The sequence below is a fragment of the Nyctereutes procyonoides genome, unplaced genomic scaffold (genome assembly GCF_905146905.1).
Source record: "Nyctereutes procyonoides isolate TBG_1078 unplaced genomic scaffold, NYPRO_anot_genome, whole genome shotgun sequence".
Lineage (NCBI taxonomy): Eukaryota > Metazoa > Chordata > Mammalia > Carnivora > Canidae > Nyctereutes > Nyctereutes procyonoides.
Window position 1 is genome coordinate 66,825,281 of NW_026575046.1, and position 109,515 is coordinate 66,934,795.

At 50.1% G+C, this 109,515-nt stretch overlaps 1 protein-coding gene across 2 annotated transcripts; it reads left to right on the top strand.

Annotated features, from left to right (window-relative positions):
* Positions 1–25,620: 25,620 nt before the first annotated feature.
* Positions 25,621–107,871, top strand: LRRC20 (leucine rich repeat containing 20). Of its 2 annotated transcripts, XM_055325421.1 has the most exons (5): positions 25,621–25,696; positions 31,084–31,228; positions 62,409–62,558; positions 82,405–82,572; positions 107,623–107,871. In XM_055325421.1, exons 2-5 carry the CDS (start codon positions 31,147–31,149, stop codon positions 107,775–107,777), a joined length of 555 nt encoding a protein of 184 aa, XP_055181396.1. In that variant the 5' UTR covers positions 25,621–25,696; positions 31,084–31,146; the 3' UTR covers positions 107,778–107,871. The 2 variants fall into 2 exon arrangements, with proteins under 2 accessions (XP_055181396.1, XP_055181397.1); XM_055325422.1 differs by lacking the exon at positions 31,084–31,228 and having other exon boundaries at positions 25,645–25,696.
* The last annotated feature ends 1,644 nt before the right edge of the window (positions 107,872–109,515 follow it).

Genomic DNA, 109,515 nt, shown 5'->3' on the forward strand with positions numbered 1-109,515 from the left:
GCGTCCAAGAATTCAGAAAGAAGAACCCCTCCTGCCCTGCACCATAGAGGTCCCCAGAGTTGGAGGAGCCTGAGCTCAACCATGAAAGTTTCCATGGCTTTGCATATGTCCTTTGCATATGGTGCCTGGCTGGCTCAGTAGGTGGTGGAGCTTGCAACTCTTGATCTTGGAGCTGTAAATTCAAGCCCCAGGTTCGGTGTAGAGATTACATAAATAAATAAATCTTTTTAAAGATTTTATTTATTTTAGAGAGAGCAAACATGAGTGGGGAGAGGACAGAGGAGGAAGGAGAGAGAGAGAATATCAAGCAGATTCCACACTGAGCTTGGAGCCCAACACAGGGCTCAATTCCAGAACCCAGATATCATTACCTGAACTGAAACAAAGAGTCAACCACTCAATGGACTGAACCACTCAGATGCTCCTAAATAAATTAAAAGAGAAAGGGGGGGGGCACCTGGGTGCCTCAGTAGTTGAGCATCTGCCTTTGGCTCAGGTTGTGATCCTGAGGTCCTGGGATTGAGTTCCACATCAGGCTCCCAGTAGGGTCCCTGCTTCTCCCTGCCTATGTCTCTGTCTCTCTCTGTGTGTCTCTCATGAATAAATGAATAATATATTTTTTAAAAAATTCAAAAAATTGGGACAACCCTGGTGGCTCAGAGGTTTGGTGCTGCCTTCGGCCCAGGGTGTGATCCTGGAGACCCGGGATCGAGTCCCACATCGGGCTCCCTGCATGGGGCCTGCTTCTCCCTCTGCCTGTGTCTCTGCCTCTCTCTCTCTCTCTCTCTCTCTCTCTCTCTCTCTTTCTGTGTGTGTGTCTCTCATGAATAAATAAATAAAATCTTTTAAAAATTTAAAACTTCAAATTTCAAAAAATTAAAATTAAAAAAGAAAGAAAGAGGCACTTTCTAGAGGAAAGAAAAGGTGAGATACTAGTTTACAACTGTGTAAAACTTACAAAGTATATGATTACAACATGCTCCTCTCCTTGATCTCTCTTTGATTATGGATTTTGGGGTGTTCTGGGAGATCTTTCTGCCCAGAGACTGGGTTGGAATATGGAATGAAATAAACTAAATAAGGTTGACAATTTTGAAATCACAAAGACAGGGAAGTATCATCTGTTTTTTAAATTCATTTTGACAGTCAACCTGAAGTACAGAAAGGAGCTCTCCTGTTAACAGCTATGTGACCATAAGCAAGATACTTACACTCTCTGAGCCTCATCCATATTATGGACATAACACCGTTACCTCACTGAGTAGTCCTGTGAGTGAAGCATATAAACTGTTTAACACAGTTAACAAATAATTTTTTAAAAGATTTTTATTTATTTATTCATGAAAGACAGAGAGAGAGAGAGGCAGAGACACAGGCAGAAGGAGAAGCAGGGTCCACGCAGGGAGCCTGACACAGGACTCGATCCTGGGACTCCAGGATCACACCCTGGGCAAAAGGCAGACGCTAAACCGCTGAGCCACCCAGGGATTCCCCACAGTTAACAAATAATTATCTTCTAGGAAGGTCATATTGAAATTAATGGAGGTCTAGAATTTTTGTTTTTTAAAAAATTAAAAAATCTTGATCTTGGATCTGTAAATTCAAGCCCCAGGTTGGGTGTAGAGATTACATAAATAAATAAATATTTTTATTTTTTAAAAAAGATTTTATTTATTTTAGAGAGAGCAAACATGAGTGGGGAGAGGACAGAGGAGGAGGGAGAGAGAGAGAATATCAAGCAGTGTGTCTGAGGAGCTCTGGTGTGTCTTCTTTCCCCAAACAGAAGGTATCATAGTCACCTGTTCTGGTTTCTAGCCTAGAATTAAATGTGTGTGTGTATGTGCACGCATGCACATGGTTGTGTATGTGCATGTATGGATGGATTTCATCACCTCTACACTACCCTAAAAAAAAAAAATACCCAAAAACTTAGTCAAATAATTTTTTCACACTCTTTCTAAAAACGTGTTCTTTACTTGTGTGACAGCTTTATTGGGATATAATAGTTTACCATACATTTTAGCCTTTTAAAATATACAACTCAGTGGTTTTTTAGTCATTCACAAACTCGTTCAACTGTCATCACCACCATCTGCTTTCAGAACATTTTTTTCACCCTGAAAAGATACCCAATATGCACTAGCAGTGGCTCACATTTACCTCCAACCTCCTCAGCCCTAGGCAACCAATAATCTACTTTCTGGTTATATAGCTTTCCTTATTTTGCAACTGGTCTCTTCCATTTCGCACATTTTCAAAGTTCAACTATGAGTAGCATGTGTCAATACTTTGTTCCTTTTTTTTTAAAGATATATTTTTTAAGATTTTATTTATTTATTCATGAGAACACAGAGAGAGAGAGAGGGCAAAGACACAGGCAGAGGGAGAAGCAGGCTCCATGCAGGGAGAGCCAGAAGTAGGACTCAATCCTGGGTCTCCAGGATCACGCCCTGGGTTGAAGGCAGCGCTAAACCACTGAGCCACCCGGGCTGCCCTACTTTGTTCCTTTTAATGGCTATTACAAATTGCACTGCTATGAACATTTGTGTACAAGTGTTGTGTGAGTACGTTTTCAATTCTCTTGGGTGTACACTTAGGGATAGAATTGTAAATGTAGATTTAACCATTTGGGGAACTCCCAGGCTGTTTTTCAGAGTGGCTGTGCCGTTTCACATTGCCACCAATGGTGTATACAAGTTCTTTGCCAATGCTTGTTATTATCTGTCTTCTTCATTATAGCCACCCTTGTGGATGTAAAGAGGTATCTCATTGTGGTTTTGATTTGCATTCCCTGATGACTAATGGTATTGAGCATCTTTTCATGCACCCATCAGCATTCCAGAGTGTATCTTGTTGGAGAAATGTTTATTCAAATAATTTGCCCATTTTATTTTTTTTAAGATTTTGTTTATTTATTCATGAGAGACACAGACAGAGAGAGAGAGGGCAGAGACACAGGCAGAGGGAGAAGCAGGCTCCGCGCAGGGAGCCCGATGTGTGACTCGATCCCAGGACTCCAGGTCACGCCCTGGGCCAAAGGCAGGCACTAAACCACTGAGCCACCCAGGGGTCCCCCCTAATTTGCCCATTTTAAAACTGGGTTGTTTTTTATTGAGTTTTAAGTGTTTTTTGTTAATATTCCAAAAACTGGAACCTCATCAGATATAAGACCTGCAAATAATTTCTCTCATTCTATGGATTATCTTCACTTTTTTGATGGTAATCTTTGAAACACAAGTTTTTTATTTCAGTAATGTCCTATTTTTTTTCCTTTAGTTGCTTGTGCATTTGGTATCATATCTAAGAAACCATTACTTAATCTAAGATTACAGAAATTCATGCCTGTGTTTCTAAGTTTATAATTTTAGCTCTTACTTTTAGATCTTTGTTCCATTTTAAGTTAATTTTTGTATATGGAGTGAGGTAGGGATTCACCTTCATTCTTTTGCATGTGGCTAACCAGTCCACCTGGCACTATTTGTTGAAAAGGCTGTTTTCGGGGATCCCTGGGTGGCGCAGCGGTTTGGCGCCTGCCTTTGGCCCAGGGCGCAATCCTGGAGACCCGGGATCGAGTCCCACATCGGGCTCCCGGTGCATGGAGCCTGCTTCTCCCTCTGCCTGTGTCTCTGCCTCTCTCTCTCTGTGACTATCATAAATAAATAAAAATTAAAAAGAAAAAGAAAAAAGAAAAAAAAGAAAAGGCTGTTTTCCCACCCCATTGAATAGTCTTGGCAAAAATTTGCTGCTTAAAGTGACAGTCTCTGGGGAAAGCTACTCCTAGATGAGGAATTTAAGGAAGTGGGACCATTGTAGGTCAGCAGAGTATTTTTAGAAGCAACTGAGCAATAACCATGACAGCAACTAATGTCCAATGTCTCGCTCTTTTAAATAATTTATGCATACCACCGTTTCATATATTCCTGACAACAACCCTGTACAGTAGCCTCCATTATTATAGCCATTTTACAGATGGGGAACTGAGGCTCAAGGAAGGTGAATGACTTGCATAACAAATCACTCCAAACTCCTGGCTTGAAACAATACATAATTACTATCTCTTAATCTTTGAAGGTCAGAAATGTGAAAGCCAGTTTTACTCACGAGGTTGCAGTGAGGATGTTTGCCAGGTCTGTCCTCATCTGAAGGCTTGACTGGGGTCAGAGGATTTGCTTCCAAGCTCACTCACATGGCAGGGGACAGGAGGCCCCAATTCTTCACCATGTGGACCTCTCCAGAGCCACCTGAATGTCCTTGTGACATGGCTGCTGGCTTCTGCCTGAGTGATTGCACTGTGAGAGGGAACAAGGAATGAGCTACAGTGACTCTTACGAACTGGCCATAGAAATCACCTATCATGTTGTTACATCTGCCACATTCTGTTTATTAGAATCGAGTCACTAAGTAAGACCAATATTTTCTAGGGACGGAATTAGGCTCCACCTTTTTTTTTTAAGATTTTATTTATTTATTCATGAGAGACACAGAGAGAAAGAGAGGCAGAGACACAGGCAGAGGGAGAAGCAGGCTTCATACAGGGAGCCCGATGTGGGACTCGATCCCTGGTCTCCAGGATCATGCCCTGGGCTAAAGGCGGCGCTAAACCACTGAGCCAGGGCAGCCCCAGTGGCGCAGTGGTTTAGCACCGCCTGCAGCCCAGGGTGTGATCTGGAGACCCTGGATCGAGTCCTATGTCAGGCTCTCTGCATGGAGCCTGCTTCTCCCTCTGCCTGTGTTTCTGCTTCTCTCTCTGCATCTCTATGAATAAATAAATAAGATCTTAAAAAAAAATAAACCACTAAGCCACCTGGGCTGCCCAGGCTCCACCTTTTGAAGGGAGATCAAAATTTATGGACATATTTTAAAACCACCACACTTACCCAAGGTCACAAAGATTGCAAGTGTTTTAACAGGAGAAGCACAGTGTGCAAGCACTGATAAATCTCTGCTTGCACCACACTTGTTAATGTCCATTTGGCTAAAGCAAATCACATCGCCAAGCCCAGAAGTAATGGTGAAGGGGACAGGAGCCCACTTACTGGGAGTTAGAGCTCACTGGGGGCTGCCAATGTAACAGTCTAACACAATACACTACCTTTCATCTCCTTGAAATATTGGAGTCTTTTTGGAGTTGTCTTTTCCAACTTGCATTGTCTCTATTTCCTTGAATTTGCTTTCTCTGTTTTTAAGCTCCCTTTTTCAGGTTAAAAGCATTCCTCACATGCCTGATGATCTTCAGCTGTCCATTCATGAGGGGCTGAAATACTTAAAGGAAGCTCTGAGGTGGAGGGGAGGCTAATCTCAGGATGAGATTCTCTGTGTGGTCATCTGATCCAGACCATCTATTTCACTAGGGGTCACCCAAATGTCAGTATCTATAAATATTTTATCTTCTGCTGATCATTGTTCCCCCAAAAAGCAGCCTACATTCTCCTGCCTGGGGAGTACAAGTCTGGGTCCAGGTTCTGAAAGCCAAGCTGAGGCCAGGCAGAGAGCAGGGACTCTCTATTCAGAATGCAGACTTTCACTTTCTTTCAGTATAGCACCTTCCTAAGGCTACACCTGGAGTGTGTCTCTGAAGCCCAAGGGGTCCCCAACCTGCTGTATCTCTTGCTCAACCTGTCTCAAAGATAAACCTCCCATCACCTGCTGGTGTCACGGAGGGAAAGGTGGCTGGCTGGGTAGGATAGTGGAAGAGATTTGTGGGTTCCAGCTGTTCCTTTTAAAGACGTTAAGCCAGTCTTTCTCTCTCCAACCACACCTTGCACCCCTGATCGCAGAGGTACCTGACCTCTGATCTGTGAGCCTCCCTGGAGTGCTGATAAAAACTGGCCTTTCTCTTGTTAGCTGCTCCGCCCCCACTGTTCCCACTCTATGGAGTCAGTCACCATGCGTCTCTCTGCTTTCCAGCTTCCAGAATGTTGTTGCTATCACTGGTTCTGTGCCATATCCTTTCCTGACTTCTTAGTCCTTATGGGTTTATGCTTAAAAAAAAAAAGTCGGCTCTCACTTTGGGGGGGGTGTCTAATGTGAAAACACATAAAGAGCTAAATATATGTTTACCTGGTTTTATTTAAAGTACATAACACATGGTTTGTTTATGTATTTATTTGACAGGGAGTGAAAGAGCACAGGCAGAGGGGAGGGACAGAGGGAGAGGGAGAAGCAGGCTCCCCGATGAGCAGGGACCCCAATGCAGGGCTCGATCCCAGAACGCTGGAATCATGACCTGAACCCAAGGCAGACTCTTAACCAGCTGAGCCACTCAGGTGCCCCAACACATTTTTATTTTATTTTTTCTTATTTATTCATGAGAGACAGAGAGAGGCAGAGAGACACAGGCAGAGGGAGAAGCAGACTCCATGCAGGGAGTCCGACATGGGACTCGATCCTGGGTCTCCAGGATCACACTCTGGGCCAAAGGCGGCGCTAAACCGCTGAGCCAGCCAGGCTGCCCACCCCAACACATTTTTAAATAGCCTTTCAGTTAGGAGGCAGTTCTAATAACAGAAAAGGTTTATTCAGAGAAGTAGGTGCGTAAAACAAAGAATGACCCTCAGAACCCTGCAGAACTGACCTAGGAGAGCTGCTACCCTGACCAGAGTCAGGAAGCTGGGAGTAAACAGCTACTGGCCCAGCCACCCGCCCCACCTTTGCCACAATCAAGGATCAGAGAGCTGCTGTCCGATGGGACTTCAGAGCCACGCAGAGCCTGCTGGATCCATCCAGATAGTGGTGCCTGAAACAACACCGCACCCCACCCCCCACCCCCACCTAACTCACTTCTGAATTCAAGTGTTACGTGAAGGCGTCTGCTGATATAATCTTGACCTCTGAAACACATCTGGGGGTCTTGCTTTCAGGGAATGTGAAAATGACATTTTTTAGTTTTCCAGCTTCTGTAGTGTGAGAAGGCACAGCAGAAGAAAGTTAGAAAAGGCGTTGAGTGCACCAATCTACCTATCCACCACAAACAGTAAGGAAATGTATATAAACATTTTGTCACTGAACACTAGCATTCATTCTCACTGTTCTCACCTCACTTAATTTCCTTTCTCCTAGTCTGTAATTAAGGGTTAAACTCCACAAGCATCCCCTCCTGCCTTTGGTCAGGAGTTAGCAAACTCTTTCTATAAGAGATCAGAGGGTAAATATTTTACCATTTGCAGACTAGATGGTTTCTGTCACAAGTATTCAACTTCATTATTGTAGCAAGAGGGAAGCCATAGACAATGTGTGAACAAATGAGTATGGGTCCAGTAAGACATTCGTTTGTTCTTTCTTTTCTTTTTCTTTCTTTTCTTTCTTTCTTTCTTTCTTCCATTTTTTCTTTTAAAAAGATTTTATCTATGTATCTGACAGAGAGAGAACAAGCAGGGGAAGCGACAGAGGGAGAGGGAGAAGCAGGCTCCTCGCCAAGCAGGAAGCCTGATGTGAGGCTCCATTGCAGGACCCTGGGATCATGACCTAAACCAAAGACAACAGCTGAACCAACTGAGCCCCCCAGAAGCCCCCAGTAAGACTTTCTTAACAAAAGCAGGCAGCCAGATGGATTTGTCCCACAGGCTATAGTTTGCAGACTCCCATATTGGTCATACTGTCCTTTAACAAATCCTTAATGAACACCTACTATGTGTCAGGTACTTTCTGGAGGAGGGGATATAGCAGTACACAAGACAGAGGCGCCCCAGATCCCATGGAGTGAATGAACATCCCACCTGGACTGATGGTCTCCTCCCCCACTTCCTTGCCTACCTAGCCCACACTCCTACTTAATACTCCGTTTAGGTTGACCTTCCTTGACTTTCATTTCCCCAGCCAGGGTTGGTTCCCTCCCTCTGAGCTCCCGCAGTGCCCTGTGTACACTGAGGTCACTTGTACCCACCTTGTGCAGGAGCGTTGTTTGCTTTTGCATCTGGTCCCCTGCAGGACTGCTAACTCTACAAGGACAAGGACTTCCTTGCCTCGCATCCCATGGGGCCTGGCTCAGAACCAGCCTGTGGTCTGTACGTGCCGAACTGACTTTATAAAGCTTTTGTGGAAGCTGAGATATAAACAGGAGACACAGTTGCAGGCAGATTGGTCTGGTGTAGGCCCTCCCTTTTCAGATGAGAATTTTTGTTTCTCAGTTGGGTTATGGTGTAATTGGCATGCACTCCTCTCGAGTGTGCTTGCCTATGAGTTTTGACAGATGTCTCCATTCTTGCAAATACCACCATAGTCAAGATAAAGGACATTTCATCACACCAGAAGTCCCCCGAACCTTTTTGTAATCAAACCCCCCCACATCAAAGCCCAAACCCCAGGCAAGAATCATTGATTTGCTTTTTAGCACTACTGATTCACTTTATCTGTTCTAAAACTTTATATAAATGGAATCATATCATATGTATTGTTTAATATGTCATGCAGCATACCATTTTGCTTGTATGAGTAGTCCATTCCTTTTTATGACTGAGTAGTAGTCCATTTATGAATATACCACAGTCTGTCAGATGAAAATTTAAAGATATCTCTGCCTCCTCTCCCAGAGCCTACCATGAGGAACAAGGAGGGCCTCCTGTGGCCTCAAATATACTATTTGGGTATTATCTCATAATAAGTTTATCTAGGTAGTTGGCGATTTGGGAAGCTGCCAGGGCAATTGTGACCCCACAGACACACACCCCTAGGTCCATACCTGATGTCCCGCCATTGAACATGCAAAGTATGGATTGAATATGCAAAACACACCACATTTGGGCAGCCCTTCCTTGAAAAATTGAACATTTATTGATATAATTGGAGTTGCAAAAAATGGAAGTGGCCTGGGGGTGCCCGACCCAGGGATTCCCTTCCTATAATCTCTTTTTTAAGATTTTTGTTTATTTATTTGAGAGAAAGTGTGTACACACACATATGGGGAGAGGGGCAGGGGAAGAGAGAGAAGCGGGCTCCCTGCTGAGCAAGGATGTGGGGCTTGATCCCAGAACTCTGGGATCATGACCTGAGCCGAAGGTAGCCACTTAACTGAGCACACAGGTGCCCCGCTATCGCCTATATTTCAGGGATTGGCCACCTAGGCCTTCTAAAACTCATTCCTTCTTCCTGCATTTATCAGGTGCCTGTGTGCCCTCTGTCTCTGTCTTCCGCAGGGGCAACAAGAGGCTGGCCCCACCCTCTGTAATGAGGCCATCCATGCAAAATCTATATCATCATAAGGATAATCACCCCTTACCTTTGGATAACACTTTTCCACTTTACAAAGCACTTTCGGACCATTATCTCACATAAGCTGAGCCACAGCCCTATGATGGAGGCTGCTTATTATTCTCCACTTGATCTTAGCCAAAAGGCTGAGAAGTGATTATTATTATTCTCATCTACATCTCACAGATAAAGAAACTGAGGTTCAAAGAGGTTATGACTTCACTGAAACCATGCAGCCAGGACCCAAGGAGCTAGGACCAGTGTTCCTGCTTCTGGCTGGCCATCTTGTACATTTTCTCCTTCATCTTAGGTGAAGGCGCCCCTTGGGTACCGATTCTTTATCATCACATTTCTGAATACATTGGGCAATGAACAGCATCTACTTCCGGAGCACCTGAAATACAAGAGACAGATTGTGTTCAGAAGGTGATAACAATCATAGATAACTTTTATAGGCATCCAGACTGAGTCAGGTGTTGTATGAGGCTTCTAGAGATCTTATCTGTATATTCCCAGCTGCTATACAAGGTAGGTATTATTATGCCTGTTTTACAGGTGAGGGAGCAGCCTTAGAGAAACTAGCTTGCCCAAGGTCACCTGCTATATCTCTAGAAATTCTCTAGCCTCTTGCTGTGGTTGGGAACAGCCTATACTGTGTATAGGCTTTGACATTCCTTGATTCAAATGCTGGCTTTCCCACCTGCTTGATGTATGACCATGAGCTTTGAAGCTATTCTGTCCTCTGAAAAATGGGAAGGCGAACCCCTCATACGCAGAGTGCTCTTCTAAGGATGACATGTCAGGCCCAGCCAAGGTTTGGCCAACAAGAATGGTGATTAGGCACCAATCCAGATCCAAGAAGGTGCCAGGGGCCATGAGGCTGGGAGAAGAGGAGCAGGTGGCGTAGCAGCATGTGTGACTGTTGAGTATGCCAGAGGGGCCATGCTTCAGCCTCAGCATTTCCTCTTTTGGAGGTTTTGTTGGATGATGCCAACAGAAGTCTGTAGTTGACTTCAGAAAATGAGGTTTGGTTTGTTCAAGGTTACTTTGGCATAATAAGGTCCTCCATTGAAGCCAGTTTATCATCTGCCTGTTTACTACAATTCAACATCTGTCTTTCTCCTTGTCTATCCCAGTATATTAAGGAGAAGATTCTTCATGATACAATCTTCCCTGTATTACCCCTGGCCTGCAGGGAGAAAGTGGGCAGTACACTTGATGCCACACCACATCCAGTGGGATGTTCTGGTTTTGATAGCTTGACCTCCAACCAGAGAGAGCACTTTTGAAATGGAAATGTCCTGTCATCCAAACAGTGAATGGTGTGCATGCCCTGTGCTAGCCACAGCCCAAAGGCAAAGCACACAGTCTACAGAGCCTCAGAGCCAAGAGCCAAGAGTGGGGGCCTGCCACACTGAAGCAAGAGGTACTCTGCCCCAGGGAGCTTCTACTCTCTCTTGGGTGGAGCCCAGGGTTTTCTTTTTCTTTTTCTTTTTTTTTAATTTATTTTTTTGTAAGTTTTTTTATTTATTTATGATAGTCACAGAGAGAGAGAGAGAGGCAGGGACATAGGCAGAGGGAGAAGCAGGCTCCATGCACTGGGAGCCCGACGTGGGACTCGACCCCGAGTCTCCAGGATCACGCCCTGGGCCAAAGGCAGACGCCAAAACGCTGCGCCACCCAGGGATCCCAAGCCCAGGGTTTTCAATGAGAATCTTTTTTTTTTTTCTCTCTCTCTCTCAGTGAGAATCCTTTTATGATGACTAGGTAGGTGCTGTGAGATTCAGGGTGAAAAACTCTGACTCCTGGGATCTCATTCTCCATGCAGACTCTAAACAAGATACCTGGCTTCTGTCTCTCCATCAACAAATTCATTCAGAAATATCTGTTCAGATGCTAGTATAGCCCCAACTCTGGGTTCAGGAGTGAACAAGAACAGACCTCATGGAGCTTCTAGCTATGGGCCTTACCTGCCTTGGTGACAATTCCTTGTATCCAGGTCTTCTGGCTGGATTTGGGTGGGGTTATTCATCCATCCACTCTGAATTCAGCTCAGAAGCCCTGGGATAGTACTGACCGGAAGTGCAAATTGGATTATGTCGCCAATCTCTCTTCCATGGCTTCCCACAGAATCTTGAGTAAGGCCCTGCATGGTCTGGCCTCAGCTTCTGTGTTTCTCCCTCTCATTATCTGTGCTCCTGTTCTTCACATGGACCACACTGTCTCCCATCACAAGGCCTTTGCATGTACCATTCCCTTTGCCTGGTTGTTCTCTGTGGTGAAGAGATTTTAAGGTGACTGCCATGACACTCCTCTCCTGGCATTCACACCCTTGACGTAAGGGGAACTGTGACTTGTTTCTAACCAACAGATTATGGCAAGGGTGATGGAATGTCACTGCTGTGATTGTGTTTGTAGGACTCCATCTTGCTAGCACACTTACTTTAGAGTCCTCCCCTACCCCAGCTGGTCTTGCTCTTGCTCTCACTGGCTTTAAAGGAACAAGCTGCCATGAATCCTGTTGCCACAAAAAAAAAAAAAAAAAAAATCCACTTCCAAGCCTGAATGAGCTTGGAAGTGGATCCTTCCCCAGTCAAGCCTCCATGTGAAAAATGCAGCCTTGTATCATACCTCGATCTCAGCTTTGCAGCGGATCCAGCTACAAGATACAAGATGGTTCTCCACAGTGTTCACTTGCAGATTTGCTCACTCATGCCATTATTCTTGACCCATAGAAACTGAGATAATCGATGTCTTGTTTTAAGTCACTAAGTTTTTGTTCAAAAAAAGAAAGCTGTATAAATGTGTTACTATTTTCTATATGCAGCATAGAAAACCAATATATTCTCTCATAGTCACCTAGTTGACTTCTACTCATTCCTTATCCCTATCCCCACTCAGATGCATTTTCTCAGGGCAGCCTTTGCTTCCCTATCTAACAGGGCTCAGTCTCCTGTTAGAGGCTCTCAGGTCACCATGTGCCTCACATGCATATGACTTGTCCAGGCATAGTTGTATGATTAATTACTATCTGGCCCTTCTCTAGACTGTGAGGTCCATAAAAGCAGCCTGCTTTACCCCAGGGACTAGTGCAGTGCCTGGCACATGAGTGTGTTCAGTACTATTTGGTGAATAAATAAATAACTTAGCGGGTGGACTCAGGATGAGTGTAGTGAGAGACAGAGTTGTTCAGCGACTAGACTTGGGAGAAAGTGGTCTCTATAGTCCTAAGAACTCACTTTTATCATGACATAACTGAACAACTGAGGCTGAGAGTGTATTGGGGGCACCCTTGGTGGGAATAATGTGTCTATACAGCAGTCACACTGAGCCAGACTCAGGGCTTGGAATGAGTGGGTTTCTCTTGGAAGCTCCAGACTCCTTCCTCCTTTCAGGAGAAGATCTTGTATTTTGATCACCAGGCAACTCTCTTAGCAATGTCCTCCCTTTGAGTTTCTACTTTGAGGACAGAAAATGCAGGGGGAGAAAGGAAGGGTGAGTAAGGTAAAGGGAGCTCCAGCTTGGCAGTTCCAAGAAGGCCCACAAAATTCCAAATAGCTTGTCCCCATAATAGGTAGGTGAGTACATGGTGCTAGGACCTGGATTGTATCTGCTCTCCTCCGATCCATGTGTTGAAGTTCTAATCCATGTGTTGAAGTTCTAACCAAATACAATACAGAGATTGTATTTGGAGATGGGGTGACTGTATTTGGAGATGGAACCTATAAAGAGGTAATTAAGGTTAAAAAAAAGTCATAAGAATAAGGCTTTAATCCATAAGGCTGGTGCCTTTATAAGAGGAGGAAGAGAGGGATGCCTGGGTGGCTTAGCGGTTGAGCATCTGCCTTTGGCTCAGGGCGTGATCCTGGAGTCCTGGGACTGAGTCCCACATCGGGCTTCCTGCATGGAGCCTGCTTCTCCCTCTGCCTGTGTCTCTGCCTCTCTCTGTGTGTCTCTCATGAATAAATTAATAAAATATTTCTTTTAAAAAAGAGAAGGAAGAGATACCAGAGCTCTCTCTGCCACATGAAGATGCAGTAAGAAGGTAGTTGTTTACTGCCAGGAAAAGAGATCTCACCAGAAACCAAATTAACTGGCACCTTCCTCTTGAACTTCCGAGCCTCCAGGACTGTTTAAGTCACCCAACCTATGGTATTTTTGTTATGGAAGCCTGAGATGATTAAGACATGGAGTTATCTAGAAGGCATTTTATGCTATAAAAATAAGGTTTAGGAACCTCAGAGTTTAGGCTTATATTTTCCTGTCTCTTCAACTGGACTTTTCCTGTCTCTTCTGATTTTATTTTATTTTATTATTTAGTTATTAATTTATTTATCTATTTAGGCATCAGAGTTTAAGCATGCCCAAGTCTCTACAGCTTTAAACATCCCTCTCTGGATCCCAACATCCTTCCTAGCTATGGCCATGTTTTCCTCCCTACTTTCCAGCCATGCTTCTGGCATCTACACTTGCTGATGTATCATGCTCTCGCTTCCATTTACTCATTCTTCAATCCCTTCAGCTGGGCCTCCACCCTGCAGTAGCTCAGAAGCTACTTTGATGTCACATCCAGCAGACACTTTTTTGGTCCTCATCTGACTGTTCACTTTTTCTCAGCCCTTTCTCATCCTTTGAGTTTCTGGACACTGCTCTCTTCTGCATCCTTTGTCTCTTCCTGGGATCTCCTTGCTGGTCTTCATATGCCCCCTGCTAACCCTAGTGCCCCTCATGGAAATGTTGACATTCTCTGAGTTTTGCCTTTGGTCCCCTTCCCTTATCACCCCACATCTCTGTCCACTAAGCTTTCCCACTCCTTTTGCTCCAGCATCTGCTCAGGGCTCCCAAACCCATATCTTCAGCCCAGGTTCCTTGTTGCTGCCTGGATGTCCCTCAAGCACATCTAACTATACATCCTGTGAGTCAGCACACAATGCTGCCCCCTTTCCCCCCTGCATGCCCTTTCCTAGAACGTGGCACCATCAGAGGCTAAAGGTCAACCTCCAGGGGCACCTGGATGGCTCAGTGGTTGAGTGTCTGCCTTTGGCTCAGGTCATGATCCTGGGATCCTGGGATTGAGTCCTGCATCGGGCTTCCCACAGGGAGCCTGCTTCTCCCTCTGCCTATGTCTCTGCCTCTCTCTTTGTATCTCTCATGAATAAATAAATAATAAAGGTCAGCCTCTGTTCCTCTTTTCCTCACTTCTTAGCTCTAGCCAGTTACAGTGACCTGCCTTCTTGGCTTCCTAAATATTTATATGCACCCATCTCCTATGCCTCTTATCCCATATAGAGAGCCTAAAAGACACTGATTTGGCTGTTGCCTCTGTATGGGAATGATTTTAACAGGCAAAGGAAAAGCTACAATGGGTGTACCAAGGAAATAGTCTTTTGCTCTTCTAGAGCTGCTGGAGAAAAGTGGATTGATGTCTGGAGGTGCAGGGTTTAGTGGATTTTTTTAAATAACTCTGAGTCAGTGGAGGGGCTCAAGGCAAGGTCTACAGTGGAGGGGCTGTAATGTGGTCTCCTGCTTTGGATGTGATGTGGGGCTGGTGACCACAACTAGCTCACAGAGGCATTCTGTGTGGCTCATACATAGTTCAAAATTGTTTGATGAGTTTCCAACATTAAAATCCTGGAGATTTTGGGCAGCCTGGGTGGCTCAGCAGTTTAGTACTGTCTTCAGCCTAGGGCCTGATCCTGGAGACCTGAGATCGAGTCCCACATTGGGTTCCCTGCATGGAGCCTGCTTCTTCCTCTGCCTGTGTCTCTGCCTCTCTCTGTCTCTCATGAATAAATAAATAAAACATTAAAAAAATAAATACAAGCCTGGAGATTTCAACATAAGAAAATGGATTTCTAGCTTTTCTGGAAAAATCAGATTTAGCGGTTCTGAGCCCAGCACGCACAGGATCAAGACTGGAAGCTGACTTCCAGCTGCTGCACCAGTGGATGGTTCTCCACAGTGTTCACTTACAGATTTGCTCACTCATGCTACTGCCCGGACCCTGGAAGCATCTGAGTTTGCTAAACCTGAACTAGATATTCTCCAGTTTGCATCCAACCTGTGATTTTGCACTATCATATTTCAGCAATGGAGGAAGTTCCCTTAGGATTTCTTCCAAGCCCTGCCATGTTGCTAATCCTAGAAAATCCCCTTTCCCTCGTCTTTACAGTAACAAGTGTTACTGGACCTGTCTGCTTTTTGCCTCTACCCCCCACTTCCCTTTCCTGTCCACCCTACTTGTCCCCTGTTCCAAAAACTCTTCTGGTTCGGGTCTTCAGTCCTCTGTGGCCTTCTCAGCTCCAATATTGCATCTCTTCAAAGCCCAGCCTCCGGGATCCCTGGGTGGCGCAGCGGTTTGGCGCCTGCCTTTGGCCCAGGGCGCGATCCTGGAGACCCGGGATCGAATCCCGCGTCGGGCTCCCGGTGCATGGAGCCTGCTTCTCCCTCTGCCTGTGTCTCTGCCTTTCTCTCTCTCTCCCTGTGTGACTATCATAAATAAATAAAAATTAAAAAAAAATCTTTAAAAAAAAAACAAAGCCCAGCCTCCTCAGGCACTTTGGTGGAGGATGTATGCCTGTGCCTCGCCATTGTTCTGGAAGTTACATGGCTCTCGGAATGAGACATTGGAAGATAAATGAGTGAGGAAGTCCTTACATGAAGTTCTGAATGTCCACTAACAGGTGCAGGGGAATGAACAACCATTTGGGGAGATGCTGGACTGGTTAGGAGTGCTTTCGGCTGCAGATAAGAGAAACATCTCCTCAAATCCTGAATAAAAGCCATGTGACAAGATGTCCGGAGTCCTGAGGTTACTGGAGTTGGTTCAGGGCCTCTGTCACAGTCAGAGATGGCAGCTGAGGCTACAACGATCATAGTCACATTCAAGGCAGGAAGAAAGTGGTCTCGTTTTATCAGGAAAGTAAACACGTGTCCAAATACCCCCAGCTGAGTTCTGTTTTTATTTCACTTCTGTCATGGTGTCCTTCCAAAACAGATGGGTTGGAGTCCTGAGCACCAGTAGCTCAGAATGTGACCTTATTTGGAGACTGTATCTCTAAAGAGGCGGTCAAAGTAAAAAGAGGTCGTTAGGGTGGGTTCTAACCCCATATGACAGTGTCCGAGTAAAACAGGGAAATTTGGACAGATCCAGACTGGCAGGGAGGGAAGGCGATGTAAAGGAACAGTGGAAGAAGGTGGCCATCTACAGGCAAGGAGAGAGGGCTGGAGCAGAGCCTCCCCTCACAGCCCCCAGAAGGAACCAGTCCTGGGAACTGCAGAACTGTGTGACAATAAATGCCCATTGTTCAAGTGACCCAGTCTGTGGTACCTTGTTATGGCAGCCCTAGGACACAAACGAGCAGACCATGACACATAGCTTCCTCTGGTTTCAAGGGAGGCAAGGAAAGCAGGTACTTCATTGTCATATGGCTGCCCCAAACAAAATTGGATTCTGTTGATGAGAAAAGGGAAGGGAGTGGATATTGGAATGGCCACCAATAGCATCTGCCAATATCCTGCAGAGTCAGGAACCGGAAAAACCGATCTACGAGAAAGGGTGAAGAGAATGGACGCATTAATAATTCCCTGACCCGCTGATAAATAAACAGTTTGTTAACAAGCACTCCCTAAGCATGTAGAGTCTTCAGCCCCATGCCAGGTAGAGGCTCCTTCCGCTGTCAGTCTCTGCCCTTCCCTCAAGAAGCTCATAAGTAGACTGCAGACATAAGATCTGTATTAATGAATCATATTTTCCTGGGCCCCAGGAGTCTGAGCATGAGAAACAAGGTTTATTTCTTTGGCTTAGTCCCCACGTACTGAACTGTAGGAAACTCTACCCCAAATCCTTCCCTCAGGCAGATATGCTAATTATTCCCTAGGATCCATTTCCATCTTCTTCTTTTTCATAATAAAATTCACAAGTTTTAACTGAGCACATGATCACTCAGCCATAGATTATAGTCCCAGCCTCCTCCAAGTTAGGTATGGTCACCTGACCAAGTTGGGGCTGTGGCTTTTGAAGGAGAGGGATGCAGGCAATATTTGGGTCATCCCCTTAAAGGCAAAGTGGCTTGCTCTGGATGTTTCCTTTTCTCCAATTCAGAAATTATATAACTTCAGGAGTGGCCTGGGCCCCAGAGGTGGAAGAAGCATATTGAAGATGACATGGGAACTGGCCAGCTTGGTTTTTAGATGATGTTTTCAGAACAGAGCTGTCAACCTTCCCTAGGTCACCTGTTTCAGGAGAGAGGGAACAAAATTATTTTATTTAAGTTGAAGTATTTTTGGGTCTTTTTTACAGTGGGTTCACTGTGTGCTAGTTGATATACTCCCTGAGAATAGAGTAGAGGTGTCCCATGTGTACTTGCATACATAGTGATCTCCAACGCTGTCAGGGGAGGAATACTCTCCACTGTGACATTTCTTCCAAATGCTTTGTTTCCAAGTCCCATAGCGGGCCTGTCTCTGGCTTCCAGTTTTTCAGGAGGAGCCAGGAGCTAGGGGCAGGCCTAGGGCAAGACAAGAACTAAAGAGGCACTCTTGGGCTATGCGGGTATGGGATTGGCAGCAGACAGTGGCTCCTTAAATTTTGCACCCTGAGAGCCTCTGGTACCACCCCCTAGTCTAGGACTGCCAGTAGCCATAGCTTCACTGTGGCTGCCCTCTTTGTCTATGAGGGTTATTCTCCTATCACATGCTTTCAACCAGGGCTGGGGACTGGTGACACTGCCACCTGAGCTCCAGCCCTGGTCTATCTCTGAAGCTCCTGACTCTACATCCAAGACCTTGTTGGATGGCTCCCAGTAGATGTGCCCTTAACTATCTTCTCAACCCTAAATTCTCCTGTTCTTTAGTCACCCCTAGACCCCTATGTCCTTTGTTCCATGCAGGGCACAGGCAACTCCCCTGCACTGATCCCTCTTCCACACAGTTTTCTCCTTCATCTCCACATCATTCCAAGTGCTGTCCTGTCTATTCTGGAAGTATCTCTTGCATCTGTTCCTTTTCTGTTCTCTCTCTTTTTTTAAAGATTTTATTTATTCATGAGACACACACACACACACACAGAGAGAGAGAGAGAGAGAGAGAGAGGCAGAGACACAGGCAGAGGGAGAAGCAGGCAGAGGGAGAAGCAGGCTCCATGCAGGGAGCCTGACATGGGACTTGATCCGAGGTCTCCAGGATCACGCCCTGGGCTGAAGGCGGCGCTAAACCGCTGAGCCACCCGGGCTGCCCCCTTTTCTGTTCTCTTTACAACTACCTTAAATCCTTGTCTTCCTCATGTCGCCCACCAACAGGGCTTTGCATGGGACCTTCCAGTATTTGGCCACGATACACGTAGGCTGTGGAATTGGGCTACCTGAGGTTGAATTCTAACTCTACCACTTAGAAGCTACGTGACCTTTGACAAACTCTAACTTCTGTGTGCCTTCATTTCCTAATCTTTAAAATGGGGCTGCTGGCAGTTGAGTGTGTGTAAAGATGGACTAGCAGTTGAGTGTGTGTAAAGATGGACTAGATAATATAAAGCATGTGGTAGAAAAAGTGACATTTTAGGCATGATCCATTATTGTTTCTGTTATTGATATATTTCCAACCATCCTGTGCTCTGTTCCTTCCTTCCAGAGTGTTTCTCTCATCAGGTCACTTCCTTGCCCAGTATGTTTACTCCTCCCTGTGTCTACTCCCTCAGTGGCCCTTCCATGTTATATCTGGGGTTGGCCACGTTTTGCCAACAGAATGTTTGTATCACTAGCTGGGGCTGGAAAAGTGCTTTCACTATGGGCTTGCCTTTTAGACTGGGCCAGTCCCCCGGGAGGTAAGAGACCATTTGGAGCAGAGGTCCCAGTCTGTTCCCCACTGAGGCCCCTCTGCCAACAGCCTGCTGACTGCCAGATGCAGGAGTGAGGTTGTTCTAGACCATCCGGCCCCAGCTGGGTGCCAGCTGACTGCAGAGCTCAGCCCAGCCAGTTCAGACCAGAACTGCCCAGCTGACCTACAGAATTGTGAGAAATAACACACATTTGTTGCTGTAAGCTGCTAAATTTCAGGGTGGTTTGTTGCAAAGCAAAAGCTAACTGAAATACCCAAGAAGTCAAGTACTACCTTGTCATCCCAGCAGTAAAGGCTCTCACGATGGCTCAATGTACCTTTGCGTACCATTCCCACGGCTCCTCATCCCCTAGGCCGCAGCCAGAGGTGAGCACTTGGCTGTTCCCAGGAATGCTTTATGCTTTCTGGCTGCTAAACCCGTGCTCAATTTGGGCCTCACTCTGGGAGTGCTCTTTCCTTCCCTACTCCTTTCCCTCTCTCATGTCCTTCTTGGTCTTCTGTGCCTATTTCAATTCAACTGATCCTTGAAGACTTCTTCAAGTGGTTGGTGGGCCAATCAGGAGCAGCCCATCCTTGAAACCTTTCACTTGATATTGCTGAACTCCTAGTTCTCTGTTGTGGTGGGACAGTTTTTCCCAGAGTGGGACCTATATTCTTGGAGGTCCAAGAGCACTGTTTTCAGAGTGTGATTCCCTTTTTAATTTCTTCCAAGTGTTTTAAATTAACCAAGGCACTGCCATGTCTTTACTATCTGGGTAGCACTTGCTAGCTTTTTTTTTAAAAAAAGATCCTTTTTTTAAAAAAAGATCTTATTTATTTGAGAGAGAGAGAGAGAGAGCACGAGCAGGGGAGGGGCAGAGGGAGAGGGAAAAGCAGACTCCCCACTGAGCAGGGAGCCCGGCTGAGGGCTCAATCCCAGGACCCTGGGACCATAACCTGAGTCAAAGGTAGACACCTAATCTACTGAGCCACCCAGGAGCCCCTAGTCTCCTTTTATTACAAAGAGAACAGCTTCAGGGATCCCTGGGTGGCTCAGCGGTTTAGCGCCTGCCTTTGGCCCAGGGCGAGATCCTGGAGTCCCGGAATTGAGTCCCACGTCGGGCTCCCGGCATGGAGCCTGCTTCTCTCTCTTCCTATGTCTCTGCCTCTCTCTCTCTCTCTCTCTCTCTCTCTCTATGTCTATCATAAATTAAAAATAAATAAATAAATCTTTAAAAAAAAACAAAACAGAGAACAGCTTCAGGAGCAGGCCTTTAGCAGGCAACAATAATGTTTCATTTTATTCACTTAATTATATTCAAATGTTATTCCAGTTCTATTGGGATATAATTGACATACAGTATTTATTTTTCAGGTTACTTTCTATCTATACCAAATGATACTACTTCCCATTTGTAGTTAGGATATGAAATTTTATTTTTCTTCTTCTTTTTTTTAAGAAAGGAGGGTGTACAGGGGCAGAGTGAATCCCAAGCAGACTCCACACCCAGCATGGAGCCCTATGTGGGGCTCCATCTCACCACCCTGAGATCATGATCTGAGCCGAAATCAAGAGTTGGACGCTTAACTGACTGAGCTGCCCAGGTGCCCCTAAAGTTTTTTTTAAAGTAAATATTTTTAAATTAAACCATGAATCAATTTAAAGGAAAACAAAGTAAATGATAGTATCATGTGCTGGTAAACTGTCCAAAAAAAAGTCCTGATTTAGAGCGTGGGCTTATTTCTATGGTATCAACCTTCTAACCGTGCTATTTCCAATGGTCAAGGTGGCGCCACTGAATGCAGAGCTGGGAAGAAGTGTGTAGAATGAGCTCTCGGAGTCTGCACAGACAGCTCAAGCTCATCACCAGGTGGGCTCAGGTACAGCAGATGTCAGCAATGACTGAAGCTTGAGAAACACGTATTAAAGTCACTTTTTGTGTGAATCTTCTTTGTCATAGCAGAGTGCTTTTGTGTCTTGAAGGTATTACCTGCTTCCTGTTCCTCTTTGCAAACCTTGCAGTACTGGAGAGATCCCTACGGTGGGTACCTGTGACCAGGCTGAAAATCTGGAAGAGGGACTGAGTGAATTGCTCTTCTGCATAGGATGACAGTGACTTGGAGTGACTTTGAGTTCCTGCCTGTTGCTAACTCAGCTCCAGACAGAGTCACAGCTCCAGGCGGAAGACTCAGGAGGACACAGGTTGATGCATAGGATCCGGCTCATGCTTGTCAATAGGACTTCATATTTTGTTTCTACCCGAATGTACTTTTCCATGAAGGGGTGTACGATAAGGACAAATACGAGGAGACTAGAATAGAAAAGGAGAGATTTGGGCAGCCCTGGTGGTGCAGCGGTTTAGCTCTGCCTTTGGCTCAGGGCGTGATCCTGGAGACCCGGGATCGAGTCCTGCGTCGGGCTCCCTGCATGGAGCCTGCTTCTCCCTCTGCCTGTGTCTCTGCCTCTCTTTCTCCCTCTGAATAAATAAATAAATCTTAAAAAAAAAAAAAAGAAAAGGAGAGATTTAAGGCCTTGTATTAGTTTTCTAGGGCTGCTCTAACCAAGTGCCACAAATGTCTCACAGTCCTGGGAGCTGGAAGTCTGAAATCAAGGTGCTGGCAGGACTGGTTCCTTCTGAGGCTGAGGGAGGATCTGTTCTAGGCCTCAGTCCTTGGCTTGTAGATGACCCTCTTCTCTGTGTGTCTCTTCACACTTCCCTTTACTCATATTTATCTGTGTCTAAATTTCCCCTTTTTACAAGGACACTAGTCATATTGGCCTAGAATCCACCTTAATGATGTCTTTTTAATTTGATTACCTCTGTAAAGACCCTATCTTGAAATAAGATCACAGTGTGGGATCCTAGGGGTTGGGACTCTAACATACCTTTATTGGGGGATCTAAGTCAACACACAGCAGGCCTTGAGACTGATTCCAGTAATTTTTTTTTCATTCATTTGAAATAGACAGACAGACAGAAGGAGCATCAGCAGGGGAAGGGACAGAGGGAGAGAGAGAAGCAGACTCACTGCTGAGCAGGAAGCCCGATGCAGGGCTGACCCCAGGACCCTGGGTTCATGACCTGAGCCAAAGGCAGATACTTAACCATCTGAGCCACCCAGGCGCCTCTGATTCTAGTCATTTTTTATGGGAAGTAGACCCCATTCGGGCTCTTAGTGGAGTTGAACTGCTGGCTTTGACCACAGGATACTGTCCCTTCCACAAGTACCCTGAGAATTTATCCTGCTTGGCAAGGGGCAGACCCTCAGGAAGTAGCCAGATAACAAGTTGCCATGGCACAAAGGTTTTCCTATTCTGCAGGCAGCTGCAAGGCTTTCAGGAAATCAACAGGGGCTGTGTTCAAGCTCTGGCAAATAAGCTTCTCTCTGTTTATAGGTGAAGGTGTATGACTTCCATCTCATGTGACCAGGCCTCCGAAGATGCTCTGTTTAGGAGCAGGAGCCTGTGTGGAGCCCACAGAGCTTCTTCACCGAGAAGCTTCAGTGGGGTTTTCTCTTGCACAGCCCTGTCCTCCTGATCCTCTTGTTTGTTATTCCGAAACTGAAGGTGGCAATGGATATCTTGTGAGTGAGAGAATTTTGCTTGTTGACTATGTTGAATGAGATCAGGAAATATCACGACTGAAAATCTTAGCACCATGTTAAATATTGACTGAGCGTCCACTATGTGCCGGGTGTTTTGGGAATACTTATTGAGCACTGCAGTCGGTTGCAAAACTAGCCTTGATTCTCACTACTCATCCCTGTATTCATGTTCCTTGTGACATGACTTTGCTGCTCCTACCATCAGAAGATGGAGTCTATTTCCCCACCCTTGGACCTGGGTTGGACTTGTGACTTGGTTTAGTCATGACTATGGAAGTGATGTAGTGCCAGTTTTGAGCCCAGACCTTTAGAGACTTTGTGTGATTCCAGTCTTGCTCTTGGAACCGCACAGCTCCATGTGAACCAGCCCGGGCTAGCCTGCTGGTGGAAGAGAGACATGTAACCCTGTTACCTCAGTTGGCAGCTATCCATCTCCCCAGAAGCAGTGGCTTCTGGCTGCCTAGCTACTGATGCCAGGTGTATGAGGGAGTCCAGGTGAGACCAGAGGAACTGCCCAGCTGAGCCCAACCTAAAATACTGACCCATAAAATCATAAGCTGAATAAATATCTATTATTTTAAGACACTTCTGGGGTGCCTGGGTGGCTCAGTTGGTTAAGCGTCTGTTGATTTTGGCTCAGGTCATGATCTCAGGGTCATGAGATCAAGCCCCACATTGGGCTCTGGGCTGGGTATGGAGCCAACTTAAAATATTCTCTCTCCCTCTACTCCTCCCTCGGGCCCTAAAATAAATAAATTAAATAATTAATAAATTAATTATTTAATTTATGCACTTTGGGGTGTTTCATGATGCAGGAAAAGAAGGTGCTTACTATGTGCCAAGCTGTGGTTGATCTGAAAAGAGGCAGAGTCTTGGGAGAAAAGACACGTGCAGAGATGGCATAGTAATGGGCACGGTGCAATAAGTGTTCTGGAGAAGCAAAAGCACTAGCAACAGAAGATGTGGCATCTGAGCTGGGCAGGAGTCCTGTCTATGTGGAGGTGGGGAATCCAGGATGAAATTCCTGGGAGAGAGGACTGGGTATGATAAGGCGTGAATGTGAGATGCCTCAGGGTGGGGCCGTCAGTCAGTGGTCTTTACTACATGTACAGAAGCATTGGACTGGTGATCTCTAGTCTGTGTATGGCCCGGCGGGGAAGAGAAGTCATCCATCTGTGGAAATTGGACAGAGATATAAGGCTATTTCTTTTTCCTTTTTTTTTTTTTTTAAGTAAGCTCTACTTCCAACATGGGGCTGGAACTCACAGCCCAGTGATTAAGAGTCACATGCTGTACTGACCAAGCCAACCAGCACTCAGTAAGGGTGGGTTTAAGTGACACAAAGTGGCAGGGTCCACTTTGTCCAGAGAAGGATCTTGGCTTGGGCAGAACGGGGTTTGATCCGTCTGTTATTTATATCTGGTACCTGGTATATATGTGGCAGGGATAGAGCGATGATGAGGTTAGGGAAAGGCTTCCATTGATAGGCTTCCTGGGAAGGAGTCAAAAAGCATGGATGCTCAGACATCCGCCTGAGTGGTAACCCCTTGAGGGCAGGGTCTGTGTCTAATTGATCTTGGAATACCCCAAGACACGGGACGTTGCATCAACTAGGCATGCAGGTTTAAAGACTTTCTTGGAGGCGGTTTTCATCCCCTTCCCTGTATTCCTACTTACCATCATATTAGTTCCCTAGGGCTGTGATAACAAATTGTCACACACTGTGTCACTTAAAAGAAATATATTTTCTCATAGTTCTGGAGGCTGGAAGTCCAAAACCAAGGTGTTTGCGGAGTTGTTTCCTTTCTTGTCTCTTCCTAGCTTTGGGTCCTTGCCTACACAGTCCTTGGGATTCCTTGTGGCTTATAGGCACATCACTACCATCTCTGCCTCTGTCTTCTGAGTCCCTTCTCCTTGTGTGTCTGTGTCTCTTCTCATCAGAACACCACGTACATCCTACTCCAGCATGAACTTACCTCTTTTTTTTTAAAGATTTTTTAAAATGTATTTATTCACAAGACACACAGAGAGAGAGGCAGAGGAAGAAACAAGCTCCCCTTGGGGAGCCCAATGCGGGACTCGATCCCAGGACCTGGGATCACACCCTGAGCGGAAGGCAGATGCTCTGCCTGAGCAGACCCAGGTGTCCCTGGTATGAGCTTCTCTCTGCAATGACCGTATTTCCAAATAAGGTCACATTCTTAGGTACTGGGGGTTAAGAGTTCGAGATACCTGTTTTAGGGGAGACCATTCAACCCATAACATCCCTCAGGACCCAGGGGAACGTGTGTTCCTTATCCGACTGCCCGAATACCCAGAGACAGAATTAGGACTCCTGCATATTTAAGACACGCTTCTGTTTATTAGAGCATTAGACATGTTCATCATCACGGGCTGAGCCCGGGGCCTGGCCTCTTTTGAGCTCTCCAAAGTGCCTTGGACAGGGTAGATGGTGAGCTCTTCACAAATGAAGCAAGCCCTGCGAAGCGGACGTGCTCTCAGCACTGTGCGAAACATTCCCTGTAGCAGTCCTCGCAATGACCCCTGTAAAGTATTTATGCGTTGTCACTCCTCTTTTATAGTGGAGAATGTTGGGACTTAGGGAGGCGAGAGAACTCTAAACCTGAACGGGCGCCCGAAGGCATCCCATGAAGTTCCCCATCCCCCACCTTCACATTTCCCAAAGTGCCCCTGATCTGGCTAGTTCGGCTCTCTTCCCTTGAGAACCTGGAGCCCCACTCAGTCCTACTGCCCCCGGGATCTGTGCGGCGCGTCCGGGTCTACACGTCCGCCCTCCCGAGCCGCGTCCCTCCCGCAGCCGCACACAAAGCGGATCCACCCTGCGCACGAGAGCGCGCGGTCCGCTTCTCCGCGCGGGCAGCTCCCGGGCGCGGCGGGAGGCCCGGGGCGCTGATTGGCTGCGCGCGGCCCCGGCCCGGTGCCGGCGCGGCGATTGGCCGAGCGGCCCCGCGCGCCCCGCCCCGCCCCGCCCCGCCCCGCCCCGCCCGGGCGCGCTGCTGTTGCACGGGGCGCCGCCGGCGGCGGAGGGAGCGTGAGTGCGCTGCGCAGGGCGCTAGGAGGCTTTGTCGCTGTAAGTGGAGCCGAAAGCGGCTGCATCGGGGTCCACGCTGCGCGCCCCGCAAAGTAGCCGCAGGCTGAGGCCGAGCGCTGGAGGGCCGGGGGCGCGGGGATGGCAGCGCCCCCGGCCCTGCAGCGGCCCCCCCTCCCCAGGTCACCGGGTGGAAAGGGCAGCGGTGCGTCAGCCGCGGCTTCCGCAGCGCCCCGGGCCCGGGGCCGCGCCGGCTCCTGCTCCTGCTCCTGCTCCTGCTCGCGCCCACTGCCGCTGGACCCGGCCGGCCCGCGGGGTGGGCGCGGCGGCGGCGGCGGCGGCAGGGAGTGGGGAGCCCGGGGACGCGGGCCGGGCCTCCGCCTCCGCCCCCGCCCCCGCGGGAGGTGCCGCCGAAGCAGCGCCGTCCGGGCTCGCTCCCGCCCCGGGAGCACGTGCCCCGGCCCTCCGCGCTGCCCGCGTTCGCCCCTCTCCCCGCTTTATTGCCCCCAGTCCCCGCCTGCCGCGCGAGCGGAGGCCCGGCGGCGAGGAGCCATTGGCTGCGGGCTCGGGGGTGGGGTAGACGCGGGAGGCGGGCCCCTTGCGCGCGGCGCGGAGACCCCGGGCCGGCCCGCCCCGCCCCGCCCCGCCCCGCCCCGCCGCGCCTTCCCGGGAGGCGCTGCCCGGCGCCTGGAGCGGAGGCAGCGGGGCGCGCGGCGCTGCGAACCCCAAGGCCCAAAACCCAGGCGCCAGCCCGTCCGCTCGCGCCCCAGCGGCTGCTCTCCCTGGGGTGAAAAAGTGGGTCAGCTCTGCCCAGGTCTCGAGGGCTTTCGGGGCTACTTGGATACCATCCAGCTTCCGCCGCCCCCCTTCCCCACCTGCTCCCCCCACCTGGCCTGGCCTGGCCTGAAGGACCCGCAGGAGCCAGCGGTCGGGGAGCCTGCACACATGGCTCGGGAGGCTCGAGTTGCCGTTCGGAGCGGCTGCCAGGCTCTAAAGTTCCCAAGTGACCACAACAGTAACTAAATATAGGAGCAGCTGGTGCGGACGGGGTGTCGCAGCGGCTCCTCTGCACAGATCTCGAGGCTCCAGATAAGGTGGAGTTCTCACGAGTGAGGACAGGAGCTCCAGCAGGGGGCTGCAGTCAGGGTTTAGGCAGAAATCACCCCAACTCCAGCCTCGTTTCGGATGAAACTAGGTTATAGATCCAGAAGGGCCTATCGCCAGCTCCCACAAAGGAAGGCAGCTTTTCTGGCATTCAGTTGATGATATCCTAATTCAGTGTCTGTACCTGTCACCTAATGCATTTTGTGGGAAGTGCTTAACATTTGCAAAGACCCTGCTCAAAAGTTCTATATCATTTACTTGTCGAAACAACTCAACAAGGTAGGTGGTATTTCCATTTTACAGATGGCGCTGCTCACAAACACCTGGATAACTTTCCAAACTGGCCTTAGGCTGCTGCCCTCCGAAAACTTTCCCTAGCTGCCTGCAGAGAAACAGAGGACAGAGTTAGGGGAGTGCCTACAGCCCCCCCCCCCAGTAACCTGGGGACAGATTGGCTACCTGTCTGCCTCTTTCTCTCATCTCTTTGGGTCCCTCTGCTCAGATATGTCATCTCTCTCCCTTTATACAGAGGGAATACACACTCCTTCCAGTTGGCATCACAGCCCTACTAGCATCTAGCTCATTCTTTGTCTTGTCACTAAGTTTCTCCTGGTGGGGGGAACCTCATTCTGGCTCATGCCCCATCTCTATAACTCTGCTCCCCTGGGTGGCCCTTCTAGAAGGTGCCCAGGAGATGTTTGTTGGATTTAAACATCTCCTGAGGCTATGATGTCCACTCTGAGGAAAGGGGAGTTGGGGATGTATAGAGAGGGATGTGTTGCTGGGCAGCAGCAGTGTGAATATAGCTTTGGATCCTGTGCTGAAGGATCTCTAGGATTTGGAGCACTTGCTTTGAAATTAGCTAAGGCTTCCCTGCAGTCCCTTGGGGGACATTCTCTGACTTTCTTCTGCTATGGACTCTGCCTGTGGGTTTGGCCAGATGCCTCAAGGAGCCCAATACTTGCGTCTGTGGTGTTACCCTGGGGCCCTGTAGTTGGCTTCTGGTTCCAGGAGGGCTTTTTCAGGGACCCAATCCAGACTCCTGTCATCCTGTTTGTTCTTCCCTCAGTCTGGCGCCCCCTTACCCCATCTTGGGCCTTCTACCCCATGCGGCCCTGCCATGCTCCTCTCTCACAGCCCTGACTGTGCCAGAGTGACCAGCCTTTGTTGTCTGACCTCAGAGAGGGACAGCCAGCTGGACTGTAGGAAGGAATTCTCCCTTGGGAGGGAAGGAGTTAGGGTTAGGTGAAGTGAGGTGGTGTCCTGGCCAATTAGTGAGGGTGGTGATTTTAGGCAGAAGGTAGTTCTTGGAGGTCTAGGGCCCATCTGTGAGGTACCCAGAGCATCTTCTGGGATTTAAGTCCTTCTAGTCTGGCTGTCAGATTGTTCCTGTTCCTGCTCTGACGTCCATTCTCTGACCCACACCGTAGTGTCTTTGTTTGCCACCAGGGGTGAGATTTTTAATTTGATTAGTTATCATCAGTGGGCTCTATCCCTAAGATCCTCCTGCCCTGCTCCCCCCACCCCCCAACCTGGTGACAGCTAGTAGAATTGTAAGCATAGTGCCTGGCTGAAAGTCATCAGCCCAGACAGTCCCACTTAGGGTTATTAAAACAGACCCTGGGCAGCTTGGAGATCTATCTGTTTCCCTTGTGCAGGGAGGACAGGATTGCCTCAGTGATTTTTCCTAAAAAGCTGTCCGTCGGAATCACAAGTCAGAGCTTTTTCCTGTGTTTCTGTCCTCTTCATTCTTATATGCCCTATACCTAGTAGCTGCTCAGTACATGTTTGTGGTTATTGATAAGTAATGGAGATAGGGCAAGGAAGGAGCATGGTGTAGTAGGAAGAAGAGTAGGCTGGGAGTTAGGAGACCCAGGGTTTTGTGTCCCATCTAAGCTCATTTATCTCCCCTCTTAGGGTTCAGTTTTCCCATTCACAGGGATAAGCCACCAAGATCCCAGCAACATTGCTGTGCCCTAGACTTTGGGGATGGTCCTAAGGGCAGCATGGTGAAGGTGTTGGGTTTAGTTTGCCATAATCATCACTATTCCCTACTTTCTTACCCTGGCCTACCTTATACAAGTTGTCTACTTAACACCATTAGGCATTTGACTGTATGACTCTTCTCATTTAAACGGTATCTTAGATTTATTATGAGAGTCCACATTGACTTGTATTTAGATTTGAAACCCAAATGATGGCTGTTGATCATCATCACCATTGTGGTATCCTAACTAGGCATTTATATTCAGCTTATGGTGTAAAGTGCTGGGAAAAAACACAGTATAGATCCGCTCCCTGTGCCAAGCTGCCCACAGGCCAATTAGGGAGACACATATATTTATTTTAAAAAGCTCATAAACAACCCAAGTGGCTTGTACTAAGTCTGTAAGTGGTGCTGAAACTCAGAGGGAGGAGAAAACACTGAGAGATGAGGCAATCAGGGAAGACTTTCTGGAGATGGCAAAGGAAATCCTAGTCATTCCTTAAAGATGAGTACATGTTCCACTGAGTTATTTGTTTGAAGTCACATGGGTATGAAACTGGGTTCAGGGGCCAGTGTCCTGTCTGCATGTGTACTGTTTTATCCTCCTTTTTTTTCTTTTTTAAAATATTTTATTTATTTATTCATGAGAAAAAATGAGAGGCAGAGGAAGAAGCAGGCTCCCTGTGGGGAGCCTGATGCAGGACTCGATTCCAGGACCCCAGGATCACGCCCTGAGCCGAAGGCAGATGCTCAACTGCTGAGCCACCCGGGTGCCCCCTGTTTTATCCTCGACTAGAATCTGTTGAGACCTACATGTCCTGGGCCCTGGCCTGGAAAGATATAAATATTTTTGTTCAACCCTCATGTGAATTCAGTGAGATGGATATTACTAGACCTCCACTCAGATGAAGAGACTACAGCTCAGAGTAGTTAAAAAGCTTTCCCAGGCTCCTGAACTAGCAAATGGCAGAGTTGGGCACTAGGCTTGTCTTCAAAAACCCAGTCTGTTTCCACCGCACTGAGTGTCTCAAGTCTTCAGTGTCAGCCTCCGTGGGGAGATCCACCCACATATTCACCGCTAACAGGCTCAGCACATGGGTGGGCTTGACTAGCCGGGCAGCCTTGTCTGCCCCACCTGTGTCGTTGAGCACGTTTGGACTTCTATGTGGTATCTATTAGCAGCACCGAGTACTACCCTCACCCCCTTCTTTCTGTCCTCCCGTTCTTTGGCCTCTGACCCTCAGAATGAGCGCATTAGAACTCCCTGAGCCATTTTTGAAGCTGGGATTGGGATCCAGAGGCAAAAAAGAGTCCTGACCTTGGCCCCAAGTTCATTTTGTCCCTGGGGTGCTGTGACCTTGTGGGCGACTGTCGTAAAGAGGTGATGGCTGGATATGGAGCTGGGCTGTTAACATTGTTGCCAGTGACTCACTTTGACCTTGGCCAGGTCATCTAGTCCCTCTCTGTGCCTCAGTTTCCTTCTCTGTAATAAACAGGGAGTTGGAGACATTTCTAGAGTCCCTCATGTCTTTAACACCAAATAACTTTTATTGTGTTCCTCACCTGTCTTGAAGCCTTTTCTCCCCCAGGGATCCAATTTCCCTTCTCTCCTTTCCTTGCCCTGCCCCCACCCCCTTCTCCCTCTGGGTCTGGCAGATAAACTCTGCACCAGGCTGATCGTCAGGTCTGCGGCCTAAAACTGTAATCAACCTGTAGCCTTCCCTCCATGTTGACAGGTAGGAAGGGAATTCTTAGAGACCCCCCACCCCTATCCCACCCCTTGCCTGTGAGCTCTGACCTGGCAGGCTGGCTGGATTTGCCTCTCTGCCCCCACTTCCCAGCACACAGAAGGTGCCTGGCAGAGGTGGGTGAGATGAACCGGGGCTGGAGGACTTGTCCGTGTGTGTATGGACAGGACAGCCGCCCAGAGGCTGTAGGATGGAGGGACACGTATGATGGAGGGACTCCCCACTGCGGTTGGCTGTTCTCTGCCTCTTCCCCACTGCTCCACCTGTTAAGTGAGTCACAGGCGGCACACACCTGAGTCCTCACACACACCTGGCTGCTGTTTGAAGCGCTTGCCCTGAGTCTGGTGAGGTCACGAGTGGATCACCCAGGAAAGTGGTTAGGCTGGGCTGCCCCAACCCTCTGATGGGCAGATTGGCTGCTCCAAAGGCCAAGCTGAATGTGGCCTGGTCTCCGGGCCTCTTGGGAGAAAGTGAGTGGCTTGGGGCTCTCCCTGCAGGCTTCCTGCAGCCTGGGTCCCTGGGGAGGACAGATTCAGGGGCATTTCTCTGGCTGGCGGGTGGGCGCTTCAATGGCCCTGTGTCTTCCCCAGGCACAGGCCCCCTTGTGAGCAGCAGACCGGCCTGGTGGCTGGCAGCAGGACCCCCTCGCCTGCATGCTGAAGAAGATGGGTGAGGCCGTGGCCAGAGTTGCAAGGAAGGTCAACGAGACCGTGGAGAGCGGCTCTGATACCCTGGGTGAGTGAGGGCAGGGCGCCCCTTAGGCAGCATGTGATATCAGTGTCGATGTGGATTGAAAGAGAAGAGTAGAGTGTCGGTGTGTCCCCTCCACACCAGGAGAAGTGTATTATGGAGTTTTATCGCACTTGTGCTTGGTTTTCGCCTAAGAAAATAGGAGAAACCAAAATAGCCCGCGTAACACCTATTTCTTATTATGGGTCACAATCAGGTTTGAAAAACATTGAGCGAGGGCTTCCATCTGCTGGGAGCCTGTCTGCACTGCCACTGACTCTGAGTGTGTGTGCCCTCGGTCCAGGTGACAAAAGCTGGCACTGCCGAGTAGCCCCAGGTACCAGGCCCTGTGCAGGTGCCTCGTGAGTGTTGCCATATTGAATCTTCAGCGCGGCCTTGTGATGGAGGAGACCCACCAAGCATGACTAACCTTGATCTTCAGATGAGGCGATGGAGGGTCAGAGGCAAAGTGGGCTTTTTCCAGGTCACCCAGCCTGGAGGCCCCTTTTCACTACATTGCTTTCCTTGAATTGCATCCCGTATGTTTTTTGCTTTGACTTGGTCGTAGCATTTTAGCCCATACAGCTATGCCAAGCCTTCAAGCATCTGAGCAAACCATCCTATTTAATTGAATTCAACAGATACTTACCATTCGTATGTGCAAGGATTGCGTGTGTACGTGTGTCTCACCTGCTGGAATGTGTGTACCCCCTTGGAACCATTAGCATGTTGTGGGAACCCAGAGCGAGGGGAGCACCATCTCACCTTGGGGATGATTGCTTAGATAGGGTGGGATTTGAATGGGGCCTTTGGCACACAGAGAGGAATTCCACAGGAGGGTAGGGATGTGTGTGTGTGCCTGTGTGCATTTGTGTCTGTCTCTCCAAGGAGCATTTCCATGGAGGTTATTGCCTGACCAAAGATCCAGAGACTGGGAAGATAGAGTATTTCTGTGAACAGCCATTGGTCAGGGGTGTCTGGGGCTGCTGGGCAGGGGTGGTGGCCCAGAAAGTGGAGGGGCACTCAGCCTTCAAGATGAGCTTGGTCACCACCTCTTTCAGGAAGCCCTCAGCTCTACACCATTCACCCCTCGCTCCTTTATTCCTCTATGTAACATTCACTCGGTGTCCCTAGAGGGCAGGGACTTTTGCCCCCCACCCCCACCCCAAGAGCTGTGTTAGGTACTTTGTAAGCACATAGCATTTGGTTATTTGTGGGCTAAAGCGAGAGAAGCATCTTCCTCTGCCAGCAGACAAACTTGAAGGTTGTCTTTGGTTTTGGAGGGAAGTTTCTGGGGGATGCCTTCAGCTGGTGAGCGAATGGCCATGGACCCTCAGGAAAAGAACTCTGGAATCTTGTGCTGGTTACTGATGTTTTCATGCTTAGTCCAGTGTTCAGAGCTCTCTACCACTCATACGGCCTGGATTCGAATCCCCACTCTGCACCAACTAGGCCACTATCTTAGCAGGTAGCTTAACTTCTAACTGAACCTGGGTTCTCTGTGTCTGTAATGGGGATGGTAACTGTGCCTATCTCATCAAGGTGGTTCAGAGAACGGGGATGTCTGTAAGGCACTGGTCTTCCCAGTTCAGTGAATGGCAGCTGTTACTGTCTCACCTCCAGGGGCTGGGGGTGGCACCGAAGTCCTGCTCTGCCACAAACATACCTCCTCCAGGGTCAGCAAGCCACCTGGCTGGATCTCTTCATGTTGTTTTCAAATGGGGAGCTCAGTGCAAATCAACAAGTCCCTGCAGGATATAACATACCCCTGCCTTAAAATGTTGCAGGGAGGAAGACACATGTGCAGCGCGGCCTCGTCCACATGTCTCATGGGGGCAAGGATGGTGGAGCAACATTTTGACCTCCTGGGGCTGGTGTTGCTAGATAAAGAACTCTAGGAGGCAGTAGCCAGGAGGCTGGGGCCCCAGGAAGCTGCGTAGTTGCCACTGTGACATGGAGAAGGGGATGGGGGAATGGGGGATGGCGCGCAGCAGGTAGGGAACCTGGAAAGCTGCATGGAGTCTAGACTTAAATGTCTGTGGACCGGAGATTACAGTTCTCTCCAGGCCAGGTGGGGAATTTCTGGAACTGAAGCAGGGCTGCCCTGCTCCCGGGGTGCAGTGTGTAAGGGGTCTAAGGTGGGGTGTGCTGTGACCAGTTCCTTTGTTGTGCCCAGGGCTGTGCCCACTGAAGAACCCAAAGGCAGGCCTCTGTCATCCTGCCTGGCCACTGCTGTACTAGGATTGGAACCCTGGCTGTCCGGCGCCAGGGCCCAGGCAGGCCCTTTCCACACCACACACGCTGTCCTGGGGTGGGGGCACGGATGGTTGCCAAGCCTCAGGGTTGTGAGCACTGCAAAGCTTTAGCCAGCTTTGGAGAGGAATTCATCCTTTTAGTCCTGGATGTCTTGATTAGAGCTCGAAACTTTCACAGGGAGGTCTTTAAAGTTAGAGCACATTGATGGGGGCCTACCTACCTCTTCAGTGCCCAGTGAAGAAGCAAAATGCCAGACTATGCCACTATGGGCACCTGTAGTCCTGACCCTTTGGCAAGTGGAGTTTACTGAGCTTATGCAATCTGAGGGGTCTGGGGGTCTGAGCTGTCTGTATTGAGCATCTGGTGTGTGCAAGGTGCTGGGGGGCTCCCTTGGGCTATGTGCAATAGAGTTCTGGATGTGAGACCAGCCTACCACTGGGATACAGAGCAGTGAGTGACACAAGGTTTCCATGCTGAGCCATGTGGGATACACTGCAGGTGGTCGGAGTTCAGAGGTAGGAAATGTTACGGGTATTAAAGGCATTCTGGAGGATGTGGGAATTGAAATGGTCTTGAAAGATGGGCGAAGTAACCCACTATGATTCTCATGTAAAACAGCAAGCAATCTGAAGCAGCCTAAAAAAACCAGGACCAGAAAATCGCTTAAATAGGTTTTGTTAGAGCTGTACAATGCAATTTATGTAGCTATTAAAAGTGGCACATAAAATTTCATTACATGCTTGAATGAAGACTGGCAGCTTGTTCTGTATAACATGAATTGGAAAAAAAGCAAAGATCCCAAACTGTATAGGCAGCACGATGCCAGTTAAACGTGTGTCTATAGGGGAACTAATTGAAACAAAACAAGATACAAATGGATGTTAGAAAATACCATTGTGCACTTTCTGAATGTCCTGTGATAAACATATTACTCTTTTAAGTAGAGAAGTCTAGGGACGCCTGGGTGGCTCAGTGTTTGGGTGCCTGCCTTTGGCTCGGGTCATGATCCCAGAGTCCTGGGATCAAGTCCCGCATCGGGCTCCACGTGGGGAACCTGCTTCTCCCTCTGCCTGTGTCTCTGCCTCTCTCTGTGTGTCTCTCTCATGAATAAATAAAATCTTAAAAAAAATAATAAAATAAGTAGAGAAGTCTAGATTTTGGAGAAAGGACCACCTGCCGCTATAGGTGGTGGAAATAACCCTTGCCAACAGCAGAGGAGAGTTTTGGGGCTACCTCCATCTCAGCCCTGGGGTGTGGGCCAGGCTTCTCTGGCTTCTCCCCATCTGCTGGCTTCCCCTCCCTGCCTACCTGGGTGCAGGCCCAGGGTGCAGCTCTAGGATGGCTGCTCAGAAGACGCAGGTGTCTTGCTGCAGGGCGGAAGATCCAGACTGGGCTGGGAGAGCTCAGTTACAGGCTCTCACCTTACTTAGGTAAGCATCACGCGCACTCCCCCAGGTGCTTGCGGGTGCCCACTGGAGCCAGGCTTGCTCCTCCTGCAACCTGAGCTGTGACTCCCAGCGCTGGTCTTCCCACACCAGGCCTCTTCATCCCCCCTGGCCCCTGGTCTGCCCCTCAGCCTGAGCTGAAGCCACTTTCCCCAGCCCCTCACCCCTCCTCAGCCTTTTTGAATGAGCTTGCACAGAGTTGGGAACTCTGCACCATCCTCAGGCTTTCCTCACCCTCCTCTCCTTGTGTCCCCAAATATGTTCTTTATCTTTGTAAAGATCTCAGACCCATCTGGGCTTCCTGGGTCCTCAGATCCCTGGGGCCCTCTGTCTGACCTTACCGTTCCCCCTGGCCAGTGGATCGGCAGGCCAGGCCGTCCTGCACCCCACTCCTCTCCAGGGGAGAGACTCCCAGGCATTTGCGGATGACTTGTAAAAACTGATCATGATTGCTGAGGAGCAGGACTTGGAAAGGTCTGGGAGAGTGTGGCTGGCTGGGACAGAGTCTGGCAAAGCTGGTGGGAAGGAGCGCCCAGTAAGAGCTACAGAGGAAGGAGCCAGCATTTCCCAGGGCCTGCTGTGTGCTGAGCACAGATGTTTGAGTCCTCTTTTCATTCTTTCTGTGGTCTTTTGTACTTCCTGCCAGAGGATTCCTGTCTGTGTTCATTTGAAGTAAATTCTGAATCAATAATAGCTCTAGGCACGTTGCCTTCCCCCCTTCCCTTGGGTTTCTTTTGCCTCGAATTTCTCTTGGGGCTTCCATCCTGTGCATTCCTCGCTCTGGTGTATTTCCTTTATCATCATCTCTCCAGTACATTCTAGATCCATCTGCCATTTCACTGTTTGCTTCTCCATTTGTGTTCAGTCTGCTCCTGAACCCATCGTTGAGTTTTAAGGCTACATACTTTAGTTAGTTTTCAAAAGTTCTGGGGGATCAGAACTCAGCCGATGAAGTGATTGACGCTTGATCTCAGCTCAGGTCTTGAACTCAGAGTTGTGAATTCAAGCCCCATGTTGGGATCCATGCTAGGTGTGGAGCCTTCTTTAAAAAAAGTTCTGTTTTAGTTCTTTTAAGAAATCTGACTTTATATACTCTGATTTCTCTTTAGATCTGATAAATCTCTTACCTTTTACTAAAAAAAATCCTATTTTAGGGAATAATATCTTGTTCCTTTCCTATGTGTTTAAATCTGCTTGTAATTTCTTTAATCTTTTTTTTTTTAATCTTTTGTACTACCTCTATCACAGGGCGTTCTCAGCAGCCCATGTCTGCTGGTTCCTCTTGACTCTAGCTCACAGTGGGTTGTTCTGGGTGAATTTGATGTCATTTTAGGCCCTATGCCTGGTAGAGCCTTGTCTGTGTGACCCTGGGTCAAGGGGCTATCCTCCAGAGGGGCTGTGGTTGCTTCCAGCAGATACCTGCCTGCAACCAGGTTAGACACCTGTTTTGTTAGAAACACTCTTTCTGGGACGCCTGGGTGGCTCAGCGGTTGAGCGCCTGCTTTTGGCCCAGAGCATGATCCCAGAGTCCTGGGATCGAGTCCCATATCGCGCTCCTTGCAGGGAGCCTGCTTCTCCCTCTGCCTATGTCTGCCTGTGTGTGTGTGTGTGTGTGTGTGTGTGTGTGTGTGTGTGTCATAAATAAATAAATAAAATCTTAAAAAAAAAAACCCACAAAAAACAACTAAGCCCTGGGGGATTCTGGGCCTTAGGGGAAAGGACTCTTCAAACCCTACCCCTGCCGTGAGGGTGGTGGTTTTAGAACCTGTGATTTCAGAACCTGACAGGGAACTTGTTTTCTTTTTTAATTCAGCGCCCAGGCAAAGACCAAGCAGCATTCTAATTATGAAAAAGCACGTCTTATCCCTAGTCCGCTCTTCCTCTGAAGGTAGTCCTTCAGAACTCCAGCTCCACGGGGTCTCAGCTTCAGCATCCCTCGGTCAGGCCCAGCACTGCATTCCTTACCCTTCTAGACCATTCAGCCCGGGCCCCTGGTAACCCGGATTCACAGCAGACATGGTGGGCCGAGCGTCTGTAGCTGCCTGTCGCTGTATCTTGGCGCTCCTCTCTACTTTGGACGCCTGCAGCTCGCTCTCATTAAATGCCAGGCGGTGTTGTCAGCACTTGGCTGGTGTTGCCTGATTGAATCCTTGCAGTGACTGTGTGACAGGGGTGATCTTAATCCCCCCATTTCACAGATGAAAAAACCAAGGCACAGAGCTTTCTTAATCCAGGGTTTCTAAGTGTTTGGTGGCACGAGGGCGTTCAGCTTGTCTCCTCTGCCGTGTTGCTTTTGAAGTAGGAGTCTCCCTGTTTTCTAGAAGCTGGAGCTAAGGCTGAGGATGTGACACAGGTATTGAGAGGTGGAGCCAGTTCCGTCCCAGCACCGGGTGGCCTTTCCCACTGAGGGCCAGGGGAGGAGATGAAAACTTGGAGCCCCTGCTCCCCCTCATGCTTGCCTCTCTGCTCGCACCATGTCAGAACCACAGTCGGCCCTACCCTGTTCCTTGACAAGGAGGAGAATGATCAGAGGCTGATACCTGCCTGGTCAAGATGTCTCAGGTGGTGGTGAGAACAGCCGCCGTGAGCTGCTTCTGATTACAGACAGATTCATGGAGCCCATTCTAGAACTTTAAAGGTGAAATCCCAGCATGGGCATGGTGATCTGCATTTGAACATGAACTTGTATGATTCTTCGCTGTCTTGAATAAACTACTGGCTTATGATTAACAGTCTGGAACTTCCTTCTCCTGGTGGGTTCTGGGGGGCTGGGTAGGGAGGGGTGTTGTCTGGGCAGGTCTCTGTGTGTTTATATGCGACTGTGTGAGAGAGAGAGAGACAGAGAGAGACAGAATGAATGTGAACGTGGGTGTGATCCATCCTCAGGGAACTGAGCAGCTGGGCCAGGAGCTGTGAGATAGTCAGGTGGGCAGACCAGAGCTAGTGAGAGAAGAGATGCATCTCCCCTTTGCAACTTACCCTCTCTCCCAGGCTCATCCCCACTTTGCTGGGGTGACTGCTTGTCTCCTCCAACTCTCACCAGCAGATGGTGCCCTGTCACCACGTGACAGGCAGCTGAGACCAGGTCTTGACCACACTGTTGCTAGGCAGGCATGAATGCCCATGTCCCACGTCCTCACCTCCGGTATTCACATTCCTAGCTGACTCCCATGGCAATCTCACTTTGTAGCCCCTTTCTTGAGCAAGGGTTTTCAGGAAGCTCAGTATTCAAGAAGCACGTGATGTATCTATATATACTCACTAAATCAGAGTACTATCTTCCCTTGGGCCAGACACAGTCCCTTTTCAAGAAATAACTACATTGAGCCCCTCCTTTGTGTACCTCACTTAGAGGAAGTGCCCCAGGAGTGCCCAGTCTGGAGGGGGAGGCAGACACACACAGACACGGACTCTCTCAGGCACATGTCAGGGAGGGGAGCAGCCAGGGGCTGTGGTGGAAGCAGTTTTTCTTGGTCCCAAGCAGGGGCCTGCATGTAGTTCCTGGCCCTGAGCCCAGGAGGCTGGTGCTGGTGGCAATGACGGGTATGCCGTTGCTCGGATGTATCCTGACCTGGGAAGTCCTGAGGGTCAGCCAGGCTCAGGTCAGCTCTGAATGTGCGGAAGAGGGAGTGGGTCCTCATAGGGCAGCCCTCAGCCTGCCCAGGGCCACCTGTTCACCATGAGGGCTGGAAGCCTCTGATATGCTGTCCTTAGCTTCCTGCCTTTCAATTGGGAAGGCAGGCTGCTATAGCTATAAACATTTGATTTAAAAAAAAAAAAAAAGAGGCAGCCTGGGTGGCTCAGCGGTTTGGCACCACCGATCCTGGAGACCCGGGATCAAGTCCTGCGTCAGGCTCCCTGCATAGAGCCCGCTTCTCCCTCTGCCTGTGTCTCTGCTTTTCTCTCTCTCTCTGTGTGTGTCTCTCATGAATAAATAAACAAACAAACAAAGTGATGCCAAGGTGGCTCAGCAGTTGAGAGTCTGCCTTCAGCTCAGGGTGTGATCCCCAGATGGGGATCGCATCGGGCTCCCTGTGAGGAGCCTGCTTCTCCTTCTGCCTATGTCTCTGCCTCTCTCTGTGTGTGTCTCTCATGAATAAATCAATAAAATCTTTTAAAAAGAAAAACAAAAACTTGGTAGGTATTACATGCACCCAAGAGTACAAAGCATGGGACTCAGAGGATAAATAGTAGGAAGCCAGGCTTCCTCCTGCCCTGTCCTCTGTGCCCTGGCCCCTTGTCCCTGGCATAGTGTCCTGTGGAAGCAGAGGGTTAGTTATAAGGCCCTGTTGGGGCTAGACTGGCAAGCTCTGGAATTGCTAGGGGTGAAGATAGCTGGTGTCCTGAAGTTTTTCCAGGACTCTTTCTAGCAGTGGTGGGAGAGGACGCAAAAGCCTAACAGATATGATACGCAAAAGCCTAGATAAAGCCTAGGTCTCTCTACTGGGATTCCCTGAATCCCCTTCTGCAGCTTTGAGAGCTCCATTGACCACGAGTCCCACCTGCCCCTACTGGAGCCCCGATGTGGCCTTTAGACTTCTGGGTGAGAGATGGCGGGAGGTGGGGGTGGGAGTCAGTGCTGGGTGACTTCCAGCACGGCCAACCTGTATCTTGGGTTCCTGGTCACTGCAATGCTGCCCCACGTAGCAGTGTTCAGAAGGCATCTGCCAAGTGGATGGACAGGTACCCTCAGACCACTTAAGGCATTAGCTGTCCCCCCTCGTTCTTCTGTCTGCAGGAAGGAAATTGCTCAGCTGTGAGAACTGGCCCAACCCTGAGTGGTCTCCAGGGAGGTCCTGTGGGAGGCAGAGAGCCCTGCACAGGGAGGAGGCCATTAGCTGGGTGTCAAATACTTGCAGGACGGAAAATGAACCACATGGATGAGTCTGCCTTTACTGTCTTGGGTTCTACATACCCCGGGCATTGTTTGAGTGCCCGTGCTGAGCGGGTGGCACGGAAAAGGGGGCACTGCAGCTGAGCCCCTGAGGATAGAGCAGGTTTGAGGGTGTGGGTGAGGCATGAGGGGGAAGGCTGTTCTAGGAGAGGGTGTCTCTGCGGGCAAAGGCATGGCTGTATGCAGGCAGGCTCCTGTGAGGGGTGACCCAGAGGGGAGGGAAGGCTCTGAGGCCCTCAAGTGTCACCTGCAGTAGTGCCTATAGCAAAGTCCTGTTGTCAGTGCAAAATGAACAAACCTCTTAAAATCTCTCTTTAAAAAAAAAAATTCTTTATTCATGAGAGACACACACACACACACACACACACACAGAGAGAGAGAGAGAGAGAAGTAGGCTCCATGCAGGGAGCCTGACGTGGGACTTGATGCCGGGACTCCAGGATCACGCCCTGGGCTGAAGGCTGAGCCACCTGGGCTGCCCCTCTTAAAATCTCTAAAAGCAAGGAAGAGAGTTTTATTAGAGCCCAGGTTAGGACAGCTGCCCAGGAAGCACGGCCTTTGCAGGGAAGAAAGTGCTCCGGAGAATGAGTGGTTTTTATTATAGGGTTATATACTTTTTACATCTTGCAAAATCTCAAAAGATTGGAGGTTTACATATAGGCGGGAGTCACAAGTTTTGAAGGAACGCAGGGAGGAGGAGTACTGATCGCTATCTCCAGGACGGGATGGTTTTTCTTGAAGCTGCTCACTCACAAAGCAAATGTACAGTGTACGCGTGGCAGGCTGTCAGCCCAGCTTTTGAACAAAGTCAGAACACAGTCATGTTGACTTAGAAATAAAAAATGGATTCCTTTGTATATCAGGCCTTTAGAGTTTTTCTCTCATCACTTTGTACGCAGGTTTTAGGTTCTAAAGACAGGTTCTAAAGACAGAAAATCACCTAGAGTCAGGGGCATCTGAGTGGCTCTGTTGGTTAGGTACCTGCCTTCAGCTCAGGTCATGATCTCAGGGTCCTGGGATCAAGCCCTGCATCAGGCTCTCTGCTCCCTGCTTATTCTCTCTCTCTCTCTCTTTCTCTTTCTGTCTCTTTCTCTCAAATAAATAAATAAAAATCTTAAAAAAAAAAAAACCTTGAGTCAAAATGACCCATGAATTATAATGAGCTCACACTTAATTTACAACCCGCTATGTGCTAAACTGTCCCAACTGTTTTTTTTTTTCAAGATTGATTTATTTATCCATGAGAGACAGAGAGAGGCAGAGACATAGAGGGAGAAGCAGGCTCCATGCAGAGAGCCCAATGTGGGACTCGATCCCAGATCCCAGGATCATGCCCTGAGCCAAAGGCAGACGCCCAACCGCTGAGCCACCCAGGTGTCTCCCAGCTGTTTTATATATGTCTCATTCTATCCTCACTGCAACGCTGTGATCTGTTCATCATTTTGCCTTGTGAGGGAGCTGCTGTTAACTCAACTTTCAGAGGAGGGAACCGGCTCAGAAAGGCTAAGCCGCTTGCTTCTCCAAGGGAGGGGATTCGAATCCATCACTCTAGCTGCAGAGTCCGTGTTCTTACTGCTGGGTTAGCCAACAGCATGGGATAGTCCGCTTTGATGGCTGGCAATCAGGGGAAGTCACTGACTGTGGACAGCAGATCCATGTAGGGAAAGACATCCCATCAGATGCTAGTCACGCTCAGCATCTGAGGCCAGTGAGTTCATTGGGACCTGAGTGCCTCTGCCGTGCTTAATCTAGCAGTTTCTTTCCTTTCTTTTTTTAAAAGATTTTATTTATTTATTCATGAGAGACAGAGAGAGAGAGAGAGGCAGAGACACAGGCAGAGGGAGAAACAGACTCCCTGTGGGGAGTCTGATGTGGGACTCGATACCAGTACCCCAGATCACACCCTGAGCCAAAGGCAGACGCTCAACCACTGAGCCCCCCAGTCGCCCCAATCTGGCAGTTTCTAAGCAGGGAGTGTCATGATCCAGGTGATGTTTAGGAGGATCCCTGCTAGGCAGAGGATGGATATGAGCACAGCGGGAGGGGAAACCAGGGAAGAGGCATCTTCTGTGGACCAGGCCTGTGCTGGTGTGGCTTTGTCCTGAGTAGGGCCCGGGGTCCAGGGGAGACAGGCGAGGAAGGCTGTGTGTGGGGGTGGGCAGCTGATTGCTTGCGGGAGCATGCAGTCTGAAGCCTAGTGATGCCATAACAGAAAGAGGGAAATCTGGGCCGTTTGGGGTAGATAAATGGATTCTGATGAGTTGGGGTCCCTAGGGGACATGTCCCTGAAGAAGTGCATGGCATGGACACTGGAAATATTAGCACAGCCAGAGAGAAGTGGAGAATTTCTATGGAAGTGCTGCTGCCTGGAAGCAGTGCTGTCTCAGCCCCCACCCTCATTGTGGGGGGCACTGCCCACCCCCAGAGCACATCCTTCACCTCTCCAGCACAGACCCCTGACCACCTGGCTGCCCTCGTGTCACAGGTGCTCAAAGCAGCATTGTTTTGTTTTGTTTTGTTTTTTGAAGGTGAAGAGAAATACTGAAATCACTTGGATAATTATGCAACCTCAAAAGATACGTGTTGGCAGAAGCCTGAAAATGTTCTGTCTCGGAGAGAGAACCACAAAGAGCCTGTTGTGGCATCCAGGGCTGGCGTTGCTCAAGTAGGAAAGTGTTAGCCTTGGGAAGGTGATTTAGTGAGACTGGGGAGTTTATGAAAATCAGATATTTCCAGAAACACTTCCGTGCCTCTGGCTGCCGAGACGATGGGCGCCGGGGGCACAGTACACAATGGAGGGGGCCTGGCTGTGGGGCTCCAGCAAACCCCATGCCGAGAAGGTGGTGACTGAGTGAAATGAGTGGTCTCTGCCTTCCGCTGCAGGCTAGGAAATGTGGTTCATCCGGAGAGACAAGTGCAGCAGAAGGTCATTATCTTTGAAGATGAGGCTGGATTCAATAGACTTGTCATTGACGCCGGCCTCGTCTTGGTGGACTGTTTTGCTAAGGCGCCTATTTTTCTCATGCACCAATTTATCCCCAGGATTTCTTAGTCTGTCAAGTTCATTTCAGCAGACCTTTACTCGCTGTGTGCTGTGTCAGGCTCTGGAAGGCTCTGCGGAGGATGGGAAGGTGTGGGAAGGAGGAGAGCGCTGACTACTGAGCCCTGCCCAGGGTCCCTTTACACTGTGTGCGTGCTGGCGCTTGTGTTTCTGCCTGGGTTACCCTTTGTCTAGATCTTTGCATGCCCTGCTCCTTCCTACTCTTGTCTCAGCTAAGTGCCACTTCTTCCAAGAAGCACTCCCTGACCACCCTAGTAAGGGTTGCCCCTGCGTCCGTCTTAGTCATCTGGTCTACCATCACATGGTCTTGAGAGTAGTACCGCCGCTTGACATTCCCTCAGGTATTCATCTGTACTTAACTACTCTTCTCCCTACACTATGGTGTAAGCTCCTTGAGGTCAGGGGCTCTGTCTTGCTCACCATCATCTGCCCGGCCAGTGCTAGCATGGAGCAAGGGCTCAGGAGACTTTGTCAAGTGAATGACTGCATCTGATCTTCTCAACAGCCCTGGATGGGTGGTGTCTTCACATCACTCATAGAAGGGGAAACTGAGGCTCTGTGAGCATCCATGGTTTGCCAGGATTTTCACAGCCAGCAAATCTTGTGTTGGACTTTGCACTTGAGTCTGTCCGGCTCCCAAGCCCCCTGTAACCTGCCACTCGCCTCAGTGGGACTGATCCCCAGGGGAACTCTCTGCCCAGCCAGGGAGGGTGAGACAAAGACACGCATACAGGGTGAGCACCCTGACAGAGGGGGCAGATGCATTAAGGGACCTGGAGGGCAGAAGACATGAGCAAAGCCTTCTTGGAAAGGCAGCCTTCAGGGGATCCTGGGTGGCTCAGTGGTTTGGCGCCTGCCTTTGGCCCAGGGCGCGATCCTGGAGTCCCGGGATCGAGTCCCACATCAGGCTCCCGGCATGGAGCCTGCTTCTCCCTCCTCCTGTGTCTCTGCCTCTCTCTCTCTCTCTGTGTCTATCATAAATAAATACATCTTAAAAAAAAAAAAAAGGAAAGGCAGCCTTCAGAGGCGTCCTAATATGGTGCTGATGAGGGATGTTTTTGAGGCTAAGGGAATAGTGCCAGCAAAAATGCAGAGGTGGGAAAGTAAAGGGAGTTTGCAGGGAGCACTGAGCAGTCTGGCTTGGCCAGGGTGGGGAGGGGCACCCAGACTCCTCACCAGGGTGGGGAGGGGCACCCAGACTCCTCGTTGGAAATGCAGGGCTGCAGAGGATGGGCTCCGCTCATGTGATGTGAGGCATCCTGGAGGTTCTCCAAGGAGCCAAGGGTATTGGGGGGCAGAGGGTGAGAATGGAAGGGTGGGGGCAGGGTGCAGAACCAGGGAAAAGGATTCCTTAGTAAAGGACCAGCCACAGTCATTGTCAAGGTGGATTCCAGGATTATAAAACTGGTTTCAGGTAACAAGCCCACATTAGTTGGGGGAGCACCTGGGTGGCTTAGTCTGTTAAATGCCTGCCTTTGGCTCAGGTCATGATCCTGGGGTCCTGGAATCGAGCCCCACGTCAGGCTCCTTGCTCTGCAGAGAGCCTGCTCCTCCCTCTCCCTCTGCCTGCCGCTCACACTACTTGTGCTTCCTCTCTGTCAAATAAATAAATGAAATCTTGAAAAAAAAAAAGATCCCACTAGTTGGAATCTTCACATCTTGGCCACAGAAGGCTTGATTCTTGCTGCGAACTCAAACCTTTGACAAATATTAGCTCATTGTTTTCCTCATTCCCAAAAGGGCCTATGTGCCCCCATTTACAAAGGAAGAATCCCAAGACAAAGCTTCTCAGTGGTGCAGAGTATAGTTAAGTTCAGAAGTGTTTGGCTGAGTGTCAGGCCTGAGCGGTCTTCAGCAGGATGTACATGTCTCCTGTCAAGTTCACCACTCATGCATCCCAGACACAAGTCTGTAGATCTTTAGCAGCTGGGAGAGGATGATCCAGGACAAGTAGTAAGGCAGGTGTCCTGGAGTTGGTCACCCTTCCTGGGGGGAGTTGGGACTGTCCAGCCAGAGGATTTGTGGGGGCTGAGGGGTGTTCTGGACTGTGGGAATGGCATGGACCAAGTCCAGGTGGTGAGTGAGCTCAACAACTGGCAGATGGACGAGACAGGGTGTGCAGGCTGATGGCCCAGCACTGGTGTTTGACTAAGTCAGATGCTGAGAGCAGATGCTCTCTACAGGCGTTTGCTGCTGTTCCCTGGTCCCTTCATCCAGCTGTGACCTCAGGAAGCCCAATTACTGCTCAGAGAATGAATTCCTTACAGGCCTGGATTCCTCACTGTTTCAAACCCTGATCGATTCTTGGAGGAGAAAAGGTGAAAATTTAGTCAGGGATTAAGCTTGCAGCTCTGTGGTGCCCAGGGCCCTGCCTTTGTTGTAAGCGTGCCCTCCCCGCTGTCAGCTGCAGTCGCTCACCGTCTGCCCTGCTCAGAGGTGGGCTCCAGGTGAGCTGAGTTGTCTGCAATCTCATCACCCCCAGAGATGTCCACATGTGCATACACGTGGGCTCCTGCTCTGTGGCCAGCTCCTCAGCCACGGCAGGCATAGGTGAGACTCAAGGCTTCTCCTGGGCCCAACAAGTCAGGCCAAGGAGATTTATTCTGGAACATGCATTGGCCCCTACTGTGGATGAGGCATTGCGCTGGGCACTACAGATGTTGGGGATGATGAGGGGTGTATAGACACTATTCTTGCCAGCAAGAAACAAGTGTTTGCCTCCCTTTGACCACGCGTAGGTGACGTTCACAAGTTTTTGCCACATCACAGGGTCAGCTGTACTTATTCATTAATGGAATAACATGGTCGACCCTAAAGTCGGGCTACCCTGATTTGAAGCCTGGCTCTGCCGCTTGTTGCCTGGGTGACTATGGACAAGTTACTTGATCTCTCTGATCAAGTTAAGTTCTGATCTGAGTTAGGTTTCCATTTTCTCATGTCTAAAAGGTCCTCACTTTCTGGAGTTGGAAGGATGAAAATTGTGTTATATTTAGAAGGGCGGCCAGCATATACTCAGTGCTATAAAAGTATTGCAATTATTGTTACTTAACATTTTTCTTGAAATGAAATGCACTTAAGTAAAATTTAAAACGACTTTATATCATTACTGTAAATGGAAAGTCAATAACCGGTAGCCATAAAAGTAAATATATAAAAAAAAGTAAATATGAAAACAAAGCACCATTGGGGGGCGCCTGGTGGCTCAGCCAGTTAAGGGTCTGCCTTTGGCTCAGGTTCTGATTCCGGGGTCCTGGGATTGGGCCCCACGTCGGGCTCCCTGCTCAGTGGGGAGTCTGCTTTTCCCTTTCCTCCCTTCTCATGCTCTCTTCTCGTTCTCTCCGTCTCTCTCGCTGATCTCTAATAAAATAAATAAATCTTTAAAAAAAGAAAGAAAACAAAGCACCATCAGGAAATCTTAGATATATATGTTGGGCTTAAATCTCCTCCTCCCTTAGAAAGAGGGTAGAGCAAAGATGAGAGAGGTGATGGCCAGGTCCGGACGGGACCAGGTCCGGACAGGAGTTTGAAATAGGCGTTTTTCACCATGTGGCACGTTGCCACTTGTATAGTGATTACCATCCATGTCCTGCTTCTCAAAGTGTGGTCAACATTAGCATCACCAGGAAGCTCATTAGAAGGGCAGATTCCCAGGTCCCATCCCAGACCTGCTGAATCAGAACCTGCATCCTAACAATATCTTGGGGTGACTCATGGGTACATTATGTTTTGGGAAGTCTGGTCCATGGTCACCAGTGTGTGTGTTCCACACTTGAAGAGAGATGGGCCAAGTTCATTTTTTGTATTTGACACATGAGGAGCCTAAGGTTCAAGAGTGACCTGCCCATGAGTTAAGGGCAACAGCATTTCAGAATCCAGGTCTCCAGACTCACTGTGCAGGGCAGCATCCTCAGAGGAAGTCAGGCTCCACCCCGTCTTTACTTACTGTGTGACCTCGAACAAATTTTTAACCTCTCTGAGCCTTAGTTTTCTTATCTGCAAAAGGAGACTGATAATATAATGCCCTTCCTCAGAGGATGTCCTCAGGATTATCTAGGGAAGATGCTCCATCGATGTGCTTATCTTTGTAGAAGACCTCAGGGCCTGTCTTGCCTTCTCCGGGTCTGGCTCAGCCTGTGGCCTCTTCCTGGACCAGCATTGGTTGTCTCTGAGGTGTTGGTGGCCACACTGTCGTCATCTTTATGGCTGCTACGTCTATTCCCTTTTGTCCCAATGTGTTAGCAATGAGTCATCTATCAAATTAAAATAATTTAATATCTCAAATGGGAACTATGTGTCATTTGGTTGAATTCTGCGTGGGATTTATTTACTTTTGATTTTAATTAAATAGGTTTTTGTTGAATAGCTCGCTTGCTAGGAGGACATCAAGATTGTTTTGGCAAGTCCCAGACCCCACAATACCATGCACACTTGTCTCCTTGCTGTGAGGCTCTTAAAGTGGGTGAGTGCCAGGGGTCGTCTTCCTCCTTCAGCCAGCCACGGAGCTGGAGCTCATCCTTGTAATGAATTCTCACCTAGAAACAATGTCTACATCCCCGAAGCAGCACCTCCTCTTCCCGTGCCACCTCTTGCACGGAGCTCCTCGAGGACAGTTTATTTCATGCTCAGAACAATTAATTGGATCATCTTATTCCCATTTTCTTTTAAATTAAGGACTAATTCATATCTGTAAAATTCTCTATTTTAAAGTGCAGTGTTCTGTGGTTTTTCACCATATCCACAGGGTTGTGTAGCCATTACCACAATCCATTTAAGAACATTTTTGGGCACCTTGGTGGCCCAGGCAATTAAGCATCTGCCTTTGGCTCAGGTCATGATCCCAGGGTTCTGGGATCGAGCCTAGTGTCAGGCTCCCTGCTCAGCAGGGAGTCTGCTTCTCTCTCTCCCTCTGCCTGCACCCCCCCCCCGCCCCCGCTACGCTCATGCTCACTTCTGCACTCTATCTCAAATAAGTAAGTCTTAAAAAAAAAAAAAAAAACACATTTCATCATCCCCAAAAGAAACCCTGTACCGTTTAAGCAGTCATTCCCTATTTTTCCCATCTCCCCCAGCCCCTGGCAGTCTCCTTTCTGTCTCTACAGATTTGCATATTCTAGACATCTTATATCATGGAATTATATACTATGTGGTCTTTGTGACTGGCTTCTTTCAGGTTCATCCATGTTGTATCAGTACTTCTTGTCTTTTCACGACCCCATAGTGTTCCATTGTACGGAGATAGCACATTTTGTTTCTCCCTCCACTGATAGGCATTTGAGCTATTTCTACTTCCTGGCTATTGTGAATAGGCTATGAACATGCACCTGTAGGTTTTTACATGAATTCTTGTTCTCATTTAACAAAGGGGAAACCAACCAAGGCTGGGATCAAGTAACTTGCTTCAGATCACATAGCAGGAAGGCCCTGGCACAAGGAAAGGCTCAGTTTGGATCCTGAGGAAGAATGAGCTCGCAGGCCCCACTGCAGCCACCTCTTCCTTTTTAGGCCTCTGGCTCTCATGTGGTTAGAGCATGTTCTGACCCTTGGGTGTGATGACCACTGGCTGGGGGACCAGAGTTCAGCTTTGTTCTCTGAGGCAGACACCCTGCAGTCGTGTCATTTCCCAGAGAAGCTGGGACTCTTGCAGTAGTCAGTGAGGAAGCACGTCTGGATTCATGTGTGTGTGGGATCTATCACAGGATTTCGGCTCGGTTCTGCGGCTAGCTCCTCTGAGCTTGATCCTGATGGGTTTGTAGCCCATCCCTTTGTCCCCATCAAGATGATCTCCACTGGCCCAGCATTCTTAGCACTTGAGGGAAGACATTTTCATGGGTAGGTAGCTGGATGGTAAGGATGTCACTCTCTTGAAATCGAGGTTATTAGTAAGAAACAATGAGTGCTTGTTATAAAAATATTAGACAATACAGAGATCCATAAAGTAGGAGGTGAAAGAAACAACTCTCCCAGACCCACAGCCACATTCAAGTTAAATGGTCTCCCCACATTCCCAGAAGGCACCCTACCCATTTCCCCCTTCTCCTCAAATGCCTTTCTCCTCTTCCCTAACTACTGGCCGGGCCCCAGTATAAATGCCATCATGGTGGAACTTTCTGGACTTCTGCGGTCCTTGGTGAGTTCCTCCTCCTGTGACCTTTTCTCTCCAGGTGGCATGACACCTGGACCGACTAGGGAACTTTGCTCTAGAGATGGGAATTTGAACACCAGCAAAATCCCTGAAAAGACCTGGAAGCAGTCGTCTGTGGGGAAGGATATTTGTGAAGAGGAAGTAGTGCCAGGCCGCTTTTTTGTCTTCAGTCTTCTAGAGCTAGTTAGCTCAGTAAACACTGTGCACAAGTAACTCTGCTAAAATCCTGGCAAATTGTGCACAGTGGTGCATTGGTGCTAGTTCTTGATGACTGGTGTGTTTTGCTTGCTCTGGGTGTCTGCACCTCCCAGCTTTGGAGACCAGGTGGCATTTCAGAGATGGGCAGCCAAGTCAGAGAGGCCCGGCTATCTATGGGGTTGCCTCTTGTTCCAGGGTGCCATACCTGGAGGTGCTGGGAATTTGATCTCCTGGAAGGGGTGCAGGCACCAGCCTAAGTTTTCATTTTCACGTTCCAGAAAAATCTCTTTTCTCTCCATCAGCCTCCTGAATGGGAGCCCCATGCCTCACAGGACTTCTGTTCCAAAGCCTTCACACAATCCCACAGGATAGGGGAGCTGGGTTTGGGTCACAGCTCTTCTATTTACACTCTGTGCCTAGGTTCCACGGTGGTAAAATGGGGACGAACATAATAATACCTATTTCATGGATTGTCAAATTAGACAAAGTGTGTCAGGTGCATGGATACATATGGTACAGAGGAAGGAACATGTAAGGGTAAGAAGCTATTAATACTTTTTGTTTTTAGGACTGTCTTCTGACCATGGTAAGAAGAGTGAGCATAGCGTAGTGTAGACTGTGTCACAGAAAGATCATGGGCTGTGGAGTTGGGTTACTCTGGGTTCTAATCCCAGCTCTATACTCATGAGCAGGGTAGCCAACTTCAAGAAGCTTCTGATCTCCCCATGATAGTCCACATTCTAGCATGTTCTGAGGCAGACAGCTTAGAAGCATTTGACTGCAACTTGTAACCTCTCCTCTTTAATGGGAGCATTGGCCAAAGAGCCTTTGTCTAGAAAATCATGGATTCACAGAATGTCCAGCCTGGTTGAGACACCCCAAATCCCCATGGTTCCAGCCCTCATTTTACAGAAGAGGAGAGTCCAGGTCCTGAGACCCCATGGCTGTTAGAACAGGGGCCAGGATGAGAACGGGGATCTCCAGAGCCTCGCCCACTGCTGCTTCCACATCGAGGGTCTCCTGTGCCCCTTCCAGAGCCGGAAACACAAACCAGGCCAGTGAGAAGAATGAAAGACAGTGGCTCTGTTTTGAAATAGCCTGGTCTGAGGGGAAAAAGAGGTGGGCAAGGCAAACCTAAGCCCCCTGCACAGGCCCGGACCAGCCAGCCCTTAGTAAATGTGCGTTACTGTCATTACTGCCACCATTATTGTCCTCAAGGCCAAGTAGCCACAGCTGATGGGAGGCCCTGTGCCAGTGACTTTCGAACACGGCTGCACACCAGAGGTAGAGGGCTTGTTAAAACACAGATGGGTGGGACCTGCTCCCAGAGCTTCTGATTCTACAGGTCTGGGTGGGGCCTGACAATGTGCATTTTTAGCAAGTTCTGGGGTGTTACTGATGCCATGGTTCCCACTTTGAGAACCACTGTGTGAGCCTGGCCCATACTACTGAGCATGGTCCTGGGACCTGCCTGGGAGAAATGTAGAATCTCAGGCCCCACCCCAGAAGCCTTGCCTAGCAGGATCCCCAGTCGTCTGTGTGCATGGTGTAGTTTGAGAAGCAATAGTACAGTGCAGAGTTCCCCACTGTGGCTTCAGAGTAGAATCACCCAGAGAGCTTTGGAACCCCCTGATTCCCAAGCTCCAGCTCCCACTAATTAAGTCAGAGTCTCTAGGAGTAAGACTCGACCATCAAGAGTCTGTAAAGCTCCCCAGGTGATTCCAGTGTGGCCAAGTCTGAAAACCACCAGCTAGAGTCCACAGTGGCAGTCAGGAGGCATCTCAGGGACCAGAAGTTCCAACCCTGGCATTTGACTGAGATGCAAACCAGAGCAGTAAGGGCCACAGCCGCCTGCCTGAGGTCCCACGACGGTAAGTGACACATCCCAGGCTCCTGATGCCAGATAATTCTTTCACCAGCTCTTTCGATTCTAAGTCTCTTTAGTCTCTAATAGCTCTGTGGCAGCTGCTATTAATAGACCAGTGTCCCCGGGAATCCATCACACCTTGGGAGATTGGTCTGCTCGTTGGAAAACAGTCTCCTGTTGTATTGCAGAGCAGATGTCTGTGCTGAGTCTGTTGTCCATTTTAGGCAGGCAGTGTGCATAGTGATCAGGGGCATGCACTGAAGGCCAGCTCTGCCACTTAATAACCAAGGCCGGTGGCTTCGTGCCTCGGATCCTTCCTCTAACAACGGGGACGGTGATAATAGTACTCATCCATGGAGCTGTGGGGAGGACTAAGGGTTAATGGGACCATGCCAAGATCAGTGACTTGCACACGGGGAGCCCTTCATAAATGTTAATTATTATTTCATTAACAAGGTGACCTTGGATAAGTCACGTGATCTTGTGCAGTCCAGTCCCTTAACTTCTCTGTGACTCAGATTCCTCCTTTGTTAAGTGAGGCAAGCAGAGAACTGACCTTACGGGGTGGTTGTGAAGAATAGGGGAAATTGTAAGTCTGAGGCCCCAAACACAGTTTCCTGCACACAGCTGGCATCCGTGAATAGTGGCTGCGGCTCTGTGTTGTAGACTGAAAGCCTGAATGACAGTAAGTTCTGGCTGAGGCAGGATCTGAGTTGAGCCAGTCCTGGCTCCCTAGAGGGAGCATCTAAAACCATGGGGCTTCAAGGTTCCTGGGATGTTTTTGTCCAGAGAAAACCTTATAATGTCCCTCATCCTCATTGATGTAAAAGATTGCCATGCCAGGGCAGATATACTATGTGTGATCCAAGAGGGCAGAGTAGCAGTTATCACGTAGTTCATGAAAGAAGTCTCTAACAGTTAAAACCATTCTGTAGAAGGGAGGGTGAGCTCCCCATCACCAGAGGTACTCGAGAACTTTATGCCCTCTGGTGGAGATATTAAGAGAATTTCGGGTCTGAGATTAGAGGCTACATTACTTAGTATTTCCCAAGTTCGCTTATTGCTAAGAATCACTTGGGAATATTTATTAAAAACATTCCAGTGGTCATGGCAGACACTGAAGCAGAATTTCAGGGGTAAGGGATCTAGGATTTGCCTCTTCACATGATTCTTACTGGGAAGTTTGGAAAACATGGACCAAATGACCTCCATTCTCCTTCTAACTCTGAGATTCTGTGGGAAAAAAGGTTATTTGGAAACAAGACATTCTGGGCAGGATCAGGTCACACTCCTGCAGCCTTGGGAGTCCTGCTTCTTGGCCAGGCCACAGAGCCGGTGTGCATGCCAGCGGAGTCCCTAACACTGTCTCCTTTTGGCCTGGAACTGGGTCGGCCAGGGCTGTGCCACCCTCTCTGCCTCCCCCTATAGGCCGCCGCCCCCCCCCCCAGCTCTCAGCAGAGACCCAGCAGGGGGCACAATTCTTGTGTTTCTCCGAAACACACGAGTTTGACCCATCCCTCCTGACTCCCCTCAGTACATTTGGTTTACTTCTTGGATTTTGCTTGTTTTGCCCTGGAGCTGCCCACCAGCTACTTTTCATTAGGCATTTACTAGAATTAACAAGATGACCTTTAATGAAAGACCTGTGCATTGTGCATAAAAGCTGCTTTATTAACATAAGGTACTGTCCTAATTAGAATTTTAGGGAGGAGCAGTTTGACCTTCTTGCAATAATAGTTACTTTGATGAGAATTATTTTGCCTCGTGTTTATTACCAAGCCTTCCTGCAGGCTTCTCTGTTCTCTGCTGCAGCTCAGGTCTCTGCCTCTGTGGGGGAGGACACTGGGGAAGGGCATGCTGGTGTCCCACTGCTGTCCAGATGCTGTCCAGATGTTGTCTTCTGGTGGTAGTACCCCTGAGCCCCACTTGGGGTCTCTGGGCCTGCATGCACCACCCCGTAGCATGAAATGGTCCCATGCCAGACCCTCCCTTATGAGGACTTGCTGAGTGAGGGCGGGGGTCTAGGAAATTGTAGCTCCTGGCAGGAATGAAGGTCTCCGGGGCCTTTGCTTGTGCCATGGGTTTCCCTTCCCTCTCTCCCCCGACTCTAGTATAACCTCTCACCCATCAGCATCTAGCCCGAATCAAGGAGGACTAAGTCTCCGGAATTTCCCGGGACTGAGGAGCGGTCCCCCAGGACTTGCAGTGCCAAAATGGGGAACGTTCTGAGCAAACCAGCACAGGTTGGTCACTCTAGTGGGATCTTTGCATTCAGATTCTTTGCCCTTTATCATCTTGCCAATATGACCTTGGACAGTTTACCTATCAATGCAGGCCTCACTTTGTACCTGTGAGGGTAACTCGTGGTTGCTATGGGAATTTAATGAGTTACTATATAAAAAGTGCCTATTACCATGCCCGGCCCATACCGAATACTCAGTGATGTTAGCTATGTTTGGTTGAGTTGAGGGAGAACTTTGAGGTCGCCTGGCCTCCATGTGGTTTGTGAATCCTCTGGGTGGTGACTGCTAGATCACCCCCCACAATGTGGCCCTCACCTCCTTGGGTGGGAGCTCTTCCTGTATGGCTGGCTGAATGATTCTCTGTACTATCAACTATTGCATAGAGAATGGGATCCTTTTCTTGAAGACATCCCCTGGCTCCTTGAGGAGGACTCACCTGTCTCCAGTCTGGGGCTTCTCTTACCTGGGTGGGATACCCCCTCCACCACTGAGACCTGTCTCCTAGCCATAAATAGTGCTCCTGTAAGCCCCAGGGCCCAGCATCGATCTTAGCTCAGTGTAGGAGGCTTTGCTCTACTGTAGACGGGTGTAGCGGGTATAAATGGTGCCCATCCTCTGAATTAGATCTGAGAAGAATTTCCTGAGAACAAAAGGCCTCTTCCCCAGAATCACATGCTCTGAACTAGATAGAAAGGCCTAGTAAAAATGATTTTTTAGCCATGGCCCTGGTTTCCCTTTGAGATGTTCTGCAGACTCCCCTTTCTCTGGCTTGGCCTAGAAACAGGCATCTAGGTACTTCTTAACTCAAGGGGGGAGGATAGTACCATGGTTAGGACCCATGGCTTCCTGAACAGCTTAACCATCTCAATCTTAACTCCCCTACTTTTAGCTGTATGACCTTGGGCAAGTCACTGCATTGCAGTTTCCTCATGTGTACAGAGGGATAGATCTTACAACCTAGCACATGTGAAATAGGAAGTGGTATTATTTATGGTTATTATTACTCCCCATCCCACAAGGAATGAATGTGAGCTACATTGTTCCTAGGGCACAGGCTGGGAGAAGATGGGACAGGGCTGAGATCTGTTCCCACTTGTCTGGGTACCTGGATCTCCATATTCTTGTTCCAGGGACCATGGAAAACTATTTTGGAGATCATGGACCTGTCCTCTCAGCAGGGATTGGAGTCCCTGTGCAGTGTTAGTGGCTGGTGATGAGGCCTGGTCATTTGCCTCACATCCCAGCAGAGGCCTTTACCATCAGTGGCAGCCAGATTGTGCTGGGCGGGAACTTTGGGCTCTACCCCTCCCACACGCACACCAGGCTTTAAGAGGTTGTTCTGGGGTCAAAAGATAGGTGGAACAGATGGCATTGCTAAGAACAACAACAACAACAACAATCCTAGGGAAGTTGCTAGGCACAGTGGGGAACATTGCGTGGCACACAGTAGGGCTATTATGGAGAATGAAGGAGAGCAGCAGGCATGAATACATTCCAAGCCCTCAGCACCCTTCAGATGTCGGGGCGGGGGCAGTGCACGTGCTTCTGTGACTTCAGCCTGTGTTGCTTGAATGGGAGACTGGGAAAGGGGAGAGTGTACAGTTGGGATGGTGTGTGGGTGGCCCAGGTGGCAGGACAGAGGTTGTGGGCTGGGAGTGTCTGGGCTGATGTACTCCGGGAAGACAGCTGCTTTGAGGACCCTTGGAAAGAACCGGAATGGCTTTATGGCTTTATGTCTCTTCTGCCTCTATTGTGAGCACTTCTCTCCCCACCATGAGGAGTGCGGGTGCATTGCACGATTGATTCTTGGTGCTTGAGTCCTGAAAGGTCCATCTCCTAGCTTTTGCTCCACCCGAGTACACCAGGGTTTCTTTCTTTTATGGGTCTTTTTTGTTTGTTTGTTTCTCTTATTGACGAAGAACTGGCTGCCCTCAGTTTATACTTGAATCTGCCAGGTTTGTTTTTTCCAATAAAAGCTGTTTTGGGGGATGCCTGGGTGGCTCAGGGGTTGGGCACCTGCCTTTGGCTCGGGTCGTGATCCCAGGATACAGGATTGAGTCCCACATCAGGCTCTCTGCGGGGGTCCTGCTGCTACCTCTGCCTGTGTCTCTGCCTCTCTTTGTGTCTCTCATGAATAAATAAATAAATCTTTAGGAAAAAGCTGTTTCTGTGATAAATTAATTTTTCTATTTTATTTTTTTTAAGATTGTATTTATTTATTCATGAGAGACACACACAGAGAGAGAGAGAGAGAGAGAGAGAGGCAGAGGCACAGGCAGAGGGAGAAGCAGCCTCCATGCAGGGAGCCCGACGTGGGACTCGATCCCAGGTCTCCAGGACCACACCCTGGGCCAAAGGTGGCGCTAAACCACTGAGCTACCTGGGGTGCCCTAATTTTTCTATTTTAAAAGTAAAGTATCACCATATATGCCTCAGAAATATTTTTGTTTAAATATGCAGTGGTACTTTGCCTATTTCATATAAAATAAACATCAGAACCATAAGTAGTACTAAATTCTCAAATCTTTTGTAATAACTATTCAATGTGCTTATTTTCCTTTTGATCTTCTTTCCCAGGCATATGCACTTTTTTTTACCTAGTTTTACAGTATTACAGAGTGCATATACTTTTTATTAATTGTGCTTTAAAAAATGCTATAACTTGCATTATTAAACAAGAGAAACAATGGACATAGGTCGATAATACTATTTATGAAGGTCTACCAACATTGGGAGGGGTGGAGAGAAATGCCAGCACTCCAAATAGAAGAACGGCCAGAGATGTGAACAGGATTTGCCACCAGGGAAATAAAAATGGTTGATTACCCATGAATGATAATCCATCTCATTATTGAAAGGCTTGCGGATTAAAAGCAAGGAATGCCATTTCCCCTGATCATATTAGCAAAGATCTTTTTTTTTAATGATCCTGTTACTTACTGGGCAAAATGTATGGTAAGTGACATAAATTCTCTGGAAAGCAGTTTGGCAGTACATTTCAGGAACCATGTTTATTTGTTTACTAGTTTTCCCCCTTGTGAACATCTTTATTTTCTTTTCTCGTCTCTCCACTGGTGGTCTTAATTTTTTTATTTGAATTTTATTGAGACTGCTAAATAAATAAGGATAGCTTTTTAAAAAGATCTTATTTATGTAAGAGAAAGAGCATGAGCAGGGGGGGGCAGAGGGAGAGGGAGAGAGAATCTCAAGCGGACTCCATACTGAACACAGAACCCAGTGGGGGCTTGAACTCATGACTCTGAGATCACAACCTGAGCCAAACCCAAGAGTCAGAGGCTTAACCAACTGAGCCATCCAGGCACCCCAAAGATAATTTTTTTAAAGTTTTTTAGTTAAGTAATCTTTATACCCAACATGGTCTCGAACTCATGACCCTGTGATGATCAAGAAGAGCTGCGTGCTCCACCAACTAAGTTAGTCAGGCTTCCCTAAAGATAACTTATCATCCTATTTATAGACCCTTTTCACAATCTATAGCCCTATTTTTTTAAACATCCAGGTGTTCTATATGGTTTATATGGTAGGTTTGTTGATCTGTTCTTTGTGATTCTTTTATTGCTCCTAGGTTTAGAAAGTCATTTTCACTTAAGAGGTTGTATAAATTTTGAATTCTGTTTACTTCTGATTTTTTTAAAGATTTTATTTATTTGAGAGAGAGAGGGTGAGTGAAAAGAAGAGAGAGCACAAGCAGGGGGAGCAGCAGAGGGTGGGGGAGAAGAAGGCTCCCCACTGAGCAGGGAGCCCAACACAGGGCTCGATCCCATGACTCCGGGATCACAACCCAAGCCGATGGCAGACACTTAACCAACTGAGCCACCCAGGCGCCCCTGCTCCTGATTTTTTTGTTGTTTGATTTCAAAAATATTTCAAGTGTAATTCTCTCTAGCGTTTACTTTCTTTTTTTTCTTTTCTTTTTTTTTTTTTTAAGAGAGGAAAGGGGAGGGGCAGAGGGAAAGGGAGAGAGAGAGAATCTTGAAGCAGGTTCCCCTGCCCTGCCTGGAGCTGAACGTGGGGGCTCTGTCTCAACAACCCTGAGATCATGGCCTGAACCGAAATCAAGAGTTGGACACTTAACTGACTGAGCCACCCCAGTGTCCAAGTTTACTTTGATTCTTAGGTTAATTAAGAGTCTCTCTTATTTTCCCAGAATTAATTGGCTATTCTGATATCAGTTATTAATCCTTCCCTTCCAATTTATTTGTGAAACCTCTTTGGGCATTTATTAAATTATGATATGTTCTTTATCAACTACATTTCCTAGACTGTTTTCTTTCTATAATCTATTTTTCCTGTTGTCCTCTGTTTTAATTATTGTAGTCTTTTTTTTAAGATTTTATTTATTCATTCATGAGAGACACAGAGGGGGCGGGCAGAGACATGGGCAGAGACACAGGCAGAGGAGGAGCAGGCTCCATGCAGGGAGCCCCATGTGGAACTCGATCCTGGGACCCCAGGATCACACCCTGGGCCGAAGGCAGACACTAAACCACTGAGCCACCCAGGGATCCCTAATTATTGTAGTCTTAGAATATTGGTTATCACCCTATCTTCTGCTCTTTTGAGGGAGCCTTGCTTACTTAATCCCCTAGCTGAAATTTAAAACCATTTCAAAAATAGTTTTGGGGGATCCCTGGGTGGCACAGCGGTTTGGCACCTGCCTTTGGCCCAGGGCACGATCCTGGAGACCCGGGTTCGAATCCCACGTCGGGCTCCCGGTGCATGGAGCCTGCTTCTCCCTCTGCCTGTGTCTCTGCCTCTCTCTCTCTGTGTGTGTGACTATTGTAGATTAAAAAAAAAAAAGAATAGTTTTGGATTTTTTTAAAGATTTTATTTATTTATTCATAGAGTCAGAGAGAGAGAGAGGCAGAGACACAGGCAGAGAGAGAAGCAGGCATCATACAGAGAGCCCGATGTGGGACTCGATCCAGGGTCCCCCGGATCACGCCCTGGGCTGCAGGCAGCGCTAAACCGCTGCGCCACCGGGGCTGCCCAGTTTTGGATTTTAAAGTTAAAAAGAACTTTCTGAATGAAAAGTAAGGAATTACATTAAACAATCTATAAACCAATTTCTGAAAAAAATCACTATCATTTTAGTCTTTCGACTTATCATGAATGAACAGGTTCTATATCTTCACTTACAAATCTATTTTTTTTGCATTCCTTAATTTTAAAAATATTTTTGAAATTTAATTTAATTAACATATAGTGTATTATTAGTTTCAGGGGTAGAGTCTAGTGATTCTCCAGTTGCATATAACACCCAGTGCTCATTACATCACCTAGTTACCCCGTCCCCCCACCTCCACACCTCCAGTGACTCTCAATTTGTTTCCTATGATTAAGAATCTCTTAAGGTTTGTCCCCCTCTCTGATTTTGTCTTGTTTTATTTTTCCCTTCCTTCCCCTATGCTCCTCTGTCTTGCTTCTTAAATTCCACACATGAGTGAAATCATATATTTGTCTTTCTCTGACTTATGTCGCTTAGCATAATACTCTCTACTTCCAAAGACAGCGTTGTGACCTTTTCTACTTAATATTGGTCAGACACAATTTCCTTTCTGATTATATGTTTTATATTATTGTTGCTGTTTGAAATAGGATCTTTAAAAATTATATATTATTGCTGACATTGGGAATATTACTGAATTTTGTGTATGCATTTTGATTAGCCACATTGCTGAGACCTTTTTGATTTGCATAGTTTGTCAGATGACTACTTTGGTTTTTCAAGGTTATGCAGGCATTTCATGTGCACTTAATCATCATTCTGTCTGTTTCTAGTGTTTACGTTTTCTGTTTCTTTGGCCAGAACCTCCCAGACCATATTCAGGGATACTGGTGATGGAAGGCACCCTTATTTTGCTCTTTGCTTTAAAGGGAAAACTTCTGATGTTTTCCTTGATGTTGCTTCTACCTTGAATGAGATCTGCCAATTTTACCCAAAGGGACCATTATGATTTACAACCACAACAAAGATTCCTTTCTAGCCCTAGCCCATCTGGCACAAAGCACTAGGAGACTAATTGGAAGCATTTGCTCTTTTCTTTTCTTTCTTTTCTTTTCTTTTCTTTTCTTTTCTTTTCTTTTCTTTTCTTTCTTCTTTCTTTTCTTTTTTCTTTTCTTTTCTTTTCTCTTTTCTTTTCTTCTTTCTTTCTTTCTTTCTTTCTTTCTTTCTTTCTTTCTTTCTTTCTTTCTTTCTTCTTTCAGATCTTATTTATTTATTTGACAGAGCAAGGGAGCACAAGCAGGGAAAACAGCAGAGAGAGAGGGAAAGCAGGCTCCTTGCTGAGCAGGGAGCCCGATGTGGGCCTCCATCCCAGGACTCCAGGATCATGACCTAGCCGAAGGCAGATGCTTAACCAACTGAGCCACCCAGCACCCCATGTTTGTTTTTCTAGAATCCCCAGCCTGCCCCCAAACTTTGAGCCTACAGGGCTAGCTAGTCCATTTCCAGATCCTTGATCTCCCTTTACTAAAAGACTGACTTCTGGAGTCATTCCTCTGTGGCAGGACCTCGTGCTGTCTTCTGCTAGCCCTACTGGCTGGCAGAACCAGTGCCTGACATGGGACGGTGGCAGGGCTAGAGTCACCTAGCATGGCCCTGGACCAGGGGAAGCAGTAAAGATACTTTTTTTCTTAAGATTTATTTACTTATATGAGAAGGGTGGGAGGGAGAGAGAACATGCGTGAGTGGGGAGAGGGGGAGAGGGAGGGAGAGAATCTCAAGCGGACTCCCCACTGAGCACACAGCCTGATGTAGAGCCCAGCCCCACAACCCCGAGACCATGATCCAAGCTGAAATCAAGAGCCAGATGCTTAATGGACAGAGCCACCCAGGCACCCCAAGACACTTCTTAACAGGTTGCCCTGCACAAGACCTGTGGATCCTCAGTCATCTGTACTAGCCCCACCTGTCCCCTTTCTTTTCTCAGACCTGAGCCTGCTGGAGCTCTGCTGACCCTGTGCTCTGGAGGTGTTCCCAGTCCAGTGGGAAAGCAGACACAAAAAGAGGTTAACACAGTGCTGGATGAAGTCTCATTCGTACTGTGTGAGACTCAGAAATCAGAGCGACTAACTACTTAGAGCAGTCAGAGGAGGCTTTTAGAGGAGGTGACATTTGAGCTGGTCTTAGAGCAAGAGTAGGAATTCTATGAGGCAGATGAAGAAGGGCTTCAATTATGATTATTTTGATGAACTTTGCATTATTGTTGCTTTTCAGAATTGGATCTTTAAAAATGATGTATTATTACTGGCATGTAGGAACATTAATTGAATTTTGCATATTTATTTTGGAGCAATCTTTAAAGGCTTAAGGACTTAGGGGAGTCCGGCCTCTTTGGGGAAAAGAAGAGTTTGTAGAGAGATGGGATAGTGTTGTTTGATTGGTTAGTGATCCTGGGGTTCAGGGATTGGAGGGTGACCACCAATAACGGGGATGATCCAGGCAGATTTCCAACAAGGTGGAATGGGAGCTGCTTTGAGGCATAGAGAGAATTTGGGTAGAGTGGGAAGGGAAGGGTAAAGTGGAGTAGACAGAGAGAAACAACATGCCCCCTGTGCACCTGCCAGACACTTTGTTAGCACATTTAGTACTTTTCATATTTAATTTCCATGACAGCTCTGCTCAGGTAGATAATAATACCCCTGTTTTGCAGATAAAGAAACTGAGGCTCAGCGAATTTAAATGTCTTAGAGCAGCTGGAGAGCCTAATTTCTGAGCTTCCAGGCTTTCAGTGCCTCCCTGCTACCATATGTACAGAAAAAAAATTGCTTTATTGGAATAGAATTAACAAGTACCCAGGTGGTTCAGTGGTTGAGCATTTGCCTTTGGCTCAGGTCGTGATCCCAGGGTCCTGGGACCAAGTCCCACATCAGGCTCCCCATGGGGAGCCTGCTTCGTCCTCTGCCTGTGTCTCTGTCTCTCTGTCTCTCTATCATGAATAAATAAATAAAACCTTTAAAAAATAAAAATAAATAAAATAAAAAAGAAATAGAATTCAAATATCATACAGTTCACTTGAAGTGTACAATTCAGTGGTTTTTGTAGATTCCCAGAGTTGTGCAGCTATCATCACAATCAGGTTTTAGAGCCCCACCTGTTAGTTGCCAACCTCCCAGGCCCCCTGGCTCTAGACAACCACTACTCTACTTTCTGTGTCTATACATTTGCCTGGACATTTCATATAAATGATCTCATAAAATATGTGGTCGTTTGTGAGTCACTTCCATCACTGAGCATCTTGTTTTCAAGGTTTATCCACATTGTAGCATGTATTGGTACTTAGCTTCTTTTTATGGCCAAATAACATTCTTTTTTATGAATGATACCACATTTTGCTTCTCCACTCAGTCTGTGGATAGACATCTGGGTCGTTTGCACTTTGGAGCTATTGTCCTGTGTGATGTGTTTCTGCGTGGACATGTGTTGACAGTTTTCTCTGGTGTATACCTAGGGGTGAAATTGCTGGGTCATGTGGTAACAACAGGCTTAACCATTTGGGAAACTGCCAGACTGTGCTCCAGGGGAGCCTCCCGGCTGCCTCTTGCACAGGCTTGCCTTCAAGTGACAGGGCTGGGAAGGAGGTCAGACCACAAAGTCTATGTGAATCGCCTGTTTTCAAAGTCAACTGTTAAAAAGCAGTGTTAAAAAAAATTTTAAATAAATAAATAAATAAATTTTAAAAAGCAGTGTTAAGGCGGCTTCACCGTTGAGCCTTTGGCTGTTGCAGAGGGCGATTACTGCAGGAGCCCCAGGACGCTGCCGTGAGTGCCGGTCAGTCCCGTGCCTGCAGAGCAGCTCCCTCTGCACGTCAGCTCACAGGCCATGCTACTAGTGAGGTGCTGCACTAAACCCAAAGGTTCAGGGTGCGAGAGAGGGGCAAGTGTGACCCATGGTGATGACGGCTCTCGGGAGAGGGAGGGCAGGGTTTCGAGCCTGGCACAGGGGAGATGGGTGAGAGAGAAAGGGGTGGAGAGGAGAGCTGGGTCGGGGGCTGTGTGGTTTGGGGTAAGTCCATAAGTGACTGTGGCTAACTCTGCTCTTTGTTCTTTGGTTGCAGACCTGGCCGAGTGCAAGCTGGTTTCCTTCCCCATTGGCATCTACAAGGTCTTGCGGAATGTCACCGACCAGATCCACCTCATCACGCTGGCCAACAACGAGCTCAAGTCCCTCACCAGCAAGTTTATGACCACATTTTGTCAGCTCCGAGGTAGGCCCCGACCAGCGCAGGCCGGGAGGGCATGGCCAGTCCTGGTCCTTCAGGCCCCAGCCCAGTCCACACAGTGTCCGCTGGGGCCAGCGTCTGGTTTGCGACACTCAGGAAATCATTCCTGAGGGAGACTTCACGGCTGTACCTGTGTGCTCCCTATAGCCGGGAAGTCTCTAAGTGACGCTCTTACCTCTAGCTGGCTGTGAATTAGATCCATCGTGGCAAGGGTGTGGGTCCAGGAGTGATTGTCTTGTTTAGAAGAGAGCAGCAAATCGTGTGGGGTCCTGAGCCCCACAAGTAGTTACCTTTTTTTAAAAAAAGATTTTATTTATTTGTTCATGACAGACAGAGAGAGAGGCAGAGACACAGGCAGAGGGAGAAGCAGGCTCCCCGCAGGGAGCCCGATGTGGAACTGGATCCCAGGGCCCCGGGATCATTCCCTGAACCGAAGGCAGACGCTCAACCGCTGAGCCACCCAGGCATCCCAAATAGTTACTGCTCAGTAGACGTGAGCAAGCCCCTTTCCTACCCTGCCACCCTAACACTGGTTTCCTGTGCTGCTGGCTCGGTTCAGAAGTGATGGATGTTGGTGTATCCTATACTGGGCACACACACAGCAAGTGGACAAGGATGCTTGGCAGGGAGATGGGCAGGAGGCCGGCAGGTGGGCATTGTGGATTCTCTTGAAACGGCCCCTCCAGATGGGCAAGCAGGACGTGGTGGCTGCTGTGGTGCCCACTCTCGGCTCCATAGAGCAGCCCCTCTATCCTCCCACGAGAATCCACTGCCGCTCAGTGAGCCATAGGGTGGGAGAATTGGGGAGGGCACAGGGGGCATGGGGGAGGTGATTCCTGTCTTCTGGAATTCTCTTTGATAGAGGCATGGAACGGGTCTCAGGGCCTGCTTGGAGAAACCAGTAAATGAAATGCTGGTGGAGCAGGAGAGACATGAGCCAGCAGACCTCACTCGGCCGGTCTGAGGCCTCCTAGAGGAGGCAAGGGCCTCAGGCAGAGCCCAGAGGGGCAAGGGAGGCATGAATTGACAAACGCAGCCCAGGGACAAGAAACAGCTTGTATAGTGCTCAGGCGCAAGCTACAGGCAGGGCCTGCAAAAGCCACCGACTAGCTGCAAGCACAGGGGCCAAGGAGGACGGATTGATCTGTGTAGTTGTTTCTGAGATGCGCTCAGGACTCACTGCGTCTGTGCCTAAACCTCTGGGAGGTGGAGGATCCTGGGCAACACTTGGCTCCTGGAAGCCCTGTGGGCACTTTTGACCAGGTTAACTTTACCCATTCTTCCTTTTCTGGTGGCTGCTGCTCTGCACAGATGAGATGGTGCCTCATGGCCAGCAGGCCCTGTGGACCACAGCTCTCAGCCCTGGCATAAATTAGAGTCATGTGAGGAACTTTTCTACAAACATAGTTACCTTGGCTCTACCCCACGACCGTTGAGTCAGAATGTCTAAGTATGGGCCTGGGCCTTGCGCATGTCTTGGAAAGCCTGTTGTATTCATCCTGAAGTGCCGAGGTCGAGGCCATGGCCCAGGGGTTATACATGCAAATACCTAAGAGATTAGCATGTCAGTGATGAGCGTCTGGGCATGAGAGTGGTGGGGACTGTGGCAAACTAGAACATGCCACGCTCAGCTTCTGCCAGAGGAGCCCTGAGAGTGTTCTGCTTTATTCGATAGAAACTAGAGGGGGGGTGGGGGTTATGTGGATCTTACCAATTTTTATATAACATGGAACCTAATAAAACACACTTGCACAGTAGATTTAGCCCATGGGCCATCAATCTCCCATAATATATTAGAGCTGTCTCTGTCATGTCCTTTCATGGATGGACAAGGAATGTTGGGGAGAGGAGGCTCGTCAGGCATCTCAGAGCAGCACGCCCACATCGTCCACCGTGCAGGCCAGAGCTGCCTTTCCAGGCCACTCACGTCAGCTCAAGGGCCCTCTAGAAATATTTGCTTCCCAGAGGAGGGCAGAAAGATGGAAAATGGATAGTGGGGGGCGGGGTTAGCTCAGACTCCTAGGAAGGGCAGTCAGGTAATGAGCTGCCTTTGGGTAAGCAGAGCGTTCATTTGTGTTCCCTTCATTTAGCTTTCCCTTGAGCACCTGCTGTAATCCAGACCCGTGTTTAGAGACTGGGGAACAGAGACCAGTAGACCAGGTCTCTCCCTAAAGGAGCCCAGGGTTGCAGAACAGAGTTGTTAACAACCCCAAGTCCCATGATGCCGGTGTGGACAACATGCTGAGACTGCTGGGAAGAAAGCTTCATGCTCCCTGCAAGTGGCCTGGGCAGCGGGTGGGCACGGAAGCAAAGACTTTCAAAGGACTTGACATTTGGCAGTGCCTTGGGGGATGAATAAAGAGGCCTTCTCCAAGGGACACAGTGACACATGCCAGAGAAATGTGCCCGGAGCCCCCAGGCATGTGTGCCTTAGCTATGGAAACGTCTTTATCATAATACCCTTCCGGTCAGAAGTCCATTGAAGGATGCAGTTTGAACTCCCTCTGTGCAGCTGGCATCTCTTGACTCCCCCGCACCGGCCTGGATTACAAAAGGAAAGCTGTGCTGTGCGTGGTAATTGGACTTTGCAGATGTGGTGATGGCGGCAGCAGATCCAAGAGCTGGTGACTAGGGGCGGGGAGGCACTAGTGCTGATTGCTGCACCTGGCTCCCAAAGAGATGGCTCTGGGCCCCAGCCTTTATTTATGGTTTCTCTTTCAAATAGAAAAACTCTCTCCTTTTATGTGTGAAGGAGAAGCTTAAATAGACTTTGCTGGCTTGCCAGCTTCCTCTTCTTGCTTCTTGCCGAGGAGGTGGACTGCCTTGATGCTGGGGAGAAAGCCATCTGCCTACTTCCCACCTGCCTCATTGTGTCTTGTGGGTGCCCTGGGGACTATCTTCTACTGGGTTTATGGCCCCCGCAGAGTTGGGTCATCTTTAAATTATTCCATCCCCTTATACCCTTCACCTATTTTATAGACAAAAAAACAAAACCTGAGAAAGCCTGTGGCACAAATGGGATCTGTCCATAGGGCAGGTGTGTCCCATGGTGTGGATTTCATTGTCTGACTCTGGCTCTCCTGTCCTCTCCTATGTCCCTATCTCCACACTTCCTCCTGATACCAGTCATTGAACCCTTTTTATTGATTGTGTCTTGGGCCTGCCAGGCCCCAGGTGTGTGAGACACACCTGTGGAAGTCAACAAAGACCACGCAGATGAGAAGCAGAGGCTGTTTATTCAGAACTGGCTCTAGCGGAGGAGCCAGCAGCTGTCACAGGCATTTGGCAGAGACTCAAAGGCAGGCAGAGGTGGGGGATAAAAGGGAAGCCTGTGCCCCAGATCGGAGGCCTTTGGTGGAGGGGGAGCTTGATGCGAGCCAGCTACCAGCAGGTATCCTATGGGATTGGTTAGGGTGCATTTTGGCTTTTTCCAGGTGACCCACAGTTGGAAGTTGGAAGAAAAATTAGAGAAACTGTCAGTTGACAATCAAGGCCTGGCTACCTGGGGCTGATTGTTACGGGAGCATCATTTGGCCTCCTGCACTTGTCAGTGGAGATGGCTGGCCATCTGAGTCCCTGCAAGCGTGTGCTAGAGCAGACTGGCTTCCTGGCCGGTCCCCACCGCTGATGGGTTGGTTCCCCGGGCAAGGTGCTGCAGGTTGTGGGCCGGAGTTCTGTTTTTATATTTGGCCTGGCCATTGTCTGCATGTCTATTCAGTCACTCACAGCCTCCCTTTCAACTCAATTCAGCAGCTCCGCAGGAGCACCTGTTGTGGCCCTGCTGTGGGCACGGACAGATGAGTAATAACCTGAGGGTCCGAATTTGTGGGGCACTTAGCCCTCAAAGCTTCACTCAGAGGGCCTGACATGTGTCATCTCCGTTAACCCTCCTAGTCCTGGCTCTTTAGGGTAGGTAGAACAACAAGGACCTAGACACAGTCCCTGAGGAGTCTCCAGTCTCTCAGGGGAGGCAGGTGTCCAAGCAGACACCCACCTTAACGCACGGGAGGGGCGACATAGCAGTTGTTCACTCAAAGTCTGGTGGGCGTGTGGAAGTCGAGTCTTCCCTGGGTGGGTGCGTGTACCAGTTCACTAGGGCTGCCAAACACAGTACCACAACCCAGGGGTACCAGGGAGCTCAACAACAGGTATTCGTCGCCCACAGTCCGAGAGCCTGGGAGCTTGGTTTCTCCTCAGGCCTCTCTCTCCAGCTTGGGGGGGCCACTTTCTCGCAGTGTCCTCGTGTGGCCATCCCGTACACGTGTGTTCCCACAGTCTCTGTACGTCTTCACTTCCTCTTCTTGGGAGGACCCTGGTCAGATTGAATTAGGGCCACCCTGACAGCCTCACTTGAACTTGAGCACCTCTTTAAAGACCTCACCTCCAAACGCAGCCACCCCTGTGAGGTTCTGGGGGCTAGGGCTTCAATATAGGAATTTGGGGCATTGGACATCATGCAGCCCAAAAACTGGGGAGTCAGGAACCTCCAGGGAAAACGGCCTAGAAGGGTCAGAAAGGGGGAACTCCATGGCATCTTTCAGGAAGATGGGAGGTGTGCTTGGGAAATAGACAAAAATAAAAACATTACAAGACTGTAATGGTGTGACGTCAGTGACTGGCCCGAGCAAGTGAGTGGTCCTCAGAGAGTCCGCCAGGAGGGAGCCTGGGCAAGTGACCCCAAAGCAGTGGTAGACAAGGCAGAGGTCTGTGTGTCTCCTTCTGCTTCCTGCTTTGCCCCGGACCCACTGGCTTACCTTTTTTTTTTTTTTTTAGCTGGTAGATGAAGAGAGAGAGAAGAGGGCATCCGGAGGTGTGCTGGGAAAGCAGGGCAGAATTGAAGCCTTGCAGTGGTCAATTGCGTGCTAGCGTCTTGGTTTTAGTCTAGGATCAGGCATGTCTACTCTGTTGGGTGCACATCTTCTGCTCCCTCTGCACAGCCCACCCCTGGAACAGTGGGGGCCAGGAGGGTCTGTCTCTCCTGAGTCATTCACAGCTGCTGACGGTCAAGAGCTCCTACCTGATACCATGTTAGTGATCAGATTGTGGCCTTTTGCATCAGTTTTTGCCATTGGTCTTCAAGGATGCCTGTCCTCCAGGGAGCCGAGCTCAGTGGGCCAAATGCCAAGCTCTTAGTGACCTCTGTGTGCACGCTTATGGGCAGTAGGTCAGCCCTCCCTAGCAGAGAATTAAAGGAATCCCAAGTGTTATGGGTTTTAGCATCCTTAGGATGGAATTGCAGAGGTAGAAGCACCAAGGCCAGCATTTTAAGGCTGTTGGTCTATCCTAGGAGGTTGTCAAGCCCTGATGTCACCCTGAGCCTGGGACCCAGCACGGTGAGGAGCAGCCCGCCTTGTGGTCAGGCTGTACCAGGACCTACAAGATGGGAGGCTGGGCTGTTTGTTGTGCAAGGTACAGACACCAGTTCTGGGGCGTGCTGCCTTGTGTTTCCCTTGATCCTTCTCTAGCCCTCTGGCTGTGGCTGGATGCGGCCAATGGGGATTAGAGAAGAGCGAGAAGAGATGCAGTGAATATACCCCCTTGGCCACCTCCCCATGAGGTCCACCTCGAGGGCTATGCCCCTCGTCCCGAGGTCACCTCCCTCTAGGCAGCCTCCACACGACTCTTTCATCCCAGGGTTCCTGTGGGTGGTGACAGCTCCCTGCTCTGAACCTAGGGCTCCTACACGATCTCTTGAGGTACCCCCACAGATCCCTATACTTTTGTAAACAGCTCATTGCAAATAAACCCTCCATGGTTATCCTAATTTGAGTGTGCCATCTGTTTCTTGTTGGCACCCTGACCGCTCTTTGCCACCTGTTAGCTCTGTAAGAATGGGCAGGTTGTTGAGCTGCTCTGTGCCTCAGTTTCCCCCTTGGTGTTGTGGGATAATAAAGGTGAAGGGTCTATCTCCTAGAGCTCCTTGGAAGATTGACTGAGTTCATCCCTGTACAGCCTGGCTCTGAGATTTAGAAGTGTCCGTCCCCACTCTGCCCTTCTTACCCTCTTCCCATACATTCCTCTAGTCATTACAAGACTCTAAGACTTCATTCGAGGTTCCCGTTATATGTTTTGAGTGGGCAATGGATGCACACAGTACAATATTCCAAGGGTCAGAGAGGGACATAGGGAAAAATAAGTCTCCCTCTGATCCCTGTCCCCAGATAGCCATTTCTTCCACCCAGAGGCAGCTACTTCCCAGTCCTAGAGGTAATCCGTGCCAACGTGAACCCAAATGTACCTATAGGCCCTATATCACAATGGGCCAGTGCTGACAGAGCACTTTGCCAATATAAAATCATTTAAATCTGTGCAACCCTGTGAAGTCAGTAGTGTTCTCGTCACGTTTCAGATGAGGAACCTGAAGCAGAGAGGGGATCTGGAACTTTCCCAGGGCCCCACAGCGAGAAAGAAGGGTTCAGGACAGCAGGTCCACAGCCAGGCCCCTTTGTAGAGTGTGTGCCCTGCTCTGTAACTTTCTCTCCCACTGAGCAATATATTTTAGCAAGTGGCACATGTCAGTACAATGAGAGTCACCTTGTTCTTTTCATGAGGCAGACGGTTAGCGCTTTGCTTTAATTACTTCTAGACCCAGTTAGAGTTTTCTCGACCTTTCTTTGTGTCCATGTAGATGTGGCTTTTGGAAACTTCACTCTTGTCTCTTTGCCCCTCTGTCTGCTGTGGACAGCAGCCGTCTTTGTGCTCAGCATGGGCCAAGGGAAGGAGACCTATTTGCCTCACCCCAATGACTGGCTGCCCTGTGGGGGGCCCCTTGCAGGCAGCAACATGATTGCTCATTGACGCAGGGTCACGGCCGAGATGCTGGTGGATCCTCAGTGGGCAGGTATTTTTGGAGCTGGCACATTCCCTCGCTGCCTGGCTACATAATTACTGCAGACTGGCCTCATCTGTGCTTTCATGGAATCAGCAGGCTTCCTCTGTCCGCTGAGGTCAAGCCAAGGCCTCTGAGTCAGACCTGGCAGTTGCCCAAGATGAGGATGATGCGGAAATAATAAGAAGAACTTGGGGAAGGAGAGGTCCATTAAACAGACACCGGAAACCACACTTCAGTAGGGTTAATAAATAAGGGAATGTCATGATGGGCTGTTCTCAGGCTGTGGACAGCTGTGGGAGCCGGATGGAACAAGGTCTCCTCCCAGAGCCCCTGTCCATCCTGGGAGCCTAGGTTGTTCAACTGAACTGTGGCATAAGAGAGCAGAAAGAAACACATGGGGCCAGCCCCCACTGATGCAGCCCCCTGGCACCAGAAGACCACAGCCCTCTGTGTCCCAAGAGAGAGGCTGGGGAGGCCTGGGCATTGTTGTGACACCACATGTATAAGAGTGTGCCGTGGCCCCAGGGTTGAGAAGTAGGGCTAGCCGTGGCTGCTGCTGTGGGTTTTTGGAAGCTTAGCACACCGGCCCATCAAGTGGCTTGGCTCTTGCCATACTTCTGTTCTTCCTCTGAAGTGGAGACAATAGAGATAAGCTCAGGCACCCAGGGTGGGGCCACAGAAAGTGTTGGAGCTAGACGGGACTAGGACTTGGACAGGTATGGTAGATTTGATCCCAAGAAACCTGTGCTCTTTGCCCTCCCCTCATGAGGGGGGCCTGAAGGCTGCTGTTCCGTGGTTTGGTTCCCACTCAAAACTTACCAAGTCTAAAAAAAAATTTTTTTTTAAAAAACAACTTACCAAGTCTATTGTAAACAAGTTGCACTCATTAACTTCACATAAATTCTCTAGGCCCAGATGATTTCACTGGAGAATTCTATCAAACATTTAAACAAAAATTAGCATCTATTTTATATAGATTTTTCCAAAAAAGTGAAGAGAAGAGCTTGCTTTCCAACCTGTGATATGCCAGTAGTGCTTTGATTTCAAATTTAGATAAAGATGATACGAGAAGAAAACTATAGACCAATGTCTCTCATAAACTAAGTAAGACAAAAATTGTCAGTGATCAAATACAGCAAAGGATAAAAAATTCTATGCCATGACCAAGTGGGATTTACTAATTTTTCCAGATGTGCAAGTTTGGCTCAACATTTGCAAAGTGCTTGAAAAGTCGATGTTTTCTATCATCTCAAAGGTTAAAGAAGAAGAATCATACAATCCTATTATCTGTTGACTAGGAATACAAGAGAAGTGCTGTAAATTGGTAAAGAATATCTATAAAAATCATATAGCTGGGCAGCCCTGGTGGCTCAGCAGTTTAGCGCCACCTTCGGCCCAGTGTGATCCTGGAATCCTGGAATCAAGTCTGACATCAGGCTTCCTGCATGGAGCCTGCTTCTCCCTCTGCCTGTCTCTCTGCCTGCCTCTCTCTCTCTCTCTCTCTCTCTCTCTCTCTCTCTCTCTCATAAATAAATTAAAAATCTTAAAAAAAATTCCTATAGCTAACATCAGACTTAATGATGAAATCTTTTCCCTGTAAATTTGAGAACAAGGTCATGATATCTGCCCTCATCCTGAAAGTCTTAACTATTGCAGCAGGACAAGAAAAAGAAAGGAAGGCATATAGATTGGAAATGAAGAAAAATAAAACTGCCCCTATTTGGAGCATCTGGGTGGCTTAGTCGGTTAAGCATCTGCCTTCAGCTCGAGTCATGGTCTCAGGGTCCTAGAATTGAGTCCCAGGTGAGGCTCCCTACTCAGCGGGGAGTCTGCTTCTCCCTCTTCCTCTGCCCCTCCCCCTGCTCGCGCTCTCTTTCTCTCTCTCTCTCTCTCTCTCTCAAATAAATAAATAAAATCTTTTTTTTTTTTAACTGCCCCTACTTGCACACGAAATGATTGTCTGCATAGAAGATTCCAAGGAATCTATAAAAAAAACAAAAACCAAACCCTCCTAGAACCCATCGAGTTCAGCAAGTTCCCAGGGATACAAAATCAACAAAACATGCACACTCATTCTCGAAATGCTTCCCCTGGCTTCCTCTTTCACGTAGAGTAAATCCACTCTCTTCCAGAAGTCTCTGAGGCCCTGCCTGACCTGGTTCCGGCCTCACCTCTACTATGTTCTTCTTTCACTCCCCTGTCCTGGCACATTGACCCTTCCATGTTCCTTGGATGTGTTACATCTTTCCTACTACTGGGCCTTGTACTCATGATTTCCTGATAGCTTCCCCCCGGGCTCTTCCCTTCTCATCCTTCGCTCTGATCTTAAGTGCCTTCCTAGCAATCTGAAATAATCTCACTTATTTATTTGTCTCTCTCCCTCCACCCCCGCTCTCATGTGTAAGCTTGTTAGGGGGAGGCACTAGTATTCCCCGAAGTCACACAGCAGTTGCCCCATGGCAGGCGCCCAGTGAGCGTGGGTTGAGCGAGGGAGTGCAAGCTGTTCTCGAGTCACTGTGTCTCAGTGACTTTGCCGTAAGTCATGTGTCCAGGCTACATTCACCTTCTCTTATTTTCCCTTTCAATTCCTGCTGTAATGTTAGCTTTCAGTTTTGTTTCCAGAAAAGCCTCCAGAATCCAAGAATTAAGTCTCATGGCTCTTGTACCTCCCTAACAGAAAGAATTCCATCGATTGAGTGCTTTTACTTTTCAAAGAGTATCCTTTTCATGTCCAAGTGGAGGGCTGAGCATCCAGGGGGCGCTTGAGAAATGATCTTCATCATGCAGCACGTCTGCCAATCACAGCACTCTGTCAGGGCATCCTCACAGCCCTGCTGTACTTGGGCAGGGAAGACCTCCTCAGGGGGCTGATCACAGGGTGGGGGGCCCACGACACAAAAGGAGATGGACCAGAAGCAGGTCAGAAGCAGGGATTTGCTGAGTATCTGCTCTGAGAACAGGTACTTCAGGGTTAGGGAAGCCACACTGGAGAAAACTGGGTACCCCAAGTGGCCCACTTCTCTCGGGGAATCTGGCTGGGGTTCAAACCCAGGTTTGGGAGTTGGGGGAGGAGAGTCAAATATCTGGAGGAGAGGTTGAAATGTGACCTGAGATGAGTTACTTTATGTTTCTGCAAACTGGGGCTAATGGGTTAGGAGAAAATTAAAATGCTAACTGCAGGTGCACCCCAAGAACAAGCACCTGGAGCCTAGCAATGCCCAAGAGCTGCTGGCTGGCCTTAACTGCTTTTTTGTTAACCAGCCCCAGACCCCGTGTCCAGCAGAAGAGCCCTTTCCTGGAATCCTCCCCCACTCAAGTCTAGCACCTCCACACTTAGCCGACATAGTGGAGTCTGAGTCACCTGAGTGGGCCGACACTGCCTCGCCAGTGCACCCCCGTTGAAGCTCAGTGGTGGAAAGCCTCCCCTTCTCTCCAGCCTTCATGCAGCCCCTGTGATGACCCTAATACAGTGAAGAACTGGACAGCTGAGGGAGCAAGCCCGGCAAGCCCAGCCAGCCCAGCCACTACTCCCTCAGCACCTTTTGCTTTTCAGAAAAGCTTCTGAGCTGTGGGAGAGGCCACTTTCCAGGCAGATCCATCCCCTCCTCCTAGTAGCTGAGCCTTCCCTCAGAGCCTGCCTCCCTAAAAGAAGGCCAGACTTCAGAGAGCAGCCTTCCCCGGGGCACAGGAAGCTGGGGCCAGGGGTGATTTCGTATTTACAAGTTTCTTAATCTTTAGAGCAGTGGTCTCCAGAGGAAGCACCAAGCAATAACGTGAAAACTGCCTCAGCCCTGTGGAGTAAAAAAGGCAGGTCTCAAAAGAGTCTATAGTCTGTAGTTGCATTTGTTTTTTTTTAAGATTGATTGATTTCAGAGGCAGGGGTGGGACCGGGGAGGGCAGAGGGAGATGGGAAGCAGACTCCCTGCTCTCATGGGGCTCCATCTCCTGGGAGATCATGACTGGAGTCAAAACCAAGAGTCCCAGGTACCCCTGCATTTTTGTTTTTTTAAAACAATACCTGTGGGGCACCTGGCTGGCTCAGTTGGTTAAGCGTCTGCCATCTACTTAGATCATGATCCCGGGGTCCTGGAATCGAGCCTTGCATCAGGCTCCCTGCTCAGCAGAAAGCCTGCTTCTCCCTCTCCCTCTGCTGCTCCCCCTCTGCTTGTGCATGCTCACTCTCTCTCTCTCTCTCTCTCTCTCTCAAATAAATAAATGAAATATTTTTTTAAAATAGAACAATACCTGTCTATCCATCTGTCTGCCCATCTATCCATCCATCCGTGAGTATGTACATGGAGAAATACCGAAGAAGAATAGCAAACAACTCTGGTGCTGTCTAGGGGTAGAAGTACATGAGATTTTCATTTTTCTCTGTTCCACATTTTTGGGATGTCTATATTTTTACAATGAGCATGCACTGCTTTCATAAGCAGAAAATGCATTTGGGGTTAAACCATATCAGTCAGGATAAGCCAGTTGGGATCACATTTGGTGTTTGTGATAGTTATCAGCACTGCCCAATGCTAGGCTACCTGCCACCTTCAGGAACGATCAAGGACTGGACCATGACTTGTCTTGAGCATATAGCTTCCACAGTAGCACAGACAGTGTCTATGTACAGGTGCTCCCTGCGTTCCTTCCGATTTATAGATAAGGGAAGGTCCCCCTTTCCTTTCCTCAGGTAAGGTGGGTGGGGTGGGGACACATCCAGATACCAAGATGGGGCCAGGACTGGGGGAGCAGAGTCCGAGGAAGGCTGAAGACACTTCTGTGGGAAGCTCAGTTGGCACATCCTCAGGACAGAAGAGCAGTGTGAGCCACTCTGCTGGGAAGCCGTGTCAGGATCAACCAGGGGCTGCTCCAGAGCTGGGGAGCTGGAAAGCTTTTCATCTGACTGATGTTGTTTTAATATATGCTCAGTGTGTCCTGCCAGGTCCCTTTCCTGCTGTTCAGTAGCTTTTTTCTATATCTCTGTCTTTCTCCAGCTATGACTCAAGGGCTCTGCATATCTCCTTCCCTCACATGCTCTTAGAATGAACACCATCCAGAGGCTTTTGCAGGATCACAGCCACTCCTCTTCGGGCTGGGGGAGGAACAGGAGGACAGGAGCCCCCCTCTTCTCGTAATGCTCAATATACGTTCCTTGAGCCGAGCCTGGAACTACCCAACAGTGCTTATGGCTCAGTGAATGCTAAGACCTGCCCCTAATCCAACCCCTGCTTTCTCCAGTTCCTGGTCACCCAGGGCAACAGGCTACCACGCTTCTACAATGTAGGTTTACTTGACTGTGAAATGATTTATGTCACTTTTCTTTCCTATACCTTAGGAAAGGACAGAGTTAAATATTTGAGCACCTACTATATGCCAGGCACAGTAGACATATCATCTCCTTCAATTTTCCTAGCACATCAGAGGTGAGTTTTATCAGCTCTTTTTTTAATTCATTATTTTTAAAAAGATATTTATTTATTTATTTATTTATTTATTTATTTATTTATTTGAGAGACAATAAGAGAGCAAGCACATGAGCAGAAGGGAGAGATAGAGGGAGATGCCAAAGCAGACTCCCCACTGAGCAGGGAGCCTGATGTGGGGGTCTATCCCAGGACCTGGGGATCATGACCTTAGCCAAAAGCAGTCACTTAACTGAGCCACCCAGGTGCCCCTCATCTCTCTCTCTCTCTCTCTCTCTCTCTCTCTCACTCTCTCTCTCTCAAGAGATGAAAGAAAGGACTCAGGTTCAGTGATTTGCCCAACAAAACATAGCTAGCAAAGTGGGGCAGCTAAAATCTGATACTGGATCTGTCTAGCTCCAAAACACCATGGGCTGTCTCCAAAAGGGTGGGCAAAGGATTCATAAGCAGAATCTATTGCAGAGGGTGGTTGCTCTGAGATTGGAGAGTCTCAAAACCTGACAGACCCGGGAAAAGCTTACTCTTACAAGATTTACAAAATGCCAAGTCCCTACATGTCGAGGCCCCAGGTATCAGAAGGCCAAGACTGCTCTGTCACCCAGTATAGTTAATTAAAAAGTAAAAGTCCAGCAGAGCATTCCTGCCTCCAGAAAGGTTTGCTCAAGAACCACTCAACAGCAGGCTCTTCTTCCTAAGCTCTTTTAACCCTCGTGACTTTCCATTTTGACTCCATTTGGTTGGACCCCATTCTGGGAAAGGGCAACACTCATTTCTATCAAATCAGAGACTAATTGCTCACATTCATGCACCCCACGCATAATGCAGGGTTAGCCCGTGCCAGGCTGGGAGCAGTGGGAAGAATTTGGGGCATTTGTGGTCACATTAGCCTATGGCAATCCACTGGTTCCTTATTTGTCAAGGCTTTCCCCAGCGCCCTCTCTGTGTCAGGCCTTGTGCTGGGCACCCGGGTGGGATACAAGGATGAACCTCACTGATCCAAACCCTTAAGGGTTCTGGTCTGGCCTTGTCCTAGTTTGGTAACTTGGCTTCAGTCTTTTTCCTTGGAGCTCAGCTGGGACCTGTTCTAACACGTTTCATGGACCTTCCCCAGAGCATCACTGTCCTTGTCACTGGGTCTTCCGAACACTGCCCACCTGCTGCCTGGAGTTCTCATGCCTCCATGGCCAGCTCTGCCTGGTTCCCCATTTGCTGTTCCTTGGCCCCTCCCCTCTCTTTCTGACCCAGTGGTACCTTGTTACCCACAGTATAAAAGCAGTGCCCCGTTGGTCTGGACTATATCTGTGAGACTTTGGAGCCAGGCCACACATGCACCCACTCCCCATCCTCAGTGTGATCACCCCCACCCTGGATGTAAGCAGCAGGTGCCAACAGCCTGCAAGGCAAGCCTGTTTGAGGTACAGGAAAGAAGGCCCCTCTGGTCATTCTGGGTATCTCTGTTCAAGGATGTCATGGCCCCTACACCAGCCTCAGGAATGACATCTAATCTGCTACCCTGAGCAGGGGTAATGATGCTGAGGGCTTCCCAGACTGGCCATGACCCTCGGGTTTTGTGTTCAGGGCACTGGGCAGAGCCTTCTTGCAGCTCACTTTCCCAGACTAGATGGCCTGACTCCACCATCCCTGAGCTGACTGATGGCAGGTTGTTCCTGCCCTGAGAAGCAGAAACGGCAGGCAGGTGAGACTCCTGCTAGTCAGGGATGCTCCCTCAGAGCCCCCTATGCTCGGAGCAGGCCTCTGAGACACCCCCCTCCCAGGGAGCACCCTCCTGTCAGCTTTCGTGATCCCATTGGCCCTGACTATTCAGGCTGCATATAGAGGCAAGCTCCTCAGAGACTCTCAGAAGTGGTCTGTCGCACTGGATGCTTTTGCAGTTCTGAGCCACTTTGGGACTGTCATTAGACTCAGGCCTAAAATGGTTTCATAAAAGGTTCTTTTAAAAAAATTATATATATATATAGTGATTTAAAACATGTCAAAAATTGAGGATAACAAAACCAAGAAGGGGAGATTCTCTTCCCCACACCCTGCACCAGTTACCCCAGTCGCCACCACCCCCCACTGTGGGTTCTGGCCCTGGGGTGTCAGGGGATAGGGTCAGCAGGTGGCAGCAAGATCAGCAAGCTCACGTGCTATGCCGCTGTGATGCTGGGGCCTTGCTTCTCGGCTCTCCACTGCTCATTGCTGCAGACACTTGCTCCCCAAAGGCCTCAGGATTCTGCGAGGCTATCCAAAGCAGTAGAGGACGGTCTTGTGTTCACTGTAGCTTCAGGCAAAGAACATTTTCTTCTAAGCCCAAGTTAAAGTGGTTAAAAATACAAACCTAGCAGCTAACTCCTTCCTATCTGGATTCCTGCATTTACCGGGTGCCTGACCTGGTTTGCTGTATCTGTCTGCCTGTCCTTCTGTCTACCTCACGTACTTACACAGTACTTACTGTGTGGCTAGTGCTGTTCAAAGCCTTTTTCATGTATTAATGCACTGAAATCCACAGCCATCCTATAGAAGAGTCTAGTACTGTCTTCATCTTAACAGATGAAGAAACTGAGGCAAAGATGAACAATTTGCCCAAGGTCACATAGTCAGGAAGTGGCAGGTCTAACTCTGAATCTGCAAATACCAGGCCCCAGAACCTGGCTTTGTCACACCCGTACCAAATGGTCTCTCACCCCAAGCCATGGCAGGTGGGGGGGGTTTGCTGAGGGGCCTCCCCGTCTATGCGGAGCGTTACCCCAATCTCATCTGTGTAACCCAGCAGGTGAGATCTGCTGGGGGGAATGTGGCAGGTCTCAGGAGGGGAGGATCCAGCACCCAAGTGTGAGGAGGCCTTCCCAGAGTTGACATTCTTGACTTTGGGAATGAAAACAAACCTGAGGACAGTTGGGGATGTTGGCTACCTCCCTGTCTATAACACCATCTGGCACCTGCCACAAAGCTCAGCAGATGGAGTTGTACCCTCAGAACTGCCCTGTTAATCACCAGCAGCTGCCCCGTGGAGGCCAGACTGGCTCCCTAAGTGGCCCATTGCAAGCCCCACTGGCAGATGGCCTGTGAACTGGGGATTTGGGGGCGTGGCAGCAGCCAGACCACACAGAACACAGCAGGCACATTGTTAGAAAATGAGAGGAGGCACCTGAATGGCTTAGTCAGTTAAGCGTCTGCCTTCAGCTCAGGTCATGATCTTGGGGTCCTGTGATTGAGCCCCATGTCAGGCTCCCTGCTCAGCAAGGAGTCTGCTTTTCCCTCTCCTACTTGTGCACTCCATCTCAATTTCTCTTTCTCTCCCTCAAATAAATAAATAATATAAATAAATATAAATAAATAAATAGGAAAGAAAGAAAGAAAACGAGGGCTCAGGGAAATGTACCAAATAGGAACCGAACAGCCAGGAATATTGGGCCAATTTTCATCTGAGAACAAATGTCCATTCTAGGCAAGTGGCTTCTGAGAGCCTCCAGGAGGAGCCTCCTGCCTGGAATGTGCCCTCTACACCCCCATCTGCTGTGTAAATGCACCTGGGGCCCAGATTCCTCATCTGGCAACAGCGTCCAGTGAAAATTGAATATTATTCTTATGGAAAGTAATAACTTTTTCCATTTTTATGTAACAAAAAAGAACAACCTAATTTAAGGAAAAACAGTGTATATGTGGAACAGAAGTTTGGCAAAACTGTGAGGGTGATACTCAGATTCATTCGTTTATTTATTCACAGTCTCATCCAATACTGAATCAATCCTTTGCGTGTACCGTGCTGTGGGCACCTTTCCATGGCAGAGCGAAGCTCCCACTGTCATGGGGGAGACAGCTGGTTTCCAAACGGGCCTGCGTGTTAGGTTAGACAGGGTGACGTTTGAGCAAGGACACTCACTGGAAATATACTGATCAAGAGCATGCTAGAAAGAGAGAACTCCAAATGCAAAGACTCTGAGGCAGCAGCACGCTCAGAGTGTCTGGCAAAGGCATACCTGGGAAGCACCGGACTGAACGCTGGCCAGCATCCCTTCCAATATGGTGGCCTTGTAAGTGTGATCTGGATGGGGACAGTTCCTGGTTTAAAGCATGGCTATCGGGGATCCCTGGGAGGCGCAGCGGTTTGGCGCCTGCCTTTGGCCCAGGGCGCGATCCTGGAGACCCGGGATCGAATCCCATGTCAGGCTCCCGGTGCATGGAGCCTGCTTCTCCCTCTGCCTGTGTCTCTGCTCCTCTCTCTCTCTCTCTCTCTCTCTGTGTGTGACTATCATAAATAAATAAAAAAATTTAAAAAAAAATAATAAAGCATGGCTATCTAAGAACCTGGCTGCTGGGGAGGTGGGGGGCCTGGGTTTGGCGGGGGAACAAGCGGTGGTTCTGCTGATGGAGCTTTGGGTTCAGGATGTCCCTGAAGGTGGGAGAATGAGAGGCAGACAAGCCAGCCCCCCACACACACACATTATCTGTTTGCCTCCTAGGTGGGGGGGTGGGAAGAGTCACTATTCATCCAGTGTTTGCTGGAGGGGTGGCTGTTGGGAACAAGTCAGTCAGATGCAGTTCCTGTCCCACCAGAGCCCCGGCATGGTGGAACAGGGGCCCAGGTGTGGTTGGCACCCAAGCATGTGGGTAGAGAGAGTACATAGGGGCAGGTCTACCTTCCCTGCTGAACCCTGTCTCACCTGAGAACAGCTCACCTCCTGCAGCTCAGGGCTGTATCCTGGAGGGCCCAAGGGAGGAGCAGGGCCAGCCAGTGCAGAATGAAAATGCAGGATCTTCATTCAAAAACCAGGAGAACAGGGGATCCCTTGGTGGCTCAGCAGTTTAGTGCCTGCCTTCGGCCCAGGATGTGATCCTGGGGTCCCAGGATTGAGTCCCACATTGGGCTCCCTGCACAGAGCCTGCTTCTTTCTCCCTCTGCCTCTGTCTCTCATGAATAAATAAATAAAATCTTTAAAAAAAAACAGGAGAACAGTGCCATTAAAGGGATATAAGTGTTTCCCTTTTTCCCTCGAGGTCGCTCTCAGGGTGTCATGGTACTTTACATTTGCTATTTAAGGTCTTTCCAAGTAAGGAGAAATTAACACTTTATTTTAAATTATTAGTGTTTAAAAAAATTATTAGTGTGAATTTAACTTTCATCTTTATACCATACCAGGCCAGCTTGAGATGCAAGTATCAGAGCATTTAACTCATTTGTATTAAGAAATTACACAATTCGTGTTTTGCGGCCTGCTTCTCGAGGGTGCCTTGAGTGGGCCGGGACAAATTCAAGCCAGGCTCGTGAAGGTTGGACAGAGGGAAGGGCGGAAGTGCAGCTTCTCAGAAGTCCTAGGGTTTCTCTGTCCGCATGATGCAGGGCACACACGCATGAACCTTCAGGCCTGACAGCTCTGTACTCTGCTCTGGCCAGGGAGGGATAGGATCTGGGGAGGTGCAGCAGGCAGCTCAAGGATTTTTTTTTTTTTTAAGATTTGTTTATTTTAGAGAGAGTATGTGTGAGCAGGGGTGGAAGCAGAGAGAGAGAGAGAGAGAAAGAAGGAGAGAACCTCAAGCAGACTCCCTACTGAGCACAGAGCCAGACACAGCAGGGCTTGATCCCATAACTCCAAGATCACAACCTGAGCTGAAATCAAAAGTTGGATGCTGGGCAACCCAGGTGCCTCAGCAGTTTAGCGCCACCTTCAGCCCGGGGCCTGATCCTGGAGACCGGGGATTGAGTCCCACGTCGGGCTCTCTGCATGGAGCCTGCTTCTCCCCCTGCCTGTGTCTCTGCCTCTCTGTCTCTCTGTCTCTGTCCCTCATGAATAAATAAATAAAATATGAAAAAAAAAAAAGTTGGATGCTTAACTAACTGAACCACCCAGGCATCCCTCAAGGATCTTTAAGCCTCTATCTCAGAACATGCCCTAACCTGGGTTGGAGTGGATGAGATTGCCTAGATTCAGCCTCCAGGCACCACCCATTAGACAGACTTTGGTGATGCCAGCCCAAGGGCAGGGAGTGCGGGGAGACTGCTGGCACCATGCTCCACCTGAGATGCCATGGGCATGTGTGGCCAACAGATGCTCATGCCTGGGCCCCCGCTGGGGATGGAGAGCTGCCACAGCTCCAGAGAAGGAGGCCAGCCTGTCTTGGAGTGTCAGGGGCAGGAGAGCAGGCTGCTGAGAACGTGTCCTGGGGAGGCAGTGGGAGGCAGGACCAGGCGGGACCTGACACTCCATGACTCCAGCTCTATTTATAAAACACAGATTCCGGGATAGAATTAAGACTTTTAAAATGGGAGCATAGAACATTCAGTCTCCAGTGTGGGGACCCTTCTGAGCCTCGGACCCCATGTGACTGCACCGGTTGCAGGCCCATGAGGCAGGCCCCGGTCATCGTTCAAGTCCCTTCGCACTTCTGGGCATCAGTTTCCTTCAGGTCAGACAGGGTGACTGGGTGCCGCTGTGTCATGTAGTGAAGGACGTCTGCAAGGTCGCATGTGGATGGGGGCCAGGAAAGCAGCAGGAATCAAGGCCTCTGCTGGCCCAGCCTCTTTATCTCGGGCTTTCCCGTTCTGCTGCTGCCAGCTGGCTTCCTCTGCTGCCTTACGTTCTTCCCCAGTGTTTTTGAGCACCGACTGTGTGCAAGACACGAGCTAATAAGCACATTGCATAGCCCTGATGTTCACAGCCCCGTGCTGTGGTGGTAACAGCAGCGTGCATGAATGCTTACTGTGTGCCAGGCACCGCGCCACGTGCTTTACCCTCGCCGACACAGTGACCGCTCCAGCCACAAGCACTACGAGGCAGGTAGTAGTATTATTAGTCTCTGTTTGCAGATGGGGAAATTGAGATGAACACAGTTAAATAACTGAGGGAACAACTTTGAGGCAGCATGGCTGGGGTTTGAAGCAGGCAGTGGGGGCCCCAGATCCCCCGCTATTCAACCCTGCTTTACGCTACCTCCCCCTTGACTCTTGGTTTCTGCCCCCCATTCCTCTCACTGCCCAGGGCCCCCACCCCCACCCTCCTGCCATCCCCCCAGAGCTCCCTGGCTTCTCTTTGCAGAACACAGCATTTCAGCTTAGCTTCCACCATGCCCAGCAGAGGGACTACTGGGCCCAGCTCACCTTCTCCCCTGAGCTCTGTCGCTGGTCTAGTCGGCTTTCAGAGCAGCCACCTGCCATAGGGCGCGACCCCACGCTCATCCGGCCAGCTGGGGTTCAGCAGGGGAGCGGGGACATGTGACCCAGAAGGAGCAGGGAGGGTGCTAGAAAGCAGGACCCTCAGCTGAGCAGCAGGTGTGGGGAGTCCAGGGACTGCCCGCCCTGACCTGTCCTATTGAGGCCCAGAGTCAAAGCCCTGTCTAAGGGAGGAGCCAGGCTCTCCGACCCTTTGTCTAGGCCACGCTTCTGCAGGAGAGCCCAAAGCAGGGAGCCCTGCTGACATAGTGGGGCAGGCCCCCCTCCTGCATATACATGGAGCGCGTCCCTAGGTGGGGAACTGCCTATGACTGGGGTGACCTTGCTGCCTTCCTGGCCCAGGCGCTACTGTCCCTGTGATCTGTCAGTTGCCTCCTCTCAGCCCTTTTTCTCTTCCCCCCCATATGGCAGAGCTCCACCTGGAAGGGAACTTCCTGCACCGCCTCCCCAACGAGGTCAGCACCCTGCGGCACCTCCAGGCCATCGACCTCTCCCGGAACCAGTTCCGTGACTTCCCTGAGCAGCTCACCACCCTGCCAGCACTGGAGACCATCAACCTGGAAGAGAACAACATCGTGGGTGAGTGGCCCCAGCCCTCTGGCCCCCGTGCCTCCTGCCATCTGCCATTCCTCCCTCTGGTCTCCCGGGGCCCACACATGGGGCTCTGCAGTCAGACTTTCACAGACATGCTGGCAAGGTCAGAGACCCTGGAGCTCAGGCCACTGGGCCTGGAAGGGGAGCCATTATGAGGCCCTGCCACCTGTTGCAGGCTGGGCTGGACAGCTGCCTTCACCTGGCAGGTAGGAGGCCCCAGTGTCCTCACCGCCTGCCCTGAGCCAGCAGACCACCGTGGCTTACAAGCTCTGTCTTGCATCTCTGTTTGCCAGTCCAGGCTGCCTCCCAGACTCTCTAGTTTGGACCCAGTATATGTCTGCTTCCACCTAAGTCCCCCCGCAAACCCCATCTCCCTCCCTGACCTTCACCATGAGCCCTTCACCGTTAGTACTTAGGCACCGCTAGGCAGACGTGTCCAGAGCAGCCTCTCCATGCTTCGCAGTGCACAGATACACTCCCCCCGGGAAACCTGGGGGTCTCCCACTGCGGGCTCAGAGTGCCTTCTGCAAAGGGCAGGCCCAGGGAGTGGTCCTCTCCTCCTCCTGAGGCAGTTCCACATGAGCATCCTCTCCAGCTGCCAAGGGATCTCCCCAGAGAGAACCAGCTCTCAGCAGGGCCCCTCTGCCCCTCCTCCTCGGCCCCCTCCTCCGGCTGCCTTGGCTCCCTCAGAAGCGCATCTTCAGCCCTGTTTGGTGCCCCCTCACGTTGCCTCTGATGTTGGCAGTGCCAATAATAACCCCCTTCAGTGCCGCTTTTATTTTTGTAATTGCTTTCACAGCCATTATGCCATTTGACTAAAAGCAATGGCTCTCCAGTGGTTTGGAGCTAGATGGAGAGTAGCCTGTCTTCTGCATGGGGTGCTGAGTATCCCATCTGTCAGCAATGCTGCCAGCAGGACTCTGGCCCTGGCTGAGGGGGCATGGGATAAGTTTACCCTGAGGCTTGAGATCCACTTCTTTACAGATGAGTAAACTAAGGCTCAGAGAGGTCAGGAGAATGCATCAGGTTGCACAGGGAGATGATAGAAGCATCCAGGACTCTCAAACTCGGGCCGGTGCCTCGGATGAGGTTCCTTGTCTGACCCAGGATCACTGTGTGCCTCGTGGGCCTGGGTTGGCCCCTCTGTCACTTGAGGCCTCGTGCTGTCTTCAGCTGGCAGAGGCATGCCCGGAAGTGCCTTTTCACCCCGAGGCTCTCCCTCCCGTGCTGCCCTCACTATCTGGGGTCTTGCCCTGACCCCTTCATTCTCGGCCAGGCCCTCCTTGCTGCGCCCTCCCTCCCCTGCCTCTTATTCTTGAGACCATTACTGATGCAGCCAGTTCCTCCTGCCGCCTATCCGAACGGGGCGGTTCCCAAGCAGGGGCTACTACATGCTGACACCGAGACCAGAGCTGGGCATGTAACTGCGGGCAGGCAGGTCAGGAGGAGTGTCGGCCATTGGCTTCCCCACCTCCCCACTGCAGCCTCAGGAGACTCACGTCACCTGTCTGAGCCCCAGCTCCTTCTCAGCTTTTAAACAGGGGTTCTCCCCCAGCCCCCACCCAGGAAGGGAGCTTTGCCCCCAGCAGGGGAACAGGGGGTGTGGGCCTCCGTGCTTTCTGCGGTACAAAGTGGGGCGTACAAGGGGGTACAGATCCCCCAATCCCTCCCCTCCCCAAGGCCAACAACATCCCTTCACAGCAACAGTTCCCAAAATAAAGATAAGTTTTTTTTAAAAAAGATTTTATTTATTCATTCATGAGAGACACAAAGGCAGAGACATAGGCGGAGGGAGAAGCAGGCCCCTCACAGGGAACCCAATGTGGGACTCAATCCCAGGACCCCAGGATCTCACCCTGAGCTGAAGGCAGACGCTCAACCACTGAGCCACCCAGGCATCCGCTGTTTTGACTCATTCTGTTGTATAGATATCTCTTCCTTTCTGTTGAGGGACAGCAATAACGACACATGGGAGCCTCTTACAGTTTATCAAGAATGCTCACGCACAGGCCCAAGACCCATTTGATAGCTGTAGAAACTTAGGCTCTAAGGGATTTCCCTTCACCTTCATGGCCAAGTGTCTGCTGTGCACCTGGCCAGGTGAGCCAGGAAAGAGATGTCAGTCAACCCCTGGGCTATTTCCCAGCCAGTTCCACCTGTAGCAGAGCCTCCTGGTGCCAGCCTGGGCCAGGCACAGGGGATCCCAAGATGCGGGGGCCACTCCTTGCAGCAGAGGCACCTGCTTTCTGCCAAGTGCACAGAGGCTCCCAGAAGTGCCCATTGATCTCAGGGCCTGCGCCACTGCACGAGGGCTTTCCGAGGACACTGGGGCCTCCTTTCTGTTCTCCCACATGCCCCACGTAGACAGAAGGAGCACGTGGAGGCAGCACCTGTTCCCTTGCCGGAGTCTCCTCTCTTCCATTCTCTGCCTCTCCTGATCCATCCTGCTTACTTGGATCACTTCTAACTCCCGAAGCCATAGCAGGCCGGGCCCTCACCTTCATAGCCCAGCTGCATGGAGGGGGCTGTGATCATGGTGAGGAGGGTGAGGACTGCGTCATCCTTCATTATGGAAGTAGCTCTGCACCTGTCACCAGCTGTAGCTCATCTCCTGTAGAATCTCATTAGGAAAATTGTAGTAGGAGCTTAGGATGTCTTAAGAGTGGCTAATTTTTCCCCTTCAGAGCCCACAGAAGGTGTTGGAAACATTTTTCTGAGAAATAAATCTGAGATGCAGGAGTTGCTCTAAAGCTTTAGTTCAGCGAGAAGACAACAGGTAGCTCCAAAGCAAGCCCCCAAGTGCATCAGAAGGAGTCTCAGTCTGAAGGGACAGCCCCTAAGGATGCCCCCAGCCTGGCCCCAGGAAGCATCCTGCGGGGGGGGGGGGGGGGGGCGGGGAGAGCAAGGACAGCTCTGTCATCTTTTGCCTTCTCAGCAGTGCTGCACCCAATCTTCCTCCACTCTGGGCCACAGTGGGGCTCCAGTTCACGGAGGAGGGGGCCCTCAATAGAGTACGTAGGCTGACAGAGCTGGGGATGCTTGGTCTGCTCTGTGATGCCAGCCGCCAGCAGGTGGTGGTGCTGCTGCTGGACCTCGGTGCTCACCCATAGCTCAATGTCCTCAGGTCGTGTGTCCGGATGGCCCTGGTGGCCTCATTGCCATTCCTGGTACAGACAGTCCGGTCCACACGCATGATCTCTATAGCCTCATCCCAGGAGCCGCCCTGCTCCCTGCTTCCACCCAGCACCTAGCATGCTGTCTGCCCTACAGCACGTCCTCGGGTGCTTCAGAGACCTGACTGAAGCAGAAGTTCCTAAGCGCCAAAGGCCCTCTGAAATGACTGGCACATAATACAGCAGATTGTTTCCAGTTGCCGGCTGTGACCCACTCATGAGTCACAAAGTCAGGTGTGAAGGTTGAGGCCAGTGTGTGATGAAGTACACCTGTAGCATGGTACTAGTGCTTTGTGACTTTCGTTTCAGGTTTATGTACATGCGCAGCTGTATGTACTGGTTTGTGATGTAAAAATATATTTCTTACGGTGGGTCACCATGAAGAAGTATCAGAAGCCACTCCCTTAAGATGTCCTGCGAGATGCGGGGTCTTTTCATGGCCAGCCTAGCTCCTTAGCTCCCCCCCCACCCCCAGCTCACACTGCCAGCCACACAATACATCCTTCCCTCCTCTCTTCTCCATCCATGGCCACGACCTTCGGCACCTTCCTGTGACTGGTGGGGGTGGAGTGAGGACTGGCAGGGAGGCCTCGGCTGAGGGGAGGAGCTTGCCACCCACCTGACTATAGAATCAGGTAGAGGACAGGGTCAGTGCCACCTGTTTATCCCTGCCCATCCCACCTCACCCATGCTGCCAGCCTGCATGTGCAGTCTGAAAGTCCTTCCTTGTGTCTCACTGTTTTCTCTGCCTGTGGCCACACACACACACACACACACACACACACACACACACACACCTGGCCCCCGCCCCACAGTCTGTGGGTCTGGGCCAGGTTCAGGTGAACGGGAAGCAGCACAGATCAAGGTGTCTCACTCCTCTGCCTCTTCCTCTGTGGAAGGCGTCCTGGGGACAAGCTACCAGGACACAGTTGTGGTTGGCCATGTGTCCCTGTGAGGTGGGGCTCCCAGGAGAGCCCAGGAGGGGTTTCAGAGGAGGTGGAGGTATTTGGTCTGAATGACAATGACAATATGCTGGATCACCCGTCTTCTGAAAAAACCCAGAAGCCAGGTCTCTCACCCTGGCAGCTGCCACATGTGACTTGAAGGAGGTTGGGCAGGAGCCACATGAAGTTCTCGTTAGAACTCAATCCTGCATGGTCTTTCACCGTATCCCAGAACATGTGGGGGGTGAGGAGAAAATTAAGTACTTAGGAGACTTCATTTTGCTAAGCAGGGGACTCTTTCAGTTAATCTAGAATTAATTTTCCATAACCCTCAACTCACCAGGGTTTTTCCCAGTGTTCCAGAGGGAGCCAGAGATCATAGGAAAACAAGCTCTTGCTAAGAATTTAATAGAACAATAGCATTTTGAAAAAGCTAAGTCACATGGGGATGCTATTTCATCCTGCTCCATACTGTTTCGCCTCTTACCATGGAAGGCCGTATCTCCTCAAGTGGGGCCTCAGGGGCAGCGCAGCACCTGAGAACTTGTTAGAAATGTATTCTCACAGGGTGCCCCGCTGGCTTGGTTGGTTAAGTGTCCGACTCCGATCTCAGCTCAGGTCTTGATTTTAGGGTCCTGAGTTCAGGGCCCTGACTTGGGCTCCATGCTGGGTGAAAGAAAGAAAGAAATGCACATTCCCAGGCCCTTCCTCAGTTAGAAATTGGGAGGAGGCGATTTGTTTTAACAAGCTGCCCCCACTGGTGATACGGCTCCATGCTGAAGCCCCCGCCGAGGCTATGGCTTCTCAAAGCTTCAGCCACAGACCAGCAGCATGGGCATCGCCTGGGAGCTTGTTAGATGCAGAGCCATAGACTCTACCCTCTGTCCTCCAGGGTCAGAATCTGCAACTGAGCAAGGTCCCCAGGTGATTTCTGTGCACACTGCAGGCTGGGAAGTGCTGGTGCGGGGGGGGGGGGGGGGGGACTTTTCCTAAATAACCAGGTGCATCTCTGGGCTACAGGCTACTCTCTTGTCCCACCCCTCCCGCCCAAGCACAACTGCTCTGTAAGCCTCACAGAATGCCACAGGGTACAGGCCGCAGATCCCACATCCCAATCCCTTGGGAGTGCTGGCTAGAGAGGAAGCCTCCCAGGTTCTCTTTTCAGACCTACTGAATCAGAACCTCTGCGGATGGGCCCAGGAACCTACATTTCTAATAAGCGACCTAGGCAGAGACAGCAGTGTGCTGATTGAGAATCTGTGTTAGACCCTCACCCCGGGCTTCAGTCTTTTGGTATAGTTTACCTGGGCCATGGCGCCAGCCCTTATCCGTCAGAACAGGACCCTTGTCCCTGCAATACAAAGATGGGAATGGGGGCACCATGGGGACTTGGAGGGAGCATGGCTGGCCCAGGGGTCCCCTACACCCCTGCCATGACCCAGTGTATCACAGGGTGCCCGGGCCCTGTATTGTACCATCCTTACCCTTCTCCAGCAGGCAAGGGAGGGCAGATCCTTCCAGGGAGCCGCAGCTTCACTCTGGCCTCTGTCAAGAGAAAAGATCCACCAGAATGCAGCCTCCACTGTCCTAGCCTGGGGACACAGATGCCAGGACCTCAGGATAGCCCTCCTGGGACGTTCACATGGCTGTTCCAGCCTCACCTGGTACCACAGAATGAATTGATCAGTGTCACAGGGGCAGAGGGAATGCGGCTTTGTTTCTCTTTGGGGGTTCTACCCATAGTGAGAGGTTCTGCAGGCTCTGGGTGCTCTCAGAACTCACCTGTGTGGTGAGAAGGCTGATGCGCTGAGTTCCGCGTGTTGGAGTAGCATACCTGGAGGTGGGCCTAGGAGGACTTCCTGGAGGAGGCAGAATGGGCGGGACTGGTCCTTCTCCACAGCACAGCCCTTTGTCCCTCTGGTGGAATGGGAGGGGAGTCTCCCTAGTTCTTTCACTAGGGCCCAGAAAATGTTGTTTTAAACAGAGAAAACTGGACAAGCAGAAGTGGAAATGATACCCTATTTGATCTAAAAAGATAAAAGTGCAGAGACTTTTCAAAACCTGATTGCTGTAGGTGCCTAGCATAGCTCTCCTGCCATGATCTTGTTTAACCTGCCCAAGCGTCCCTTCTGGATAGGAAGCATGATCACCACTTGACAGCTGAGAAGAGAGGCTCACAGAAGTCAAGCAGCCTGCAGGAGGACGTGATAGAATCAGGATTTTAACCCAGGTCTCTGGTCATCCAAGCCTATATATCTTCAGTGTCCCCGAGCCTATCCCATGCTCCTTTGATGGGAGAGCTACATGAAGTGACAGGTGCAGGTGCCACCTGTCTGGTAGGCACCCATCAATAAGTTGGCAGGTTACAAAGTGATAGCTTTTGCCCACTAGCCTTGCCCAGCCCTTGAAAGAGCCCTGAAGCTGCAGAGAAAGCTCCTCCGGGAGAGGGCACGCTGCAAGGCCTCATTTGCTGGTGGCTCGCTAGAGGCTGGTTAGCAGACAGACCTCCTGTAGCTCGCTGCCTGCTGTGACAGGCCTGTCAGCCCCTAAGACAGGTCAGAGCTGAGAAGCCGGCCTCTTGCCCTCCTCATCCTTCGCCATGAGGCTTCCAGGCCCTGCTTGGGGAGAGGCTGGTCTAACCTAACCATGGTTGAGTAAATGGTGTGCTTTGAACCCTCCGATGCCAACATACTGCTCCGTCAGTCAGCGGCCTGTGTCCAGAGCTGTAAAAGTAACCTGTGGAATCAGCTGGCTATATCTTTTGAGCTCCTCCATTTTCCACCATGTACCACTTGGGGTTTAGCTAGGCTCTGATCCTGGGTGATCTGAATTGCCAGGCTAGGAAGAGGCTGTGTCAAGGCCTCAAGGGCTTTGAGAGGTCAGGCTTGCTGCCCACCCTGCAGACCCACCAATGCTCAGTAGGGTGAGGAAGCAACAAATAGAGAATCTCGGCCAAAGTAAATGCTTCTAGATGCAAGGCCCTGCCTCCTCTTAGACCAGGCAGGGGCATAGTGGGACTGTTCACCAGCTGCCTTCCGAACTTCCTCTGGACCCAAGAGGCAGCTTGAACCACAAGCAGGGAAGGCTTCTTAGAATTTCCCAGGCCTGCCTGCCTGTCTTCACTCTGGACAGAAGGGGAGCCCCCCGTGGTGATAGCAAAAGCAGTCTGTTTTTAGCAGGAAAGGCATAGGCCCGAAGCCCCACTTATATCATTAGCATAAGCAAGTCACCTTACCTCTGTGCACCCGTTTCATCCCTGCTGGGGAGGACGGCTCCACCCTTTGGGTTGACTGGGTTCACTGCAGTTGCTCCCCACCAGTTGCTTGTCCTCCTGCCATTCAGCCAGCCTGGGGTCCTGACCACCTGCTACCTGCTGGGCCACTTGCACTTACCCAGGGACCAGGACAGAGGAGCCAAGGGACCTAGCTAAAGAATTGGATAGAGACTACAGAATGGACCACAGCATCCAGGACAGGGCTCAACTAGCCAAAGAAGCTTTGCCCAAATTGTCCTTCCAGAGGATTCTGAGTGGCCAGCCCCTGCAGAATTGTGGCACTCACCCAGGTCCCTTGAAATCCACTCCACTTACCCCCACCAGCACCCTGAAGCAGGCTGCTGCACCATTCCCAGTACCACTCTTGCTTCTGGTGAGGAAGATATTTGAGACAGGTACTTAGTAGCTGAGAAAAGGGAGCAATCACCATGTGCAGCTTTAAGCCTGGCAAGAATTTGACTAGGCTGGCAGGTTTGGGAGGCCAAAGTCACACCCCTGGCACCTTTCTCCTGAGTCTGGACCTGGAACTCCAAACCTATGTCGGGAGAAACAGAGCCAGTCCCCTCCTTGGTCACTGGGTTTGGATTTCTCTTGAGCACAGCCACCTGTAGCAGTCTGAGCCTTGCCCTGTCACAGGACCCAGGGGAGAATGACTTGCCCTCCACGTGGCAGCTGCCAGAGTGCCACAGCAGATGCATGCTCTCTCCCGGCATGCCCTTGTCCAGCACAACAGAGTACCATGCTGTGCCATGGGTAGCAAGCAGTCGGTGCAGGCATCCCTTGAGCTGGCAGGCAGCTTGGGAGGTAATTACCAGACACACGACACAGGGAGCACTGACCGCCGGCGGAGCCTGGATGACGGAGAGGCTGGCAGTAAACAAACAGGCTTTAATAGCAATTAGTGCAAGTTAGACATGCCCCCCTTTGACATGGGAGGAAAGGAGCTCATGTGTGTCTGCCCACAGGGAGTGAGCAAGTGAGTCTCTGGGCAAAAGACCTCTCACACACTTGGTCTCTGCCCAAATGGAATGACATTCTCTGTGCCAACCACTGTGTGGTAAAGCCTTGATTACTCGGAACCTCCAATTATCCAGGATGCTCTTGGCATTCTCTTGGTAGCACACAGGGAAACAGCAAGAAAGGAGTTATTTGACGTTTGTTTAAAATAAAACACTTGCACGCTCCATTAGCCAGCCGGCCAGTCTCCAGCCAGTCTCCTGTCCCTGTCCAGAGTGCTGGAGAGCGGCCCCTAGGCTCTGAACCTCAGAGCTCAGCCTTGCCAGGTGCCTTACTCAGGGAACAAGGCTTGCAAGAATTGGAACAAATCGAGGCATTGGAAAGGTGCGTTCATTCACCAGTGGTTCATTTGAACAGCTTGCTGTGTGCCAAGCGCTGTGCTGGAGACAGAGATGTACAAAGCACGTTCCCTGGGGTCCTGGAGCTTTGTGGCATGGTCCGTTAATACTAGCTGATACTCAGTGATCATTTACTTCACATTTGATCTTCTCTAAGCATTTTTCAAGTGTGCTCCTGTTTAGTCCTCATGACAACCTTGGAAGGCAGGTATCAACCTCCTCCCCAGGTAAGGAAACAGAGGCTCAGGGAAGTTGAGTGACTTGGCCAAGGCCATGGGTCTAGGTCGCTGCCTAGGCAGAGCCAGGGTTCAGGCCCAAACAGTCTTGCTCCAGAACTCCAGCTCTTTGGGACAGGGCTTTGTGTAGGGAGAGATTTTTGCATAGAGCTGTAGAGAGATAGAAAGCCACAGTGAGGGACACCTGAGTGGCTCAGCGGTTGAGCATCTGCCTTTGGCTCAGGGCATGATCCTGGAGTCCCAGAATCGAGTCCCACATCGGGCACCCTGCATGAAGCCTGCTTCTCCCTCTGCCTGTGTCTCTGCCTCTCTGTGTGTGTGTGTCTCTCATGAATAAATAAATAAATAAATCTTTAAAAAAAAAAAAAGCCACAGTATAGTCACAGTGGAAGCAAATAACTTTAGTTGGAAGGAAGCTCCCTTGGGGTGAGAGAAGGGTATTAGGTAGTGAGGCAGGATTCCCTAGGCCACGTGGGCCATCTGCCTCGCTCCTGACAGCTCTCCCTCACAGAGCAGAACAGGTGGGCAGCATCCCAGGATGGAAGTGCTATGTGCGTATTTTTGCCAAATTCTCCCATTAAACGACATTGGGAAGACCGGCAGTGCTCAAGCTAGCTGTACATTCAAATCATTTGGAGAGCTTTTAAAAGCCCTCATGTCCAGATGACACTCCATGCCAATTAAATCAGAATCTCTGATGGTAGGTTTTGATTTTTTAAGCTCCCCAGATGGTTCAAAAGAGCAGGCGTGATAGAACCATTGAGCTAGCGGCGCCTGAGTGGCTCAGTTGGTTCAGTGTCTGCCTTTAGCTCAGATCATCATCTCAGGGTCCTGGGATCCAGTCCCACACTGGGCTCCCTGCTCCACAGGGAGTCTGCTTCTCCCTCTCCCTCTGCCTGTTGCTCCCTCTGCTTGTGCTGTCTCTGTCAAATAAATAAAATCTTAAAAAAAGAAAAGAACCATTGAGCTAAACCCAGACCTTCCAGCAACACCAGCATTCCATCCTGAAGAAGCTGTAACTTTCCTCTTCTTCCCAGCGTCTGTCTGCTATGTGTGTCTGTAGCTTTATCAGGATGAGAAAAAGCAACAGCCTGACCATGACAGCTGATGCTTGGCTGGAAGGGTGGCAGGAGTGAGCTCTGTGGACTTGCATCTTTCCCTTGGGGGGCTGGAAGGGTGGCAGGAGTGAGCTCTGTGGACTTGCATCTTTCCCTTGGGGCTCCCCTTCTACACTGACCCTACTGGACCCTAGGCATGGTGCTCTGCTGCCAAGTGCCCACAAAATCCTCTCTCCTCCCTGTAGCACAGCAAGCTTACCTAACATTTTCTCAAGGAACTTCTAGAAGCCAAAGGCAACTGAGAACATAGGGGTGATAAAACAGTGGGCTGGTTCCAGAGCACAAGTTTATGCCAGAGAATCCTAGTTTAAGTGTGGAGTTGGACTGAGCACCAGCACCTTTCATGCAGGAGCCTGCAGTCCTGCTGGGGTGGGCTACTCAGCTCGGCTCCCCACTGGCCTGCTGGGGTGCTCAGTCAGGTTAGTAGCTGGAAATTGGCCCTGGTGGGAGTATTTGCACCACAAAGCATTGGCAGATGCTACACATGGGATATGTGGGATATTTTCCTCCTCGGGGAGTAGATTGTGAGCGGTTAGGCTGCACGCCGCTGGCTCAGCTCTCTCCACCTCCTTGCTGTCATTAGCGTCTTGACCACTCTCCCCAACTCCCACCTTCTTTTTTTAAAAAATATTTTATTTATGTATTCATGAGAGACACAGAGAGAGGGGGGCAGATCCAGGCAGAGGGAAAAGCAGGCTCCATGCAGGGAGCCCGACGCGGGACTCCATCCCCGGTCTCTAGGATCACACCCTGGGCTGAAGGCGGCGCTAAAGTACTGAGCCCCCCGGGCTGCCCCAACTACCACCTTCAACCCAAGTTTTGTTTCCCAGAAGCCGGTTTCCCTGGGGGCGGGGGTAGGGGAGGCTGTGGAGCTCATTCCTACCTGGTGGTTATCTTAGGAGCCTTGCTTCTTATTTTTCCGACAGTAAGGGAAGTCTTAGTTCTGACAGTGGTCGGAAATCTGAGCAGAAAGTTTTGTAGAGTTAGGCCTGGCAACCTCAGTTTGTAGGCACAGAGAAGGATTTTCCAAGGCGCCACTCTCACTTCTGTCCCCCACCCCAGGGAGAAGAACCTTTAGGGGAGGTGATCACTTTTCCATCTGCAAGTCCCATGACCTGCCCCCACGCCCCAGACCTCTCTGGGGGCTGGGTGGGGGCTCAGGAGGCGCCTTCCAGGGGCCCAGTGATGGGGCCGTGGGAGGAGAGCAGGGACTTCAGCAGGGAGGAAGGATAGGCACGGGGATGGAGGGGGGGTGCAGAGACCACCGGAAATCTGACTGGGAAGATAAATGCCAGGCAAGGGCCAGGCAATTTCATTTACTTCTTTAGCTGTCTCCGGAGCGGCCAGCAAGGCTGAGTCATTTATGAAGAAAATTATTATGATCGTCTTTGACTGCCCATCAGTTTGGCCTGAGGACGCGCGGCAGGAGGCGCCTGGCAGCCCACTTTTGCTGGCCAAGCCGGACATGGCAAGGAGGGCTCTCGGCAAGCACTTTTCTCCTCCTTTGTTCTTCATTCCTGGAAGCTTTTTTTTTTTTTTTAATTTTTCTTTTTAAGATTTTTATTTATTCATGAGAGACACAGAGAGAGGCAGAGACACAGGCGGAGGGAGAAGCAGGCTCCATGCAGGGAGCCTGATGCGGGACTCGATCCCGGGTCCCCAGGGTCACACCCTGGGCCCAAGGCAGGCGCTCAACCTCTGAGCCACCCGGGCATCCCTTTCCTGGAAGCTTGTAGTGAAGGGCGGAAAAAAGTGTCTCTAGGTTCATTAATGGATTTTCTTTTTTCTTTCTTTTTTTTGGAGTACGGTTGACGCACTATAGGACCTTAGTTCCAGGTGTACAACATAGCAAATGCACACATCTACACGTTACACTGTGCTCACCACCACCAGGGTAGCCACCATCTGCTGTTCCAGTCATGGATTCTTAACACTCTGCACTCCCTGTCCTCTCACTGGGGTGCCCGCTGCACTTTCCACAGCTTGGTAACCCCGTCCTCCTTAGGGGTGCACCTCACGGCCTCTACGTAATGGCCCCTGTGTCTTCATGAGGCAGAGGACCCCTTGAAAGATGAAAGGTGGAGCTCCAGGGAGGTTAAGGGGCCTGCCTGAGGTTGCACAACTTTTTTTTTTTTTTTTTTTTTTCATGAGACACAGAGAGACAGAGGCAGAGGGAGAAGCAGACTTCCTACAGGGAGCCCAATGCAGGACTCGATCCCAGGACCCTGGGATCATGACCTGAGCCAAAGGCAGATGCTCAACCACTGAGCCACCCAGGTGCCCCTAGGTTGTACAACTTGAAATGGCAGATCAGAGGTTAAGGACTGGGTCTTTATCCTGTCTGCTCCCCCCACCCCCATGGACTCTCTTTCAGCAGGGGGCTTGCTGATCCAGTCTTCCCCGAGGGCCGTGGGACTCAGCTTGCAGGATTATAAGGGGCATGCCTTGTCCTCTGTGCCTCCCAAAGGCAAGGGCTACTTCCATTTCCTTCCTGCCCCACCCTCCCCACCTCACACCCCCAGTGTGGGGCTCTGTGGGGTAGGGGAGGCTCAGCCACTGCCCCCGCCTGACTCCTTCCAAGCCTTCGAGAGTGACAGACCCAGCCATGAGTGAGGGATGTGAATGAGTGTGCCCCAGGAGCTTTCCTATTATAGGCATGATTCTCTGTCCTGCTAGGTTACCATAGTTTGTCTGCTTGTCTCTTGTGGCATTTTGAGTGGTGACATGAAGCTCGGCTCAGCTTAGCACAACATCCTTGATCTTGGCTGGTTAGGTTTCCAGGCACCAAGTGTTGCATCAAGCCTGAGGAATGGGGACAGCCTGGATTCTCGACTGTGTGTCCAGTCACCTGGAGAGGTCCACAAACCTCAGGCAGCAGGCCTGGGGTGCTACCCCTGCATCGTTATCCAGCACTTCAGGTGCCATTGTGAGGTGTCCCAAAGGTGCAGATTCCACACTCCCCAGAGTCCTGCAAAACCAAGAATTCTGGCCACAGGAGATTGCCCAGGTCAGAGGTGGGACAGCCAGCTGCGTGGAAACTCTCTAGTGCACTCCAGCCTGCAGCAGGGTATGGGGCACCATGGTGTTGCCAGGGAAGCCAGACAACTTGCATCCTGGGCCACCAGGGTGGGGAGCGTCAGACCCTAATTCCAGAAGGGACCTTAGAGGTCATGGGCCTTGGCCCCACCCAAAGCAGAAATCAGAGGGCTGGTCTCTGCTGGCTTCTGTGCTGGGAGGCTCCCTCAGTCTCCTTTACCACTTCCCTGGGCCCAGACCCCTCCTCTTCTCAGGGTCTTTTTAGACTATGGGCACCACGTGTGAAGACTAGCGCTCTGGAGTGATCGTTTGATCGTCCTGTCTCCAGAGATCCCACTGGCACAAAACAGGTTTCTAGGCAGTAGTGCTAATGACGAGTAAGGTAGATAAGGTCAAGCCGACCTCAGGGAAGTAATTTCCTCTAAATACTGCCCACTCTGATTCTATTATTGATTACTTGAAGCTTCCAGACATAGGCAAGAGCCTGGGCTGGCTGTCTGCAGTGTGAGGAGGGTCAGGCAGGGTATGGGGTCCCCAGCTGCAGCCTCGAGGTGACAGGATGATGCAGTGGACTGTGCCCCCATCCGTCCTGCATTCATGGTGTCCAGCTCAGGTTGGGGGGGTCTTCTTCTCTACCATGGGCTTCTGTGTGGCCTCACTGTGGAAGTTCATCACCATCATAATCATGCAGTTGGGGCCCTGAGACAGTTGGAGGAGCATTACTCTGGCTTCATTAAAGGATTCTAGAAATTCCCATCCTACATTCTGCAGTCACAGGCTGAGAGATGAAGTGACCCCAGAGCCTGGTGGACTCCGCCTCTCATCATCTGTCATAGTGAAAATTAGAAACCTGAATGTTCCTCTGAATACCATGGGCTACGACCCAGTCATGAAAATGTTGGACTTCCAGCCTGAAAAGATATTTATGATACATCACTGAGAAAAACCCATGATGGCATAGAATCAAGGAGGCCATTTTTCAAATCTAGATGCACCAAGGCACACATGCAGATTGCTAAGTCGGGAAGACCATATGCCAGCACACTACCAGTGGTTGATTCTAGATGGTGGGATATGGGTGGTTTTGGTTTTGCACATCAGTGTTTTCTCATTTTCTGAATTGACTGACTGGTGCTAATGGGCCTGTGACCTATCACAACCTTGGTGCACAGACACCTGGTTCCGACTGGCAGATGGGCACAGAGCGAGTCAGGCCTGGGCAAGGGCCCCAACTCTTGAATGTGCTGTGGTCAGAGTTGCTTAGGCAAGTGGTGCCAAGCCTGAAGGAGTTTATAATCTAGTTTAGGAGCCAAAACATTCATTCATTCATCTACCCAACAGAGTTATTGAGCCCCCTGTAGGCACTGCACTAGGTGTCGCATTTACAGGGTGAGCAAGCACACTGACTGGGCACAGAGCACGATGCATGATGCATGTCTGGTGTAAAGTGTTCTGGGCATTTGGTTGGGGACCACAGGGAATGATGGAGGAGGCAGCCTTAGTGCTGGAATATGAGGGTGAGAGGGACGTTACCCGATGGTAACTGGGGTGTGGCCCTCGGGAGAAGGGAGATTGGAGGCCCTGTTCTTCTCCACATGTGCCAAAGTCCAAAGATTAGCTTCTATTACTTTCATGCTGCTGATGTGTCTTGTGGCCTTGGGAAGCTTACCTAACCTTTCCAGCCTCAGTTTCCCCATCCACAAAATGCAGGTCATTTCATGTCCACCTCCACCCTCCAGCCATCTCTCTCTCATCAGGATGCTGTGAGTATAAATTTTGTGCTTTTAAGCCTTATCCAGAAACTTCTATTTGGCCTCTTGGGCTTATGCTTGCTAGCTTGGTTGCTCCAGTTCATTGAGTCCACTGGTTTTGACAGCCTGGTGGCCCCATTGCTTCTTCCTCCGAGCTGTGTCTGTGACTTGAGCAGTTACATCAGGGCAAAGAGCTACACCTACTCCCAGGTCTGTACCGGAGAAGCCGTCACTGTCTGTGGCAGAGTGGTTTGGAGAGCATTGCAGACCCTGGAGAGGCCCGCCTGGTAGTAGATTTGGGAATGACAGCTGGGAACTCAGGTAGCACTGCTGTCTCTAAGCCTGGAGTCGTGGGGACTTATTCCAAGGCGGGGCCGCACCTGGTCTTCATGTCACTTCCAGCAGATCTACTGCAGGGACCTCACAGAAAGATCACCTCCCCCCCCCCCCCCCCCCCGCCTTCCCAGCTGCTCTCATGAACACCAGCAACTCTGTAGGCCACTGGCCTCCCTGGCCACTCTGTAGGTCACTGGCCACTCTCCCCCTTGGGGATGGGGGAGTCAGGAGTCCAGAGAGAGAAATGTCCTAGTCCAACCCCCTCTGGAGAAACTGAGTCAGGACCAGTGGTCCCCAGTGGCAGGTGAGATGAGGTGACAGCAGCTCTGAGCCTCAGCCCCCATCTCTGAATTGAGGCTGTATTGACAGTTGAGATTATGTCACCCTCAGCCCGGGGTCCAACCCTAGTGAGTTGCTCAGCAAAACCTGCCCATCATGATTACCTTTGTGGGGTGAGGAGGGGCCGCTGGATGGAGACTAGCTCTGGCCTTGGCCTTGCCCCTCAGTGTTGTAGGATCAAGCACAAGGACTCTGGGATCAGGAACTGTCCGGCCTTTACCACTCACAGTCTTGGTGACCTGTCAAAGAAAAACCAGAGCTGGGCAGTAGTGAAAGCTGTAAAAGCAAGACTATTGCAGGAGAGGAGAAGAGACCTCAGTGCAGAACCGGGCTCAATCCCAAAGGCAGCATGGGCGGCAGTGGATGGAAATTACAAAGGGGGGTGAGTGAGGCTGAACTGACCTCACAGGCTTCTTGCAGCAGGAGGCCGGGGTAAGGGGACATCACCTGGGGGACGGTAGAGCGCGAAGAACCCAATCAGATATCAAGGGTGGAGGGTTCCGGCTAAACCATTTAGCAGGATTCTAAACAAGACCATGAGAGTCGAACATAGAAGCCCAAAAGTCAGGCTTTTCGTTTGAATTGAAAAACTCAAAGGAGCTGGAGTAGAGCTAGAGAATCGTTGTCAGCACCAAGAATCGGAGCCTGTTTTCTTAACTACAAAATGGGTTTTTGGGGATCCCTGGGTGGCGCAGCGGTTTGGCGCCTGCCTTTGGCCCAGGGCGCGATCCTGGAGACCCGGGATCGAATCCCACTTCGGGCTTCCGGTGCATGGAGCCTGCTTCTCCCTCTGCCTGTGTCTCTGCCTCTCTCTCTGTGTGTGACTATCATAAATAAATAAAAATTAAAAAAACAAAAAACAAAAAAACAAAATGGGTTTTTGTTAGAAACAAGGTGCTCCACCCCCCTGGGCCTTGATGCCCTTCTGTGTCGCATGCGGGTTACAATACACTGTGAAGGGACTTTAGCTCTTCAAAGCCCAATGCAAAGGGGTTTTCTTATCTGAGTGATCTGGAGCAGAAAGCCTGGTGTCACCCCCCCCACAGCCCCCCCCCCATTGCTAGCTGTGTTGGTGGCCATGACCTTTACAGAGCTGCTGCCAATTAGTGTAGACGGTATAGCTTCCAATTAAGGAGCCCCTTTGTTCCCAGCTGTGGGGCAGGAGAAATGGGGGCCCAGCTCACGTGGAAGCCCTAAAGTGCGGCGGGCAGCCCCTCGAGCCCCCCTCCCGCTGTGCCCGGCCCACTGAGCCCACTGAGCAGTAGGGAGGAGGCTGCTGGCAGGGGGGACCGTGACATCAGCAGACAGTCGAGCGCAGGGGAGAGCACTGGGTGGCGTGTGGGGACTGGGGTCGGTGCATCTTGTTTCCTCCCCTCCCTGGAGGAAGTCGGCTCCCAACCCGGAGTTCTGGAAAAGCCTGGCTTTGCTTCCTTCTCCACCGGAGCCTTTGGTGTGGTTGGGCTCCGGGTCCCTGGCACCACCTCCTTCCCGGTCTGTGCTGACCAGTCCCTGCCCACCGCCCCGGGGATTCAAGGACAGAGAAGAGCCCCTGCCTTCCCGAGCCCCAGAAAAAAAGCAAGCTGGGCCCTCAGGGAGCTCTGAGCCTGGTCCCCCAAAGTGCCAATGGGGGTGGGCTCCCTGTTCCAGCCCCACGACTCCTGCACTTGCTTCCCCCCCATACCGAGCAGGCCTCAGTCTCCGCATCAGCCCAGCCACCCAGGGCCCAGGTCAAACTTGTCCCCCCCACTGTGCCTCAGTTGCCGGCTGCCGCCCAGCCCTGATGGCCCCTCTGCCATAATCTGTGCAGCCCCTGACCAGCAAGCCCTGAAAAGGAGGAAGTACCTGAGGGCCTTTCAGGTTGGTTCTCTCCACGGAGGCCACGTCCCGGGCTTCTGACCTTTTCTGAGTAGTGGTGGGGGATGTCGTTTGGGGTTGTCGGTGAAGTCGGTGGGGTCCGGAGGCGCCAAGGAAGAATGCTTGAGACGTCTTCGCTGTACAAAGGTGGTTTTATTAAAGCAGAGAGACAGGACCTGTGGCAGAAGGAGCTGCAGCCTCAGGGTTGTGAGGAGTTTACATACTTGGGGGTTGAGGGAGTAAAGATAAGGGACGTTTCAAAAGGATCTTCATATGCTAGAGAAGATTCTGGGGAAAGCTGAGGCCTAGCTATTGTCAAGCCAAGGTTCTTTTTCCCTCTGGCGAGGCATTAACAGCAGACAGGAGCTTCCTGGAGGAACGGCTACTCTGCTGGCCTCAAGTGTTTGTCAATGGGCTGCAGGTTATCTGAACATTTAGTTTTATCTGCATTTCCTTCCACCTTTGTTTCCCAGATCCGGGGGGGGGGGGGGGGGAGGGGCTCGGGAGCGTGGCTCCGGCAGGGAAGTCTGGGGCTCAGCACCTCTCTGGCACTGGGCACTGGGTCGTCCATCCGTGTCATCTGGTGAGCTCCGCGACCCTGCTGACCAGGCTGGCCAAGCTCAGCCCTCGGGGTGCTTGTCCCAGGGCACGGAGGTGGTGCTGGGCTGTGGGGCTCAGTGCAGGGACCAGACACGTGAGAGGGAGCAAGGGCAGCCAGGGCACTGTGCGGGGCATCGTGTCACCCCCTCGTCATCCCCTCGCCTTCACGATCTCCCTGCATTTCACAGGCGAGATAGCCCAGATTCAGAGATCCCACCTGGGGCAACCATCAGGCAACGGGAAAGTTCTCTTTCAGACGCCAAAGCTCTGTTCAGCATCCTAACCACCACCTACCCCAACCGCCCCCGCCCTCCGACACTTAACCACATGAAGTAAAGGCTCTGGGGTTGCATTCACCCCAAAAGATGTTTTGGGCAACAAGTTTCAGAAACGTTATCATGAACGAGAAGGGACAGGTTTGTTCTGCACTGTGACCCAGAGCAGAACAAGGAGGTATGGAAGATTCTGGAATGAATCCGAGAAATCTCCAGGAAGCCCTTTCTCTCAGGGCAGGTCAGCAAAAATGCCACACCTGCCAAGGGGGCCTTAGGGAGCTCAGAAATTCTGTGCCCCTGGCTTCCCCTGGGCTGTGAGAGGGAGCTGCTCCTGGCTGGGTGGCTGTGAGTACCCAGGGTCGGAAAGCCACCCACTCCTGCTGGAACCCCGGGAGCCCTGCAGGAAGGCTGTTTTCTGTCTTCTGTTACTAAGGGAATCTGGAGAGATCTCCTGGCTGGTGGGGGCCTGGGGGGATGGGATTCCAGGCTGGAGGGCCAGGTGGTGATACAGGAGAGCTTGGTTCTTCTCTCACAGAGGCGAAGAATGAATCTCGCGGACAAAGGAGATTGAATAAAGCAGTAGAACTTTATTAAGCAAAGATAGAGAGAAAGCTCTCAGAAGTGAGATGGGTCCTAACAGGGTTGCCACTGAGGGCTTGTACGGTTGGTCTTTTATTGAAAGCCAACCAGGGAACCTAAATTTTTAACATATCTATTGATATCACCATTGAGTAAGGACTAATGATAACACCTTTAATGGCTTACTTCCTTTTAAAGGTCCTTTTTGGGTAATTCTTTGTTGGTCACAAGTAGCTGTTGTAACAAGACCCCACCTCTGGCACCTGGGACAAGATGGTCTGGTTTATTTATCTGTGGTTTCCTTTCATCTCCACATTTTTGGGATTTTCGTGAGCCTGATTCCGTGCCCCCCTACCTAGCCCTGCCTAGCTCCATTTGTCCCTAACTCAGTGGGAGGGTGCATGAGAAGCACCGACTCAAGCCAGCCGGCCCTGGCTTCATATCCTAGCTCTAGCACTTTCCATGGGTGTGACCACAACCAGGCTACCTAACCTCTCCATGATTTTCCTCATCTATAGAATGGGGAGAAGATGGTACTCAGCTACAGGACTGCTGTGAGGATCCAGAAACTTAAAGAGCTTAGGTCACCAAGCCCTCAATGCTCACTGGTTAAACAAAAACCACCGACCCACTGGCAGAGATCCCAAATGGCTGCAAACTCCCACTTTGCTAGGAGCACCTTGGGCAGATAGCTTTGGAGGGAAGAGGGCCCCCCTCCCCCTGCCACCATGGGTACTCTATCACCAACTGATGCAGGTTTAAGGCCTTTGAGTTGCTTTCTCCCCTCCCAGGACAGCTGATGCTCCATTTGGACTCTTAAGTGCTGGGGGGATGCTGTGAATGAGCAAGCAGCCCCGGGGCATCAGTTGCCTCATCTGTAAAGTAGGTTGAGGAGCCCCTGTGGTGCTCCACTCCATGGCTCTGGGAAGGATCAAATATGGAAGTGCTTTGTAAACTTGAGTGACAGGCCTCCCCGTCCCTTCTCCTGGAAGAGCAAGGAGGTAGCCATGTCACAGTCACCAAGTCCACAAAGGAGGGGAATAGATGTCTTCAGAGGACTCCATTGTGGAAGCACTTTAGCTTTCCAAACGGGTGGGGCAGCAGAAACCAATGTGGGTCCTGCTCACCCTCTCCCTGGGCCGTGGAGCCCCAGGTACTGCCCACCCCTCACTGGGCAACTCCAGGGCAATGGGAAGAGAAGAACACACAGAACTCTTGCTGAAGATCAAGGACTCATCAGCCTGGAGGTTGGGGCGGGCAGACCTGGGGCATCCTCATTTGAAAGTTTTGAAACTAGGGTGGCTAGAGCTCCTCATAGACTCAGCATGGTTTCTAGAGAGCAATTTTTTAAAAATGTATTTATTCATGAGAGACCCACAGAGAGAGAGCAAGAGAGAGAGAGACATAGGCAGAGGAAGAAGCAGGCTCCCCTCAGGGAGCCTGATGTGGGACTCGATCCCTGAACTCCAGGCTCATGCCCTGAGCCAAAAGCAGAGCTTAACCACTGAGCCATCCAGGTGTCCCTCTAGAGATCAATTAGATGGGATCCCTGGGTGGCGCAGCGGTTTGGCGCCTGCCTTTGGCCCAGGGCGTGATCCTGGAGACCCGGGATCGAATCCCACGTCGGGCTCCCGGTGCATGGAGCCTGCTTCTCCCTCTGCCTGTGTCTCTGCCTCTCTTTCTCTCTCTGTGACTATCATAAATAAAAATAAAATAAAATAAAAAAAATAGTATTGTTTAGAGATCAATTAGATGAAATATACACACATATCCTTTGACAGAGCAATCAACTCTGCTACTGGGCATACACCCAAAGACATTGTCACACCGACCCTTAAGGACAGAGGCCACCTGGCTGTCCATCACTGGCACAGTAGACAGGGAGAGTGTGGGAGGACACAGGATGGTGTTCTAGGCAGCAGTCCAAAGCAGATAGATCAGATGTACACAGGGCCTCGTGGGTGGCTTGTAAAACATGGTTTGGTCACCAGCACTGTTAGTATTGGCCCTATACCCTTCTCACTGAGAGGAAGCAGGACTTCCCGATGGCTGATGCTAGGGACTGGGGCAGCAAAGCTTTGAGATGAGCCTTATTGCAAAGTCAGGAAGTGCATCTAAAGTGGGGGGAAGCGGGGTTCATCACAAGACCCTGGAGCCAGATTAGAGGGCTTCCCGCTAGCTGGATCAGAGGCAATCTGAGCACTAAAATGATGAAATACAGCAAGGAACTATAAGCCACTAGAAATATAAGAGTCCATTAGATAAATGGGAGAGAAGAGAAGGCTCTTGCCTACAGTAAAATGCTAAGGTGCTGCAGGAGTTGGAAGGTCAGTTTGCAGCAGATTAGGCAAGAATCAGCAGGAGTTAAATCTGGGGGTGTTGGATTTTAATTTTGACGGGAGCAAGATAATTACACGCTCTTAAAGTCTGTCCCCACAGACTTCTTTTAAGTTACAAAGGAGGAAAAAAACAAAACAGTAATTACACAGTGGAGAAATTAATGCCTGGACTGGGTGATGACAGTTAACATCACGTATGAGGAGGGACAGGGATGGGATACTGTGTGCCTTGGGTGTGATACCCCTAGACCTACCACCTCGGCAGTCTTTCATCATGGGGAAGCTCCCGACAACCACAAAAGGTGGGGCTCTTTTTTTTTTTTTTTTTTACAATTTTTTTTTTTTTTTTAAGATTTTATTTATTCATGAGAGACAGAGAAGCAGGCTCCATGCAGGGAACTCGATCCCGGGACTCCAGGATCACGCCCTGGCCTGAAGGTGGCGCTAAACGCTGAGCCACCTGGGCTGCCCCTAGGATTTTTTTTTAAGTAGGCTCCATGTCCAACTTGGGGCTTAAACTCACAACCCTGAGATCACAAGTCATTTGCTGTACCCACTGAGCCAGCCAGGCGTCCCAAAACAGGAGACTCTATTAAAAAGACAGAGATGATGGTCCTGATATTCTTCCAAAATGTCAGTGTCACAAAAGGCAGAAAGGAGTACAAAGAGACAGGACAACATGTGACCGCTGGATCCTGTACTGGAGGGGGTTGCTAGAAAAGACATGATTAGGCCACCTGAGAAAACTGAAATATGTGCCATATGTTAGGTAAGGGTTCTATCAACTTACAAAATCCATAGCTGTGGTTGTTATGGCAGAGAATGTCTTTATTCTTAGGAAATACACAGTGAGGGCAGCCCTGGTGGCTCAGGGGTTTAGAGCTGCCTTCAGCCCAGGGCCTGATCCTGGAGACCTGGGATCGAGTCCCATGTCCAGCTCCCTGCATGGAGCCTGCTTCTCCCTCTGCCTGTGTCTCTGCCTCTCTCTCTCTCTGTCTGTCATGAATAAGTAAATAAAATCTAAAAAAAAAAAAAAAAAAAAAGGAAATACACAGTGAAATAAGGATGAAGGGCCATGACATATGTATATTACCCTCAGATAATTCAGGAAAAAAGTGTGTATGTGTGTCTGTGTCCAGAGAAGGCGCAGCAGGTACAAATGATAAAGCAAAGAGGGTAAAATGCTAACAATTGGTGAATCTTGGTGAAAGGTTATGTGGTCTCTGTACGAGTTTTACCTTTGCAGCTTTTTATAAGACATTATTTCCAAGTAAAAAGGTAAAAAGAGTAACTTGAGAAAATTATATTTAAAATGTCCCCAAGTGTAAAATTGTTACACTAAAGGTCTAAAGCGAGACATACAAGTAGGTTCCACTTGTATTAAGTTCAAGAACAGGCAAGTGAATCAGTGGTGAGAAAAGCCAAGGAGGGATTAAAGAGAAAGAGGCACAAGGGAGCCCTAGGGGAATCCTTGAAGTGTCTCATAGCCTGATCTGGTCACCGGAGTATTTACCTATTTGTATCATCTATTTGTAATTTACCTATTTGAGGCATGTTGCTGTACGTATATCTCAAAAAAAATTTTCTTTCAGTGCTTATTAAAAAAAACAAAACAACAGAATGAGATCTATAACACAGTACCATTTACCTAAGTTAAAAATATGCATATAACATGCCAAAGTGGCCAAAAATGAAAAACAAAACAAGCACAAAAACAGAAAACCCTCCATCTTCCCAATGCAAGGCATCCAAAAGAGGAAGGAGTTGTTCTTGCCATTACTGATGGCTGGAGGTTGTGCAGGACTCAGGGGTGAAGCCCTGGCCCTGTCCTGGACTGGGGTGGGGTGGGAGGTCACATGCTGCTCGCAGAGTTGGATCAAGGTGCAGGGGATGTTTGCATCCAGGGCAGCTGAGCCCTGAGCCTCTGTGTCATGGCATTGGCTCCTGGTTGTTGGCGTCTGCTCTTGTGTCCAGCCATTGCTCTGAGAGCCTTGAATTAACTCCTCTGAGCCTTACAATAGCCCCATTAGATAGGTGGTATTACTTCCCCCATTCCACAGATGACAAAACTGAGTCACAGAAAGTTGTATTAATTCCCAAGGATGCACAGCTAGAAAATGCCAGACCTGGGATCTGAATCCAGGTGGCCCAGAACACCCTAAACCACAACATGCACACTCCTAAGCAGAGTCTCTGCCACATGGTGGTCCAAAGTGGGGAACAGAAGCACAGCTTGGTTGTACCACAGGTCTCCCTGGGCCCAGATGGGCTGAGAGGTCCTCCAGGCTTTGGTGTTCTAAACTCCCTGCAAGACTGCACCCTCATGGGGATCACCTGAGTGGCTCAGCGGTTGAGCACCTGCCTTTGGCCCAGGGCATGATCCTAGAGTCCCAGGATCAAGTCCCACATCAGGCTCCTTGCAGGGAGCCTGCTTCTCCTACTGCCTATGTCTCTGCCACTCTTTCTTTCTGTGTCTCTCATAAATAAATAAATAAAATCTTAAAAAAAAAAAAAAAAGACGACTGCGCCCTCAGGATCTGGGCCTGGACAGCGCCATTCTAGATGCCATTGACAGAACCTTCCAGTTCTCCTGCTGCCCCCAGCTCTTGGTCTGGCATCCTGTCCCTACTCTTTGGCCTCTACTTCCCTCCAGCCACAAGTGCCCTCTCCCCTCATTCAATCCCGCCCACCCTTCAAGCCCTAGCCCAGCTGCCCCCTCTGTGTCCAGCCTGGCCCCTTCCCCCCGTGGACTCTTGCACTCTTTTTGAAAACTTGGATTCCAACCTGGGCTCTGCTCATTATGAGTTTGGGGCCTTAAGCAAGTTATTTAACTTCTCTGGCCTCGGTTCCCTTCAGTCGTCGTATCCGATGGCCACGGAGTACTGTGCAGGGTGCCTATACTCTCCCATCCATCCTTGAGCAACCCTGTGAGGTAGATCTAGCCTGTAAGATGATGAAGGTTAGGAATTTGCTTTAGGGTCACAGCGGTTACCGTGACCTAGAGGGACCTGACCCAAAGACTGAGTGATCCTAAAGTTTAGGTATGAGATGCTGTACAGTGTTAGCAAGACCTCACGCAGCTGCTGCCTTGTTCTGTTTTTTTTCTTTTTTCTTTTTTTTTTCTTTTAATGGAGGCAAAACTCATGTAACATAAAACCAGCCATTTTAAAGTGTACAGTTCAATGGGATTTAGTGCATTCACAGTGTTCTGCAGCCATCGCCTTACCTAGTTCCAAAGTACTTTCCTCACCCCAAGGGAGACCCCACTCCCATCCCCCAGCCCCCAGCAACTGCTCATCTACCCTCTGCCTCATGGAGTGGCCCGTTCTGGACGTTTCCTACAAATGGAATCCTACACTGTGTTAACTTTTGGATCTGGCTTCTTTCATTCAGCATAATGTTTTTGGGATCCAGGGCACATACCAAGGCTTCATTCCCTTTCCTGGCTGAATAATACTCTGCTGTTTGGCTAGAACCACACTGAGTTTATCCGCTTACCTGTGGCTGGACACGTGGCTGCTGGGAGTAGCGCTGTGGGGGATGTTTGTGCCCAAGTCTTTGAGAACCTGTTTTCCCTTGTTCCAATTCTACCCAGGAGTGGCCGTGCTGGGATAAATGGCAATCCCCACGGTTAGCTGTATTTGGGGGGATGCTTCCCTGAATGTGGTTGTAGTGGTGCGGTGGTCCCCAGGGCCCCCCCACCCGGGGCTGGGTGCCTGCAGCGAAGCCCCACGTGCAGTGGGCAGTGGGGAGCTGTAGCAGCGTCTTCCTGTTCCCTGTCCTTCTCTGCCTGCTGGCCCCCCAACCTGCCCTCTCTCCCCCACAGATGTGCCCGTGGAGAAGCTGGCCGCCATGCCTGCATTGCGCAGCATCAACCTCCGCTTCAACCCCCTGAGCGCTGAGGTGCGGGTCATCGCTCCGCCGCTCATCAAGTTTGACATGCTCATGTCTCCTGAGGGCGCCCGGGCCCCCCCACCTTAGGCCTCCCTCCTCATGCCCACCCAGCAAGGGACAGAGGCCACCTGAGCTGGCACCCTGAGGGGAGGGCATCCCACGGGCCCATGGGAGGCCAAGCCTGGGGGGGTGGCTGGGGGCGGGTGGGCCAAAGAGCACACGTGGTGGGAGGGGGTGCAGCTGGTCCGAGATAGATAGCTTAGAGCAGTAGGGGGCCCAGGAGGAGGGGGCCAGGTGGGGCCAGAGCCCGGATGCTGGGCACGCACAGTTTCTGTGCACATTTGGGCAGACCCCCACCCTCTCTGAGCCTTGTTAGTTGGGAAAAGGGACAGTGGGGGCGGGGGGGCTTTGCCTCCTTTGAGCTCCTTGGAGGCTTTTTGGGCAACACATGCCTTCAAGTTACCTTCAAACCATCAGGCACCATCTGAGCTCACAGCTGGCCATTGCCAAGCGCTTTCCGGGCCACTGTGGGGTTCGAGGCCTTGTTTCTGGTGCCGAAAGCCAGCCACTGGCCTGAGAGGAATAGAAGACAACCTCCATCTGTTTATTGCTTCCTGAGGATTGACCCGCATGAGGCCTTCTACGGGGCCCCATCCTCGGCCCTGTGGGTCTCTGAATTGGCAGGAGCCTGAACCAGCAGTTGTGGGAAAGCTGTGGAGAAAGTGTGGCCCTGTGCTCTAGCCAGGGCTGAGAAGGTTTATAGAGGAGCCCAAGGCCCATCAGGCCAGAAAACCAGAGGAGCAAATTAGGTCGGCTCTGTCCTTCCTCAAGATGAAGATATCAGCAGGGTAAAGAGTTCTGAGTGCGCCTCAGGACAGACCAGGTGTGCCTGCATCACCCCTTGAGCCAAGGGAGAGGTGGCCCAAGAGAAGCAAAGCCGACTGTGCCTGTGGCTCTGGGACAGGTGATTGACCGCAGCCTGGCTGCCTCCTCATTGGTCCAGCTGGGGGCACTTTGGACCATTGGATTTGTGGCTGGCCAGCTCCCAAGCCTCCCCCCAAAGCCCTGATGACCTAGTCATTTCTGGGCCCTCCATCTGGAGTCTGGGATGTGGCCAGGCCATGAGGCTACCAACCATCCCCGTTCAACTGGGACAACTGAGGGTTTCCCAGGACACGGGACCTCAGTGCTCCCACTGGGACAGTACCTGGCAAACTGGGACAACTGTTTTCCTGCGTGGAAAGGGCCTAGGGTTCTTGCTTTCTGATAATATCTGTGGGTTTGGAGAACTCCTGACTTCTTTATCCCTCCAAGTATCCACCTCCCACCTTCTCATCTGTGGAGCAAGCGGACTCAGAGCCCAGAACCCACCTGGCCTGGACCTTCGTCTTGGTCTGTGGGAGATGCCTGAGGCCCCAGGACATGGGACAGGCCAGGCCACCCAACCCTACATGCATGCACCAGTAGCCACTCTTCTACTCCCAGGGTTAAGCCTCTCCCAGCCCAGACCCTTATCAGAATGCTGTGTTCCTTCTCTCCTCCCCAGCCCTGGAGCCTGCCCCTGCCCAGACGCCTTGTCTCTTGGCAAGGACCGACAGGTTGGACCATTGGTTGGCCCATCACTGAGTGCTCAGTGCCCCAAGAGATGCTGTGTTTACTCTCTTGTGTCATAAGGCCTGGTTCACCAAGCTCTGGGAAAGGGCTTTGCAGGGCAAGGAGGTCCGGATGGATCTTCAGTGCTGCAGGGCTCAGCTGTGGACAAGTGGGAACCATGGCCCAGTCCAGGCTGGCCTGGCCCCACCCACCCGGTGTCCCGGAGTGGGGT

What these genes read in the sequence shown, in the direction of transcription:
- LRRC20 (XM_055325421.1), top strand. Translation starts at nt 31,147, where the DNA reads ATGCTGAAGAAGATGGGTGAGGCCGTGGCCAGAGTTGCAAGGAAGGTC. An exon ending in GAGCGGCTCTGATACCCTGG is followed by an intron (nt 31,229 to 62,408) that starts GTGAGTGAGGGC and finishes CTTTGGTTGCAG; the next exon opens with ACCTGGCCGAGTGCAAGCTG. An exon ending in GGAAGAGAACAACATCGTGG is followed by an intron (nt 82,573 to 107,622) that starts GTGAGTGGCCCC and finishes TCTCCCCCACAG; the next exon opens with ATGTGCCCGTGGAGAAGCTG.